At 46.7% G+C, this 143,829-nt stretch overlaps 5 protein-coding genes across 17 annotated transcripts in view; 2 read left to right on the top strand and 3 right to left on the bottom strand.

Moving 5' to 3' along the window:
• Positions 1 to 1,674, top strand: part of LOC144093441 (dopamine D2-like receptor) — a 510,329-nt gene extending 508,655 nt beyond the window's left edge. For 6 of the 9 annotated variants that reach the window (XM_077626814.1, XM_077626817.1, XM_077626815.1 and 3 more), the window contains one exon: positions 1 to 1,674. This exon is cut by the window's left edge and continues 1,380 nt beyond it. The gene's annotated coding sequence lies outside the window, so the exon portion shown is untranslated. The other 3 variants (XR_013306275.1, XR_013306276.1, XR_013306273.1) reach the window with 1 other exon arrangement.
• Positions 1,675 to 42,270: 40,596 nt separating this feature from the next.
• LOC144093437 (V-type proton ATPase catalytic subunit A-like) lies at positions 42,271 to 68,944 on the bottom strand. 2 transcript variants are annotated; one of them, XM_077626808.1, is made up of 14 exons: positions 68,852 to 68,944; positions 68,014 to 68,115; positions 67,749 to 67,877; positions 66,853 to 67,064; positions 64,342 to 64,479; positions 63,630 to 63,781; positions 62,931 to 63,093; positions 58,133 to 58,241; positions 57,515 to 57,637; positions 52,875 to 52,989; positions 50,516 to 50,723; positions 48,184 to 48,243; positions 46,447 to 46,713; positions 42,271 to 42,842 (listed from the first exon to the last, which is right to left on the bottom strand). In XM_077626808.1, exons 2-14 carry the CDS (start codon positions 68,084 to 68,086, stop codon positions 42,750 to 42,752), a joined length of 1,842 nt encoding a protein of 613 aa, XP_077482934.1. In that variant the 5' UTR covers positions 68,087 to 68,115; positions 68,852 to 68,944; the 3' UTR covers positions 42,271 to 42,749. The 2 variants fall into 2 exon arrangements, with proteins under 2 accessions (XP_077482934.1, XP_077482935.1); XM_077626809.1 differs by having other exon boundaries at positions 68,835 to 68,857.
• san (Probable N-acetyltransferase san) lies at positions 68,881 to 76,898 on the top strand. Of its 3 annotated transcripts, none has more exons than XM_077626812.1 (5): positions 68,881 to 68,903; positions 69,781 to 69,920; positions 70,037 to 70,156; positions 71,842 to 71,908; positions 74,635 to 76,898. In XM_077626812.1, exons 1-5 carry the CDS (start codon positions 68,896 to 68,898, stop codon positions 74,819 to 74,821), a joined length of 522 nt encoding a protein of 173 aa, XP_077482938.1. In that variant the 5' UTR covers positions 68,881 to 68,895; the 3' UTR covers positions 74,822 to 76,898. The 3 variants fall into 3 exon arrangements, with proteins under 3 accessions (XP_077482938.1, XP_077482937.1, XP_077482939.1); XM_077626811.1 differs by lacking the exon at positions 68,881 to 68,903 and adding an exon at positions 69,047 to 69,187; XM_077626813.1 differs by lacking the exon at positions 68,881 to 68,903 and adding an exon at positions 69,054 to 69,187 and having other exon boundaries at positions 69,790 to 69,920.
• A 665-nt stretch (positions 76,899 to 77,563) lies between these two features.
• Positions 77,564 to 106,164, bottom strand: LOC144093438 (sodium-coupled monocarboxylate transporter 1-like). 2 transcript variants are annotated; one of them, XR_013306272.1, is made up of 16 exons: positions 105,395 to 106,164; positions 98,523 to 98,591; positions 96,949 to 97,000; positions 95,870 to 95,937; positions 95,153 to 95,233; positions 94,218 to 94,291; positions 93,376 to 93,516; positions 91,809 to 91,938; positions 85,908 to 85,996; positions 85,310 to 85,419; positions 84,726 to 84,793; positions 83,334 to 83,420; positions 81,411 to 81,592; positions 79,027 to 79,074; positions 77,757 to 77,857; positions 77,564 to 77,660 (listed from the first exon to the last, which is right to left on the bottom strand). XR_013306272.1 is itself a non-coding variant. In XM_077626810.1 (16 exons), the coding sequence occupies exons 1-16, from the start codon at positions 105,734 to 105,736 to the stop codon at positions 77,586 to 77,588; spliced, it is 1,767 nt and encodes a 588-aa protein (XP_077482936.1). In that variant the 5' UTR covers positions 105,737 to 106,162; the 3' UTR covers positions 77,564 to 77,585. The 2 variants fall into 2 exon arrangements, 1 of the variants encoding a protein (XP_077482936.1); XM_077626810.1 differs by having other exon boundaries at positions 79,027 to 79,124; positions 105,395 to 106,162.
• Positions 106,165 to 118,800: 12,636 nt separating this feature from the next.
• The window catches only part of LOC144093432 (sodium-coupled monocarboxylate transporter 2-like), an 82,563-nt gene continuing 57,534 nt past the window's right edge, over positions 118,801 to 143,829 (bottom strand). The window contains exons 8-16 of the mRNA XM_077626801.1: positions 138,363 to 138,492; positions 137,784 to 137,872; positions 137,400 to 137,509; positions 136,882 to 136,949; positions 136,708 to 136,794; positions 133,735 to 133,919; positions 130,433 to 130,530; positions 129,471 to 129,562; positions 118,801 to 121,266 (exon numbers count right to left, since the gene is read on the bottom strand). Coding sequence (XP_077482927.1) covers positions 121,159 to 121,266; positions 129,471 to 129,562; positions 130,433 to 130,530; positions 133,735 to 133,919; positions 136,708 to 136,794; positions 136,882 to 136,949; positions 137,400 to 137,509; positions 137,784 to 137,872; positions 138,363 to 138,492 — 967 coding nt within the window. The 3' untranslated portion in view covers positions 118,801 to 121,158. The remainder of the gene's footprint in view (positions 121,267 to 129,470; positions 129,563 to 130,432; positions 130,531 to 133,734; positions 133,920 to 136,707; positions 136,795 to 136,881; positions 136,950 to 137,399; positions 137,510 to 137,783; positions 137,873 to 138,362; positions 138,493 to 143,829) is intronic.

Raw genomic sequence — 143,829 nt, 5'->3', positions numbered from 1 at the left:
GTTAATTCGCCTGCCTATACGCATACATACTGGGAAGAGCGTCAGGTTATGTACTTGGAGAATGACGTGTTCGAGTCCAGCTGCGATTGCGCTGTGTGTTGTTTTATGTCCTGGGGCCATCATCGTTTTGCTTCGACTACAGAGAGCTGTTACGCGTTCGTTTGTTCACGACTAGATTGGTGTTTTAAGTAGAGGGCGGTGAAGTGAAGCCAGATTCCTGCGCACACGAGTTGACAGGGAGCGACGCGTTTTGGTCACTACAACGGGTTTAGTTTTATGGTTTTCTCTTTTTTTTTTTCAGCTCGAACACTCATCACGAACAACTGCCTTGTAAACGTAACGCGTCGTGCGCTGGCAATGACGGTTAGATATCCTTAGGGGTGCAGCGGAGGCAAACTTACAGGTCTATATTAATGCTCCTTATGGTTAATCGATACAGGGTACTTTGCAAGAGAGTGCGAACGAAGAGAAGCTAAAACGCAACACGAAGAAAAAGATAGAAAAAAGCGTACGTCGCCATTTGCCTTCCTTTTTCTGTTAGTGTAATACCAACGTGTGCGTCGCGTGAATGAGCGCATGAATGTTGACTTTCAACTGTGTCTTAGTGCAAGATTAAGTTACAGGTTTATCGAATGATCTATCACAGCCAGCCGTTTCAAGCCGAGCGCTGACTGCGCAACGCTCCAAGTAAATACTTACTCGTGTACAGCAACTGTCTATGCTTATCCGGGTGTACAGCGTCGTCAGGTTTCCGTGGTCTGTACGACACTATCTTGCCGTACACGCGTTCCAGTGTACGCGGTGCTCTTGTACCTAACGCTCTCGCCCGTTTCCGGCAGCGCGCACCTTCGCGCAGCCGGCGGGACGGCTTAACACTGACGTTCGTAAGCTTCAACTCCCTCCAGTTCGTGTCACGCGGTTTCGGATGTGCGGTGTATAAAACAAAATCTATCATCCCGAAGCCTTCCAGCCGAAGCCACCACTGCTCACTCGCCGATTTAGAGCCTTCCTGTCCTCTCTGCCGCCTCATATCGAAACAGGGCTTCGTCTACTGTTCCCGCTCACTTTCCTATCCGTGGAGTGCCCTTCAGAGCGCTTCAGAGTGCTTCAGAGCGCTCCAGAGCTCTTTAAAGCGCTCCAGAGCACCACGAAGCGCTCCAGAGCACTACGAAGCGCTCCGGAGCGATCATACCCGACCCCACACCTGTCTTCGCGACTGTGCCGGCTGTGTGCCGATCTCATTGCTGCCTTCATTGTTTCTTCCTGTTACTCGATTTCTTTTCATGCCCCCAAGTGTGTTGTACACGGCGAGAGTGCGTAGAACGGCTGTGTCGAGAAACGCGTTTCTTCCTCGTGTGTTAAATGTGGTACTGTCTCGTGCATCGCGTTCACACAAGGGCTGTTTTGGCTCGCTGTATATCGTGTGATCAGCTATACAGGGCTTTGAAGGAGTACTCGTTGGCATCTCTCCGTTTTCTTTTTCGTTTTGTTGCTATTGTGATAGTTTATATGTGTATAAAGAGAAGATCACGACTATAATATATTATAATATAAATGTATACATATGAATATGAGAATATATATGTATAATACACACGCGCGCGCGCTAGAGATGATGTTGACCATGGATGTTTGAGACAACAACGTGAGATATAAATTTGTTCATGAAACTGCGCTGCGCTAGTCCTGTTTTATTGGGAGCATAATGAAGCTGCTTTGTTGGGAGAAAGCTTTCGTTGCCTTTTCACGAACCCGGAATGCTCTGTTCTTCTGCAGACATAGACTACGCCACGAAGAACAACCAGGCCGTTTAACTGGACTGAAGATCTTGAAACAGTGTTTGTTTTCTGGTTGCACATATGCTTGCATAGATTGCTCTCTGAATTGAATGGGATATCCGATCTTTGGGAACATTTTACACTTTGTTGTGTAGATATAGTGTGGTCTATTAAACAGAACTGCCGACTCTTGGCAGCCTGGTAAGGATATGATTCAAGTTCTCCAAGTTTGTCCAATGCTAAATTGGACATCTTAGAAATCATAAAGTAAGCTAAAAGTACCTACCACTGCAACGCAAATTGTATTAAGTAACAGAGGCGAAGAACTGCTCCTTGCCTTGAAGCTTACAGCGGTGCTTGCTGTTATAAGATGTGGTCAAGTATAGCATGCACTTAACGCACCACAACTCCCTTAAGAGAATTTTGACAAAACATCATATAAAAATGCAGTGTTTGTAGCAATTAACTTCTTTCCGGGGCAAACTCCCGAAATAAAGGGAACATTTAATCCAGAGAACCAGCGCTGTAAATTAATAGCTAATGGAATTGAAATTTTGTCTATGCCACCTAAAATCCGGCACGTTGAATAGAGAGCTGTGGTGCATGACTGCAAGTATGTCCTTCCTATGGTCAGACAGAGCATAAGAAGTACGCAAACCTGGTTTGAGCGCTGTACAAGAGCTTTCTATCAGAAACTACAGAGAATGCTTACTGCATTCGAACCGGAGTGAAAGCACGGATTTGTGCTGCGTATAGAAGACGACGGGGAGCAGGCAGTGCCGCGGCACGGAGCAAATGGAAGTTGATGAAGACGACGCTCTCCAATGCACGGCGCGAGAGTGTGGTACACTTTAACACAAGTTTAACACAAAATTTGCACATCAGAGGAGAGCACACCTAGAAATTCCGACACAAAGTTGGGTCTCACTTTGTCAGTTCCTCTCCTTCTCTCTTTCGGCGCGAGCGCCAGGGGTTTTGCATTGCATAAAGTTTGCGAATACCTCCACAATTATATAACCTCTACCGGCAGATTCCCTTGCTAATTGTTTCAAAAATTTCCGCATTCAAAAAAGCGTTTGGGAATTTTCACATATTTAATTATTTAATTCTCAGATATTCTCTCCCGATATTTTGTTTCTTCCTTTCCTTTTAGGTTACTCTGAAATTTCACCCAAGGTACAATCATTAGCTTGACATCAGTTTACCCTATCCTATGGGGCCTCCCCACTGAAGCCTGGCCAATCCCCCGTTGTGGGTATATGCCATGTCGCCAAGGCAACAACAACAACAACAACACAAATCATGCTGGCCGCGGCGACAGCCTAGCGGTCTCGCTGAGCGGCCCTTCAAGGCGATCTGCTCGCGCGGCCGCGGGCTCGACTCCTGGCCAGCGATGTTGATTCATTTTCTCTTTTTCATGGTTTGGCCTCTAACTCAGCTGAAGGTCAAATTTTCGCGGTCCGCGATTGAAGCCCGAGGTCTCGTAGTGAAGCTTTCGCTTCAAAAGTTTGTCTAAGGGCTCATTCCCACTTGCGAGTCGTGAAGGACGTACGGCACACTGTCGCGCGCCCAGAAGGAGCGGCTCTACAAAGATCGGCTCGACTACCGATGTTCACAGGTAAGAGGGCGAACCGCGGGTCCTCTTCCCCAAGGATCACGTTGAGTTCTCGATAATGATTGCTCCCAACAACGAGAAGCCGGTCGTGTAACATGCGTCCATTCACTTCTGAGACGTCGCTGATTGGTCATGCGACTCGAGAATCGTGATTCGCGACTCGTGGGCAAGCCTGGAAAATCGAGCAGCGTACGATCACCAAAGATACACAGAACCCCTGTGATTCGTAAGTGGTAATGCGCATAAAGACTGTCTTGTCTAGAGTTCAGGATAATACATGAGTCTATGAACTGTCTCTGGAAAATCCTCCTTTTCTTCGGTAGGTAAGTACGTTCGCCATCTTCATTTTATTTAAAAACAAGTGACCACGAAGTTGCTCCTAGGTGTAACGATAAAGCTGAGCAATTATTCCCAGCCAGCTACGCAAAATGGCGCCAACTGTCAGCCAAGACTATTGCGGCCAAAGCTTGCCATACGTAAAGTCAGCTCGTGAACGCTAGGAAACTTGCCTGTCCTCTCGGCACCTACTGCAGCCGGCCAGCTCACGAAAGCCAGCTACTTACGACTACATAAAGTTGTGGGGGCAGAACAAAAAGAAAAAATAATATTGTTCAGCCCACTCCTACTACAGTCGGACACAACGCAAAAACGAAGTGGTAGATTCCCCCCCCCCCCCCCCCAAAAAAAAAAGGAAGCCGTCTAGCCAATTTCGTCGACTGACTTTCACGACTCTGTGGTTAATCCTATTAAACCGTGATTAATCCGATTCCATCTGCCACCCGTTGCTTATATTGAGCTAGTAGGCCCAAGGGGATTAACCACTACGTCATAAGAATCTGCCGAGGCCATTGGCAAGAGGGCTTCCTTAGAGGAGCATCTGAGGCTTAGGAGAGCAGGAAGTTGGGTTAGTTTGGTTGACATGCATACTGAGGAAGTTGGCGCGGAGAAACGAGGAAAAGCGTTGACAGACAAAGGCGAGCGCTACTCACAACTGAAGGTTTATCCCAGACATATGCCCGAATAAATAGGAAAACCAACAAGAACAAAACAATAACGTCAGGAGCATCATATGTCACCCTGTGGTTCCCAATGAAAACAGATACCCCCTATCAGGGAAGCGGACGCAAGTCTGACTAACGCACTTATATCCACTGATGCGCATATGGAAGGCTTCCATGAGCTCACGCGTGAGTTGATCCCTGTGCCTGAATAGGATTGCCGTTTTGTCGAAAAGCAGTTTGCACTGAGTTTTCTTTTTCTTATGGAACATAGTACCAGCGCATGAAACAAGGACGAAGGGAGAAGAAAGACAACACGAACGCGTTCGTGTTGTCTTTCTTCTCCCTTCGTCCTTGTTTTTTGCGCTGGTACCATGTTCCATAGTAATGCAAACCAACTAGCCCAGCTGTCTACCCTTAGTGACATTTCTTTTTCTTGTCGTTTGTGCTACACGCGCGGCAATGTTTAGGGAGGTTATCAAGGAAATCTCCCCCAAGTAATCTTCGGCGTTCTCCGAAACTTTCGTTGACGCATCGTCCAGTTTAGTCAATGTATAATGCGCCACAAGATAACGGCAATTTGTACACAACCTCTCTGGCACACGTAACGAACAGGGTTTTGTGTTTGATGCTGCATTCATTTTTTCTTTGTCGTGGCGTCCAGTTTCCGCGGCCGGCAACCATCCCTTTTTTCCTTCTTTTTTCTTATTTTTAGCAAACCACACAAGTTCTAGTATATGTACCTGTTGCAGCACAAGGCGGTTATTACAGCAAAAAAAAAAAAAAATTCTGCACTCAGCTTCTGATGACTTCAAATTTTGCGCATCACGCGTGATGCAAAAAACTGTTATGTTTCAGTTGATGCTAAAATAGTTACAAGGCAAAAAGATGGTTGTTCGAAACATTTCCCAAGTGCTGGCACTTCTGCTCGCCTGCGTGTCCGGCACGCGCCTAGTCAGAAAATACGACAGATTTCTGCCGTCCTGTAGTTACGACAAATTTTTCTGCAGCATTGTGAAGTCGTCTGCTGTTGCTACAGAACTAGCTCTGTCGTTACGACAGGTGGGTGCTCAATACTACACACAATCCTGTTGTTATACAAGAATTTCTGTTGTCAGGTCCCAAAATACTACAGAATATTCTGTTATTTTCGACGGCTAAAGCGACAGTTCATTCGCATTAGCCGTGTCATGAGGCAACTAAACCAGCGGTTGTGCAAAATTACGCGCAAAAATTAAGTGCGAAATTTTGCTACGCTCTCAATGAACATGCTAAACTCGGCACACAGGAAGAAATGGCATAGCTTCTCAAGCACCGTCACCAATCCTTTTATTCGTGCTTGACAAAGCGTAGGGTCGTCGGCCCGACTGTTTCCATGCCAAAAAGGCACGCTTGTATCCAGCTAAGGAACAGGATCAGATGCGTATTCTAGGGAATACACATCTGATACACAACCTCCCTGGCGCAGGTAACGAACGGGGCTTTGCGTTTGATGCTGCATTCATTTTTTCTTTGTCATGCCGTCCAGTTTCCGCGGCCGGCAACCATTTTTTTTTCTTTCTTTATTCTTAGCATAGGGTCGTCGGCACGACTGTTTAGATGCCAAAAAGGCACGCTTGTATCCAGCTAAGGAACGGGATCAGATGCGTATTCTAGGGAGTTGCGCTATCGAAATCCTCCTGTTCAAAGCAATGACGTCTAAATTGTGTGCCCCTGTAAAGTTCCAGTCAGCTATATTTTAACCCGAAAGGCTCTTCGTGAGCCTGCAATTCATTGATTCCTCTTCTGTATAGGAGCGCGCTTGAAGCATATCTATCCTGCGGCCTGGGTTAGGTGGATGCTTCCAAACGCTGACGGAACACTTGAGAGCAGCTGAGCTCAGCAGGGGTTGCTACACGACTTTGATCTCTGGAATGTCGATGATTCTCTACGCCCTCAAGACTCGGATGCATATGTGTGCAGGAGGATGTCATTTCGGGGTTTTACCGCCGCTGCTTTCTCGCTGAATTGAAGCTGTACCTTTGTGAAGTCATCCGGGCAGATGTTTTTGATCACGGCCTCTCGAGGGCAAGGAGAGCCTGCAAGAGGAGAAGAGTGTCATGACAGCTAGGAAACTGAATGCAGCTAAAATGTTCCATCCATTTGTGAGATGCGTAAAGTGAATCGCGTATTGGAGTACAAAAGAAAACAAAAACAGAAATTGAAGAAGTCATCATTTTACAAAGAGGAAAGAGAGAGCATGCCACAGCTAGACACTCACTTTGCCGTATCCAAAGCTATAGCAGCCATAAGTTATTTGATATAGAAAGAAAGCGCTTCATGGTTTCTATTCTGATACTACGCAGAACCGCATGCTGACGAGAAAAATGCTGCGAGGCTTCTGCGTACTCCGTTGAGACAAGAAAACCACTTTCAATAAAATATTACTCTGTAGAGATAGCATGATAAACAAAAAGGAACGTCGGAAAGGTTAACGTCGTTTCCACTGCTGTAACCAAATCGCATTCTGATAACGCAGATTGAAACAACGCTTTGATGTATTCTGGTGACCGTAAAGTAAGCTTCAACCTGCCACGACATTTATCGATCACGTTTAGTCTCTTTTCGACGAGCTGGCGGCTGCCCACGCATCCACTTCGGGGCATCCTTTCTTCCTGTTCTCTACTGGAAAGTTTGCAGCCTCTGTAGACGTCGTCGCGACGAGCAAACATTTCTGTTGTAATGGGTATCTAGCTGCTTGGCCCAAGTTCCGGACGACGCAGCGAGCTATGTAGAGGGAAACGAATACGATTACGTCAAGGAAAAAGGAACAGAGCAGAATGGGTTAGGGAACAAAAACTGAGTTAATAACGCATTGGCTGAAATCAAGAAGAAGAAACGGATATAGGAAGAGCATGTAGGGTTGACAACAGATAGACAGATAGACGCTACGCAGTATATTCCAAGAGAAGGTAAGCATAGGCAGGGAGTGGCAGAAAACCAGGCGGTTAGATAAGGTGGAGTTTGCTAATATATAGCATGGCCACACCTGACGAAGGGCAGGGTTAATTAGATGTCTGTGGCAGAGGCCTTTGTCCTTCGGTAATCCTAAGGTAGATGGTGACCGTGGTGGAGTCTGTCTGAATACAATCAAACAAAGAACACAGCATGGCGCTTGGCGAAATAAGAAGAGTCATTTCCTTTGTTATTGGCGTCAAATCGCCGTGCATCGTGGTGCAATACGGCTCCCTGCTTTGCCGTACTGAAACATTGGCAAGATTCGACATCATCATCATCCCCCATCGTGACCCTCTTTTTTCTCCTCTTCCCGTTCCCCAGTGCAGAATAGCAGGCCAGATATTTATTGTTCAGGCCAACCTCTCTGCCTTTCCCGTCAATAAACCCTCTCTCTATTTCCCTCTCTCTCTCTTGGCAAGATTCTAGACACCCAAGTGAGCACTCTATCTGCAGCCGCGCACGATTTTGAACTAGTGTATCTTGGCGCATGTGACTGAAGTATCACTGTTTAGTCTGCTTTCAGCCTTTGTGCACCTGATTGTAAAAAATACTCTTTTTCGTCGTTTTTTAAAGTAAATCTTTAGTTGATAGGCAGCGCTGGTCCTGTCTACTTGATGAGATTCACTGGCCACTGACCAAGGTCAAACAAAATATGAGGCTTCGGGAACACTACGGCTCCCTTGTTCACAATCTCATCAAGCCATGATTTCTGACCAGACGGTATGCTGTCAAACCCTCGACTACATAACTTTACGCCATCAATACGGACAACCGGCCGTCAACAGAATACGCCGTTAGGTGAACAAGGGAGCAGTAGCGCCCCCGAAACGTCATAATTTTGTTTGACCTTGGTCAGGGACCAGTGAACCTCATCAAGTCATGATTCCTCACCAGACGGTACACCGTCGAACCCTCGACTACACCCTGTCTACTCACTCCGTGTTTTGCAACTGCTCTCTTTCTTAGCGAAAAATTCCATATGTACACCCTTCCAATTTTGTAGCGAGAGCTACACTACTCGCACAGAGCAGCATTTCGCCGTGCCTCTGGCAGACCAGTTTTGCGCATGCGCGAGGAGCAACAATTGCGCAGCATATGACGTCATAACGCGCAGCCGGCGCACCGTCGGGAAGCTACCCAGTCGAACAGAAAAGGAAAATATGCAGCGCAAAAAACGCATGGACGACAAAGGAAAGACAAACACAGACAAACACAGCGCTGTGTTTGCCTTTCTTTTGTCGTCCATGCGTTTTTTGCGCTGCATATTTTCCTTTTCTGTGATGAACCAACAGGCCCGAATTACCACCCTTCATCAGCCGAACATTTCGCCGTGAGCCTGGGAGGCCGATAGTGCGCATGCGCAAAACCAGAAAGGAGCAGCAGTTGCGCGGCGCATGACGTCAGAGTTCGCTCCGTCACCGCGCAAAGAGCCGCGCCGGCCCGACTACACCTGCCGGTGCCGCGCGTGAATGCGCATGCGCGGCAGTCATAGAAGGACAGCACGTGCGCGACGCATGACGTCAGAGCTCGGCCGCGGCCGCGTGTGGGGTGTGGATAAACTGCGTCAAGTCAAGAAGTCTTTATTGAGTAACACAAACAAAATGTATACACAGATATTTGGACCGATAGCCAATGAGGCTAGTAAGCGGTCCAATACAAAATAACATATAGGACAGCAATCACAAACACATTGAAGAAAAACTAACTTTGTAGCCTTGCTTCCATTCCCAAAAAATGTTTCTTGCATGTCAGTTTGAAATTCCTAGCTTGCTTTATTTCAATTCGCAACGAGTTCCAAATTTTCGCTCCTGTAAATTCTATTCGTCTTTCTCCGTACGCATTATGGCAAATTGGAAGGTTAAAATTGCCATTGCTGGCTTGTCTAGTGTTGCGGACGGGAATACTGAATGCACCAAGAGGTAAGGGGTAGTTGGTATTTATAATATTATTAACCATAAGAGCTATTTTGTAATCGCGTAGGGTGTACAAAAGCTGAGGTGATACGACGCCGTGTATCACAATCGGGAACGTATGGGGGACGAAAAGAATAGTCCAGCCGCCGCTATGCGGCGGTATCGTCAGGAGATTAATTCTTCGAGCCCAGAAGTCGTCGCCTGGCACTTGGCCGCTCTGCAGAGAAAGAATGAACATCGGAAGGCTAAACGAGCGGCGGAGACGCCTGAGCAAAGAGAAGGACGTCTTGCCAAGAGGAGACGCCCAGAGCCGGAGCGTAACAAGCGGCGCATAGCAGCTGGCATGGTTCCTTCGCAAGAGAATCAAGATGAAGCAATGGCAACAGCATCATCATGAACATCTGAAGAGGAGGATGCAAAGCCTTGTGGTATAACTGACCACGCGATTAGACCAGGGGGAAACTGCAGCTCTCGCTATGTATATCCTTGCATAGCGGAGCTAAGCCACTGCCAATTTTTTTTAACGTGAACGCGCGAGCGTCGAGTGCCCGGCGCTGCTGCGCCGGAAGAAGGAGAGGAGAAAGCGTGCGAGGCAAGGGCATGCCCACAATTCGTGCTGCTGGAGAGGGCGTCCCCTGCTAGGTTGTTCTGATTAGTGCGAAGCAACTCTTGCCTATCAACGGCTGTTATGCATAGGAGCATCAAGAAGCTGCGACCAATTGTTTTTATCTGCTGCATATAGTATGGGTGACATCTGAAAAGATCACACATTTGCGATAATCAATCTTATAACTAGCCTGCTGCTTCGGCTGTTGCTGCTGTTGCCCCCGAAGCTGCAAGAGCAGCAGCAGGCTGGTCCCCGCACCGCACCAGTGAGGACCGTACCCCCTACCTCCGGTGGCCCCTTTCTGGACGCACGCGATGCCTTAATCGAGCGCCTGCAGGCCGCGCTGCGCGCATTAAGCGTGCTCCTGCCAGAGGGCTCCGAGGGTCGCCGTATGTGTGAGGAAGCGCCAGGCCCTCCTCCACTAAACAGCCACCAACATGGCTAGTCGCCGGGCCGCCCCCCGCATTCCCATAGTCCTGCAGTGGAACGACCGCTCCCTTGCAGCGCGATACCCTTTGCTCCGCTCGCGTATAACATCATAGCAACCAGAGGTAATCGCACTGCAGGAGACACGTCCGGATGCGGGATGGGGAGCCCCAAATGCGGCTGCCCGGGTACATTGTCTATCATTCGCCAACGAAATGTGAAGAGGCGTCGTATGCGGCAATCCCTTGCGGCGACCCAGACCATCGACCCGGAAAATCGCGGGCCTCCATTTATGTGCGCCACGATGTACAGCACGCGCTCGTCGGCACGGCGGCGGCGACGAGTGACGTTCAGGTGTGCGTGGTAGTGACAGTGCGCGTCGGTGGTGTTGATACATCAGTGGCCAGTGTTTATGTGCGCCCAGCTGTGTCGTGGAACGCGCTGTGTTTTCGTGCAGTGTCGTTGTGTTGTGCACCACGCCAGCTCATCGTTGGTGACTTCAATGCTCATCATTTTGCGTGGGGCAGTGTGCGCAACAACCGGCGCGGTGATGACCTGCACTACACAGCAACGCAGGTGGGGCTCACTCCCCTCAAGACTGGCCAGCCCACCTTCCGACGACGCGGATCGACAGCTCCTGCATCGACGTTGCGTTCGCGTCCAGCGGCATCGAGGCGACCTGGCGTCGTGCAGCCTCTCTCTGGGGCTCGGATCACTTCTCCTTCACCATACAGCCTACTGCTAAAGAGGCGGGTCCCATGCGTACGTACGCAATCGTGGATTGGGGCGGCTTCCGCCAAGAGGTGGGCGCCGCCGCTGCGTCCGGTCTGCGGACCAGTCTTGTCCGGAGCGCCCTCGTAGCCACGCGTCGCGCAGAGGTGCGAGCACGTCAGCCCACACCCGACAATAAGCTGCTCGATCTGCGCGACAAAAGGGACATGGTGGAGCGCAGGGTGCGACGGATGGACAGGGCAGAAGACTGTGCGATCTATAATCGGCTAGTTTAGCCGCCGCGGTGGCTGAGTGGCTATGGCGCTCGGCTGCTGGCCCGGAAAAAGCGGGTTCGATCCCGGCCGCGGCGGTTGAATTTCGATGGAGGCGAAATTCTAGAAGCCCGTGTACTGTGCGATGTCAGTGCACGTTAAAGAACCCCAGGTGGTCGAAATTTCCGGAGCCCTTCACTACGGCGTCTCTCATAGCCTGAGTCGCTTTGGGACGTTAAACCCCCATTAAACCATAAACTATAATCGGCTAGACGCAGCGGTAAGACGTCATGCCAACAAGCTCTACCGACGGCAGTGGGCTTCTCTCTGCAACACGATGGAGAAGGGTCGCAGCTCGCGGCGGCTCTTCATCACCATGCGGCGCATCACTACACCTCAGGCGAACCCTCAGCCCCTGGCCGCTCTCGTCATCTCAAGCGGCCAAACAAACCAACAGCTGGCTTAGCAGTTCGCTGACCGGTTCGCGCCGCAGCACAACGCGAGCAGTGCTGTCCTTACGGTGACGACATCGGGCCCCAGTTTCGACGCTAGTGTCTCTTCCACCGCCCCGAATGACGGCCCGTGCAACGCGCTCTTTACTGCGGCGGTATTAAACGACGCGTTGCGCCGCTACACCCGCCGCTCAGCGCCCGGGCCCGACGGGGTTACCTACCAGATGCTGCGCAACCTGAACGCGGAGCAACGTCAGGTCCTCCTGCGGCAACTCAACCTGGTGTGGGAACGCGGGGAGCTGTCTGGGGAGTGGCGCACAGCGGTCGTCTGCCCGATACCGAAGCCAGGCCGCTCGCCCACGGAGCTCAGCGGATACCGGCCAGTGCATGGCACTAACGTCGGCGGCATGTAAGCTGATGGAGCACATGGCGCTCCAACGCTTGCATGCGGGGGCCGCAGAGACGGACTTGTTTGAGGAGCGTCAGACAGGCTTTCGCGGAATGCGCTGCGCGGCAGACTCAATCGCGGACCTTGTCTCCGCACTCGTGCACGCCGCGGCAGCGCGGCAGGTAACACTCCTCTTGCTGCTAGACGTGTCGAGTGCGTTTGACGTCCACCGTGCGGTAATTCTCTCAAGGCTGGAAGAGGCGGGCGTAGCGGGGCGTCTGTTGCGTTATGTGCACGGCTTCCTTAACGCGCGCACTACTCGCGTGCGCGTGGGAGGGGCTCTCTCTCAGCCCCGCCCGGTGGATCTATAGGCGTGCCGCAGGGGTCAATGTTGTCCCCGTTCCTGTTCAATGTGGCGATGTCGGCCGAGGCGGGCTGCCTGCCCACAGGCAGCTGGCATCGCGTGTACCTCTTCATATACGCAGACGACATCGCACTGTGGTCCTTGGGGACCTCCAGGCTAGGCTCCTCGCGTGAGAGAGTGTCTCCAGGGGGCCCTTGACGCTGTGGACGACCGGTTGCGGAGCCCCGGCCTGGCGCTTTGCGCGGACAAGTCTGCAGCCATAGCCTGCGGCGCTCGCCGGTGCGCCCGCATGGCGCCGCTTGCGTTGGCTGGGTCGCCGCTGCCGTGGAAAAGCTACGTGCTGTACCTCTGCCTGGACCTCGACCAGCGCTTCTCCTTCCGCCCCGCGGCGATCAGGGCCTGCCAGCAGATGAAGAGGACCACCGCCGCCATGCACAAGCTCACCGCCCGGGGCCAAGGGATATCCCAGCAGGCTGCGCTGCGCCTCTACAACGCTGCAGCATTAGGGGCGATACTCCACGCGCTACCCCTCGTCACGGTGTGCAAACCATCATGGAAGGCACTGGAGGTGCAGCATCGCAAAGCGCTGCGAACATGCCTCGGCCTACCCCGAAACTCGCAATGCGGGGCGACACTGGCCGAGGCAGGCGCGTGGCCACTGCAGCTACAGGCCACGCAGCGCTCGCTGCATCACATCGACCGCCTTCACGGCGCACCAGACGGTGGGGCACTCCTGCAGCACCTTCGGTCACACCTGCGCTCAAGAAGGCGCGCGGCATTGCAGGACTATGATCAGCTGACGCGCTACGCCCCCTGTGGCCTCTGCTGCCCCTGGCCCCTCACGACGGAGGTACAGCGAGAGATCGTCGGCATCGCGGGAAAACGCAGTTCACCACTATGTGCGGTGCAGTAGCTAGCCGGAGCCGTCATCTACGATCAACAGCGTGACCACCTGCTTGTATACACTGACGGCTCCTTGGGGAGCGAAAGCTGCTCTCTCGCCGCAGCGGCCACCATTCCCGCCCAGACTCTGCACCGCCAGCAAAGAGTGGCTTGCCTGGGCTCCTCAACAACGGCGGAGCTACTAGGTCTTCGCCTGGGCTTGGACCTGGTGCTCAGCCTTACTGCGCTGCCGCCCAGGTGTGCTCTGCTGTGTGACTCTCGTGCCGCCCATAGCCGCCTGCAGACTCCCGGCCGTGGCACAACGTTGCTCTGCGCGATACGCGAGCGCATTGAGCGTCTCGCGGAGCGTAGATGCAGTATTCGCGTGCAGTGGGTGCCCGGTCAATGCGGCATCCGCGGCAACGAGCAAGCCGACGAGCTCGCCACCGCCGCACATCAGCTTGCTCCCAGCGACGAACCACTCGTCCTGGAGGACGTGCGTGCGTTGATCTACGACCACCTCCGTCAGCAACACCCGGACCCTCGCATCGCGCGAGGAGAGCGCATTTATGTCGTCGGCCTCCAGCGCACGATGATTATCCGAGTGCGCGTCGGATGCGTGTGTCCCGGAGAAAGACGGGTGCGCCGCGGACTTTCGTCGAGCGACGCGTGCGGTGACTGCGGTGCAGTGGAGACAATAGAGCACATGCTGCTTCACTGCAGCGCTTCCGCAGTGTCTCGTCGGGAGATGCTCGCGGCCTACAGGGCGCTGGGAATCATCCCGGGCAGTCTCGAGGCGCTCCTGTGGCCACAGGGCAGTGCCGCGCACCCGGGACATAACAACGGTGAGCCTCTGTGCGTTCGTCGAGCAGGCGGGCTTGACTTACCGCTTGCTCTTCGCCAGGTAATGCACGTGTGGCATGAACGCTCCGTGGGTGCTACATGGGACGGTACGCGGCCGGGCGTCCCACTCCGGTCGCTCGTGCAGTGTGCCGCGAGCGCGATTAGTTCGAGACAGGACGCTAGGTGCGCGCGGCTGTGTATATACAGTTTATTTCTTTCCTGTAAATAATTATGCGGTGTGTCCGCTCGCGCGCACTTATTTTCGAACAGAGCCTGAACATTAGCGCGCGAGCGGCGCTAACTTGACTGCTTTATGTATTTTGTAAATAGTGTGCAAAGCTCTCCCCTGTCCTTTCTTGCTATTGCTCTTCTCTATACTTCTCCTCGCTATCCTCTCTCTTTCCCTTTCTTTCCCTTTCCCGTTCACCTCTGGTGCTTAAGATATTAGATAGCACCTGCCGCGGCCGGCAACATTCTTTTCCTTGCGTTTTTTAATATATATTTAAATAAACTACCACTACTACTGCTACTACTACTACTACTACTACTACTACTACTACTACTACTACTACTACTACTACTACTACTACTACTACTACTACTACTACTGCTACTACTACTACTACTACTTACTACTACTACTTACTACTACTACTACTACTACTACTACTACTACTACTACTACTACTACTACTACTCTCGAAGCTGCGCGCGTGCCGACATCGCCGCAACAGAGATCTGATCTCGCGTTTTGAGCCACTAATAGTCATCGCTGTGAAAAGTTCGATGCTTTTATTGGCTTACTCTACACAGGCAAAAGCTACTCTACATTAAAGTGCGCTGTTTATAAGCAGTCATTAGTAATCACTGACACTTTTCGCAAAGTATGTCAGCTGTCGTTTCCACTGTGTTTCCTTTTTTTTTTTACGTCGTGTTACAAGCCTCTATGTGATTCAAGTACTTCCAACCGGCACCTATAGGGAAGTTATAATGGTCACGTCGTTTCGAATGATGCCTCTCTTAGCCGATCCACTTCTACAAATATTTTTTCTCTCAGTGTAACAGCAGTGCTCACACTAACTTCTTCTTCAAAGGATAGAAAAAAGAAAAGTCTATTTTCAACTTTGGCGCTGTGCAGGCATCCGCTCTCTTTTCCGGTAGAACTCCTCGGACGCTTTAACAAGTGTTGATGCGCTGCAACAAATAAAACCAACTTCAAAATCAGTTTGCTATAGCAACGTCACGAACACAGGCAACGCAGCCGCGACTCTCGCTTTTTTGTCACAATTCAAAAATGATAATGAGCGCACGCTGGTCCCAGCTTTGTTCGCAGATGTTGTGTTTGAATATGGAAGTTACCTTGGCGCCAGCAAAAAGCAATACCGCTTTTCCTCACGTGGTGCATATGTCGACCGGGCAGAATAAAGAGCGCAGTGGGAAGCTGGTTCTGCAAGCCAAACACTTTAGCAATACTTTAGGAAAAAAAAAATCTTTCTTGTGCGCGGCATACAAAAGCAGTGTCATCTTCATGCAGGATAATGCCGATAGAAAGAAAAAACGTAGCACGTAATATGTACATCAAAAAGGATTAAAGTTCGCTGAGGGTCTAAAAAACGGCGCAGGTGAAAATAAAGGCTGCTTTATTCGGGGGTTCACATAAAAAGACTTACGAACCAAACCACGTATGTACGTATACTGTGCGCGCGTGCTTCCTGTTATACCGCATGAATCCGCATATTTGAGGCGCTTCATTTTCCGCCAATTTGCATCTGAATGACCAGACTCACTGCTTGCCATGAGGAGATATCCGGCAGCACTGAAAGCGAGGCAAGGGCGCCCTGAAGCTTGTTCCTGTTTTACACCTTTTTTCCGCCAGCCCCTTAAGTCCTATCGATTGCGGTGAAGGCCGCCTCTCATCACACTCACAAATCTTTAATAACAATCCCGCTGTCGAAACTTCGCCATCAAGAAGTAGGAACCTATCGCTGAGATATCATGCCTAGGTTATAAGTGCAACGATTCTTAACAATTTTGTGGGGGTTTTTATGTTACAGAAAATTTGTTTTCAGTGGCCTGCACTTTGGGCAAGATGGTAAAAACGGCGTTGGTGACGAATAATTCGACTCGGAATACTCTAAAAAGCCGGTCCGTTTGTAACCGCTGGGCTGTACTTTTTCAGTAGTTCAGAACTTTACTGTAGCTTATGAGGCACTAAAGAAAAAAATTATAAGCGTCATCTGCAGAGAATAAAGTGTACTAGCAAAGTATGCCGCTACAAGCACTTGTTACTCAAAATCAAATCCTAGTCCACATTCATTATTCATTATTTGTTTATTTAATACACGTATAGCGCCAGAAAAGTTCACTGTAGGGAAAGAGCGAGGTTCGTTTAGAAAAGTAACGCACAAATTCGGCAGCTGAAAAAAAAATATTTCCACTTGTGGCACACATTAGCCATTCAGAGGCCACCCCAACTAATATGCTCACCTAAACAATGACACATCTCGCGTGAGGACGCTAGAGGACTGGCGCATCGCTCGAGCTATAAGTCTAGCTTCACAGATCTGTACCAGCAATGCAGATCACCAGGCATACGTTCTGGTAGATTCAAAAATAATTCCCAGGGACACCGTTGAAAACTTGACCCCCTTCCTCAGGAAAATCAGTGACATTTTAAGGCGAGAGCCTTTAATGGCTCATACTTGCGACCATGACCTTGTCCGGTCTCAGGTCATGTCCGGTCTCAAATCATGTCACACCGATGACTCGATAAGAAAAAATCTTTGTAAACGGCGGAATTCGAACCACCATCCTCCTGTTCCGCAGCCGAGCGTGCTAACGACTACGCTACTTCCATCGAACGCATATGTAGTTCTCCTTGTATTACTGGCAACATTATTTTTCTTTCTTTTTCTTTGCCCACACTCATATATGTATTAGTGGCACTAAGGGAGGAAATTCGACTGTGCAGCCTGCCCGTCGCTATAGTAGCATTCCTTTATTGATTTCTTTCCACCATCGGGTGGCAAAATTTCTATTGCCTCAGGGGCACATCTTTTATATTACTATTGGGATTACACCCGCGATACTGTAGTGGTGCGGGACAGGCTATTATTTTTCATTCATTTTTATTGCCTCGACTTATGTTCTGTATTAGTGGCACAAGCCTGTTATACGTTAGTGGTACAGGCAGGGGCTTATTATTTTTCATTCGTTTTAGGTTGCCCCAACCTAATATATGTATTAGTGGCACGGGCAGGGACACTTTATTTTTCGTTGTTTTTATTGTCCAATAATAATTTTTGTACTTAGTGGCTAGCCCGTTGTACTTAGTGGCACCGGGCAGGGACACTTTATTTTTAGTTCTTTCTATTGTCCAATAATAATTTTTGCACTTAGTGGCTCAGTGGTGCAGGCAGGGGCTTTTTTTCGATCTCTTTAGGTTGCCACAACCTAATATATGTACTTTGTGGAAAAGACTGTTGTACTTAGTGGAACGGGCAGGGACACTTTATTTTTCGTTATTTTTATAGTCCCGCAATAATTTTTGTATAGCGTAAGGTGGGCAGGGACACTTTATTTTTCATTCTTTTTGCAGCCCCACAATATTTTGTGTCTAGCGTAACGAGCCCGTTATATTTAGCGGCAGAGGCAAGGGACAGTTTATTTCTCATTCTTTTTACAGTCCCACAATAATTTTGCCTAGCGTATGGCCGCTGGAGAGTGCAGAAAGGCGTCGACTCAAAGGGATGCCTCCCAAACGCCCTCCAGTATCTCCGGCTTGTAAGATTCACAAACAATTGTGTACTTAATCACCATCTTAACCACACATGAGGGACACAAGCATCAACACCGCGCTACAGGCTTTCACCTCACCGCACTTTAGGTCGACAAAGTGCCCCCTGAATTTTTTTTATATGCCCTTAGCGAGGTGTAGCTTCAAAGTCCTATGGCCTTATTCCCCATAAGTGTGCCCAGTGGCGAACAGAGAATCCACGTTCGAGCTACCGCAGAGTTCCAGTACGGGACGAACCGGCACATCACAGTAAAAGTGAGGTCAATGCCTACGTAACTGAGCTAGCAACCTTCCTAACTTCCTCATCATACTAAGGCGCCCAGCGGCTGCCCGACGAAGCTATTAGACGCAAACGCCCATTGAGTCTTCTTGGTGTGATCAACATGCTTTGATATATTGCAGTGGCTCATTGCTGCCGTTTAATATTGTCAGTCTCCGTGATACAAAAATTTTGACCGTCTACCTGACACGTAGGATGCTTTGAAACAATATCGTGGGAACTCCTTTTAAGACCCGTTCTTTAAATTGGCTTCGTTGCGCGTTCTTGGACGGGTTATGGAATCTGCCAGCCGCACCGTTTGAAGCTTTCTCCGCCCAGTGCTTAGCGAGGTGTTCGCCTGATTTTCCGCTCCAATTTTAGAGACGTGTTCAGTCTCTCTCTCGCGATCGCGTGCTGACAAATTAAGCCGTCATTGCCACCATGCCGAGCTCTTAACTGCTACGGAGTCAGACCCGGGTCGCAATCCAGATTCTAAAGACACATGCTAGCTCTCTTCGGCACGCACTGAAGTAAACTGGTCGCTCGTTTAAACATCGCAGCCTCTTATCATGCTGCCAATCCTAACGCTAGGGGGAAAATTTATCTAGAGAACTTAGGTTATATTGCGCTAAAACCACAACACAAAAGAGAGGAACACATAGCACAGGAAGAGCGAAATATATCAACTGGTTTATTCAGTGGTCGAACCCCTAGATATAGAAAAGACCCACGCATCTGCGCAAGGTACGTGCACAACAAGCCCTGAACACGTGTGCACTCATCATACCCTAAAGGACAGATCTCAGAAATGCCAACTCGTTATTGTACAATCCCACTGACACATCACTTACACAATAGCTATCGTTCTTTATAAAAAACGCTTCCAAAATATCTCGTGCGATGGCACTACTGCCCCTGGCAATAATATTTATCCCAGGATGACATGGGCGACACCTGTAGTCTCATCAATGTTCAGACAAATTGGCCCTGCTGTCCTTATCTCCTAATAAACGCTCATGCTCACCTGCGCAATAATTTATGCAGTGCCCTGTCTGGCCTATATAGGCCTTTCCACACGTCAGTCGTATCTTGTAAACCACTCCTGTCGCGCATTTAACAAAGAACTTCGAGTGCTTTTTTCCGCAACCACTTTTCCTCCCTTCATGCTTTGCCGTGTGTGGGCACAGCTGGTCTAGCCTCTTTGGTGCTGAGAACACCATCGGTACTCCGTACCTGCTAGCCACTTTCTTGAGACTGCAAATGTCGCCCATGTCATCATGGGATAAAGATTATTGGCAGGGGCAGTAGTGCCATTGCACGAGAAATTTTGGAAGCCTTTTTTTATAAAGAAATTGTGGAAGTGATGTGTTAGTAGGATTGTACAATAACGAGTTGGCATTTTTGAGATCTGTCTTTTAGGGTATGGTGAGTGCACATGTGTTCAGGGCTTGTTGTGCATGCACCTTGTGCACATGCGCGGGTCTTTTCTATATCTAGGGGTTCGGCCCCTGAATAAACCGGTTGACAGTTTGCGCTCGTCCTGTGCTATGTGTTCTTCTATTTTGTGTTGTAGTTTTAGCGCAATATAACTGGCTTCTTTAGGCGATCACCAACTAGCCCGACAACAGCTCTTGCTAAAAAAAAATTTTTCCTTGGCATTCAGAGCATGAGGAAATTTGTTTTTTTTTTCTCGGTTCCCATGGCTGAAATTGCTTGCGCATTAATGCGACACGTTCCCCGCCAACCCATTGTTCCAAAGTAACTTTGCTGCGGGGCCTCCCAGAGGCAAGAAAAAAAAATGAAGCAGCTTGAAAGCGATGTGCATTATTATATGCTCTGTTTTGTGTCTAATCGTTGCAGTGTAATAAAGGCAAGAAGAGCAAAGACAAAGAAGCAGACATTTTCGCCACAGGAGTTCCAACGAACAAGGGCCCAATGAAAGGAAAACGAGTAATCCAGTGACCAAAACCACACACAGCTGGGCCTCGGAAAGCAACTTGCTTCTAATTCTGATTCTTGCACTCAAGGGAACGAAGGCAGTCATTTTTGCCAAAACACCGCCACACTTACGTTCCCTCGTTGTTTTCTTGTTGCGTTACGGGTCGCCTGTCACGAACAGGTTTCGCCGACCTGTTATATCTACTCACAAGTTCCAACAAGCGCTGGCCAGAACTCATACTGCAGTGCTCAAGCATAAAGGAGACAAAACAGACAAAACTCACGAAGATACGCACAAATGGCCCTGTCCAATCACATCACACCTACGGCACGAATTCTCATTGGCCATTCACTGCGCGTCGGCAAAGTGGGTCGAAGAGCACAGCAGCATGCAACTCTGCTTCTCTCCTTCCGATGGGCAGCCTTCCATAGCGAAGCCGTACGTACGCGCGGTGCTAATTTCGCGGTATGGAACATTTCCGCTTCAGGAAATCGCCCGGCGCCGAGATTTTTTTTCTGGGGCAAAACAAGCGCACCAGACGCTGTAACGCCGACTGCACAAAAACTCTCTCCGTTGCTCTGCGATTCTCCGCTCTAGGCCGGGCTAATCAGCCTCCCTGAACTTTCACCGCAAACGTACAAGTGCATGGATAGTGAAAAAATAAACTAAAAGAGAAAATAAGTTGCGGTCGGCCAAACTTATCCGAGTATAGACTAGGCGGCACTAAGAAAGAGCGCACGTGGAGAGTAAACAAATGCGATTTGGCCCGGGAATTATCCGAATAGGATTTTTCCACACAAGAAAAGAAAAATCACCTTTCACGCACCGCTTCCCTACTGCGTTCTGGTTTACTTGTTGATGCTTGCGTTGACACGCACCCACCGCTTTTCTAAAACACTCTCTTCGTGACGGCTACACGCCGGGAGATCGTCAATCTAGCAGTCTGTTCCATTAGGAGGCGGCCCCAGACTGCAAGAAAGCCTATTATGGGAATGCTGCGTCGTTCTGGAATGTTCCGATTACGCTAACAAAAACAAAAAGAAACAAACACGCAACAGGGTAGCGTAGGATATATCTTTACGGTACGCTGCAGCGAGTTTTAGAGCAAAGCAGTGCTGGTACGATCGGTTTAATCTAATAGAACCAAATGAAACTGCTACCGTGCTCGAGGGTTAGTGTACGAATAGTTTACATCGATTGTTTGCCGGGATCATGTAGCAATCGCACTACCAACGATTGGGTCGCAATGAGTTATTTCGAAGACGGAAAGAAAGTACGACCTGCCAGTTTTTTATCATTAATTGATAAGTGTCGCATCACGGAGCACAGCTTCGAAATGTGCGAGAATACACGCGTGCCTGCAATCAACAGTCTGATACAAGTGTCCTCCTCTAGGCTGTTCCTGATGACGGACCAACCCCAGTTGCTTTTCACTCCGTCGTCGCCTTCTGTTATGTTTTCTGCATGCTGCTAAGAAGAGATTAAAAAAGATAACGCCTTCCTTAATATGATAATAATAATAATTGGTTTTTTTGGGGGGGAAAGGAAATGGCGCAGTATCTGTCTCATATATCGTTGGACACCTGAACCGCGCCGTAAGGGAAGGGATAAAGGAGGGACTGAAAGAAGAAAGGAGGGAAGAGGTGCCGTAGTGGACGGCTCCGGAGTAATTTCGACCACCTGGGGATCTTTAACGTGCACTGACATCGCACTTCCTTCATATGGAAAAGTGTGAAGTATTAAGCTAAATAATGCGATAAGATGTCGTTGCTACCGCGCTGCCACGTGGCCTTACATTTATCACTAGATTAAAATGTTCAAAAAAAGGAAGAAAAAGAAAGCGATAAGTTGCTCAAAAGAAACAGCGGTTGGGTTCATTTCCCGACCCGCCGCGGTGGCTTAGTGGTTAGGCGCTCGACTTCTGATCCGGAGTTCCCGCGTTCGAACCCGACCGCGGTGGCTGCGTTTTTATGGAGGAAAAACGCTAAGGCGCCCGTGTGCTGTGCGATGCCAGTGCACGTTAAAGATCCCCAGGTGGTTGAAATTATTCCGGAGCCCTCCACTACAGCACCTCTCTCTTCCTTTCTTCTTTCACTCCCTCCTTCATCCCTTCCCTTACGGCGCGGTTCGGGTGTCCAACGATATACGAGACAGATACTGCGCCATTTCCTTTCCCCAAAACGAATTGTTATTATTCATTTCCCGTAACAGCCTAGCAGTGGACAGATGCAGCGGACTATTCATAATGCGCACGCACGTATTCTCGTACGTTTCACAGCTGTGCTTCATGATACGACGCTTATAGACTCGGCGGTCGACGCTCGCATATTCGCGTTAAAAAATTAGAAGGGTGTACACTGACCTTGCTGTGTTTGCTTGCTGAACCAATAGTTTCGAGGCATGCATAGCATACAGATTTCGATGCCACTAAGCCTATCTATTTTAGCGCACCTTCGTTTCTCATTTAACAACCTTCCGCCGCGGTGACTCAGTGGCTATGGTGGTCTGTTTCTAAATGTGAGGTCGCGGGTTCGAATGCGCGGCAGCCGCATCCCGATGCAAGAGGCGTGTAAAACCGCTTGTCTGCTAAGAATTCCTGGTAGTTTAAAATAACTCCGAGTCCTTCACTTCGGTTTGTCTCATGGCTGGCAATGCAACTTTGGCTGGAATGTCTGCCGTGTAACATTCCTTTTACTCCTATGCTACATACTGCTTTTTCTTTCGTAATTAGACTATGTCAGCGTAGCATTGGAACGTTGGATGGAATACTTAGTACACCGTTGTTACTCTGTAGCTAGCAAGCACAAGACAGAGCGTCGAAGCGTCTATAGTTTTAATCTTCGCGGGGGAATCAAATAGATGAAAATAGAAAAAGGCGGAAAAGTGATCTGTATGTATATTCATGCTGAGAGGTAAAAGTAGTATGACGTTCCTACGCCGCATTGAAACTGCGTTATTGTAGGAGGTTTAAGTGCAATTACACAAATGTAGCTGACGACATTATTTTCACAATCCAAGGCCAAAACATCCATTCCATTTGTTTTCATAGAAACAAAACTCTGAATTTCAGTACCGTAGAATGAGAGAATAGAGAGAAGAGATCGTCATAATAATCATCAACAGCAGCAGCCAACTCACATACACTACAGAATAAAGGCTCTCCCCGCGGACTTCTCACTAACCGTGTCCTGGAGTAAGCCTTCATCGCAGAGGATAGCTTTGCATGCACTTTTCACGTTCTTGAAGGACTCAGGACTGAGTGCAAGGTTGTGAACTCTCAGTGTGTGCCCTGTGTACCCTGCAAGTAATGGCCAACGGACATGTGGAAAAGTGATCATTTCCCCTTGTTCTCTCTCCTTTCTATCTCTCCCTCCGTTCCCCTTCCCACGTGTAGGGTAACATACCGGGCGCAGCCTGGTTAACCTCCCTGCCTTTCCGTTTGCCTTTCTCTCTCTCTCTCTCAGTCCTGGACCAGCTGCAACCACTCTATTTATACACGCAAAGTTGCTGTCCTCATCTACCTCTTCGCTTGTAATTCGTTCCGTTACCAAGAGACAATAGGGTATCTCCTTTCCGCATTACATGCATTAACTATCCACATTTGCTCTCTTTTATTATAGGCAGGATATCATTTACTCGCGTTTGTCCTCTAACCCACTCTGCTCTCTTCCTATCTCGAAGGTCGACATCACCGTGAAAGCTTAGTTTCCTTTCTTCCCTGAACTTTAACTTATTTGCTACATAACCAGTGCTAATCGCATAATGGTTTCATGAACCTGTGACGACCATAATGATGTTGAGACCACGAAAGAAAGTCGGCGATGGGAGTGATGATGCACATCGAGATGCTATCCGTCGCAAAGAACCGCCGCTATAGTGCCGCGCGATACTGAAAAAAAGAAGAAAAAAAGCTGTAAAGAGTGAGGTGAAGTGGCTAGTAGCGCAGATACAATTCAGGCCATAATACAACTGCAAGCCAATATTCGTTGATCACCTTTCAAACATGGCAGATATGCGTAATTTACCAAAAACAATAGTTTTCTTGCTAAGAGAAAAATTTGCGTGAATCTTGAGTACCCGACACGACTTGATTCCTCTCATAAATAGTTTCTTAGCAATAATGACGCTAACAATGTGGTGAAACAACATATTTAGGAGCTTGCAACGGTTTGTTTGGAGTTGTTTATAATAATTGCGCACAAAGAACAAGAAAGTATTAAAAAGAACCGAGGCGGCCCATTCTATCATGTGTTGGCAATACGACAGCACTAGCAGCTGCTGATGCCTTACCAGAAGTGACGTCACTTCCTGTTTTGCGATGTCACCTTTCTCCAGCCAGTGGGAATGCTTCTATCGGGTGACGTCAATTCCTTCCAGCCAATAGGAATGTTCCGGGCTGTTGACGTCACTTCCATCCAACCAATGGGCGAATTTTATGACCGACGGTGCATTTTGGCCACATGTGGCTTCATCACATCAAAAGAGTTGTCACACACAGCCGATGCAATCATGGCGTGCGAATTTGTAACGTCACGCGCAACATGTCGATTAAGACTGCGTGGTGGGAATTATTATTCGTAAATTTGATGGCATGTTTCACAGCTGCAAAAATGCTTTCCGTGTGTATCGTTCCAGAGCTTGCGTCCTGTCAGATTTGGAGAGCTCAAAGATTGGTCTCCATCCATGGCGAATGTTGGAACCGTTTGTCACGTCAGTCTTAATAATAATTGGTTTTTGGGGAAAGGAAATGGCGCAGTATCTGTCTCATATATCGTTGGACACCTGAACCACGCCGTAAGGGAAGGGATAAAGGAGGGAGTGAAAGAAGAAAGAAAGAGAGAGGTGCCGTAGTGGAGGGCTCCGGAATAATTTCGACCACCTGGGGATCTTTAACGTGCACTGACATCGCACAGCACACGGGCGCCTTAGCGTTTTTCCTCCATAAAAACGCAGCCGCCGCGGTCGGGTTGCTGCAGATTCACGCACTTAGTCGAACTGGTGCTTTACCCCGAACGCTCAAAATGTACAGACAGTGAGAATACACTCATTCTCACTCATTCAAAGCTTCCAATGATTGCATAGAAACGGGGGACAAAAAAGCTCCGCTACAAAGTTAAACACAAACCAGGCTGGGCCAGTGACGCTTTCGTCAAGACCGTGCAGGCCTCAACGCCCATGAGGTTGAGGGTTCCAATCCCAGCCGCGGTGACTGGGTTTAGGCGGATGCGAAATACAAGAACGCCCATGTGCTGTGCAATGTAAATGTACGTGAAAGAAACCCAGATGGTCGAAATTAATCCGGCACCCTTCACTATACGGCAAATTTTTATCCCTCCTTTCACCCCCTCCTCCATACGCGTACTTTCTCTCAACTTGAGCTGACCACGGTGATAAAAAAAAAAAGTTGCTAGACTCATCCTATCCTCAAGACCATCCCAGCACTAAGAAATAAAGAAAGTTGCTCAGGTGGCCTGTCGCTTATTATTCATTACTTCATTTGTATTTACATTTTTACACTTACAGCACGTTTCCCGTTACTGCGTCGTTGGCGTAGCACCGCGCCTCGCCTATTGGTCTGAATGAAGTGACGTCACGCATGACGTTACCCTAGCGCTCCACGCTGAGGGGTCCGAACGCAATGACGTCACGGGTGACGGCATAGTCACTCGCGCACTCTGCCAGAAAAGAACGCCAATATTAATAAATAAACTGTTATATTCAGCACCGCACACAGGTGTGGCTGAATCTCGGGTTACATGCTGGTAAGCATCGTGTGCGTTTCTTTTTTTTTTCTTACTCAGGTGGCAATTTGGCAGCATATGACTGCTATGCAAATGAACTAGCCGAGCTACCTATACTCCAGTAGGCAAAACCATGAACCCATCTTTCTTGAATGTAATTTGGACGGTAAATTATACGGTTTTCGGCTGAAGCCTATGTTGAAGCTACAGTGCTTGCGCCCTAGTTTTGAAGTAATTAACTGTTCTTCTGATCATGAACGCCTGTCTGCCTGCTTTCAAGCGCAGCGCCAGCCTATATGTGCGCCTTTATAAAGTCATTATCTTTCAAATCTGCCAGACGCACATTCTGCTTTAACTGCAATTAATTTCTTGAGAAGGCCCTTTTTTCCTGTGCTCAGCGAGAAAAATTGAAATCTTTTGCAGCGACGCAACCGAGAGAGATAGAACGTAAGTCGGCAAGAAATTACGCCGCGCACTTTTTGCAACAAATAAAATGATTATGTGTAATCTTATTACAAATCGTCGCTGGCACTTCGAACGCTAAATTAGACCAAGGCCTCAATTAGAGAAAGAGCGCTTTTTTTCTGCGTGCGCGGAGAATTGGTTTGCGAAGAATTTTAAAAATGAAAACTAAATCAATGACAGTAGTTGCGAATAAAGTGCTAACTTCAGTGAGAGGCAACTCTGCGGGAGCCAATCGGCCCTTAGGATAAAATCGCCGGTTTTTCGGTACTTTCTTAGGAACGAAAGCGATGAGCCCTGCGTCGGCGAGAGCCGTACACTCTCGTTTATGATAGTTGGGTTATCTTGTTACGACAAAGGGAAATAAATCACGCGAGCGGTACGTGCCGCGATCAAGGGACCGCCGAAACGCTGCTTGGCGCAATGGAGAAGAAGGGTCCCTCTTCTCGAGCACCCCCCTCGAGCAGCCAGCCTGAAAGCCCGAAAGAACTCGCCTTCGCGTCATCAGGTTACGCGCCGTCCACTCGGAGCGAAGTAATTGGCGAAATCCTACTCCGAAATTAATTATTGAGCCCTACTCGTGAAAACGAACGACTGAAAGACAAAAACCACTGGCGAGGCGGCTTAGGAGACCACGAATAAAATTAGCTTCTCGTATTTCTCGGCAAAAGATTGGGGGGTGCTGGCTGGCGGGCCTGGAATTAACATATTTTCTTCGCGCACTCAATTTGATGATCTCGTTCGAAAAAAAAAATTGTTTTAAAACATGAGAAGGCTGGCGGAAAATATCTATGCACTTTATGGCAGAAGGCACGCTGTCGCAATAATAAAGGAAAAAAAATACCTTGGCCCAGCTTTCGCTTACACGTTAAGATCAGCAGAGAATGTATGCGGTTCATTGCTTCTCCTTTCTTTCTTGAGCCTAATTACAATTTGGAAAGTTCCGTTGCGCGGCACACTGGAACCAGTGGCTTACGAATCGGCTCGCATTCACAGCTCAAATCCATCTGTGCGCTACTTCATTCGTTCTCCAAATCGGCTTCTCGCACTGCCGGACGTAATCGAGTTGTGAATCCTTAATTGACCAATGAGAGGAAGCTGGAACGCTACTATCAGAACGAAGTCGTCGTTAAGCACAATACGCGCATATAAATAAAAGAATCGTCCAGTATGCATACGATCGCACAATAAAAGGCTCAATTCCGTCTGTTACATCTTTTTTTTACGCAGGCTGCCACAGACTCACTTATATCGACAGTTTCCTAAAAAAAAAAGTTCGTACAAACATGGCGACGCATTTGAGCTCAAAAATTTACTTCTCACATTTTTTTTTCTGTTAGCCTCTTGAAGTGCATTCAGGTTACTTGGGCAGAACTATACGATGACGAATGCACGCCAAACTTGTTTTATCGTGGCCTCGACGGACGAGTTATTAGATGCCTTTTTTTCTTCCTAAAGGTTTACACACAGCATGTCATATTGATTTGGTGGGCTTCTGGCGAGCACTGCTTGCATCAGTTCTTGAGACTCTGGTAGCTTGAGACTCCAGCTACCACCCGCCATACCCTTCTTTAAAGCAGCCCTCTTGTGTTGCCAATGGTTTTTATTGAAGCTCACGAAAGTTAATTCCTGTCCAATTCGGATGGCTGCCTCTTCAGCGTGATACCACTGAACGTGCGACGAAGCGATTGCATACCGTCTTTGGTGCACTGTACCCAGGCGTGTTGACTCTTGAAAGTTACTAAAGTCTTGGCAGATATTCCTGTCAATGTGTTAGAGGAATGTTCCGCATTTTTTGGTTATAATGATAATATATGTCGGTATACATAAGGCTACCTCGTAATTTCTCACGACAGAAGCCGTCCACGTAGAGAATCACACGATCGTTACGTCAGTTCAGTTCAGTCCCATTCAGTCGATTTGAGTTCAGCCACATTCAGATCAGTTCAGTCAGCACAGCCCCATTCAGCTTAGTTGCAGTTCAGCCCAAATCACTTGACTTAAGGTCAGTCCCCTTCAGACCATTTGAGTTAAGTGCAGCCCATCCAGTTGAGTTCAGTTCAGCTCAGTTGTTTAATTTCAGTTCAGATGTTCTTAAGGGCTCCCTTTTTCCGGGGATATTACAAATAGGGTGGGATTTAACTTGGAGAAACAAACATACAGCTATGATTATTCAGCCTCGAAAGTGATCGGTGACACGTTCTTGAAGAGCAGATGGTGGACCGGTAGTGATGATGTCACGGGGTAGGACGTTCCAGTCTATAGCTGCTAGGAAAAAAAAATATAAGCAGAAAGGTAGCAACCTATGATGATGGGCGGGAAACTTGAATATGCGGTGCTTGACAGGGGAAAGATGTAAAAAGCTTGCGATGAAATGCGAGACTCGTCATGCGGGCGGTAGTCCGGACATTGTTTTCAGAAACTAAATGCTGACGTCGTATTGTATGAAGAATGAATGCATCCAGCGCCACGATTTTGAACATTGTCTAATGCACTGATTAAATACACTTCGTGGGCGTGCTCCATAAGGCAAATGCATATTCGAACTTGGGTCTTATAAGTGATTTGTGCTGGAGTAATTTTGGATGCGGCGGAGTAAGGAGGAGATGGCGCTTCAGAAAATCAATCGTTTTATTCACTGCTGAAATAATCTTACTAACGTGAGTGCGCCTTGATAAATCCTACGTGAATAGCCCACGACACGCTCAAATGAATAGTTAATGAGGCCGGTCTGAAACATTCCTCTCGCTTGTCGACAAACAATCTTCGAGCATATTCAGGGTTCAGCGTGAGCTGCCGAACTCTGAAAGGCAGCACTCAAATGTATTTGCCTGAGGACCTGCCCAGCGCCTCAGACAAATACATCTAAGTAATGCTCGTTCCTTGTGTCCACCATCAATTTCGTCCAGATTCGTGTCGCCTACGTGAAGCTGTATGCCTATGTGTGTCTATACAAAGGCGTACGACAGGATTTAGTGGTACCTGCTGAATTACCGACCTCAACGACCTCAACCAAAACTGACGAATGGTTTCTGCCCTGCAACGCAGTATACTATATCGTTCAGTACCGCACACATCGATGCCACTCTGAATACCTTCAAACGCCTGAACAACCTCATAGAGCATGGAGCCAACAGCGCACATCTCAACACCTCTTCAAACGATATTCGCGAGCTTTACTCACACGGTCGAAGCACAAAGTAGGCGTTAGGGGAGCATTCTGGCTCGCTATAGCAAGCACACGTGCGCCTCGTTCCATTAATTCGTGAAACCGAAATGTACTGGCCGGTCGCGAAATTACGCACGAGCATAGTGGGATTAAATGTCCCACTGTTTGTGTGCGCTGTGGACAAACTGTGTCACGTGTTATAGACTATATGGTTGAAAGACCACCATTCCAACTGCGGGGGAGATAATTTTTGAGCTCGGGAGAAGGCTCGAGGATCATCGGTGCAACTTTAATTGCCTGGCTTTTAACGGCTACGGCGTCCATCAGTCTAGTGCTCTTCAAACCTAACGAGTGAAGAAGACGTTGGCTAAGTGCACTCAGCTGCTCCCATCCACTTCTCAATAAGTGTGATGTGCGCTGTGTTCATTTCCCTTTGTTTGCAGAAAGGCCTAGATCGGGGGAGTAGTCGTTATGCGAGTTGTCACACTTCTGCCACGTAACGCACAATTTATTATTGCCTAACTTAGTGCAGCTGGCAATAGCGCCTGAGTTCTGGAACGATAGTTGACTCACCTCTTGCAAAAGTCGAAGCGCTCCGTGGCGAAATTTAGCGCTGAACAGTTTGATCGCCTTTCACCAGCCATGTCTAATATGAACGTCGCTCGCCGCCTTGCGTACGAAATTCACTGCTTTTTCGTCCTGTGAATAAAATAGTTGCATCAGAAGCTTACGTAAATGTTCGGAACATTAAATACGCTAAGTTTTAGTCGTAAATTGTGGCTCTTCAAATGACAGACTCTTTTTTTTGTCAGAAAGTGGCGACTTCTCGATATTCTTAAACCGCGCGCTGCTGAGACACCGTCGATAAAATGTTTTTGGCGCAAATTAAACAGACCTTTCTTTCAAGTACTTTAAATATTAGGCCTATCGGTGAGTTGTTCGCCGTTCATTTCATGTGAACTCATTATGAGAATACTGGCAAGGCAAGAGGTGCCGCGAATCTAATGAAAGGTTCCGACGAAAGCATATTTGCGGGTTCCATTAACTCGGGCCGTTAAGCCCGCAAGCATGCTAAGAGCTCCAATATTATCGCATAAAATGAGCCTTTTTTGTACTATCTGCATTATTAAACATGGAGGTCGCAAGACCCTTTCGGTGACAACGCACTTAAAGGCTCCCGCACATTCCGAAAATCTTAAAGGAGTTCAATTATGCGTTGCTTCATCGTTTCATGCATGCCTTTGTAGCAGGACTCGGATTCTGGTATAAAGACCAAAGCTAAAGAGAGAGTGCCGACATATTGTAATATTCACGGGCTGCTCTGAGCTTGAGTAGAATGAGATGACTCGCTCTACAGGGCTCGTCCGCGCGATATCACTTGCGTTCCAGCCATGCTCGAGGACATTTATCCGCAGTGGATGAAAGCTCTCGGGTGAACAGCACGTGCGCACATGTCGTACGCAAAGGCTCAAACACTTTTAATGATATTCAGCTGCAACTGCAACGACAGCACTATACTGTTCGATTTAGATTTAAATTTAAGGCTCTTCTATGCTTTGAAACGGGTGGGCCTTGAAGATTCCTTCGTAACTCTTCTATTCTGGTTAAAAGGAAACTTCCTGGTCCTAACATTGCTCTCTCTATAGAAATATTTGCCCAGCAATGTCAATTACTTCGTTCCTCGTCGTTTTCTTCGCGCTTCAAATACTTGGTAATGTAGACGTCATCAGACCGCTGTCACGCCGAGAAGTAATAATTTAGAACATTCGCAGGTACTTAGGCTAGAGGATGGTTTATGGTTTATGGGGTTTAACGTAATAAAGCGCCTCAGGCAATGAGGGACGCCGCAGTGGTGGGCTCTGGATAATTTTAACCACGTGAGGTTCTTTAACGCGCACTGACCTCGCACAGCACGCGGACCTCTAGCATTTCGCCTTCACCGAAATGCGACCGCCGCGGCCGGTATCGAACCCGCGTCTTTCGGGTCAGCAGCCGAACACCATAACCACTGAGCCACAGCGGGTTTTAGGTCAGATGGATATTTATGCCAATTCACTGCGTTTTTCTACGTCTGTGGGAGTGGTGAAGGCAGAGACGGCCGTTGAAAGCCAGGCTTCCAAGGCACCCGGTCAATGACATATGCTGGCATCGAGCTGAACAAGTTTACCGGGCGCTGTGCTTATTTCCTTCGGACTTTTTGCTTGTCTTTAGGGATTCGCAGAGCGACGTGAACAAACCTCGCACTTTGAGTCCCGGCGGTGCGAACTATAATTCTCAAAGATGAAAGCGACGCTTCACGGGCAGCCAGCACCCTTTATTTTCAGGTCAGTGCCTCCCTCGCCCGAAGCATGTCAGGCGCTTGAATTCAGACGGCCGCTGCATTCCAGTCACACGCACCTGTTTGCTGGACGTCGCCGGGTATGCAGCTCGTTATTGCCATTCCTTTATTTTTTTTATGAGGTTCAACGTCCCAAAGCGACTCGTGCTATGAGAGACGCCGTAGTGAAGGACTCCGGAAATTTCGACCACCTGGGGTTCATTAACGTGCACTGACATCGCACACTACAACGGGCCTCTAGAATTTCACCTCCATCGAGATTTAGCCGCCGCGGCCGGGATCGAGCCCGCGTCTTTCGGGCCAGCAGCCGAGCGCCATAGCCACTCAGCCACCACGGCGGCTGCCATTTCTTTAGCGTCAACTTTTCTATTTATTTCTTGTAGTGCTTTAACACATAAGCCCGCGCTCACCGATTTCGGTGTTGTCTGTCTGAAACCTCTGGCAGGCGGCAACCTGCAAATCTGGCTGTGGGCAACCTGTTGGCAGGCTTTATGGCTTACTGGGCAAAGTGCGTGCCGCACTTAAGTCGGCACTCGGAGATTTCGGCGATATTTGTGTGAAGCATGCTTCACCTTGAAGCAACCTTGGTGGGCCACCCTTGGCGGGTGCCCTGCAGTGGGTGTAGTAAAGATGATGATGATGATGATGGGCCACAGGTGGGCCACCCAAGTCACGCGAAATTGTGGCTTCATCGCAATCTGCCCATCGGATTGTGAGAAAACTGCCCACCGTAGCAGGTTGAGTTTAAATGATGACTGGTCGAGATAGGTCGCTCGGGAAGAGCAATCTGGGTTTCACAAGCCCCACCAGTGGCTGCACATGCTATCGCAGGGCGCTGGCGCATCGCCTTACCGCTGCACAACTGCGCCAGAAGTGAGATGAGGACTCCCAGCGATCTATTAATGTAGAGAACCTTTAAAACCGAGATTTAAACCGAAACAGAAGTGCTAGGTCACCTATTAAGCATTTGGCCTAGACATGGTAAATCATCCGGATTTCTTCTTCCTTCTGGCGCCTCAGAACGAAACCTATTTATTTTCAGTTGTCTTTCTTAATTTTTATACTACAAATTTGCACTGGGCATATGTCGGAAATGAGGGATGTTGACGTCGGGAGAAATTAGGACAACAGTAGATCAGTTTCACAAACACTCGCAAATTGAATTCATACAACGGTTTTTCTTACATAGGTTGTATGCAGGTGTAGCTCCCCTATTGGTGCAATCACCCACGCTTTGGCTGTCAAAAGGCAGCCCCAATATACAACTTTTCCATGCGTAGTTGCTAATTTGGTTTCCTTGAGCGGCCCAGGCGCCACTGGCCATTTCTCTAAGACGAGAACAAAGTGCTAAATACGCGTGCCAGTGCTTCACATGTGTACTTTCTTTTGTCACAGAAACCACGTTTACATGTTCAGATTCATAGAATACGAACCACAGCTATATACCTTCTTAAAAAAAAAAGCTGTTGTCCCACTAGTCGCGCAAGCAACGTTGAGGTGATGCCTGCTTAACAGTTATAAAAATCATTAATATTTATAGTAATCATAACGGTAGTAGAAACGGTAAAAGTAGAACGCAAAAACAGCAGAAAAAAATTTTGCTGGCCGATGTAGGACAGAAGGCACCATGTGTATCAGAAGAAAGAAATCGTTTGTCTGCTGTATGCCAGAAACGCCGCAACTGCTTTGTACAATCCCCAAGAAGCCAATGCAAAGGGCAAACAAGTGCCATTTATTGTCACCTCAGTTGACTTAACAAAAGAAAATGGCGGAGAAACCGTTCATAACTGTAGAGCTATAGTCGGATTCAACTAAAAAACAAAGCGGCAGATGGTCTTCAAAGGAGGTCTTCCAGCCAATAGCGCCGACCGATTTCGATGATGCCGCCGTTATCGGATTAAACCATTGTTAATACCCTTTGATCTGCGACACACTGCGATGTCACCCTAGCAGGTCTAAGAGGATTAACCACGATTTTACGAGAATCATCATCATCAGCCTGACTACGCTAACTGCAGGGCAAATACCTTTCCCATGTCTTTCCAATTAACCATGTCCTTTGTCAGCTGCATCCACCCTTTGCCTGCAAACTTCTTAATCTCATCCGCCCACCTAACTTTCTGCCGCCCCTTGCTACGCTTGCCTTCTCTTAGCATCCACTCCGTTACCCTTAAGGACCAGCAGTTATCATGAGAATCAGTCGACGCCATTTGCGGGAGGGACTGCTTTGAGGGGCATATGCGGCTTTGTTTTTTAGTTGTATCCGACTATAGGAGCTTCGTGGTGCTTGCTACGACGAATAGTCAGTGAATGGCTTGGCAGTATCGTCATCTTGTCACTGACAACTTTGCCGTAAGGCGCCATCTTGTCGAAAATATATGACAGAAATACGTAACTTACACATCCCACAGTGTTTAAGACTGACAATATGTATATCTTATTTTTTATATTGCTTAAGTATATCTCATAAAAAGGAATTTTCCAAAGCTGCCGTGATCCATGCATCCATTTTGCGTACAGTGGAACTGGAGACGTCAACATCTTCTCAGTTTTGAACTCTTTCAAGAGTTTTTGATCAGGAAACTATGAAATCTGGTGTAAAAGATTACTTTTATGGTGGCAAGCACAGTGTCGTTAAGCTTAACGGAAGTCGATCGTAGCAGCATTTTCTAGCCACTTCGCTACTAGTATTAATCTTTGCTACGAGAAAAGAGCGCCATTTTTCTCTTTTTTTTTCTTTTTTTGATGAAGGTACGACACTTTTACCCTTCCCTCCGCACAATTTCCTGACAGTCTGCCCCTTTTTCTGCGTCTGACCAAAGCCTGCAAGGGTACAAAACTAGCGAACGTCCACTGGACGTTTCTTCATTTTTAACGCGGCAACACATTGTATATGGTGGCACAGCATATTTTTCGACAACACTTCACCGTCCGCGCTGCAAAGCTCACCCTGTATAACGGTGAACATCGCGGATGTCTTCACAAGGGTACACTGCCCTTATGACCATTTGTAGCATGCGCTGCGGATACACGGTGCTTCGCCTAAGACTGAACACAGTTTTTAAAAATAGGCCTTTTGAGTTAGAACAGCGCTTTTTTCGTCATAGCATTGTCAGCAGTGTTGTACATAAGAATACAGCACAAGAAGAGCTAACCAGCAGGCTGGTTAACAAATATTGAAAAGTTTACGTTTTAATTATTTCTGTTAGGCTCCATAATTATTGAGAGGCCTGTAGGCCACCGTAAGCAATATCCATATCAGTTTTTAGAATTCCGAAAGCGCGGTCACCCTCGGCGCTGAAGCTCAACAAATTCTGGTTACATCGTGCCCAAATACATGCGCTTTCGAGAAGCTTGCAGGCAAAGCAACCTCTCCAGTGCTCGTAACGCCGCGAAATAGCCAAAATTTATTAAGCCACAGCGCCGACGGTAAGCACGTTTTCGAAATTCTAAAAAACTTATATGGATATTACTTGCGGTGGGCTAATCACCTCTCAATAATTAATGAGCCTAAAAGTAACAGTAAAAAGTTATCTATTCAATATTTGTTAACCAGCCCGCTTGTTAAGCGCCTTAGCTGAGATCTGATATACTACACCGCTGACAATTCTATGCCGAAAAAAGCGGTCTTCTAACTCAAAAACCTACTCTTAAAAATTGTGTAAAGTCTTAGGTAAAACTCCCTGTGTACATGTCCGCGTAGCTATCATAATAGGTTGCCCATGTATTTGCATGACTTTGTAATAAGAGGAAGACGAAGATCAAAAAGTAGAAGACTTAGAAGAAAAAAGACAAAGATAGCCTGGACAGATACGAAACCCTGTATCTAGCTCGATTAGGGCTTCCACCTTCTATTCCTGTTCTGTCATTTGGGGCAAGCGCCAAAACCAGTCCACGATTATCTTCATATTACATCATTGCCTCAGGGATCGACATTCATTTGTTAGTTGTAATGTTCAAAAAAACAAATTTCCTTTAACACCAAATTCCAGCCACGTCACTCTTAAATGCGTCCATGTCTTCCTACTGTTTGAATGTGCATGGCGCCCTGGCCAATCTCCCACTGTGGGTTCGTGCCATTCTACCAGAGGCCAACAATGACAGGAGCCTGTATGGACAATCTTGGGAGTGCAATTCGCAGCAGTCGGTCCCAGCGTTTCTCCTGTGCATCTGCAATTCTATTCTGTTGAAGCTTGAAACAATACTGTATTTTATATTCCTATTTTGGTTTCAAAGTCACTTGCTGAATAAAGTTTTTCTGTCTGTCTGTCAACAGCTTAAGAAAAAAAAAGTGCGACCGTGCCTTCAAAGCTATAGGCAGGAGAACAACATTTCACTTACTACTACTCTGATCTGCTTCTTGGAGCACGCACATCACATATCTTATTTTGTATGTTCTTTTTTTGCTCTTAGAAATCCTGCAATCGGTCCCTCCTGTCTGACTGAGAAAGAGGGAAAACATGGATCATTGGCGGTGACGTTCCCGCTTACACGTCCGAGTCTTAGTGTGCCCCTCGTATGCGTATTTCCTTCGAGGTACCTCCTTCTGCTGTTCGGCGTGTATATATGTAAACATTGAGCGGTGCAGCAAAGTGATTGTAAGCGTCGACGTACCGCGCATTTCGTACGTCTCTACATCACATTCGTTTCGTTTTCCAAACGTACAGACACCCGCTCCTCTGCACTCTTCAATGAATGCTTCCCTAAACCGGCCACCCAGGGTGGCCGGAATCTAGCATGTCAGTCCCACTACTTTGTGCAGTCGCTTCACGTCGTGCATGACCATCTTGCACGTGAACCCCCCCCCCCTTTTTTTTTTCTTTACACAACAGGAAAGATCGAAAGCCAGAAGCTACCAGGACAACGTCCAACAGCAGCCTGTCTCAAATGTAAACATTGGCACCCCTACGATGCGATGATCAAATCAGAGGTGAAAAACCTCGAGGGACGCGTCGTGCTCGGACGCGAGGCGTAAAAGTAGGTCGCCAGAGCGCGCGCGACGACGGGTTGTCTCCGGCGCTGACAGTTCGAAGGGGCACGTCAATCCTGCTCCCAGCGAGCGTGCTTCCTCTCGTCTTCCCTCAGCCCTGGTGTCAGAAAACAACTGCATCAATTTGTTGTAAGGAAAATTCTATTCTACGTCCCTTTCTGGGCGTCCGATCTTTTTCCGGCAGCGAGAGACGCGTTTCTTGCTCGAGAAATTGGATTTAAAAATTTTCCCGCCTCCCGATTTTGAACTTGTAGCGTCTACACCGAAAGGCACTCAATGATCACCGTTTCGAAATGAAAAGCGTTGTAGCCTAGCCTCTGTGATCCGCGCGGAAAAGAAGGGGGATTTTCGGCGGTATGTGCACATATGTCACTTAATTCCCAGTGACGACACTAGGTTCCAGGGATATCCGAATCATAGCCAAATATCTCAACACCTTTTAGTACTTGCACGGGAGAGTGCTGGTAGCTCACGTGCACACACCTATGAAGAGTGAGTGGAAATGGTCACTCAGGCCGGTCGACTTCAAGTGCGTCAGCAGCCGTCGACTGGCTTCGTGCTCTAATGAAATGTGAAGTCATATTCAGGCTGCTCGCCTTGGTAAACCGCCAGACGCGAAATCGACTCAGCGCGGCACAAGCAGACGAGAGGCACTTTACTGGACGATGGAGCCGCGAAAGTGGCTGGGGAGAGGTGCTCTGCGAAAATCTTACATGCTTAATGATCACACATAATGGAGTTAATAAACTAGCTAACGCACACCCGGTGCGCAGGAGCCATTCCAATCAAAACCGGATTTGCATTTGTGAAGGCTCCTTTAAGCCAGAAGCAAGAGGTCCAGTCGCTGAGGTTCAAACCTGGCGCAGTCAAGTACCGCGCGCATGCTCTCACAAAGCAGCCCGGCCGCCGACGTGTGCGGGATTAGCTCCTGTCTTCCTGTTCGCAAATTCAGTCAGCAAAGCCGGTGACAGGAAACATACAATTCCCTACTATGGATATTAACACGATTAGAGGCAGCTATATGCGTACAGAGCGGTGCCGTGCCGCAGCGGATTAGGGACACTATAGTTCCAGCCCCATGAGTGCTTCTAAATTGGCAGCTGAGTTAATTGCGTCTAATCTAAGTTCAAAATCGGTGCCATCCTGCTTATTTTCCAATGGGTGTAGAGTACCTTTTAGTCTGGTCCATGATATGATTACGAGCCTAAGTAGTCGATTACGAAGATGTAAGGCGAGCAGGCTGTGTTGGATGCAGTTGGCGAGTGTGTCCAACCCGTCCCCTTCGTCTGGGAGACCGCGAGTAAAGTGCGTTCTCGCAGCGCTGTTTGTTTCTGCGCTCTCCCCATGGGGACTAATTCTCGAGCTTTGCTAGCGCCACAGAAGGGAACCAGAACGTTGTTGCAGCGCATTAGCTTCCCATTCCCCGGCCCCTGCCTTTGATCTTCGAGTGCATTTTTCCGCTCGTGTGCGCCCATCACCTGCACTCCACTTTTACCACGCTTTTATTTTTTTTCCCTATAGTCTACATGCATGTGGACGGAGTAGTGTTTGGTTAGCATCCCATCCTTTTTTTTTTCTTTTCACTTTATTGCTTCTCTGCAGCGCTTCTTGACCCTCCCCCCCCCCCCCCCCCCATGATTTGCGTTAGCTTCCCCCTCATGCAGTAGCCTATAGCAGAAATGCACGCTTTACAGGAGGCAAAGCATAGTTATGCCAGCGTTTATTTTATTCGTATTTATTTATTGACTGAGCGCTCCAAATGCCTGTAAGAGGGGGCGTTGCATAAAAAATTAAAATATTAAACAGGATTAAAGGAAAATGTGTTCTACGCTGCCCCTGAAGTGGGCGATGGCAGGCAGATGATTTAACGTGAAGTTTGACTATGAGTTAAATGCCATCCGCAGTTGTTGGAGGGTCATCACAATAGCCCCGCTTTTCCCTACTTCGAAGAATTAGGGGGAAGGGGGGGTGGGCTTTCTGAAACGCTGGAGGTGCAAAGTGAGTCATATGCACGGCCCGGACAGAAGGCAAACCTTTGAGCAAAACCTGGGAACTTAGATGCGCCTGCGAGCGAGAGCGCGCACGTGTGTGTATTAGTGCGATGGAACACCTTAACTATCATTGGTAGTTTTTTTTTTCTTTTTGCTGAACGTGAAGTCTGTCGAACACTGACTGGTCATGCGTGCGGCTTCGGGTCCACTGATATGGCAGTGCTTTCCTTTGGACCCGCTGAGGTGTTTACAATCTTGCAAGATAATAGCGGTTTGCCGCATTCCTGTGAAACAATCTAGCTGTTGCAGCGTCCTAACGTGGAATTCGGCACGCAGAGATTGTATGAAGACCCGTATTCTGATGACCCTGTATTTTATGAGGAAAGAAGAAAGTGAAGTGGGGGATGCAAATTCGCTTCGATTCTAAGCACTCGGCTATAGTTTGAAGGTCGTCGCTTTTCACAAAAGGTAAAACCTCTTGAACTCGCATTATAGTGTCATGCAGAAGGTTGTGCAGGGCACATAAGTATTGAAGCAGAGAGTGTTTAATATGACGAACAATCGTTTCTCGCACTAAAAAAGAGTTCCGGAAAGAAACAAACAATGACCCAGGATTCTCTCGTTCCTTCTAGAGCGCCTATTCCGTCAACTCAAGCTTCACATTTTTTCTCCAGCAGGCGAAAAGTGAACAGTGGACAAGGTTGTTGACGCAGCAATACGGCACTCCCTTAAAAATATGCGTGACACTAAATGAAGGAACTCCTCAAAGTATCTTAGCGATAGGCAGGTATAAGTGCCCATAAGAGGTTTTATAACTATGGGCTTTTGTCGTTAAAAAAAAGCACAAAGTGCGCCGAACGCATCTTCTAAAGTTCGTCGCCAACAGAAAAAGGGGCAGGAAGACAGTGCTGCTTGGTTCTACATCCTGATGAAACAATGGCAGCAGTCAACCGATATCTTAGGTTACAAGAAATGGGCACCTCGTAATTTCAATAGCACCGACAAGGGAAGGTTCGACGGCGTTAAGCCAGCAGCAGTTGGACATCATTAGGACATCATTAGGAATGCATCATTATGAATGCATCAAGCCACGACGGTCATTCCAGAGGAGAGGCACAACTCCGGAGGAAGTTGACCCGTGCATGCCTTTTCAGTTATAACAAGGTCGCTGCAAATATTCTCACTAATACGCGTGGGCTATTAGAACGCACGTGGCTGCAAGTTTTCTGCAAGATACAGTAAAACAAGTAAGACAAGGACAGAAAGTCGCATATTTTTCAATTCGTTGAGCGAGTTAATCTGCCAAGTCAAGTTAAGCAGTATCGTCTACATTGCCAGCAAAGTAACGTCAATTGTTTACTGTGTTACGTTTCACCTTCGCCTTGTGGGAAAACTGGCGCGGAAGCAGCGGACTTTCCCACGGGCTGCCGTTGATTCAGTGAAGGCGACGCGGAGTCATTCCCCCCGGCATATCCACGGCAGCGGCAACAGCAAGTCTCCCCTGAAAGGCGCCAGAACAGAACTGCCAAGGGCAACCGTAATTGACCGCCCGAGAGGATCCAGGGGACAGTGGAGTCCAGTCATCATGTATTGACAGCGACATTCGTCTCCAAAATGGGAAGCTGCCAGCGAGCGATTTTCTTACCCCACGTGGCCTAGTGCACAACCCGGGCCGTGCAGTGATAAAAAACATGTGCGACCACCTGCGACATCCCGGTGCCTGCACGACGTAGATGGCATCCTCCTCTCGAGCTCAAAACGTGACAAGAGCGTGTTCCCTGGGGAGAGTGCATGATGAGTTCAAGGACACGCCTTCCTCGGCAGGCCCGGCCTCCGTCTAGGGGTTTCAGGGAAGACAAACCCTATAAAACTCGGCACCAAGTATGGCTGAGTAGCTCTCTCACATCGAGACTCTTTTACTGAGCAGCACTCACAGTTGTTGTACGTGAACATAATGTAAATTGTTGTACAAAGTTTTCATCGCCTTCCTCCTAACCCAGTCTCCGATCTTCCTCGTCCCCTCTCCGGCCTCACCATGCCACCCGAGTCGCATTAACCGACACATCAAGCTGGAGCTCAATGCAATACAAGAATGCATGTGCTTTTCCCTGGTCAACACCCAGGCTGCTATTTCTCTGGCCTGCGCAGCGCCTTCTGCAGCAGTGAGAAAGGTTGAAAAAAAAAAAAAAAGAGTAGGTGTCTTTAGTGTGACACACACAAAACCCAACCCAAAGAAAGTTGACTATCTTACCTATCTTACAGCTCGTACCCTACTGGGATTGTTTGAACTTGCTCTGAAAACAACTGAAGTTTATTTTGCTTTCTCCATATGTTAACACGCTGCAGAAAGCACCAATAAGTCACAAAAAAGAAACTGCGAATTATTGTTGAAGAGATATGCAACACCGTCGAGTGAACTACAAGTGCATGCACTTCCATGCGAGGTCGCTGCAGTCTATCCAGATAAATGAATACGTCGCCACCCTTGATCGATACGATTGGAAATAGTACATAAAAATTGGCTGTTAGACGATACTGACACGATAGGGAATATATTACAAGTTTCCACGCTTTGCCGTGAACTTCAGTCGGCGTCCTAGTTTTAGCAATCCAAACTTGGCTTTAAATAGAACATCGTTGATACATTCGTGGTTCATACGATTTCCCAGTTCATACAATCAAAATCGCGGGCAGTAAAAATATCCTCATAGAGTTATAGTTTTCTTCTGGTTAATACGATCTTGGATAACACGATTTTCTGGCTACTGCATTCAAAATTTAGACAATTTCTAGTCAATTTCGACGAAGTCTGTTTAGTTGGGTTTGAAATAAAAGTTGACATAGGCGGCGGTAAACGGGACTCCGGGAACACTCCCCTCCGCGTATTTAAATGGCCTTCACCACGTGACAACAAAGATAAAGCAAAGGCCACTGCTCCCTGCTGCAGCTTGGGCACCACTCAGTCGCACTACAAAAGCAACCGAGCTGGTTCCGAAACGCTGGGCTGAAAATAAATATTGGTTGGTGTGAGTATTTCTCAACTTTTAATAGTTTAGCAAAATGCAGAGGCAAGATAACTGATGGTCGTTGAGGGTAACGGACTGGATTCCAAGAGAAGGCAAGCGTAGCAGGGGGCGTCGAGGATCAGGTGGGCGGATAAGATTAGGAAGTTTGCGGCCCAGGACCGGTTCAACTGAAAAGATATGGAATAGGCCTTTGCCATGTAGTGGGCGTAGTCAGGCTGATGATGATGATTGGATTGCACAGAAATGAGATGCCATATTGTTGGACCAGGCCTGCCATGGCAAGCTCAAACATATCACAAATAATCACCACAGATTTGCAACATTCACGTTTAGACTTTATTCTTGACACCTTCATTATATGTACTAGACACCAATAAAAAATGTAAGGGTCCAAATATATCACTTCAGTGCCACCACAAAAAGGCCATTTCATCATTACATGAGGTAACAAAAGTGAATCCATAAAAGCATGCAAAGGATGCTTTACTTAATAAACAAAAATGAGCAAACAAAAGATTGAGAAACATATATACAGAAGGCTGAGCACTGAAATCAAATTAGGAAAAAAAAACAATGGTATTGCTGCTCACAGCCCTTTCTGCTCTGCTAAAGCAGGCCACTAACATCTAATACACAGACTGTCTCCCTCGTACGTGCGCGAACCCTTGGACACAGTTACAGCACGAGTCTACTTGGAATGAGGTTGAAGAAACACCAGAAGCATGACAGGGCCAAGCGATCGACAACAGTTCTTTGGCTCCTTGGCAGTGCTGGCGAGGAAAGCGCTGCTCTTCAGTCCTCTAAGTTGCGGAATGCCTGCTGGATGTTCTCGAAGAGCTCCTCAAAGTCCTGCCGGATCTTCTTTTCCCCATCCACCATAGGATCCTGAAATCCAATAGAGTACAGATTCACATTAGCTTGAATGCAGTCAGCCAACCACACACAGCATCAGGGCAAAGCATGACAACCCTGTATACACCAGTGCACTACTTGCAACCATTATTAATGCCTGTGCAAAAATAAGTGCACTTTAAGAGTAATTAAAAATTCACGCACATGTACACCTAACTGCCTTATGCATTGGTAATGCAATAGCATTAGAAGCTGTTGATGCCTCTGTCAAAGTGAAGTCACTTCAGGTCTGGTGACACCACTTCCCTCCAGTCAAAGGACAAATTTTATGAGCAACAACACACTGCTCCCCTCAAGGCTTTTAAAGCTATCACATTAATAAATTAGAAAGCTAATTAATAGTCACAAATAAGAATAATATACCACACTAATAAATACAGTGAAATATTTTAAATACGAACTTGCTCATTTGAACTAACAATATTTAAAACAGACTTTCGCCCTTGGAGTCAATTATCAAAAGTCTCTTGTAAAGCCACTTCTAATATACCATGTGAAACTCAAGATTCAACATAGAACTGTGCGAATTTAGCTCTACATCAAGAACAAGGTGTTCTTTAGCATTTGACAGGAGTACTGCAATGGCACAAAATGTCACACCTTGTCTGATGCTATACAGAAAGAAGACTGCGTTATATGTATCATGTCACCAACACATTCGTATCAGCGCTCCCACAACTGTATTCCTCCTAGACTAAAATATAAAATATGTCAAAGCTCCAACTCAGCAGCACAGATCTGAAGCCTTTCCTGAAAAGTGAAATGGACTGCGGCCCTGTCCTGAACCCAAAGAGCCCTAAATCTCATTGACAGCCGCTTTGCCGTTTCTTTCTCCCTCATGATGTCCTTAGAGGGTTCTGTTGAAAAAAAAAAAATTGTTTCGGTCGAACCTTTCCCAGGAATCCCCTGAAGAGGGGCAGACTTCAACCAAGTGAATGCTAATTACAGTTTTCAGCCAAATGGACACAATAAATTGCCCAACTGGCTAACATGGTTTTTTTTTCTTTACATGCTTGAGCAGTGCCGCGGGCTTTGAGGCATAATGTAATAACAAAAATCGCGGTACATTTAAGAAACCACCACAACGTGAGGGAAAACTAGACCGCACACGCTTCGGAAAGTATGAAATGACAGAAAAATCCAATGATGACCAATAGAGTGCTTGCTTGTTAAGTGACTTCCTCTCCACTACGCTCGGATGCGGTAGCACCCTGACGGAGAAGAAACAACTCAGTCTTTGGTAGATGTCCCATCGCCAGGCGAACAAAAACGTATACCCCAGCAGGAGGGTAAGAGCAGTTGTACTGTTGATGCTACACGTGTTCACACACGCGTGCTTTGGCGCAAAGTGATTAAAAGACGCAGCACACACCATAAATAAGGAGCGTTTAGGACTGGCAGCTGTCCTGTTCTATAGCTTGGCTTGAAAGAAGCGCTACAGTAAAACTCCAAGAATTCAACACCACTGACGCCCACGCCGGTCTTCAGCACGGCCGCATCATGATGTAGTGCCTCTCTCGAGCATTATAGCGCCGTGCCGCGAGATTTCTCTTTGTACTGTAGCCTCTGTTAAGTACAGCTTTTCATGTGTTGCACTGCTTTGTAGAGTGCTCTGCATGTGTTCTTAAGAGTGATTTGTAATTCCTGTGTATTGTCTCACTGCTCTGCAGAGTTTGTTCAGTGAACCTTAGACTCCAATCCATTCTCTGGCTTGCAACCAGCCAAAGTTGGGCAACAAAACGCCACCCTTTGTCACGTGATAGCTGGATTCTTGCTAAGCTGTCACACTAAGTCAGGACAATCTTCTGCGAGACCAATACTACACCCGTACACCCTAATGGTATCCGAGCCCACACCACCTGTTTGCATGCAACAGTAATGCAGGGCTTTTGATTAATTTCCAACACTTGGGAAACCTTAACATGCACTAAAACCACAGCACAAAAATAACTTACATTAACAGCTATACAGCCTACTCTATAGGCTTTGTGTTGGACTCATTGCTGCAAAACCAGTCCTCTAAGCAGCCCTAAGCATCCTCGTCTTTTGCACTGTAACAATAATAACAACTACTATTTCTTGCCTCTCCTCAGAACCTCCTCCTCGCAATGCTAAGTGCAAATAAGCTCAGTGCAGGAGTGCACATTCTGTACTTTGCTTCGCAGGTACTGTTCTTTCCCTTTTCCCATAACCTCTTTTCAATGCAAGACATGCCCCAGTGCGATTGCTTCCGCAGCAGTTACCAAAGTGCTCCTTAAAAGAGCTCCCATGGGAATAACAAAGTGGTTCCAAAGAAGATTCCACAGCAGTTATTAAACCTTTAATTTCCAAATTATTTCCCAAAAGCGTACCAAAATTGCCAAATTATTTTGGCAGAAATGACAGTTGCCTGGCTTACAATGCGCTAAAGCGTGAAATGCATTTTTCAAGGTCAACTACCGTGCTCTAGTGATCAAAACTGCAACCAATGCAATTGCTGACCATAGCTCGTCTTTGGCGGTGGGAGCAGAGCAACACCGGGCCGGAGGAGTGTGACACGTCACTGGCGATATTTGTACAATCTCCCATGACAAGTACAACTCGGGGCTGGTGGTTAAAGTGCTCCGTAAAGAAGTTGCCACAGAAATGCCAAAGTGGTTCTAAAGGAGATGCCACAGCATTTACCAAAGTTGGCCCAAAGTAGTTCTCTCAGCTACTGCAGTAGACCATTCTGCATGCGACATAAGAGGTCGCTGATATTTCACAATTTCACTCCCTTGAAAAGCAACCACTGCAGCTGGGATTGCACCCACAAGATCAGGATCAACAGCTATATGCTGTAGCCACTGCATCATCATGGCAAGGTGCTACCACAGGCTAGTTCCCGTGCGCAAACAAAACAGTGTATTCATAAATGCATCATCAAAAAAAGGATGCAGAATAATGGGATGCAATAGAAACATAAATGGAAGCAATGTGCACACTTCAGCAAGCACACTGCGTGCATGCTGCTATTGCACCATCAGCATGAAAGGCAAGGGAGGGCCTCCGAGACTATGAGAGAGAAGCTTTAGCAAGAGATGGCTCAGGGCATGTACAGCCCTTGTCAAAAGTTTAGAGCCCTGGGAGGTCTGCTTCTAAGCTCTGTAGTGTGGCAATGTAGTGTCAGTGGAAGTCCTAACCTTTGATGGAGGGAGAACCAAAATTCCCTTCAAGAGGTTTGAATGCTGGGAATGCATAATGAGCCACATGGCGTCTCCCAGAAGCAAACCCCCCTCGACTCCAAACTTCTGGCAAACTGTACACATCCACAATGAAAATTTTATGGAGCACAATATTAGAGGGCGTATCTGCACACAGCTTGAAAGAGTTGTATATAGCCTAACTCTGGGTAAGCAAACTGCATAGTGCACCATTAAACCTCAAGGAATGCACCCAGGATGCAAAGAAATTAAATTTCTTTGACAAAGCGACATTCCATAGACTTATGGTGGCAGGTGCACTTTAGTAAAGTACGAAACAAAGAGAGGTGACATGCGAACCACCCTCACTGTGCAACAGACCGAAATGGGCGATCGCCATGAACCCCTATGCTCACCTTAAACTTCATGCTACTGAGCTGGTAGAGGAGATCGCCCAGGGCCTCCTTGATGATGGTCCAGGTGATGCGGTTCTCACTCTGGGCTGTTGACTCCACTGCAGCCCTGGCCATGTCATACAGGCCAATCATGTTGCGCAGCATGCCCACCGACTTGTAGAAGGGGCAGAAACGGTCGTACGGTGTGTAACTGTTCTGCTGCAGGAAGTCGTCCTTCAGAAGTCGCGCAACCTCCAGCGTTATCTTGTCTGTTTCTGCCAGAGATGCCTGGATAGGTGATTTGAAGAGACACCATGCTCTCACACACGCATTTCAATGCTTCCTAGCACAGTGAATGCTCCGAAGGTTTCACTTTTTTTTTTTTTACAGTGACAGCTGTCAACGACACCAACTTTCAGACCCATGACGCTGGCGTATACACCCGCACAGCAAAGGAGTGTGAGGGAATGGGAGAGGACTAGGAGAAGAGATGGAAGCAGGAAGAGAGTAAGAGGGGATGCTACATGTGCAATGATGCTTCCCTTTACTGAGACTTCTTTGATCACATGTGGCGAGTTCTCGCATTGCGCAGCATAACACACATTCATTTTTTCATGCATGTCCAGTAACTCTGCCAGCAATTTCAGTCCAGTAATTGTGCATGCAATCGAACCTGCAGCAAGTGATGTTCCCACCAGAGCGTTTATCTTGTTGCTGGCTATCCTTCATTGTCACATTCATCGCTTTGCACATCCCTTTCAGTTTTTGCAGTGCCTCAAAGATGACAGGAACATGTATTTAGCTGCGCGACACAGTATATTTGTACTGCATGACAACAGGTTGTTGCTGAGCTCCCCTCTCCACAACTTACATCCTTCCACTGTGCTTCCCGTTGAGTGAATCACATGACGCCAAACATCAGAACCTTTATAAGCATGCACAAATAAAGCATATGAGCATGCATTATTAGCACGACCGTCCTGGAGACAACTGCTCATTGTACCTTAGGCAAAGACCGTTATACTTAGTGGTATTGGCAGGGACACTTTATTTTTCGTTCTTTTTATCGTCCCACAATAATTTTTGTGCCTTAGGCAGTGCGAGTGGGACAAAATTTTTTTTCTTTTTCCGTTCACCCTACAAAAAGTATGTACAGACTGCAATAGCACTGTCTAGCAAATTCTCAGCTGGTGATGTGTTTCTTTACGGTTCCGAAATTTGTCCAGTGAATGATCAACATTGCACTCACTGTTTCAGATTTGGGGCACGTAAATACAATGTGTTCACCAATATAAAAACTCTCAATAATATTTTACACTGTTTTAAATGCAACCATTGCAGGACTAATCACCCTGGACACTAAACTTTCTCTCACCCCCAAAGAATTATGGTTGTTAAAAATCACTTCCTTGTCAGCTTAAACTGGGACCTTCTCATGCACGATCTTTCTGAATATTAACAATTTATAATTTTACCCTCTCTCTGTTTCCTGCATTCTGTTAGTCACTTGCAAAAAATTGCTTGCTGAGAGGCTTATACTACATTGCTTACAGATGCTAAAAGGTCTGTGCTGGCAGCCTTTTGCCTAACTACTGTGAACTATGCTGCCAAGAAAACTCGGGTCACTGCTCACAGCTCACTATCCAAAGTGAGAAATGCTCTGGAAAGGAGCTGCAATGCCTTATAACTTACTAGTGCACTGCCTGCGTTTTAGCATTAGCAAGCAAAATAATGATCAAGCCCAGCATTCTACTTTACCTTTCCCACAAGCTGGACAATTTCAGAGAGGTCTTCTTCCTCCTGTAGGATTTGTTGGCACTGCAGAGAAGGGAAGTCACAATGAGCTCAAACAACAGGGTCGCAGAGAAATACTGTCATCCTGAAATCAGGAAATTAAAGTGTTACAAATTTCTACAAAAAAGAATGACTGAAGGGAAGAAATCACTAAAAAACATTTTGCATATATAGTACAATATGAATTGTGTGACCTGACCCAAGTTTTGACAAAGCTGTGACATTGCTGTAATTAGGAAAGTGCAATATATCATAATGCATCACCTGGATTCCATCTGAAGAGAAGACTTGTTTCAAAAATTATGAACACGTGTTCCTTGTCAACTGTTTGCAAGTATATTAAAAAAGCGCCCATCAGGAATGAAAAGAAACATCAATATGTTAAACCTGGATGTGGCAAATCCCCATGTATAGAATTCCTCGATATATCACTAAGTTTCCATTGAAGCACACGTATTTGTGGACACCATATAACTAAGGTGTTGCGGCGGTTGACCTTGGTATTGAAAGCTCGTTATGCCAACTACCTGTTAGCTAGTGCTGTGGTTACTTAAAATTCGGCCGAGCCGCGTGAAAGTATAACAATAAAACAAACTACCATGAGAGGAACGTCTACAACAGCAGTGAGTGAATGTAGTTGACAACGCACTGCCCTCCAGTGATGCCAGTGCCATTTCATGGCAAAGGCAGCGATCGCCACACCCTTCACTTTGCTAGTGTCACATCAGGTGGCACTGCAGCGATGAATGCTCAAAAGCAGAGTAATACAACAGGCCGTTGGAAGCGAGGACGGAGGAACATGGCAGTGACACGACGGCAGAGTCAGTTCAGAGGGCAGACACGTAGGCAGACCGAGAGACTGGATATGCAGAAAGTGGCGAGTGCCTCCAATGCGTCTGCCCCACCTTTTCCCACGAGTAGCGCCACTGTGCCAGTCACGGAGGAGATGACATCTGCTGCTGCAGTCATGTTATAAGCGTGAATGCAAAATGTTTCTTTTTAAGAATCCCGCCATCGTAATCTAGGACAAACATTGCTGCTCCACATCTCACTGGGAAAAAGTTTTGCAAAATTTTCCACGGCTGCTAGCAGCCTCAGCGACTGAGCTGGAAGATTAGAAATGAGAGTGTTGCACTGTCCACTAAGAGCTACAGGGGCTTGCTATGCACGCAAGCAGGCACAAAGCATACAAGCATTGCCACAATTCAAAATGTATATTCAACTAAGCAAAATGAGAAAAATAAGGTTTGCCAATACACAGGACCACAGCATGGGTCCTTATCACAAGTTGCACAGTCCTACCACAGGAGGTTGGTATGTGAGGACACAACAGCACCACCAAAACTGAGAAGCTCAACTTCACCATTATACATAGGACATGCAAAAATTTCTGAAAGTAAACATTCACTGAAGAGTGCCTTGATTTATGGTTTATAGTTTATGGTGGTTAACGTCCCAAAGCAACTCAGTCTATGAGACACCACGGTGAAGGGCTCCGTAAATTTCGACCACCTGGGGTTCTTTAACGTGCACTGACATCGCACAGCACACGAGCCTCTAGAATTTCACCTCTATCGAAATTCGACCGCCGAGGCCGAGATCGAACCCGCGTCTTTTGGGTCAGCAGCCGGGAGCCATTACCACTGAGCCACCGGGCCGGTTTGAAGAGTGTCTTAAGCCACTTGCTAGCAAAAATTTGTTGAGTAGTTTCGATTACCTCTAATGTGAGAAGCAGCATGCAAACAAAAATATGAGTTATGTTTCATCAGCACAACTGCATCCACTGCAGGACAAAGGCCTCCCCCAACGACTTCCAATTAGCCCTACCCAATTACTACAAACTTCCTTATCTTCACATGCCCACCTCCCTACACTTCCCCCTTATACATTTACCTTCTCTTGGAATCTGTTTGGCTACTTAAGGGACCATCAATTATTTGTTCTCTACACTGCATGCCCTGCCCATGTTCACTGCTTCATCCAGATTTCAGCTAGGAAGTCTTAAATCGTGTTTATTCCTTAACTCACTCTGTAGTCTTCCTGTTCCTTAACCTTACTTTTATTACCCTTTCTGTGGCCCACTGAGCTGCTAACAATTCAATTACAAGCCTTTCTGTCAGCCTCCAGGTTTCTGCCCCATAAGTGAATACTGGTAAAATACCAGCAACCAGTACACTGCTATGCACAATGTCTGCTTTACTAAAGGTAATTCCAGGCTCTCCCCAATTCTTTAACAATCAGCAGTGTCTCCATTGGGAATGCCCTTTTGCCACCCCGTATGCAAGGGGACTCTCACTTTAGTCCTGAGCGCCACAAATTCAGGGAAGTTCCTCTCGTAGTAGTCGTCCAGGGCCTTGGTGTATTTGCTGTAGGAGATGAGCCAGTTGACCGATGGGAAGTGCTTGCGCTGGGCCAGCTTCTTGTCCAAGCCCCAGAACACTTGGACAATACCCAAGGTGGCCGATGTGACAGGGTCCGAGAAGTCACCACCAGGTGGTGAGACACTGTGCATGGCAAAAGATGGTGGTGTTGGTTTGATAATACCCCTCACAAGTGCAACTCATTACTTTGATTCAAAATAAATTTTCTCTTTTGATTAAATAGTACAACCATGCTAAAGAAAGCTTGTTCATTAGTTTTCCAGCGCAAGAGACCAACAATCATATTGACGGGCCACTGAGCAAAGGAGCCAACAGCATCCTGCACCCCGATGCCGTTACCACAGCACTTCGTTAGGGCTTCTTGCAAGGACGACAATCGGCTTTATGAAGGCAGTGTCTTTTCTCAAAGCAGAGAAGACACGTGGCCCACTGCATTCGGAGGGAAGTGTAAAGATATGTAGCAACTCAGTGGTACACCACGTGAGAGAGACCGGATGTCCGAAAGATGGACGATGAGGGGGGAATATGGCCAGGGCAAGGCGCACAGTACCAACTGCAAGTTATTTCTATTCTGTCACAGCAGCCGCACACTTTTTTTTAATGATTGCGCTTGTGGACGTCAGTAGGTGTAATAGAATGATGGGAATGTGATTAATTTAATCCTCTGTATTCTCTTGAACCTAGAATCTGGCAAAGAATCTGCTGATGCCTTGAAATGCCTGCTCTCCCATCCACCCAAGCAAACTGAAACGTCAAAAAGTGCTGTTCTGGCAGCAAAGCGCCAGCATGCTTCTATTGAAACTCACAATACTCGCGGCTATCGAAAGCAATATTAATGTATTTGCACAAATATCATGCAAGTTTTTTTTCTTTCTTGAATCATTTGCTTCAGAAAGCATACTGTGCTACATCTGGAACCAAACTACGAATAAAGGGCAAATTTTTTTTTTTTTCGCAGTTCTTCGAGATGACCAAAGAGAGCTCACCCACTATGCTTGTGAGCTACAAGAAAAATAACTTTTGAATGACCATGTACCATGGACCATCGATGCGAAGCACTTGGCCACTTCTTCGCGAAAGGCCGCATGCATTAACGCATGAGAAGCTTCCCGCGGAATAATGCCGCTCCGTTGTTCTCACTCCGTGGAATTTAAAATTTTTCACTGAAGAAAATTAGGAGCTGCAGTGACGATGCTATTAAATAAAAAAAAAAAAACATTACTGGTGGCCCAATCTCTATGCATGAAAAAGGTGAAGGACATACTATGAAGCTCACAGTTCTGAGTAACAATATGCACTGCGTTCCATAGTTGGCTCAAAAAAGCACACAATTTGCATTGGTAAGCAAGCAAGATTCCTGCAAAACAATAAAATTACTACTAAGTGTAGCACTACCTTTAAAACCCTGTAAGTTTGCTGTGTACACAGTGGTGCACTAATAGTGCTTAAAGCGGTTAATGACATAAGGCAATTTGGCCAAGGAATGCCGCGGCTAACGTTTATTTTTGGCCTGCATGAGGTGGCCTAAAAACCCCCATTTTCCCAAGCATTTCACTCCAGAGAAGCCAAACACTAGGCCAGGGAAAACTTGTACCCACTGGGTACCCAGCAGCACTTGTGATCGACGCTCAAACTGCTAGGCCACTGCCCTAGTCATATTGCAAAAGTCCAGGGACTTCTATTTTGCAGTCAAGCATATTCGAGGGTCCTGACATCTAGTTTGGTGTCTTGTCTTTTTCAACGGCACCAGACTACTGTAAAGTTACACATGAAATCTAAAGGGATCCAGCAACGCTCTTGCTCATCCCATTCTGATGTTCTTCCAAATTTCACACTCTCCTTTGTGTTTGCATTGAGTCAGGATGGGCAACATGCAGCATAGTGAAAGGGCAACGACCAGCATGTTTTCTTAAGCAAAAAGAGAAGACAGTGTTCAGATGTGTAACATCAAGAACGTGCAGAATCACAACACCATGACATGTGCCTGGCACAAAACTGCACTCCACATGAGCTGCACCCAGTCTCCCTTATTTTCCAATGCAACAGGAATGCCAAAATGGAAGGAAACTGTCAGAAACCAAAATTAGCAGCCCAATTTGCACATACTCAATATGAAGGATGCAATTCAATCAGCCAAATCCATTGAGAAGCCCAAAAATAATGCACCTGATGCTTTTCTACATCAAATTTAAAATAAAATATGGACTGGTAAACGTCTTACTGATAGCTGAAAGCTGTGGTGCTAACAGTACATCGAAGGAAATATCTACTCACGCCCCCACAATGGTGACGCTGCCTTCCCTCTCGGGGTTTCCGAGGCACTTGACGCGGCCAGCACGCTCGTAGAAAGATGCCAAGCGGGCAGCCAAGTAGGCAGGGTAACCGGAATCTGCCTCACAATAAAAAGAAAAAAGGATGAGGCATCAGGTCAACAAGGGAGAGCGCCCAAGTCTTGCAAGCTGGCAGAGCACTGGTTTCTGATAAAAGTGTGCGAAACAACAGTGAATAAAGGGCATGACTGCAAACAAAGAAGCAAAGCAGTACATTCAGGCAGTGTCTCAAAATGCAACTCCCACCAAACTTGCTTTTCTTCTGAAGTTATTCAACAGCTAAGGAAGCTGCAGGGCACAACATGAAAATTGTGCAATAAACAGAAACCAACAATGCTGACGCTGCAGGGAACGTTGGTCACACTGTTGCAATAAAAAAACAACTGCTATAAAAGCTAAAAGAGTGCTCTAGATTGGTTTCGACCATGTGAGGTTCTTCAGGACAGACTGAGAAATCCGAGTTCACAAGCGTTCTGTTTCGCACGCATCAAAATGTGCATGCAACACCTGGGATCAAGCCCACAAACACGTATCCACCAATCAAATGCCAGCACTGCTGAGACACACGAGTAGATAAAAAAAGGGGGTTTCTTCAACACTGACACAATTTGCGACTTACAAAGTTGAGAGCAGTTACCATGAGACAATATGTCAAATATTACAACTGAAATGACTCTTGAAATTGGCGCTGCCTGCCACTGTAAAGTGTGCGCACTGTGTCCTCATTATTGCATCTGTGTTCTGCACCATATCTACCACTGCTGCTTGCAGCTGCAATGACTACCTAAAGCATAAGAAAGAACTATGCATGAGGCCTAATGAGACATGCAGCATCCTCTCGTACTCGACTTCTCATAAGAGAGATACAAGTTTTAAGTGTAGTGAAAGAAACTTACAAAATTGCCCTCTGCACTACATTCCAAACACAGCTAATGTACTTCCAGAATGCATTACTTATAGCTACAAAAATGAAAGACTAATTAAATGTAAATTATTGAACTTAAGACCCTTGTAGCCTCAAACATACTATACAGCATCCATACGTTGTTCAATGTAAGAATTTCAAAAATTATTATTCAAGAATTTGTTGCTACTGCAACCAACAACCAGCACTTCAAGTAACCTCGTTGATACGTACCTGGTTCGTAAAATTTCACGGTTCGTACGATGAAAATCGCGGACATTAAAAATGTCCTATAGAGTTACACTATATTTCTCCCGGTTAATATGTTCCCAGATAACACGATTTCCCACCTCCTATGTTTAAAATCTTCACAAATTGTGGTTGTATAATACGTTTATGAACAAACCGTACATGTTCAAATACAAAAGTCGGTCGAACGTGAGGATACGCGAAGTGAAGAGCTGGAATGCAGCAGCAGTCACTCGCTGTGGTGGCTTCTCTGCAGTGCATAGAAGCAAGGCGGCGAAGCACCACCAATAACAAAAATAAAAATGGCACGCTAGCATTTGAGACAACCGTTTCTGCGGGGACGCGACATGAAGAGGAGAAATGCTGAGGTTTCTTCGCGGTGCATAAGGGCGAAGAGGCGAAGCACCCACGCACTACAGCGATGTGCTTACGTACGAGCGGGCTGGGTCTCGGGAACGCAGCTTAAATAGCAGGAACGCTGCGACAATCAGCCGCACTGGCTTCCCCGCAGTACTTATGTGCAAAGGGTTGAAGCATCCAAAAAAAAGTGACCAGGAAGAAAGTTTGGTTGCTTTCATTATTGCCGTAGACGGGCCGGATGCGTTACGAAGTTCGTTCCACACTTAAGACAGCACAAAAGCGGACTGAATTATGCGAGCACTAGAAAAATATCTGTTCAGATCTTGTGTTAAGAAATGCTAATTGACATTTTTATGAAGTGAAATTGTCAATAAATGTTCTTGTACCTAATTCAACATCTACATTTCTCAAAATTAGGCGGTTTGGATCGTACATTTTCCCGGATAATACATACGAGGTTTTACTGTATTTCAAGGCCTCCAACTCCATACAGCAGCATTTAATATTACACTACTTGCATACTAAATACACCTACAATTTTGGTTGCATATTCTACTGCACATTTATGCAGCAAAATCTCGATGATACGATTACGGTTGATCTAAATTTCGGGATGGTAAGAATTTCAAAGTGCCTCAGATGGTCTACATTGTACTGAATACGCTACGATTCGGGATTGTATGAACAGTTTTACAAGCATGTGCAAATGATAAGAACGCACATGCAACTGACCACTCATGCATGCAATGGGTCTGCGTGGTTAATCTCTGAGAAGACCCCTAGCTTCGAACTGGATTCGTTGTTGTTACTGCCGTTTTCAGTACGTTCACTGGCCATAAATGGAGCACCGGGCTTCTGGGCCATCTCATCTTGCCCATAACAAAATGGATGAGCAATAAATTTGCTTTATTTTTTAATTAAAGTGACTATTCTCCCGCTTCTAGGCTCAAAGGGGAGTGTCTGATTATTGACAAAAGGGGTTTCCGTCTAACACCCAGATAGCACCACTAGGCTGAGTTTATCATCGAGTCTCAGTTTGCATACGTTGAACTAAATGTGAAAATGTGACAAATGGCGTAATGTCCAGCAAAGTGCTTGCGTTCAGCATAGACAAGCGTGCCTATGCTTATGGTATGTAGGCTGCGTTGATTTATACTCTTTTCTAACCACATCTGTGTACACTGCAAGCAGATGGGAAGGCGCAGAGGAACACTTAACAACGCTCTCTCCTGACTGAGGTGGTCTCTATCTTCCATAGTGCTGCGAGGAACTTATGAGATTGAGTATAGGCACTGCACAGGTTCACAGCAGGCTATGACAAGTTTCTCGCAGTCAAACATGGCCGCGCCTATCGCTACAAAGAGTTATCACGCATGCACAGTCTCCGTCTCAAGGTATATTTCTCCGCTGATGGGTGCAGCATTGGTGTGTGCTTCCCACACTCTTTGCTCTTTCCTCGAAACCATTTGCGACGAAGAGCCTCAGTTCGGACATCCTCACACAGTAACTAATTCAGGCTCATGTGGAGGACGACATCTGTCAACAGCACAAACTCGAGGTGGTAACTATGGTAATCGTATGCCAACACATGAATGGCACTCCATCATAGAAGTGGCTAAATTTAGTTAGAGCTGACTTGTTCGAACCGACTTTTTAAGCTGAAAGTTCAAATTAACATGGTTCTACTGCACAAACAAACCAGAAGCTTGGATGTTGAGGGCACTGTTACAGTGAGTGTGAACGAGGTCCGTGGTATCGAGCTATCACTTGGAGCGCGTCCAAAACCTTTCTCGCGGTCTTACATTAAACTTATGGGACACATGACAGTGCTGCACAAAAGCCCAATAAACCTAGCAAGACCCAAACTTTGCACTACTTGAGCCTCTTAAAAGCAATTTGTTCTTTTCATGTGCATTTGCTGTTTTCGTTTGGGGCAGAGTGAGCAGCACCACCCAAGCAGATATGCAAAACGCGTGCACACCGTGTGCTAGGTAATAGTATGGCGGTAAAGGGCTAGAAAGCGAAATGGGATGGGGTTAGATTCCATGGGTAGTCTTTCTCATCACACACCCGGAGAAGGAACCAGTGATGCCTGTGCACATTAGGTGGTAGCCTGTGCACATTAGGTGGTAGCCTGTGCACATTAGGCAGTAGCCTACGCACATTAGGCAATATCCTCAGCTTCTTTGCATCTCATTGCGGCTCTTAGTTGTTGGAACAGCATTTTGGCACAGCTTTGGCACAATTTCATTAAAAATCCACTATTTACAGCAGCATGTAAAAGGCCTAATGCAATAGCACATGGCGCAATCAGTGCAGTGTTCCCAGCACTGTAAACTTCTTCCCAACTCCCAACTTTCTATATACTGTGGTCTCAATCGTCGTGCTATATTTCTGTACTTCTTTATTTTTTCCTGTTTCACGCCTGCAAAAGCAACCCTCACGATACATTTGCGTGCTTGTTTATCTATAATTCCTGCTAGCAAAATTCGCCCTTGATTTGCAATCGTGGTCGTGTTAAATTTCAGTAAATACGGTACTATACACAAAGCTTTTCTCATAGCCAGTGCAAGATCACAGGTATCTCAACCAATGCTTTCTCGACTTTAATGTCACAATCAGCTGGCCTCGATAAATCAAGCATTCTCCTACTGCACTTTCTTCATCGCCAGTTAGCCCTTGAGCCTGCTCCACAGACCCAGTGATAGGAGGAAGAGTTCACAATGACTAGTGACGAACCATAGGGGAACAGCAACAAATTTTTTCTCTCCTTTGCGAGACACCACTTTATAAGGGGGAGCATTCGCCAACCATGCTAGAAGCTAGTGTTACCGATGTAATTCCTAGCTCCCCATGAGTGACATCACACTGTGGCAAGTAAACAACAGGAGATGTCCAAAAGGGGTTCTGTCACAAAGCGAGCAATGCGACTGGCACTGAAATAGAGCGGGGCATGGCGCGACAGAATGTCGCTCTTTTATGACAATTCAAGGATGTTAAGCTCGAGTCATATCATAGCATGGCAAGGGTTTAGACTCAGAGCACTCATACAGCACAAATTCAAAACTGACCTGCCGGCATTTCAGCCAGTCGCCCAGAGATTTCTCTCAACGCCTCGGCCCAACGAGAGGTGGAGTCTGCCATCATGGCCACATGGTTCCCCATGTCACGGAAATATTCTGAAAGCGTGATGCCTGCAAGAAAACCAGGTGAGATCAGCAAAGTGGAAGTGCTATAAGGATTCCCTTTATATACACCACACTATGTACTATACTACCCTATTTAAAATCATGCCTTTTTTTTTTTTCGAACTTTACAGCGCCACAGAACAGATAGAGCATGTATTACATTGTAGAAATGCCTGTATTTCATGCATGGGATTGTATGGCAGCTGCAGAAGTACTGGGCTGTAACAGCTCAGAGAAATGTAAAATCAGGGTCCTACTGAGTCTTGCCAATCAGTTCCCAGGCGGCATTTGTACACTTTAAAACTTTTGTAAGGTCGAACTAAAAATAACAGTTGACATTCTGGACACGGTACTCCAAGAACATCTTTTGACTATGCAACCAGGGGGCACGAACGCTTTGTCCTAATTTCTTCAGATTGAACCTTGGAAAAATAAAGCACATCAAGCTTGGAAAAAAAAAAAAGAAACAGCACCTCCAAAAGTGGCATCCAAGTGTCCTACCTGTGTAAATGGATGCCTCACGGGCAGCTACAGGCATGTTCGATGTGTTTGCAACCAATGTCGTGCGGTCCATGATGGACACTTGCTTCCCATCCTTCTCAATTTTAAGCTGGAACAAGGGCAAGGAGAGAATTAAAGGGACAGTAGTAGAAAACACCAAAGCGCAATTTCAAGTACACAACCAACATAACTGGACTTTCAAATGAAACAAAGCAGCAGCAGTACTGAACAGGCTGGGCCCTTGGCTAACATTCACAAGCAAACCTGAGTGTCTGTGCCTGAAGGTTACTGAATAAAAATGCAAAAAAATTAAACAAAAACTTGCAAAAAAATTAAACAAAAACTACACTTCTGCTAGAATCACCCAAGTATGCAATGCAGTCATTCACTCGTAAGTTTCAAATATGATTGCTGAATTTATGAGTTTGCATGAACTAATCACGCGCACAACCTGTACATATTTATTATTGCGTAAATAATTTTTGTGTTTATTACTTCTCCCTCTTATCCTCTCTTCCAGTCCCCTCACCTCTTTCGTTTCATTTCTCCATTCTGCCTGCTATCCTTTATTTCCGCTGCCCCAGCTCAGGTGTTTCAGTAGAAATGGCAGATGCCAGGGCTAGCAAAAATCTTTTCGTTCTTTTATTATTATTTTAATAAACCACTTACGACTATGAGCATGTGCCTGGCTAGACCGAATGCAAATGCAAGGCTGCAAGCATATATGTCTACCGGCAGCACTGCTGTAGATAACTAGGCAAGCGGCGCTAAGCAGACCTTTCACCGTCTTGTGTTTATATTCTGAGAGTTGCAGCATGCAAACTATACAGTGCAGCGATGGCAGGTGCAGGTACTACAACTCAGATGCTGAGCAGCCCCCTAACCAAATAAACCAAAGGTGCCCTAGCATCCTTCTGCACTGCGATAGCTGCTTTACATATCGCAGTCCAAAAACACGAGATGGAAGCCATAATTCATGATGCACAAACGCAAGATACAGACAAACTAAATGAACAAACACAAAAAGCTAGAGTCTGCAAAATTTGTACAGGCAATGGTTAGCGCAGGCAAGTCCAATAAGATTTAAACCACATTCAGCATTGTCGTTTTCATACAAAGGCCAATATTTGCAGCGACTCCGTACAATAATTACTTAATTGTTATAACTACTACATATATTATAACTGGCATAAAATCTCATTACTAGAGACATGGTTACAAGAGACATACTGTTATAAGAGATTTGAAAATGGTTTGGATAGTTTTCCTATGTTCGCCACGTTAACAACATCGCATACAAGAGACATGGTTACAAGAGAAACTCGAAGTGCAACTTTTTTTACGACCCTAGAGTAAATTCTTCACTATTTAGATGAGACAACCCAGATACGCTCACGCAACAAGGCCGACGTCGCACCAACCCACATGCGCTGCCCTTTTCATTCCCTCCAATCAATTTTGTTTAGTTCTGCAGCCTGATGTCGTGCCCCGCAGGGCTCCGACTAATGTCTAACTGCACCAAAATTTGCCATTCTACATCAATAATCGCAGTTGCACTATTGCACCAACTCTGCGACAAAGTACAGTTGATTTGGAGTTCCATTGTAGCGTCCGTGGCACTGTTCGCTCAGTATGCCGGTAGACTCTGGAGCTATCGCCATGCTTCCAAGAGACAGTTTCGTTCGACAATGCATCTGCTGTAGTTTCTAATTAGACGCAAATTCAAATGTTTAGAAGTCATGTTGAAATGAACAAAATATGTACAACATGCCACGTTCACCAAAACACCAAAAGAGCAAAAAGCTAATTTCTCTTCTCTTGCCTCGTGTCGTCGGTACGAGGTAGTACGTACGACTGCCATTTCACAGCAACCTTCTTCGAACGTGGTGAGTGGCACAGCAATGGCAATGCATTTGAGATGAGAAAAAAATGAAAGCAGATCTCTTCTGGTTTATGGTTCATGGGGGGTTTAACGTCCCAAAGCAACTCGTGAGGGACGCCGTGAAAGGCTCTGGAAATTTCGAACACCTGGGGCTTTAACGTCCACTGGCATCGCACACTACACAGGCCTCTAGAATTTTGCCTCCATCGATATTCGACCAAAGTGGCCAGGTTCGAACCCGCATCTTTCGGGTCAGCAGCCAAGCACCATAGCCACTGAGCCAACACGGCAGCGCAATCTCTCTTCTGGATAAGCTCCAAATCAACAGTGATGTGGACTCTGGACAGCAGCAAACAATAGTTGCGAAGTTTGGACTTTCCTAAAAGACTGTCAACACCATCGCGAAAAACCACCACGCAATGTTAAAGCAATAGGGGGACGGTAGACTTAAAGGTGCACTAAAAAGGAATCAGAACTCGTCTCTTTACCGCGGGAACTCTACATGTTCCGCGCATTCTTAGAAACTTCGAATTATTGTCCTGTGCGGCTGATTTCCCTAATTAAATCGGATTAAACGTCCCGACTCCCGCCTTTTTTTTTTAAACTCAACGCAATAGGTAGGCGGAGTCAACCAACACGTCAGCCGGTTCCGTGGCGGCCTGCCGCTCTGCCATCGGCGGAGTGATACGTAAATCAAAGAGTCCACGTGTATTTTTATTTCCGTGGGCCTAATTTATGGCTATATTGTCTGTGACAAACTGTTATTCACAGAAACCTAAAAACAAAATAAATGCAAAAGCGAAGCCACCACTGGACTGACTGAAAGGCACTCCAGGCGTTGGTTAACTCTGCCTACCAACCGCGTTGAGTTCAAAAAAAAAAAAAAAAGTCGGGAGCCGGGACGTTTAATCCAATTTAATTAGGGAAATCGGCCGACGTTTCTAAGAATTCCCGGAATGTGTAGATAGGGTTCCCGCAATAAAAAGACGAGTTCAGATTCCTCTTTAGTGCACCTTTAAAGCGAAGTGAATTAGACTTCGGGGAGCCAGCTGTCCAAAGGTAGAACAAGCCGTACTGTTGCAGCTGCAAGCCACACTAGCAAAGAACATTCCAGTGAACAGCATTTTGCTCCGGAAACGTGCTGAACAGCTAGCATTCATTATTGACTGTGCAGACTTCAATTGCAGTGACGTGTGGCTAGATAGCTTGAAAGTACAGAAGGGCACCTCGTTCAAGTGCATCTGAGGGGAAAATGATACAGTTGATACAGACTGCGCGTCCTCATGAAGAGATCATCAACTTCCTTCGGTTACAGTCCCGACGATATGTTCAAAGGCAACTAGAGCAGTCTATTCAACGAAACGAGGCCAGGAGAGACAATGTCATTTAAGTTTGATGCATGCCACGGTGGGAAGCAGTCGAAGGAGCACTTCAGCGCCAATTGTAGCAAAATGTCACGAATTGAGGAGCGTCTCTTCGGGATTGCGAAGTCGAAACGACCCCGCTGTTGCAGCCACTAACATCACATTCCCGTCACGTATGAAGCAAACCAGAATGCATGGATGATGTTCCACCATTTTCAATTCCTAACTGGTCAATTTTGACTAGAAGATTAAAGCTTAATGCAGTCATGTGCTTCTCTTTTGTGGACAACGCTTCTTGCCACACCCTGTGCTCAAATCCACCAAGATTATATTTTTTCTTCCAAACACCATATCCTACATTCAATGAATAGACCCAGGCATAGTTCATTCTGTCAGATTGCAGTACAAAACAACTTTGGTAGAATGTCTCTTGTTCGACTTGCGGCAAGACCATACAACAGTAATGGACATCAAGTTTGCTTTTCAGGTGATTTCAGCCGCTGGAATGGCATGAGAAGCGAAGTTGTGAAAAACTGTTTCAGAAAAGCAGGCTTTAAATGTGGTGACACGATTGAAGAGGGGCCTTATAAAAGGAAGATCCTGTGGAAAACTTCCGTGAAGATGAAGCTTGGGCCAGCATACAAGAGACAGCAGAGGTTCCAGAATATTTTGAGGAGTCTGTTTCCAGATGTCAACCTCGTGTGCTAAAGAGATCATGCCATCCTTGCGTAAGTAAATGGTGCATGTGCCGCAGAGGATGAACCGGAGGATAAGGACGATAAGGAGGACATTGCAGGGCAGAAAGTGTCCGCTGTTGAGGCTGACTAGCATCTAAGAGCACTTCAAACGTACTGTGAGCAACAGGAAGGCTTGCAAAGCAAAGTAGTTTACCGGGAAGGAAACTGATACAATCTGCAGTCACAAAAAACAAACTACTATGAAGGATTTCTTTTGGCCATCCTGAGCAATTTCCTGCAGATATGTTTAAACATACTTGGATGCTGATGTACGGTAACTGATCTAGTCTGACTACTCAGTGTTATTATAATTTTCGGTTGCAAGAGACCTTGGTTACCACAGACATCTTCACTAAGTAACCTTGAGCATCTCTTGTAATGAGGTTTCGCTGTATTATATATCATCATTATAACTATTATGTCACTCTGAATGCTGCACTAAGGCCAAGAATCTTGGTGGCAAAACTATTGTTCGGTATTCCTTTGAGTCCGGCGCTAAGAACAAGCATATTTACAAAGTGGAATCAGGTTATAGGGATGCATAACGTAATACCAGCGGCAAGTTTAGATACGCAAACACTATGCAGTGAGCCAATACAATGCAGGCTCCTCGCTCAGATTCATCACTCACTCTCTTAACAAAACTTTGCAGGTTTGACTAAATATGGATGTTTTTTTGTAATCTGTTAAGCATCACACTGTACGGTCAACTATGCTCAGACCCAAGCAAAGCCACATGTGTGTGACCCACATGGGATGAGGTCAAGCATTGCACAAAAATGGAAGGAATGGATAACTTCAGCAGGCGAGCTTACCTCAGGGAAATCCCGGAGTACTTCAGACATCTCATTGCCACGCTCTCCACAACCGACATATACAATGACATTGCTGTTGGAATACTTGGAGAGGGCTTGTGATATGCAGGTTTTGCCACAACCAAAGGCACCAGGAATAGCAGTTGTGCCTCCCTGGACACACCTAGACAAGAAGGTGACAAGGAGAGGAGTTATACATATGAATGCCACAAATGTACTGCACGAGTCAGAATTCAAAGCACAGATTTATAGAAAGAAACATGCTGCCAGTGCTACAAAAGTCACAGCTCTCGACTTGTTGGTAAGAAATCTATCCAAGTTTCCCAATCTCATTTCTTTGAAAGTCAAGCGAAGAGATCAGAAAATCTGCTATGATCCAGTGGCCACAGCTGGTGCAGGACAAGAATGATTAGAATTGTTGGAAGACACCTTTGTCCTTTAGTGGACATAATCTGGCTGATGATGAATTCACTCAGTCATCAGACAAATATTTAAGCTCAATGGGTGCCCACCACATCATGATAAAAGAAGGGTCTCATTTCAAGATGCATTCAACCTCTGCTTATTTTGAACTAGTATCCTGAATGTTGTATAACCTTTTATTCATTGTGTGCGCAAAGTTTTGCTATAAACAACGAAACGGATACATGGAATTTCTCTGGGCGCTGAACAACACTAAGATTGAAATAAATTCCTTACGGAAACAAGGCATCAAGTACTCTTTGTCCTGTCAGCAGCGGATGGTTGGCAGCCAGTTTGTCTGTAACAGGCCGCATGGTACGGACCGGCCACACCTGCATCATTGTGTAGCTACTTTTCTCGCCATCAAATTCAGTCTCGAGGACCTTGTCCTGAAAAGACGTAACCAGGTTGTTGTAACTACAACACAAAACATGATTCACACCTCACGATTCACAAACACAAATTCCAAGGCCCTGAAAAAGTAGTGCCATGTGTATACTACACTGTGTAGTTGGTTACTAGCTACCTGGTGAGTGAATGCCCTATTTCACAATGAGTTACAATGAAACTCAGGCCATCTGTTACTAAACCCTAGAGACTAAACTTTACAGTTCAAGTCAACAGTTGGCATGCAATGACACTACACAAAGTGCTAAGTATAGACTATGCACAACGGTCAGTAAAGCTTGCAAATATGTAGGCCTAAAGCACTGGTTTCTATTTCTAGCAGAGCATGCTGTGGTTGAGTGAAGCAACACATAGTTTTGTGTTGATTACTCCATAAAATGCACACCTTCCTTTCCCCTCATTTCAGCGAGGTGAAGCACCCCTTTGCAACAGAAGTGAAGTATCCTTAACACAGACTGCATCTGACTACTTGATGTGACCGATCAAAAACAACCAGCAATCGGCACATTCAATGCACACTCGATTTAGAAAAAGCACTTACAGCAACAGTGTAATTTCCGGGCTCAGCAATGTAGGTGATGGTGCCCTTTGCCTTGGGAGGCAGCATGATTTTATGCTGGAGAAGAGTGTTCTCCTGAACCAAGCCATAAATGTCTCCACCGGTCACATGGCTTCCAACCTGCCAGAAAGAAAAATGGGCCTCACACCTTTGATGTTGCTATTCGGGAAGTGTTCTTAATGTGCCTCGCTCTCTTCAGCAGCGGTCAATCAGGAGGAAATATTCAAACAAGAGAAATATTGGACAAGTAACACCATGAAAACAGGGAACTTATTTGACAACACTTGCCTGCTTTGGGGACCAGATTTGAAAAACCACCATTCTCTGCAAGGCTGTTCATCAGAAAAGCAATCTCAGCTGGCCGCATAGTGCAGTGTTGCTATATGCTAGGAGTGGATGAGATTAGTAGCTCAAGAAGCAGAGGCACAGTGGTTCCATGGGGCTAGCAAGTGTAAAAATATCAGTCTTGTATGCTCACTTAGGTAATATGGAATGCTGCTAGATTGATTTAGTGTATACTGCATTAAAGAGGAACACCGCACCTGCTCAAACTGCAGAGCCAGCACACACGCTGCTCCTTGAACGACTAGACTCTTGCATTCCTGACGAATGACACCACTGCTCTATATGGCTAGTTGAGGCCACACATTTAAAGACCAGTCTTGCCATGGAGGAATGAAAAATTATGTGAGAGGCCGTGATGTCGCCGTGAAGCCGCCCCAGACTTTGAAGACGCAGTTGCGCCGCGTACAAGAGGCAGCTTCTTCCTATCCCGTGCCTCTCCGTTGTCCATGGAGGCCTATGCACACCAGCCACCACACTGACCCTCAGCAACGATGATGCCGTCGATGCTATGTGCCATGTAGTAGGCTTAGCAATGACATGCAACTTCTGCCATGCTTTTTGCAATGCATCTGGAATACATGGGGCCTCTCCTGTCTTTTCCTTCCTCCCCGAGTCTCGCAGAAAATGGCTGTTTTCTATTTGTACATAGCATGAACCAGAGAAGCATCAATAACCAAATGTCTTCATAATTTATGCAGGTTATTGTATAAAAGCAAGCTACAAGTTTGGCCTCTGTGTGCAATATGACCAAACATTTCACAAGTGGTCTGGATGCGAAATTTAACAGGTGAAAGTATAAATGTGCAGCTCACTGTATATTGGGCGTCATAAACTTCAATACTTGCACTTTTATTTGCTTTTTTTTTCAGCAATATTAAACAGGTGCAATGTACACAATTTTTCTACAAAACAAACTCTAAACGTGCAGTAAGCGTACTAGTTATTTTCGTTTCAAATGAGCTCGACAATACCCCTGCCATAACTTATATGTTTCGTCATTTTATCCAGTGGACACAGCAATTGTCAAACTGTGAGCTTGACAGCATGTGCTTTGCCATAGTCCCACAGACTAATTTTATATGTTATTCTGGGTCCCTTGCATTATTTGCTACTATGAAAATATGCGACTACATGGTCCCCTGGGTGCTTATTTCTTCCACTCATCAGAAGCTTGTTACAATTTTGGAATAAAAGTGATGCTTTACCACAAATGTGTACACTCACCATTTTAAGTTTATGGAATGTGACTTTGCCAAAGAAATTTAATTTCACTGTATCCATGACACATTGCTTGAGATTCAGTGATGTACAGTGCAATTTGACCACCCAGAATGAAGCTACACCATTGCAGAAATAATGAAGCAATCTAATTTATCTGAGGTGTCCACCGAGAAGGGAGACAGTCTGTCTTTTCTTACCCCAAACCTAATTGTAATTTTTTCTGCATTGGGGCCACAGCAAAGGCGCCCATGTGCTGTGTGATGTCAGTGCATGTTAAAGATCCTCAGGTGGTCAAAATTATTCTAAAGCCCTCCACTGCAGCACCTCTTTCTTCCTTTCTTCTCTCAGTCCCTCCTTTAACCCTGCCCTTACACATGGTTCAGGTGTCCACCAGATGCCAGACAGATACTGTGCCTTACTTCCTTTCCCCAAAAACCAATTTTCGCCTGAGATTTGATAATTCACAGAAATAGGCTGCTATCAAACCCAAGCTGCATGACATGACTGAGCTGAAAAATAAGATTTTATGCTAATACTGCATTCAATAAACTTTACTCTGGTTGTACAGTCCCAGCCATAATATTATGGAGCAGGCTTTCGCGATAAAAGTATTCTCAAGCTTCAGCTAGCAAAAGTTAGGATGTACTTTATACATATGATAACATGCTGGTGGTATGCTTGGATATGACCCCAAGGAACTAAATTTTCTCGACGAAACACAGGAGAAAATTTAAAACACCAAAGCCTGCACCGTAGTATTTTGGCAGTACCTGCACATACCCATACAGAATTAAAATCAGGTGTAGAATGTCTCAAAACAAACTAACTGGCTTTGTGTACACCAACACTGATTCTTCGAGCATAAAAGAATTGAACAGAAATGGTAAGCGGCAGCTGCAAGAAGAAACGGCGCTGAAATGGATTCACCTTGAAGTTGGTGGGCTTGAACTCCCAGTGCACATCCCGCCTTAGGGCCGGAGTACTGACACCCTTGGGCAAGTAGATGCTGTGAGAAAGAGAGTGGATCTCTCGCAGAGGCCGCTGAATGCCGTCAAAGATGTTGTTCATGATGCCAGGGCCCAGCTCCACAGAGAGGGGCTTGCCCGTTCGCAGCACAGGGTCGCCCACAGTGACTCCAGCTGGTTCAGGCTGTCAAGGAGTTCTCAAGAAACACCTCGATCTCAACCCATCTAAGAATCCCTTCTGCAAAAGCTGACTAGTGGGAATCTTTTTTCTTAATTTTAGTTGCAAGTAAAAGCTCGTTTTCTCTATGGTTATGCTACAATGCTCTTTTATTTTGAGCCATGCTCAGGCAAAATGAAGAGTCAGCAATAGTCGACTATTACCGTTCACTTCTCTGGTGCCATCATATCGTGTGTAGGAAACGCAGTGGCAAGGGTTATTTAAAACTGTTCTTACGGCTTTATCTGTTTAAAACAGAAGGCTAACGCCATTTACCTGATAAAACACATGCAGCCCTTTTGAATTCAGTGCTCACGATTACATTTTCAAACAATGGTGGTCTACTCTACTAGTTGGTTTCACAATTGCTGACGACAGCTTGAGCAGGTATGCATCACGTTTGAGGATGGTCAACTATAGCAGCAACACTTCCCTTATACCTCTCCCAAGTCCAATCAGAAATGGAAGAAACAAGTTGGTAGCAAGCAATCATGAAGAGCACTCTGTCCAATGTATGCAATTGGCAAGGAACCACAAATGAAAATGATATAAGAACCCCATATCCTGCAAATGTGGGGTGTATGCAAGATTCTGACTGAGCGAGAATGCAGCCTCAGTCAGCTAGAGAACAAAAAGGACACAGGTCTCTTCGTAGACTTGGATGGTGGCCATGTCTCCTTCAAGCTTGATGATTTCACCGACCAGTTCTTCGTGGCCGACCCGCACGAGCTCGTACATAGCAGTTCCGGCCATCCGTTCCGCTGTAACGACTGAAAGCATGTCCCTACCTTAGTGCTACAAGCACAGACAACGCGAACATGAATGGTAATGGTAATAAGCACTGTTTGTCAACATAACAGCGATGGCACTTTTTGTTGCAGCCTTAACCGAAAGCGTGTTACTTACCGGGGCCGGAAACTGCATACACATATCCGAGATTTGACTCTTTTTCCACATTCTTGATCTTTGGTAGCGACATCACGAATTGTTCAGGTCAGCAGCCGATCGCTGAAAAAAGTCACGGGTTCATAATCAGCTGTCAGATACGCAGTAATGCTAAGTGATCTAATAAAAAAGATTCAGTCGAAACACTTTCTTCCACCCTCTTCCAATACCATTTACAAGATTCCACAGCAGGACCCATCTGAGGAAGCATAATTTGCCGGACAATCATAGCATCAAGCGTGCCCGCAGCACCGCAGTCGCGCGTCACATGACTAGAGGGCCCGCGGTTTCTGTAACGTCGATATCGTGTGCACAACACCCGAACAGAGGTTGCTGCCAGTAAGTATACCGCCAGTACACCTAACTTGCTTTATACGACACCTGTCCACCTTTTCGCGAGAAGGGGGCGTGGAACGGGCCGAAGTTTTCTGCCAAGGAGCCACAGCACCATAGACGATAACGGAACCAGCATTCCGCTAGGCATTCCGGCGGGTTTCCGCTCGCTGCAATCATTCGATAAGGCCTGTCTAACCTAGATCTATTCGCCTGTACCTGAGAGGCTTTTTGCGCAGGCACAGTGGAGCAAAGGCGCGCTAAAATGCTGCCGCTGTTTGTGCATTGACACTCGGTCAATGCAGGGGTCCGCAACCAATGCGGTAGTCCGGCTTCGTTAAACGACGTTTAACCAAAGAAGTATGCGAAACGAACAAGCAGTACAAGCGTTAGGTAAAGAACGCAAAACACAGGCCCGATATCCGCAAGAGAAAATGAGTGTAACCCACTGCAGAGAAACACCTACCGCAAACCGCTGCTCGCTACTGCCGGCTGCAAGTGAGGAATCACATGACCCTGTTAGTGACGAAAGCAAATCTTACTTTCACTTCGTGATCAAAATTTACACTCTTACTGCTATTTTACTCAAAATACTTAACAAAACAGTTGCTTCACTTTGTCAAGCTAATTTCTAAAGGCATTCATAGTGTCACACTGAGGCTGTGTTATTTCAGCATTAGGAACTTCCGCCAGCTTCCGCTGGATTACTTCACATGCTTGGATGTTGGCGCGAGTGTTAGGTTGCTTGGGTTCTTTCAAACCTAAATCTTCACGTTTAATGAATTAAAATGACAAAGTCGAGGTGAGTACGATTTAGTCATATTGCTTTGTATCACGAAGTTACGAAATTCATTGGCTGACGCCCGGCGTCACACAAAAGCTGCACTCATGCTCATGCTGTCTCCTTTTTAGAACGCTGCGCGCAGTAGCAAAAACGGTGGTATAATTTTTTTTTTTTATCGTATAATAAAGCGTCGAAAGATTCGGCAGTACTCCTAATGTGATCTGCCCACACGCGTAATGGGCGTCAGTTCAACAGCGTCATTTGCGTTGGCGCCTTGCTTTAGCGTTAGGCTTAATTGAAACGAAAAATAAGCTACCGAAGATCATTTACGTCTTTTTGTTTGTTTTGCTCCCGGCGCCGGTGCCGTCGTGATTCACGTGGTTATGAATTGGTCAGGCGAAGGAGCATTGTTTTCGGAGAATCTGGGCAGGTGTTCTGGTCTTCAAGGGGCAATTGCTTAGTTAACGTTGTGCGCGAGAAAATTTCGAGGCGTCTAGTTCAGCTGTGAGCGGCTGCGGTGATAGCCACAGGTCGAAGATTGTTTTAGGCGCTGCACTAAGTGATGCGTTTAGAGACACTTGCATGCCAGCAAATGTCCATCTCTTCGGCAGGGGATGTAGGATCGAACTCGGTGACGTCACGCCGCACAACATCAACCAGTTGAAGAGGTTAAACCAAGTAGTTTTCCCGGTCAGCTACAACGACAAGTTTTACAAGGACGTTCTTGAAGCGGGAGAGCTTGCCAAATTAGGTGAGTATCCTGATTTACTCGTCTTAGCTGCGTCAAGGTTGAACTTGCGTGCTAGTTGCCTCTCTATTTCGCGTGGAGGTTGCATTTCACTTGAGTTATACTCGTTTTATTTCCAGCATACTATAATGATATTGTCGTCGGCGCTGTCTGCTGCCGGATTGACACATCGGAAAACACAAGGCGTCTTTACATCATGACCCTGGGCTGCCTTGCGCCATACCGGAGGTTAGGAATTGGTAAGAGCGGTTGACAACAACATCAAAAAGTCTTTGATCTTCGAACGTGTTACTCGTGGTGGATTATTACATTCGTTCAATGACCGTTCATTCTTCTTCGAACATTTTTTAAACACTTTGGAAACTCTGCTTGCATGGAACACTAATTTGTGTAATGAATAAAAGTGAAATGACTGAGTTCATGGCTTGACATTCAGATAGTGCCAGTAAAGAGCTGGTAGCTTCTGTGAGCAGAGTTGTTAAAGAGCATGTCATAACCACCATACTGGTACTATGTGCTCAAGGCAAGCTTGTTCCACGCTAAGAGTGGAATCGTAACTGTGGGCGCAAAAAAAAAAAAATATTTTTTTCGTATGCTGTGCTATGGTCTCTCATCACTGAGAGAGAAGCCTTTCATTAGTAGTTTCAGCTTGGGGTTCTATATTGAGCCTCGGAATCTCAATTCCTGGACCCCATCAAAAATAACAGCTACCATCACCTTGTATTGAATGAACCCCCCCCCCCCCTGGTGCCAACTCTGCCATCAAGATGAGAGTAGTAGACAGGGCGTTTGTAGTATGTATAAGAATAGGAAGGTTTGATATGCAACCGACATCAAAAACGCTTTTTTTGTGTGTACAGACCAAGAATTTATCTTCGAGGATTTTTAATTTTATTTTCTGTCAGAACCTAAAACTTGGCAATAATCTCATAGTGGTTGTGTTAGAAACTCCATGAAATGCTTTTTGTCAAGAATTTGAGTGGACACACTCGTCTCTATGTGTCTAAATGCTGGAAGCAGTGATAGGTGATGGCGATGGGACACTGGCAACAGGGAAAAACTAATGTCACAGCAGTAAGGTAATAATCTGCTATTGAACAGTTCGGTTGCAATTTTGGCACAAGGCCAGGGCTGTTTCATTACTTATAAGCTAATGTGTATATGCTAGTGGCTTTTTATGTATGTGTGCATACAAGCACGCAACATTATAAAGGCAGCACAAATGCTAATAAAGTATTTAAAAACTGTACTTTAACAAAGAATGGGCTATGCATTCTGTAATGTGTAAACTTGCTGAATTCATACATAGTCCCAAAGTTTCACCATTGAATGCTGCTTTTGCTGACTACCTTTGTGTAGTCTTCTCTGTCGAATTAAAATTATAATTCCTCATTTAGCTAGTAATATACTGCCTGATCCTGTGAATATGAGCTGAGAACTTTTCATTTCAACCATATTTTCACAACACATGTTAGTCACTAGTCAGTCCCATCCACGTGGGGGCCGCCGTGGTGGCGTAGTGGTTATGGCGCTCGGCTGCTGACCCGAAAGACGCGGGTTCAGTCCCACCCACCGCGGCCGAATTTCGATGGAGGCGAATTTCTAGAGGCTCATGTACTGTGCGATGTCAGTGCACAGTACACCCAGGTGGTCGAAATTTTCGGAGCCCTCCACTACGGTGTCCCTCACAGCCTGAGTCGCTTCAGGACATTAAACCCCCATAAACCAAACCAAACCTTCCACGTGGCAGCAGAGGACAGGCAGCGTCTGGTGGTAAAAGCAGAGTACTAGGCTATCGGAATGTTAATTTGCCATTAGGCTGTACGAGACTGGCAACTGTAATCAAGTGAAACCAATTGCTAATGAGCTTTAGGATGATTAGAGCATCCAATTTCTTGTTTAAGAACCTCTCCTTTTTTTCCAGGCACCACCATGGTTCAGCACGTGCTAAATTATGTCAAGAAAGATGGGAACTTCGACAGCATATTTCTGTACGTGTTCTTAGTTTTTCTCTGTATGTGCATGTGAGGACTGTTAAGCATGTCTATGAGTTTTCACTCTAAAATCTTCATAATGTTCAAGGGTAATTGTGGGCGTTATGCATAGGCAGTTTCATTTTGACACTACCATTTTACTTCTGCTTTCTCCATGTCTTCAGGAGCACTTTGTGCTTAGTTTCTTTTTTCTTTATCTTGTGCTAGCTACGTGTTTTGCTTAAGTGAGCTTGCACCCTTTCTACACACAGGTTGAAACTGCATTTGAGTGGGGCATTTGATACTTTGCATAGCATTCTGATTCATGGGAGTTGTGCAGTGCGCGGGTTTGCAATTCCGGTCATACTAGACTTATGCTGTTCACCGTCATCGACCGCTCTGCTGTGTCCAGTGCCAATTCCCAAAGGCCGTTGAAAATTCAGTGCCATGCAGTGGTACATCATGTATGCACAGGTTTCATTTTCTTAAGGACACACTGAGGGCAAATGAAAGCTGGCCGGTATTGGTAGGGTGCCACATTCTGCTCACAAAGAACACTGTTACTGAAAAAGGAACGTTAGAAGCTACAAAAGACAAAAAAAAGAAGTGCAGGTGTTGCCTTCATTGGCTGACTTCACAAGTAAACATATGTGCGTCGGTACCTGTTTTTAGGAACAGATCTCAGAGGCTACACTACACTGCCATTCACTTCAAAATGGTGATAACCCATTCTTTTCGGTAAGGGCGTAACGAGTATGAATCAGCTGGTGGAAAAAATTTTTTAACGAATTTCTCGCTAATAAATGTCTTTTGCTGCTGAACAAATGTTATCATAGCCAGTAAGAGCCAGAGTGTAGATTTTGGCTGAGAATAGTTGTTGAATTGGAGGACTAAACTGCAAAAAACGTATTCCTAATGGTAACAGAAAGTATGTACAGACATCAGGTACTTCTTTTTTGCGCAAAGCATGTTTAAGAGTCCTGCTATGAACTAGACACCTGTCGTCCTTTTCACTACCGTGTTTACTTGCGTAATTACTCACATAGAACAGCCAGTGGTTCAGTAGTTTCAGATTGTGGCACAATGCACGCTCCGGAGGTTACCAGAATTTTTCTCTTGCAACGATTCATACTGGAAAGCAACCACCGGCGCGAGCTAGCTGGATAAATGGCATGCAGTTGACTTTTCTTTACTGGAGCCAATTTACAACTGAATTGCCGGCTTTTATTGACACCACTCACTCACCTTTTGCAGCCACACGCTCTGATCTTTCCAAGCCTGCCCTGCGTACACCCACATGCATGCTGGCGTGCTTGCGCAGCAGGTAGCGCAAAATATGAGAGTAAAAGTTTCTTTTTATGAATGCGATTAATGCTCCAGGGGTGCACAAATTACGCAAGTAAATGTGTTATTGTGTGGCCACATAGGTCTTTGATGGCCTACTGTGTGTCTGCATCACAGAGGAAGGAAACATTTGTGCAAGTTGTCTGTTGGTTCATGACATGTGCTTCCAACTTATGTCTGGGGTTTCGTAAATATTAGTGATGACCAAATAGGCGCAGCTCTAATGGAATCTGTGTGCATTGAGCATGGCTGCTATTATGCAGGCAGACTATGCAGGAAACAAAAGCTGAAGCCTGACATGTTTAGCAGTAGCTGCGTTTTTGAACTTCATGACTGTAAAGATGCTGTGAAAGGGGGCTCATGTTTGAGTCATAAAGACAATGGTGCTCTATTGACTAAAATGACATTTTACCCAAATTATGCAGAACAGCGGGGCAGTTGATACTAGCATCACAGATTGGGCAATTGCATCAAATGACATTCGCTTCAAAACACCTGTGTCAGTAAGGTGCCGATCTGGCCAAAATATCTGTTTTGTTCTCTTTAGAGGATGATAGCTCTGCCACCTGGGTGTTAGCTCATAGTTTGCCTCATATATTTTGCACTAGAAATAGCTGATTTGGCTGAGTATTATAAGAATAGCACATGGTGCATCTGCCATAAATGCAGTGCACTACGGCCTCTGTGTCCTTACTGTGTGGTCTCTAACCACAAGATTGTATATTAATACTAAGAAAAATAATTGCTCATGCCTTTTTGGACGACTTGACTCTAAGTGCAGCAGGCGCTGGCTGTACTTCCAAAACTTGCACCAGGTATGCTACTTGTCAGTGCAAAGCATGTTGACTTGGCAGTGAATATGATAGTGGCAGCTTGAACCAAATGCTGCTTGCCCTTCACTGTCAGAGTAACAGCTTTTTTTGTTTCTCCCAGACCCCCAAAACATTAGGGACACTTAAGAGGTCTTCTACCCTGCTTCAAATAAGAAATATTTTTTTAAATCCAATTGGCTTATAAAACTCTGCCTCTTATGTGATGCCAGCAGCTTGGAATTATATTTGGCAAGACATCCCTCTTTATAGTTAATTGCAGCATTTTGGTTCATAAGGCAGATTGGGGTATGCCGTGCTAGATTCTGTTAGATGTCATATTTTATAATGGTCGGAGCATTGCAAAAACACCTACTGATTCCAAAGTCTCCCACAGTTGTCGTTGTTGTGGCTTTTGCATTTTTGATTAGTCATCACTTGGTGTCGGTGGCCTGAAGGAATGTTGTGAGAGTCTTCAGCAGCCTTCATTTTTATGGTACCGTGTAATGTGAGGTGCCTGTGGAAGTATGCCATGTGCACCACATAACACTTCCCTGACCATAGCTTTTGCTCTCTCGTTCCATCATGCAGGCACGTCCAGGTGAACAACGAAAGTGCGATTGAGTTTTACACAAAGTTTGGCTTCAAGATTGTCGAGACCAAGGAGCACTACTACAAGAGGATAGAGCCGGCAGACGCTCACGTCCTGCAAAAGACTCTCAGGCCCACAAAGACCTCGCTGCAGAACGGCGTGGCTTCGGATAAGGAGCGGTCCTAGTGAGTGCGTCGTGCATGCCTCGCCGGGGTGTGCCCATTGGGGAACAGCAGCATCCTCTGGCCAGTCCACTTTGAGGGAGCTTGCAAGCAAGGCCGTCTTTGGAGTACCTCCCTCGCCGCGTGCTGCCATCACGAGGACGTTTCCAGGCACCTTTCTTGTTGCCAGCTTCCCTCCCACTGGAAAGGCCGTGGGCCCCCACGGTCATGCCCAACTTGCCACCTTCTAGCCACAACACTCCTTTTTCTGAGCCTTGTGTGCCTGAGCAGCTTAAGGGAGGATGCATGCAACGTGCATCGACACACGCCGTTAAAGAGGCGAGAGTCTGGACTTGCTATTTGTGCTCATCACAGGCAGGACATGGGGCGTGAAGCTGCTGGACACAGGCAACTTGGGTGCTGGTGTGATGTCCAACAAGTTTATCCTTTGGTAACTTTGCCACGACTGGGAGCTCTGCAAGCACCTTTTTTGTGCATCCCTGTTTCTTAAGCGTTTATACACTTTTTGCTTTCTCAGTGTGCCTCAAGCCAGTGACTGTGAGGGGAACAAATATGGGCTATTTTAAGCTCGGAGCAAGCTTGACAACCAGCTGTTTTGGTCTTTGCTATTTGATTTTTTGACAAAAACATTGCTTGCTATTCTGTTTTGCAATGCTTTGGAGTACACTGTTGGAAATTCAAAGCAGAGTGCTTATGGTCTGCTGCACAATGCTTTCTCCTTGTACCTTGTATGAACAAGCAAAGTTGCCCTGAAGAAGAATTTCTTTAAACTGTGCTGCCTTATACATGTACGCATATTTGGATTTGTAGTAGCGTTGGATGTAAATGCAAACACCAAAAATTGTTGGACTGGTAGATTGCTTTTGTATTTCTGCCACACCTCTTAAAAATGTTGAGGTGGGTTCAAGGACATATACTCGTCACTTCTTTGTGTTTTCTATGAGGCTCTGCTAGAATTTGTTCAAAAAAAACTGATCACTGTTTCAATAGCTATCGAAGAATTCCATGCCAAATTTCGCTGATGACCCCCCCTCTTAGGATTTGTTAAATGTACTACACTTAGGTGTGGGCGTTTGTGTGTTGAAATGCTATGTTGACAAGTGGTCGGCATGCCAGTAACTTCAGGTAGTGGATCTGTGTTTCATTCATATCTAACCCTGTGGTACAAGTTGCTTTGCAAATGGCCCTTGCTCTGCAATGCGTTTTCTTGTCCCTATATGCTTAGTTGTGCTTTTCATTTGTGCATAAACAAAAAAAAACTATACATTGGTCTCAAATTTGCTGCTGAGAAACCTTCACTTTATTAGTTCTTTTGTGTGGGAACATTCACAGTGCAGTAATGGGAAGTTTAGTAATCTGAAAGGAATCTTTTTCTTGTTCTTGTAGTTACGTGCATGTTTGTACTATGAGTGCCAGTGCATTGTTATTAGCATCAGCTGGAATTTAAAGCAAAGGGATAACGGTTCATGCGGGGAATGCTCTTTTACTGTTCAAGGTGATTTGGTTGTAGGCAGCAGTTTTTGTAGATCCCTGTGTTCTGGTGTGTCGATACTCATCATTAAAAGTCGTATTTTGGAATATGTTGTTGAAACTGGAATGCACTCCACAAAAATGTGGCTGTTGAATATGCTGTCTCTTTGACATGTCCACTATGTAGTGGTTCATGTAGTACTTTAAACACTTGGTAATATGCACATGTTATATTTCTTTTGTGTTGAGCATTGTGAAAAAGAAATAAATCAGTATCTGGACTCTTGAGGCGCACCCACAACTGTAACAAGATACTGGTAACTTGTCAAGGCTTCGCATCTGTTGCTTTGCAATTCGGCCTCTGTGGCCGTTTTCCCCGAAATCAGTGCCTCTGTTTCATGTTTCAGCCTAATGCACATGTTTGGCTAGGATGGTGGCAAGGACGGCATATGCCAGCGTTGTCCCATGCTGGAACTGTTTTTTCTACCAAATTGTTACAGCAGTATCTGCTGGCGGAGAATGTGCACAGTGGCTTTCTGTGAGCAGTGAGCTGTCCACATGTGCCGTTCTAACCTGTGTGAATAAATGTGGCCTAGGAATTTTTATGTGAACTCCAATAGTGTTTGGTCCTTTTACTTCTTGCCTGCGGTGCACAGCCATCAAATCTTGGCCTTGGGAGCCACATATCGACGGGATAAAAATGGAAGCAAGCATGTGCTGTGCAATCTCAGTGCATGTTAAAGAACACCAGGTGGTAGAAATCAATCTGGAGCACTCTAATACGGCATCTCTCATAGATCACATGCATCTTTGGGACGTTGAATCCTGCATGCCATATGATACCATGCTAGGCCCAAGTTGAAGTAGAATCCTGGCTGCAGCAGCTGAATTTTGGAGGCAAATGCCCACATGCTGCGCAATATCATTGCACATCATATATGCCCGGATGGTTGAATCTAATCCAGAGCATTCCATTACGGCATCTCCTGTAGCCAGGTCCTGTCGTACCATGCCACATTTTAATGCACTGTTCATGTTCTCCAGCAAACCACTACAAGGGCTCTCTGTGTCTGGCTATCTCCATTGTGAGGAATCTTTAAATTGTCCTTTTGGTACCAATCTGCTCCCAATATCAGCTGGCACAAAAGCCTTGGGGATGAGCTGCTTGAAGCAGACTGGCTACAAATGATGTCTTCAAAGGTAGTCTGGCTTCTCTGCAGGAATTTAAGGGCACTGCAGATGTGGCAGCACGGTGGTGAAAATAGATGATCAGGAATGACACTAGCCACAAGGAGCTTTCAATTTCTTGCACAATTGGAAACATGATGTCCACCACCATTGACTGCGCTCTGCTTTATTTCGGACTGTACCACCTGCAACAGAAGTAGCGTATCATCTGGGCAAAGAACTGGGAACAGTATTATTGGCTGTATTGCCTTGAAATGATATTTCAAAATGACAATGTTCACCTTTAGGCAGTCCATCTCTTGAGCCTTTTCGTCGCTACCAGTCATTCGCCTGGCAATGCATGCCACGTACAGGTCAGGGTCCTTGTTTTTTCTCTTTTCACCTGTAATATTGCCGATGTAGAAATTCGCTTTTTTATTTGCAGCTAATTTAGAAAAAAAGTTTGAAATTTCTGACAGAGTTGCTCTGTGAGAAGAATGTTTGCCTGTTACACAAGTCCATAAGGGATCAATGGCATAGCTTGAAGATGTTAGTTCCTTTTGATTCAAGTGCTGTAACGGGCGTATTTATAGAATGTTAACGTGTTCGTATTTCTGAGCTTCAGATTAAGTGTTGAGTTTCGCAATCTTCAGGTTCTGTTTCTGTCTGACTGTGTACTTTCAGCAACACGGTAGCACGATCGCCGCTCTGGTGTGGGCAAAGCTCAGGGAATTCGTTTTAAAGTTGTCGGAAGCAACCGAATCAACATCCGCCTCGGCCGCCATGACACACACAGATGCCTCGAGCAGTGTGCACCTGAACGGCATTTAATGAAGCACGTGTTTCAACTAATCAACCTAGCCATATGTCGGCGAAGTTCAGCCTTAGTCTTTCAGAGTGTAAATGCCTCCGTGCAGATCTATATTTGCACCTTAATTAGAGCATTTCTGCATGACCTTCGGCAGCAAAATCGGAGCTTGGGTCCGAGGTGAAGCTTTCTCTTGCGTCATGATTCCTCGCAAGCATTGGAGTGATCACGGCGGGTTATTTGCGACTAATGCAATCGTACAGCGAGCAACTTGCAGACCTCGTTGCCCGAAAGTGATGCTAGAGAGAAAGGTGAACGCAGGAAGAATGTGCCTGCAGCAAAGCTTAAGGACGGAGACGGGCCTTTGGCACCATGCTGTGTCACTGCACCAGGCAGACCGGCCAGTAAACAAGAAGAGGGACCACAATCTTTTGGCCAGTTACTGTACAGAAACATCTTTCTCCATCACCCGCCTTGCCTTGACCGCTCCTTTCTCTTCAACCGCCTAATCGTATAATTCCTTGGGGCTAGTGGCATGGTCTCTCAACTGTTAAACATTAGAAGTCGATTGTTTTGTGTGAAGTTGTTGGCCTCGTCCATAACGTTTCCGGGACTAGATGCTGCCACGGAATGGCAGTTGCGCTTCAGTCCTCCAGCCTCGAGGAGACAAAGGCTCGTCTCCTTCCCTTTTCTGCCTAGCCTTGGCTGCAGAGCCACATAAAGTTGACCGCGAGTATAGCGTTCACACACTGCAGCTAACTCACCTGTGAGTATGCTGATTATGATGCCTGTTCCCAGAGTGATGCAGAAGCCTAAGACAGGCACGAACAAATGCGACAGGTGGTATAGCTTCAGGAGACCCCTAAATGAAGAAAAACGGTTATAGTGGTTCCTGTTTCCAAGTTGCGGACTTTTGGTCTGAAGACTTATTATAGGCACCGTTCCCCATACGTGCGCTGCGTTTTAGCCTTCGTAAGTAGTCTCCACAACACTCTGTGTCAAAAGAAAAAAAAAAAGCACGCTCACATTAGTAGTACGTTTCACAAAACTGTACTACGAAGACACTTAGCAGTCCAAGTCGGGCGTATATTGAACTGTCTTTAACGTCATAGAGCCGGAAATGATGTGATTAGTCTTATCCCTGGCCTTTAAATAAATAATATTAATGCTGCCTAGCATAGGGTCGTTCTGTAACGCGCGTCTTTTCATCTGTGCATGGGAGCATCGTATTTGGTTTTCTGTCAATTTCTTATAGAGCTTGATGGTACACGCATAGAAAGCCTGAGTATACTTAAGATATTTTGTTCCGTTAGCCGAAAGCGTTGAGTTCAACTACACGCGTGGAAGACGCAATTTACTCTTGAGGCCCCTGCCAAGCGTGCTTTCCCTTAGAAATTCCCTGTCGCGGGCGAAGCCGCCTCTTGCGGGCATGTGTTACTATCGCAGCATTAGAGCCCTTAACAAAAACGGGTATTTCAATTCTACGTGACAAGTTGTTAGGAGGCTTAAAGGTCTTATATATAATGACGTAAAGCACATTGCAAGCAAAATGGTTACCTAATTTGCGCGAGTGCCTCCCTGAGAAAAATTTACTCAAAACTCGGCGAGTCTCAGCCTCTACAAGACCGAAACAGAACACGAAAATTCTGTCAACGATACTTGTTGAAACCTTCAATGTTGACAAAAATTGGCATTTCGTAACTTCTAAGGCAGGAAAAATTACATCTGGAACAACATTCAGCAAGAAACTTTTTACGCCAGTCACTCGGATATTGTGAACTTATTAGTTACATGATATAGAGGCAAAACATAGAATCAAAGCAGAAATGCCAGTTTCTGATCACATTGAAGGTTAGCACAGGTGTTTTCGACACCCTTTTTGGTGCGCTAGCACTTATAGTGACCATCCCCGCATTTGGACGTTGTGTGTTTGTCTGTTTGCCTATCTGCTTCTCTGAAGCCGGTTTTGCGACAGGCTGCTCACGTCCCTACCTGGTGGTGGGCAACCTGCCCACCGTGTCAGTCGGCAGCGCATGTAATCGTGAGAGGCTGCTTGGGGCACACTGCATGCGGAACTGGCTCGAAGAGTGGTAGCGGACAAAGCGGACAGACCACGGTGCCGTTTCAGTGTTACATGTGAGCACGATACACCCGACAGCTGCGCAGGCAAGACTGATAAGTGCATGCATTATAAGGCCACACTCAGTGCTTTCTGGAATTAGTCCGACGTCCGGCGATGTCTTGACAGAAAGGAGAAAGAGTGGCCCTTATCGAAGGAGAGAAAATATGCCAGAGTGAAGCTAATAACAGAGAGAAGGGGGCTTGAGCTCTCGAGGAAAGGAAACAAGCCGACCTCGACAAGCGCACCTAGAGCAAAGAAAGGTAACCATGAGGAAAGGGGTGCGAGCAAGGAGGGGAATGAGTGTGTGCAATGCGTTGCTCCGCGGCTGTGACATTTTAACCACGCTCTCTCCCGCCCATTGCGCTCTCGGCGCTGCATATGAATGTAAAATGCTGTCCATATGCTTCTTAAGGCCCACACCACGCATTACACTATACGCCTTGGGCAAAAAAAAAAAAGCCACACGGACACCTAATTACATTATGCGTTGGTAATGCGATAGCATTTGAAACTATTGATGTCCTTGTTGGAAGTGACGTCACTTCAGGTCTGGTGACGTCATTTTCCTGCAGCGAACGGGCGAATTTTATGACCGACGACACATTTTTTTTTTCTCGAGGAGGCTTCTTCTAATGCCGTCGCATGAAAATAAAATAGAACGAATTAAGCCGCTTAGTCGTTCCGACTTAGTCTGCGCAGAGGCTAACTATGCCTCATATCCATTTGCATATTGCAGTTAGTCCCTAAAAAAAGTGACTGTTGCTCCTGAGCGACTAATACTCATGGCAGTGCAATTGGTTACGAAAGGATGAGCCCCTATAGCACATTCAGCCACTTCCCACTGCACATTAAAATTTCTATGGACGTCTTGCGGACGTTCAGGACGTCCGCAGGACATCCAAGGAACTTCCAGTGCCCGTTGGATTCTGACTTCGAATCTAATCCTTGTTTTTTTTGCAATTTCAAGATAATTTAGCTAAACTGAGAATTGCGTGAGAGTGCGTCACGCGGCAGAGGGGCGCTCACTGCGGCTCCTCCGGCGGACGGTGCATAGACACGTTCAACACGTGGTCGGCGGCTGGTCCAGGGGGCGTACAGCCCTCGACGGAGGTAGGCAGCAGCTCCTCGTCGGAGGTGGCGTACAACAGCGAGCCCACCACCACCCATAGGCACATGGCCTCGCCCAAGAGGAGACCTGTCAGGGCGCCCTGCGTATACGGTTCCAGGCACATGTCCAATTGCAGGCCCGCTGTTAAGGGTGGACAGGTGGAAAAGAGGAGAGCGGTCTCTTCCTCCACCTCTGCAATTGAGAGCTTTTGTATCAACTAAACCACATTGACCCCCTTTTTTTTTTCTGCGGCTAAAGCTCCAAGAAAACGTAGTGCTCGTGGGACCGCACCCCTCTATCCCCCACCCCTCCTCCTCCCTAAAGCTGCCCCCTAACACTCTTAAAGGGCAACTGCACCACTTTTGATAATTAAGCGATATTCAAGGATTCAAATATATTTAGGCTGTACGTAAGGAATCCAAGCTTCTTTCGCGCTAGCATTGAAAATAGTGACGTAAACAATGGTTTAAATTTAGGCTTCTCCTCACAGCACCGGAGGAGTGCAAAGAAGCCTGGTGTGACGGCACGGACGGTAGGATTTCGAAGTTCCGTTACAGTCAACCACACCCTGTCGTGCGTCGTTGGATGCTGCCAAGCAACGCTCGGTGGGCTTTGGCTTCGGTGCCATTGGTTTTTCTTCCTTCAAAGCAAGCGTTTATGTGCTGGAAAAGCCCCGGTGCCGTATATGACTCCATCACGCGCCCCCCAGTAGGTGCTGTGCGCTACGGAGAAGGTTGGAGGCCGTCGAGATTTCAATCGGCGACTACCTCACCATTTCAAACGCTAGCCCAAATGGACTCCGCATGCTTTGCCTGCAAGTTTCGCAGACTTTACCTCTTTAATCTCGTCGAATTCTAAAACATCCTTTTTAATAGCGAATCGAATATGCTCCTATTCGATTCGCTGAACGAATCAAATAGTACGTGTTAAAAACTATTCGAAAGGAATTGAATATGTTCCAAAGTTCTCGAATAGTTTTTAACAATTGACAACAAGTTTGATATAACGTAGTTTTCTCTGTCGATTGTTAGAAAAATACAGCCCACTCCGACGTCACACAGCATGCTTCCGCGATTGGCCTGCGATTGGTCTGCAGTTGGTCTGCGGTTAAAGATTGAGCGCAACGACGCGATCCATTTGTGCGGCAGTGTTGATAATTCTCATGCATGGCCTCCAAGATCTGGTAACGCTGCACGGCTTAGGTAGGTTTAGGAAACCCTGCCTTGTTGCTCAGCCTCGGAGGCCATATGGGTCACACTGAGCTCTCGCTCCTCTCATCTTTTTGTTTATTTTATGACATCACCAGCGCGCCAAACGGTAATTTTCCTGTACATTTATTTATTTCATAATAATATCATTCCCGATTGGAATTACTACAGGAGTAGGCACATGGTTACAAAAAGACGTACAATGAGAGCAATTTGGCACGCAAGAACCAGAAGGCATGGGTACGCAAATATGACATTGCGTATCCCCTAGATGAGATCAGTGCCGAGTATCTGACAGCTATAGCTAAATCTCCACACCGTTTCGCTGTATTAGACGGTTATTAGATCTGTGCGAATATTCTCATAGGTAGCGAATATTCGTGAGAATATTCGATTAAGTTTTATGTGCATATTCGTATTTGATTCGATTTTAAGAAAAGTACTATTCGCACACACTTATTTAGAGGTTACTTTTTTCTGTGCATATTTGTCAGCATGTCAGACTCTCTTCAGAGGGCTACACTTCTTTACTCTGCGTATAGTTTACACACATTTTGAATGCAAGCATGGCCGCGACAAACATTCCTGTTTTTTTTTTCTTAGAACACATAGTGCAGTAATTGATGGACTCACCTTTTTGTTGCATGGCGGGATAAGCAGTCCCATTGTGAAAACTCCCAGTAAAGGGCCTGAGAGAGCGCCCGACATGGCGAAAGCTGCCTGCAAAGAAGAAGGCGCGCTTTCGTTGAGACACGTAGAGGGTACACTGCATCAGCAAATAACACTGAATAAAACAAAACGCGAGCAAACCGCGCACTGCTCGTTGAAGTTCAGTGCTGAAATGCATATCAGCTGAGTGCGCACGAACGGTGTGCTCCGGTGGTGTGGCGAGTTAAACCACGCGTGAAACGGTAGCGGGTGGTGACAACAAATGTACTGCTTTCCTTTTAGGCGCAGTTCGACATCGAAAATTTGTAGTGCGAACTGGGACATGTGTTGTAATGAATTACGTTGCATGAAATGCGACTTTGTAGATTATGAAGAATTTTGTACTCGTTTATGATATTTGCCAGTAACTATATGTTACTTTTTTCGTGTTACGTCACACCCCTGTAACGACCACATGGCCAACAGTATCTGTAAATAAATAAATATGTCGCTTTAGCGAGTAAAATGCACGTGGCATAGTTTCTGGTTCATTGTAGGTATGACCACGGCACTGTCTTCCCTCTTTCAACGACTCACTCCCAGGCCAGCAGACCACAGATCTTCATCAGCTGATCACAGATGATATGTCATGTCATTGGTTAGCTGGTTAACATGGCAAAGCTACGCTCTCGCTAGTCAAAAGGTGACCACGTGACTCCAGAGCGGAGATGTTTTTTTTTTTTTTTACAGCGATAGCTGTTAGGCGTCCGTCCCTGGCTTTCTCGTCGTCGCCGTCGGCGTAACCGGCGAGTGCGTTAATATCGCGATCACGTGACTCACGTCACGCGACATTATGTCACGTGACCTTATGTCACGGTCAACCTAGGTCGCATAAGCCTACGGGCGGCTCTGTTCGGAACAGCCACCTGCCAGTGCAGGGGTGCATCACTTGACCACTAGTGCGCCCGGAATATATCCCCAAAACTAAACGCCTAAATAGCCATCTCTGAAACTCGCGTTACATAGTCGTGACCGTCCTGTGAATTTTTTTTTTTGTCACTACAGGCACTACCGCCGTATACATCAGAAAACCTCGAGATACAACTACTGCTGCTAATTTAAGAAATAGAGAAACATGAATAAAAATTTCGTTTTTCCAGCGAGCTTATAGCCCACTCTTGAGGGCCTTCTTTTATTGTTTGCTTCGAATAAAGTTGTTACCGCCACCACCACCATCGCCGCTCAACCTGACAGTCAAGCATCGGGCAGAATGTGAAGGTTTCCCTCACGTGCATAGCTCATGTGCCGTCAGAAGTCCTGCTGACGTGTGCGTGAGCGGCAGTTCCTGCCTCCGAGCATGATGCGACCCCGGCTTACCTTGAGGATGGATCCCACCGTGCCAGCGACGAACGCCAGGCCAATTGTCAGCAGTCCGTATAGGGCAGCTGGGATGATAATTGTAGATAACGTTAGTGAGAGCAAAGGTATCTGAAGTAACCTTATAACTGGAGCTGCTGGCACCGACATCGTGGCGCGCATGGAACTGTCAAAGCCACGGTCGGTCGACAAACGGAACAGGTGCGAGCCTTTAGCGAGCGTTTATGATTACAGCCTGTCTCTAATCCTACGACTCTCTAACCCTGCTTGTCTCTAAGCGGCTTCAAAAATGTGACGTAACCGCCTCTCCCGAGTTCTTTTCTTCCTCCATGTGTCCAGGGGTATGTCCTGTTTGCACAATGCAGTTCTGGAACTTTATTCGCTTGCGAGAAATGGCGGTTTTCCAAAAGCCAATTTCACGCTATGGGAGAGACCGGACGCTACCCCCTTTGATTCAGCCCGTGAGAAGAAGAAGGCCGTCCAAGTGTGGAGCCACTGAGCCAGGCGCAGAGCAAGCGCTCGCGTTTTTCGAAGAAAACATTGAGACAAAACGCAGGGTGCAAGAGTAGTGGAGTGGTGCCCACCTATGATTTTTGTGACGTACGCCTCCTGGCGGGGAGTGAGGCTGATGTGCCGCACGAGCAAGTCCTCCCAGGTGACGGCAGCCAGAGAGTTGAAACCTGAGGACAGCGTGCTGGAACACGAATAATATCGCGAAAAACGCAGGATAACTAACCTAACCTAACCTAACCTAACCTTCCGCCCGGAACCCTTGTTCACATGCGGAACGAGAAGTGGCAGATCTCTTGCTCACGAGACGCGGCCACGGGGATGTGTATGCACCACATAAGCACTGTATTTCTCAGCGCAGTAACAGTAACTATTTTTCGCAAAAATTTATTTGACAATATCATCGCAGATCTAAGAAGCGATAGTTGGTGGATTTTTACGTAGCCACGTCTCCATTCTGGGCTCCAGATTAATTTTTACCGCCTGAAATTTTTTCACGCACACCGAAATTCGTGTCTGCATCAAAATACGGCCGCCACGGCCGGGATTCGAACCTGCAGCCTCGTCCTAGCCACTCAGCCATAGCCACTGAGCTGTACGTGGCTCACAGTATAGCCACGGTGGAGAGGATGGCCACAGCACAAGCTTCACTGCGCAGCGTAGAGTCAATACCTGAGGGCGCTGCTGAAGACGCAAGCCACGAACAGACCAGGCAGGCCGGGCACGGAGTTCATCGCTTTCATCACGAAGTAAGGCACGAGCTGCACGGATTGGCATTCAAACATAAAGGCTTTAAGAGAACATTTCACGCTCAACTGGCTACAGTTTTAAGGTCCTTCTAACGCATGGACTGCTTCATTAGTTTCATATCACCTCTGTGTAGATTATGGGAATGTCTAGCGAATTTTTCGCGCTCTGGTTATTGATACTAATAGTAAGCGCTTCTTAGATGATTATTTACTAAAACAAGAGCGTAGTATAGCGCATGAACAGAGTATCTGCTGATTCGTCAACTCACCTGCGACTACTTCGATGCGAAGAAATTTTCAAGTGTGTTGTTTTTATAAACGGGGCTTAACGTCCCAAGGGACGCATGGTCACATGGGTTATGAGGGACGCCGTAGTGGAGGGCTCCGAATTAATTCAGAACTCATGGGGTTCTTTAACGCTTGCCTACAACGCACAGTAGCCGGCCGTTCTTGCATTTCACTTCAATAAAAATGCGGCCGCCGCAGCCAAGGTTTGATCCGCGCAGCTAAACGTCAAATTCAGGACTCTGCCCAAAACCACTGAGCCATCGCGGTGAGAATTTGCGAAAGCGAATAAGTCATTTTTATTCTCTTGAATTTTATTTTATGCATTTCATTAAAACCTTACGCAATCTAATCCTCACAGATGCTGTACAGAGTCAAGTCCCTCGGTTTTTGTACACCTCACAAATAGCTACATTTCACACACGCAACGCTTCATCTTGAATAATAATGTTCGCAGTCAGGAACGTGAGTTCGGGCGTTTCAGTGAAGAGTGTTCGCAACCCGATCTCAGCGACGACAGCTCTGCTCCATGCTGCAAATTCCCTTCAATTACTGGCCTGTCGAGGAAATCCTCTTTGTGTTTTGACTCTTGTGCAGAGCATACAAGGGAATTCGCACGCGAGGGATAGTACTTGTCATCATGTGGCGCTCGTTTCTCAGCCTGATTTCGTCAGTACAATCAAGCCCACTGAAGAATGAAGTCTGCTTTTACGCTCACTTTTTGCATTCTAGGTCATAACAGGCGTCCTGCATTATAAAAAAAAGGAGGGGGGGGGGGGGGGAGGAGAAGTAGTACAAAGGTAGTATGGTAACCTTCTGTGAACGTTACTAGCATATATTACCAGCTAGCCTGAAGGTAATGGCTTAGCAACTGGTACTAGTTAAATTCTGATACACTCTTTTATGCCTGCTAGATGCCTATAGCATGCGTCCAGGCTTCGCACATGAACAATCGGCCTTTCTAACCAACATTTACAGCGGTGCCGCCGTACTAGCCTGGAGTATTTCATCTCACGTTCATTGGTGGTATCAACCAACAATCAATCAAGGTTATGATCGCTGCAGATAGTGATGCATTTCCATTCAGAAGGATTAACAGAAGGCAAACCTCAAAAATTTGTATAATCGGATACAACTCCATAACAATCTGGGTGCGTTTTTATGGAGGAAAAACGCTAAGGCGCCCGTGTGCTGTGCGATGTCAGTGCACGTTAAAGATCCCCAGGTGGTCGAAATTATTCCGGAGCCCTCCACTACGGCACCTTTCTTCTTTCACTCCCTCCTTTATCCCTTCCCTTACGGCGCGGTTAAGGTGTCCAACGATATATGAGACAGATAATGCGCCATTTCCTTTCCTAAAAATTATTATTATTATTATTATTATTATTATTATTACCGTAGCCCAGCCATCACTGGCTCGTCGAGCTCATACAGTCTGAACGTCGCCAGACCTCAGAAGCGCCCGAAGGCTATTTTCGTCTCCAAGCTGTGCCCCGAGACAACGTCGGCTGATTTAACGAACCATCTGAAGTCCGTGAACGTCACCCCCCTTTCCTGCCGGCGGTTGAAAACGAAATATGACTCCTACTCGTCCTTCTACCTCACAGTCAGCGCGGAATTCTACGATCAACTTGTTGACCCTTCGATGTGGCCTACGGGCTGCATCTTCAAGGCTTTTCGTGGAAAACTCCTGGATGGTATGTTACATCCTTCCGAGCTGACGGTTGATTGCAGTCAACCCTAACTTGGATATATATTACCAAAATGCCCGAGGTCTTCGGACTAAGGGACCTGTATTTTTTTCCAATGTTTTAGCCTCTTGTTATTCGGCTGTTGTAATTACTGAGACCTGGCTGTCTAGCGAAGTTAACTCAGGTGACTTCTTTCCTAATAACTATTCTGTTTTTCGAAGTGACCGCCCTGAATCAGCTTCTAAACAAAAGGGAGGAGGAGTGCTCATTGCTATTGACAGTTCCGTGCAGTGCGTTCGGCGTTCCGACCTGGAAACCATCGAAGAATCTGTCTGGTTAGAGCTAACTTTAACTCGACATCAAAAACTCTTATTGGCAGCTTTCTATATTTCCCCTAATCTGCCTCCTCCTGCCTACGATGATGTACTACATTCTATTGAATATGTTATCACTTCTCATAGCAAGCACAAACTGCTCATTTTAGGGGATTTTAATACTCCAGGTATTAACTGGAATACCTTTACATATTCACACAACAATCATTATGTAGTTAGTAAGTGCAACCGGCTTTTAGATTTCATAGCTTTTAACACCTTGCAGCAACACAATTTAATTGAAAACTGTTGTGGTAATGTTCTTGACATTTGTTTATCTAATTTTGAAAATGTTCGTGTCTCGACATCTGACATCTCACTTACTCGCTGTGACAAATTTCATCCTCCAATTCTAATAACGGCTTCGGTTTCTGTCCCACCTTCTGCTAATTCAAATCGTGCGGGGAATTCCCCCCGTTTCGCTTATGCACTTGGCGACTACGTTGGTCTCTTCGGTTTTTTCTCTTCTGTCGACTGGTCCGTCTTAGACGAAATCAGCGATGTTGACGAACAAGTCAGTCGCTTCACTGAAATAGTTCTCAATGGTATGCGCCAGTACATACCTGTGCGCACTCCTACTCGAAGCAAGTTTCCGTTCTGGTTTTCCAAGGAACTTAGAACAGCGCTGAAACTTAAGGAGCGGGCCCACCATAAAGCGAAACGCCCTGGGCTGGATACATGGGCAGATGAATTTCGCCGCTTGCGTTCCCTTTGCAAACGCCTGTACAAGCGTGATCATGAGTCCTATCTTGAATATTTAGAGAATAGTGCCTCTAATCGTCCTACTGAATTCTGGAGATACGTTCGCAAACGCTCGAATAAATCTGATAGTCATATTCACTTAGTTGACTCTCATGGGAATGAAATTCGGAACGTCGCTGACGGCTTTGCTCAACACTTTTCCTCCGTGTACAAATCTCCACGTTGCGATTCAGTATGCCTTCCAGCTGGCGCACCTAATTCCGTTCTTCTTGACGAGAAGTTAGTAAGTGAGAGTCTTAAGTGTTTGAAACCATCTTTGTCCCCTGGACCTGATGGCATTCCAGCCGCCATAATAAAAGCCTTCAATAGTACCTTCGTCCCTGTTTTAACCACGATATTTAATAACTGTTTGAAAAATTCTGCCTTTCCCCGCGTGTGGAAAACGGCGCGTGTTTTCCCTGTCTTCAAATCAGGAAACAAATCTGATGTTTCGAACTACCGCCCCATTTCTCTTCTTTGTGCAACCTCTAAGCTTTTTGAATTAGCTTTGCACAAAGTACTTTCCTTCCACCTCAAACATGTAATCATACATAATCAGCATGGTTTCATAAAAGGTCGTTCTACTACAACTAACCTTGTGACTTTTATGACGTATACATCAGCTGAAGTCCTTCAGAGGAGTCAGGTAGACGCTGTGTACTGTGATTTGAGCAAAGCTTTCGACGTTGTTACTCACTCATTACTTCTTCAAAAGCTTCTGCTGCTTGAGATCGACGTTTCAATTGTAGCCCTCTTACGCAACTATCTTCTTGATCGGTCCTGCTTTGTCAGTGTAAATGGACAGACCTCATTTGTTTACACTCCAACCAGCGGAGTTCCTCAGGGCTCGGTATTAGGCCCGCTTCTGTTCTCTGTTTTTATCAATGACGTTTCCTCCGTGGTCAAAAACTCCTCGTTTCTCCTTTATGCGGACGATATAAAAATGTTCAAGGCAATACATACTCTTCATGATTGCTTGTCATTGCAATCGGACATATCTGCCTTCTCTGATTGGTGCTTGAAGAATGGGCTCACTCTCAATTCATCTAAAACCAAGGTTGTCTCATTTACGCGTAAAACGCACAGTCTTCTCTACTCTTATTCTGTGAATGGTAGGCCGCTGCCCAGGGTTGATGAAATTAATGACCTCGGCGTACTTTTCGACCGTAGCCTCAGCTTCTCCTCTCATACAAAACGCATTGCTCTACGGGCTATGCGTACACTCGGCTTCATCTGCAGGCTTTCGAGAGAGTTTCGATCCCAACTCCCTTTCTTAAAGCTCTACCTCTCCATATGCTTGCCGCTTTTGGAATATGCGTCTGTTGTTTGGAGCGGCACTTGCCAGTCGAACTGTGAAAAAATCGACAGAGTTCAGATAAAGTTTTTACGCATATTTCAACATCGGTTTTCTTGCAAAACTTCTAGCTCTCATCCCAGACGGAGTAACTCACTGCAGCTTCCTTCTCTTAGCTGCCGTCGCGTGAGGGCAGATATAATTTTCTTGTATAAACTTCTTCATGGTCACATTCTATGCCCTCAGCTCCTAGCGCGTATCCTTTTGCGTGTACCGCGAAAGAGCATAAGGGAATTCAGACCATTTCAAGTTTCTGCGCTCCTGCACTCCCTCTCCCCTCTGGACAGAATGCAAAAGTTGTTTAATTCTCTTTGTCCTCACCTTGATATATTCGAAAATTCTCTCCCTTTCTTTATATTGAATGTCCGTGACGTTCCTTTTTGAGCACTCTTTTTCTCATACATAACTTCCCCTTTCATGCATTTTGTCTTTACTACACTTGTGCGTTTGCACCGGTATTATATTGTTTTTTTCTCTCCTTAATTGTACATCACGTGTACTTGTTTTCATTAATATTATTTCTTTAATACTGTGTACTCACGCCTGATTGTCTGTAACGCGTTCACTAATTACATTTCTTATTGTGTATGATTGTATTTCTAGCTTGTATTTCAGAGATCTCTTATTCGTTCATATTAGTATTGGCTTTATTCTTGTTTGTATTTTGATATATGCTGTACTTGGCTGTTATCGGTCGTTCTTGTGTTCATTCTCTTTGTTTATTGTTTTTTTAGTTATTTATATGTCTGTTGCCTGTTCTAGCTGTTTTCATTTACCGCTGTTCTCGCTGTTTCCTTGTTCTCGCTTTTTTGTTTCATGCTTGCTGTCGTGCCTAGTTTATGCGTCTTTTTTTTCTATCGCCTTGACTGCTGCATTACCTCCCCTGAGTGTCTTCCTTTGTAGTGAAATAAATGTACATTTTGTGCGTGTGAATGGTGTACCTGCACCAAGACCTTTGGGTTGTTCCTGGGCACCGAAAAAATAAAGATTGATTGATTGATTGATTGATTATTATTATTATTATTATTATTATTATTATTATTATTATTATTATTATTATTATTATTATTATTATTATTATTATTATTATTATTATTATTATTATTATTATTATTATTATTATTATTATTATTATTATTATTATTATTATTATTCCACTCACAGGAGGTCCTCCAACCAATGACGTCATGAACGGGCGTCACGAATGGGTGTCATGAGTGGGTGTCATGAATGGGTGTCATGACAGTAGGCGGCCGGCTTCTGATGTTTCTGTCCAGATTACTGAGGACTGCGCTGTCGGCTACCGAGCCACTAATGTTACACTGCTCACAAGCAGAACCCTGGTCCAACCGGAGTAGCTGTCGAATGCACGTACTCACCTGATCAGGACTGGATATCTTGCCCACCTTCACGGGGTCGCAGTCGGCGTAGTGAGCGAAGATAACCAGTCCGGCTAGGCAGCTTAGGCTGATGTTCATCATGACACCCGGGATGTTTATGTAAATAGCGCTGCAAGAAAAAAAAAGAAAAGGTTGGCCTCGAAAGATGTGCAGCCAGCATAAGAATCGCACCTGTGTTTCAACGCCCACGCTGCAGAGTTAAACGGGCAAATAATTTTTTCTTAAGAATAAATCTCAAAATAACTTAGCAGATAACGCAACATGAAAATCGTGTGCCCTGTTTTCATTTACCGTACAGAACACATAAGGCGTGTATTAATGTGTAAAGAACAAATTATAAACAGGAGCAGTTTAGTGCAACATTCTCTTTTATTCTATAAAATCTTATTTCCGCTTACCGCTTCGCGCTGTCTATCTCAAACCAGTTTGTCATGAACGTTGTAGGCATTCATCACGCATCCAGACCTCACATACAAACGGCGTCGAAAGTGCGTGGAACACGATTCGAATATACGAGTTCATTGACGTGCGACTTCAGCCCGCATATGGTACCTGTCAGTGAACATTTCAATGCCTCGTTTGTTTGTCAGCATAAAGTGTTTTCCTAAATTTACAGTATGCCGGACGCATTACAACTTTGGTTGCGGGACCATGTACATACTACCAGCGACAAATGAAACGCGAACAGGAGAACTGAAGTGCCAACACAAAAACGCCAACATGTTAGTTCCCGGAAAAGAAATACAGGTCAGGTTGATCTAAAAGACAGTCTTCACACATTCGAAGTGAAATTACCGTCCGCTAGCATTGACGTTCCCACATCTAAGAGCTTCTCATTTTGCTGTCCGTGGTCTTTTTCGCGCGCTTCATTTGTTGCTGATCGTTCCATTTACTACTGAAACGATTTGTACCGCTGCCTCTTTTTTTATTTAACCCAATAAATCTCTCACTGCTCTCAGTTCACGTTGGGTCTCGCATCTACCCACAAAGCACGGAAACATATGAGTGCGCCCTTCCCATCCCCCGATGCAAACTAAAGATCGGCGATACACAGTCCCATATGCTCATTGTTTTTAATCTCATCTTAAATTTTTAATTTTAATCTTATTTAATAATATAAACGCGAATTTTGGTGCGTACAGGTGCTATATTCGGCAGCTACTAGGCCTCCACCTCGTGCATGTTATGCGGTTTTGCAGTTTGCCGCGGATAAATTTAAAGCTATAACAGCGTCTCGGCGAGGAGGACCCGCCCAGATAACCTCACACTCCCACGGACCCCGCTTCGTGCGATCGACTTACAAGTCCGCGCCAGCATATTTGTATTAATACGCTCACCAAGTCTCCATCAAACTTACGAAGAGCATGTTGTGCGTAGTATGTCACATCCTCAAACGCACGTCTTTTATTCGGCGTTAAATGTTATCTCTACTATACAAACACCACCAGTCAACTGTGGCGGGGCCTTTCGGATGCCGCTTACTTTTTAATACCCATGAAGCATGTGAAAGCTGCCGCCGTTAAAATATGGACGCGTATTGACTCACGCTTTAGCCTTCCTCAAGCTGGAGACGCTGCAGAATCGCTGCACTTGCGTCTGACTGGTGCCGTACGATGCAAGCCACACGAATGTTGTCCCGAGCAGCACGGTCCACAGCGAGTTGGTGTGGTGCACGTCCAACTGCGTGCTGAACGACGCGGCAGTCAGCGCACAGAGGAAGTCGCTCTGTTTTGAAGTGGACACTGGGACAACACTAATTCGGAAAGCGACACGCTGTCTGTTCATAGCGCACACCGCATTAAACGCAGTCTAGTTGTGCTTCTTCATTTCTTTTTTTCACCCAGGTTGTCATGGCCGCGATCTGCACAGAGCTTAGAGGTTGCATTCAAGAGCGGGTAGCTTACTGTTGTTAAAAAATGTCTTCTATAAATGAATACGCAATCTGTACGCGTGATCTGACAAAAGAAAAACAGTTCGTTTTCGACGTTACCAAGTGTAATTTTCAACTTTCTAGTCGAAGAAGGAACCAATTTTCCGCTGCTTTCACTAGCGGTGATGTCTCAGGACAAGTCTGGACGCATCAGAGCGTAGTATACGGTCTTTATTTGTGATTTAAAATTCGCGCGATGTTTCAATTTTCAGCCCCCTAAAGCCTTGTATTAGAACAGGGTTAACTGTAGAGATAATGGAGAAGCCTTTGTCCTGCAGTGAACGCACTAAGGCTGGTGATGAAAACATCGTATATGGCATATGATATCCCGCACAACTGCTGAGTCATGAAACAGTTCAGCATTCACCACATTGTTTTCAGGATTCAAATTCCTGTGCAGGAGCGAGACCCAGCTACCGCAGAATGAACACCGCGTGCAGTGCGGCGCACTCACTCACTTCAGGAACTGCAAGCGACCTCTGTCGGCAGCGATTGTCCACACCTCGGCGATTCCACCGACCTTTGCTGCGCCCTGCGGTTGATCGCAGAAGGTTACAGAAACATTCAAACGATGTCAGGACATTCGCTGAATACGAACAGGCGGCGCAGGTCTGCTAGGAAGAACTACTGCATTTAATGAATACTTAAGCGTCGCTAGGAGAAATTGCCGGCAGTATAATCGCAAGGTTAACCCCACCATTGGCTTTCAACAACCTCGATCAACACAACAACAAAAAAAAGCAAGCATTCAATGCAGCATTTTGCACACATCTGCTGGAATAGTACGAAAGCAACGAAGGAAAAGAGAAAAGAGGAAACTAAAGGCGCTCGGCGAAAACATGCTTCTGAATTAGGTAGTAATAATAATTGGTTTTGGGGGAAAGGAAATCGCGCAGTATCTGTCTCATATATCGTTGGACACCTGAACCGCGCCGTAAGGGAAGGGATAAAGGAAGGAGTGAAAGAAGAAAGGAAGAAGAGGTGCCGTAGTGGAGGGCTCCGGAATAATTTCGACCACCTGGGGATCTTTAACGTGCACTGACATCGCACAGCACACGGGCGCCTTAGCGTTTTTACTCAATAAAAACGCAGCCATCGCGGTCGGGTTCGAACCCGGGAACTCCGGATCAGTAGTCGAGCGCCCTAACCACTAAGCCACCGCGGCGGGGCTCAGAATTAGGTCAAAAGTGTACGAGCTCGCTAGTGCGGAAAGCGAAAAGTACAGTTCTAGCCATAGCATTTCCTTTTTTCTCTCCCTCTCTCTTCTTTCCAAGCTCACCACACACCTAGTTAATTGCAATACCTATCGTTAAGGCTACTTTGCCTTAGCCTGCTGTATTAATCGCCGTTTTAAATGTTTCCGGATTACAGTCATACACAGGATATCGCTCACCCATATGACGACATTGAGCATGCCTCCTAGCATGATGGTCATCTGGAAGGCATCCGTCCACACCACGGCCTTCATTCCTCCCTGCAAAAGGTCCGCCGACGCACCACTATAAATGGTTTGATGTGTATCATGCGGCTGCTCTGACACTCCCTACTGTACGTAGGCATCCGCAACCCGGCGAAATGAAAAGAGGCTATATTCTGACAGAAAAAGTTCAGAGTCAACAATAAAGTGAAGACAACCCTAAATACCCAAGCTCATCGGCGTTTCTCTTGCTCGTTTTTTTTAAGCCCGCAGTGATGAGCCGTTAGTTGAACATGCGCCAAATATGCTCGGCAAAGTCGCAATACAAACTATAAATCTTAATTTGTACTTAAATGGTTGAGGCTACTTGACTTAAGAGTCCTAAAAAAACGCCTTCGTTAAACCGCTGCAAATTAAAGACCGCTAAATGGGGCCATGTGTCGAAAGGATTGCTAACGGTTGCAGCATGGTCACGATTACAGAAGAAACGCTCCATGTCCCGTGATTTGTGACAAGCCTCTTATATCCGTCCCATCACAGAATCACGAACACCACTTCTAAGTTTAGTTAAAAACCTACAAATGAAATCTACTTCGAGCCAATGCCATCTCATCTACAAGTGAGGTATGCCGTCGTCCAAGCAGGCGGTCTCTTTTTGTCGTTCGCAGTGTGGAGACAACCAGGCGTCCTCACCAGTGCAGTGTATAAGGTGCAGATCAAACCGATGACCACAATTGAAGACCACACAGGGAAACCGGTGACTTGAAAAATGAAACAAAGACAGAAAGGACTGTGTCATGACAAGTGTCTCTATAGAACTGAGCGTTTTTCATATTATATAGCACAAATACCATATACAGATGTCAGCCAATAGCGTTCACAGAGTCCTCCTGTCGGGTAGCAACGCCACCTGCCCCGGAAATGTGCTGGAGTGCCACCGTTTCTTGAAAGTTAAGTGTTAAACGCACTTAACCGACGCCGCTGCTTAAGAATGGTTTTCTGGCGGACTAGTTGGTGCTTCTCGTTCATGATTAAACTGCGCGAAAGAAACGGGGACAAATACAAGAAAGAACGTACACACACAGAGCGCAGACAAAGACAAAAAAACACGTACACACACAGAGCGCAGCTCTGTTTGTACGTGTGTACGTGTTTTCATGTCTTTATCCCCGTTTCTTTCGCGCAGTTTAATCATGAACGAGCCGTTGCTTAATTACGAGTACTACCTCGACGGAAAGAAACGCGAACAAGCCAGCGCCAACACGCACCGCTGTTTCAATTTTTTTTTTTACCGCGCTTTTACTTCGGTGATAGCAAAAATACGTTAGACTCGTCCATGATAGATTCTAGGACGACTCTAATGTCTTTTTCGTATCACCCAGGTAAAAGCGCGATGAAAATAAATTACAACAGCCGGGCGTGTTGGCGCCGGGTTGTTCGCGTTTCTTTCCATCGAGGTAGTACAACTAATTTTCTTTGCATCTCTTCATGGCATTAACGTACTGTGTTGTTACGAGGCTTATCAGCCGCAGGAATTCGATAATAGGTGCTGAGTGGTTCCTCAGTGTTGAAAGCCCAGCTGCCATGCACGACATCAATCGGCTGTGAACGCATTTAGTTATATCAAGTTGCGATCATATCTATACGGCTAAAAAGTTATGTTTAATCTTAGCTCTTTCGTTACTTTGCAGTACGTCATAACAGCACCACTTAGCTGGTTTCTAGTCATATTTTTGCTATCATCTGTGCAGAGATAAGAAGACATAGCTTACCTGATTCTAAAGCCAACGACGGCCCGTACAGCACTACTCCCATATATAGGATCTAGCAAAGAAAGGAGAACGCACATCTAGTGGCGTACTAGAGAAAATGCATTTCAGAAAATCTCATTTAATCCATACTTATCTCGTGCCCGCTTTGTGTTATCGTGCCAATTCGCGTTTAGTAGACAGATAGAGCAATTATGCCCGTTATCGCGAGTCAAAACCTCCCACGACGTCCATTTATCAAATTTATCGACTGGGAGCGGTTCTGACGCGGGTGTTGTGAACTATGCCAGTATCGTTGAAATTGAATAATGGGTGAAACCTACGAGAAAAATGAAGTTACTCGTGGTAAGAAGCGATCATCCAAATTTAAAATTTTTATGTCATTCTTGTTGCTCGAGGTTCCTTTTGTGGATGTTAACGGCGTCGGAAGCATTTTTTTGTAAGTGTGTGCGAATAGCGCATAGGAATAGGACCGATTTGTTGCTGAATCGAATAAGAAGAGTGCAGTTAAAAACCAAATCGGATATGACTAGAATAGTGAGAGGACCGAACCGAATGCTAATCAAACGTTTGTGGGATTGTTCGCCAAGTGCGCGATTACTCGTACAAAACGAATATTCATGGCAAGCAGGGAAGAGCTGGCGGCGGTACCGTAAGTCGTGAAATTAAAGGTGTAGGTGTCAAAAGACGCAGCACCGATCTCCACTAGGGGAGACGCTAAATGATGTCAATATATGAGCTCAATGACCGCCATGCCATACGAAAAGGATAATTACATTTTGTTACTGATGACGACAGCAAACTAACTAGCCCCAAATATCGGCTGAGGAGGTGGACCAGGGTTTGAGCTATGGTCCCTGATCGGGTATGTAGGCAGGGTTTGCGAAACCTGGCTAACCCTTTCTCGTCACCCAATCTCGGAGGCAATGTGTATGAACATTGTGGACGCCGCCACACAAATCGACCGCGCCGCGGCGCTGAACCCTACTTTCCGTGTGCACCGATAGCGGCGGCACGCTCTGCGGCGTCTGAGTGGGCCCTTCTTTTGAAACATTCGTAGGAAAACACTACGGTGTGTCCAATTACAAACTCTGTTTCAATTATTCGTAAACTATTCTAAAACTTAAGAGATTTCGATTCGTTTGGAATAATTTTGAACTAGCACTTCTTGATTCGTTCATCGAATAGAAGAATTTTTTTTTTTAGCCGCTGCGGTGGCTGAGTGGTTATGGCGCTCGGCTGCTGGCCCCAAAGACGCGGGTTCGATCCCGGCCGCGGCGGTCGAATTTCGATGGAGGCGAAATTCTAGAGGCCCGTGTACTGTGCGATGTCAGTGCACGTTAAAGAACCCCAGGTGGTCCAAATTTCCGGAGCCCTTCACTACGGCGTCTCTCATAGCCTGACTCGCTTTGGGACGTTAAACCTCCATAAACCAAACCAAACCAGAAGAAATTTTCGAATATTCGCGCACCCATAATTTTAGTCATCTACCGAAAATTTAAAAATCGGGCTTTCCGCTCGCTAATTAAGGCACGGCTAATTTCGTTATTCGCGATTGATCACATTGTGTTACCCACCGTGTTCACGATGAACGTAAGCGAACCCAGGAGCCGTACGGCGTTGGAGCAAAACCTCCTCTCCAGATACTACGCCATGCGGAAAAAAAGAAGCAGGACCACGAGTTAAAAAATGGGGCACTTTTTGTGTTTTGTGTTATCATGTGAAATAGTATCAAAATATTATGCACATTCTATGCAAACGTACGGAACATCATGAGAAAACATTACATGTAATAATACAAAAACACTGTCTGTATAGTTCATGTCGAGTTTCATCTTGGGTTTTATGTATTGCTGGCCGCTAGGAAAAATCCATAAGTATTGACAAGAAGAAAGATGCTTCAAATGAACGGCTGCACCCTTACAAAATTTTCTTTAGACCGTCTATATGCTGTCCATAGACATTTGCTTATAAATTCGATAGACTGTCTATAGGCAAGTATAGTCTATAAGCAATACAAATCCTATAGAAGGTCTATCAAAATCTAAAGATTTATGCACATACACATTTAGCACGCGTTTGTCTATAGACTGTGAATATATAGATAAAAGTAAATATATATATAGGACGGCAACAGAGTCAATAAGATGTGTACAGACTGTGTATTGACCACTTTTACAAGGGCAGCTCCGTAAAGCAGCCATAAGAAGGATGCTACAAAAAATTGCTCAGCATTATAACGATTCAAACGCCACTGACTGGGGTACGGTTCATTCAGTGCGAATTCTCTGATGTCGATCAATTTAATTATATTTTTTACCTTCCCTACTTTTCTTTTGAAATTCCTTTTGACACACGCCCTACTATTTTACTTTTTTATGATCGCACCCACTCACAAATTTGTGGCGTGAACAGGTAGTAGTTCATATGTATATTTTTGCTGATTAACATTTAAATCGACCACAAATTTCATGCTGTTATGTGAACCTGTAGGTTTATGCCCCTTTTCTTTCATGAGAAGATGACGCGATAGTTTGTATATCTTGAGCTATTCAACCTGCGGCTCCTCAACTCGGCCCGGTGCACCTACCAGTGCAGTCATCGAATACCTGATGCAACCAGACGACGACGCAAATGACGATCATAATGATCTGATTTTCGGAAGAAAGGGACAGCTCATGTTCTAAGCCTACCAAAAAAAAGATGTGGAATATTTAAGAAAATACCACAGTAGTAATCAATGATTTGAAATCAATGCAATTGACACGTTCACGGTGGCAGCGATTTTCGGAGCCAACTTGATGAAATCGCCAACCCATGGCATAGCGACCTGGTATTGGAGTGAATTTAGCAGACTCTATGAGAAAACCGAACTGTCCCACGGCTTCATCGCGCGACTCAGTATTCACGAGCGCACAGCGTGACTACCCAACGTGACCCACCGGTGCCCCAAGACGACGCGGTGGATCGTGTTAATGCGAGGCAGTGCACCACTGCCTGCCTTTCTCTGGGGCTACACGTGCTTAAGCCTGCTTCGTGCATACCTGCCTACTGCCTCATGTGCGTGACAGCGCCTTAGGGACAACTCAGAGCGGCCGCGTCGACGCCCCGAGGAAATGTAAACGATGTTATTGCCGCTACCAAGAAAGAACACGGTGACAAAACGACGGTCAGCGAGCATTGAGGCGTGCACGCCAATTAGGAGAAAGGACAAACACTTCTGCGGACTTCCTCCGATCCGTCCCGTGCCAGGCCACGCGCCGCCCAAGCTGTGAAACAGGAAAGTCGTCCTCCACCGCCGCCACAGGTGGCATCATTGCTCAATGGGGCAGACACACTCGTTCCTCTCAGCGCTGTTCCTCCCTTTCGCCCGCACTTCTCTATGCGGCGAGGCGAGCGCGACGTTGACATTCCGACGTTCGTCGCTGCGTGCGTGTTTGTGGAGGAGTGGCTGTTTCAATTTGGCGCCGCTTCAAGCTTTCCCGGTGCCTTTAGCGCTCGCCAGAAGCCTCGCTCAAAAAGTGCAGGCGTGTTTACCCGGGTGTACGCTACCCAGACGACGAATGCAGCGTGGGGTGTTATAGATATTTTGCACACATAAGAGACTAGCGTACCGGACTTGCCGGGAGCGTACAGCGCATGCGCAAACGCAAACGCGACTAGAGTCGCGACTGGTGTGCGACTCCACCTGGCGGCCACTACGCATGTGCACAGGCAGCCGGTTTATTAGGTATACGCCCACGCTATTACGTCACAGTTATATGCTAAATGTATCTACTGTCTAAAAATGTGCAGGCATCGTTCTGTCATCTCGCGGCCATGTAGGCGCTCCACGGACAGTCATGCATATTACTGCCCTTAACCTGCTCATTAATGGGTGAGTAATTACTCTTAGTACACACTCAAGCGCAGCCATACGGCTACAGGGGAAAGCTATGCATATACAGCTTCATCAGAAGCTCTACACCGCATCCATCCCCACTCCTCCTTGGGGGGATTCTCCTAAACATTGGACCTACCCTGCTTATTACCACGTTGGTCATGCCACACTTTTTATATCGATGGTTGAATTGCGTACATCGTGGCACATGGGAACAGCGTAGTAGTAGTAAGCCGCAATGAGACACTCCCACATTCACCTGCTGCCGAAATAAAATTACCATTAGAGGGTTCTCCAAAGGCATCTACACCAATAGGCTTCTTCTGGAGCGTTCTACAGAAGACGGATATTAGAGTATTGCAATCTGCACGTAGAGATACACCCTCTACAACCCTCTTTACAAAACTAAGCGCTTTGCATATGAACCTTACACGCAATTACAAAAGCACCATTTTAGCACATGGAATAATTATCACGAACACTCCATAACTCATTCATATGCATCACTACGAAAGGTGACAGTAGGACGGCTCAGATGCGTTTTGCACCCACGTACTAATTAAAACTTGGCATTAGTTTTAGGCATAAATTATTCGCTCAATGCACTACTCTTTTAAACAGTCACCTCAGATTTTTATCATCGTGAGGTAACACGTACTTCATACAAGTACACTGTCTTCATCAGGCTCATGACCAAACCATACGGCTTAACGTAATTAGTCACCCTACAGTTTCCGCTGCACATTTGTGCTATAACCTTGGCATTCTACCATTGTCACTCGAACTTAACCACAAGTTAGCTTTAATTATTCTTCGCGTTCATAAAAATGACAGTAATCTCAATACTTTTGACTCACCATGACTATATAATCCAAACAACGCCAGATTTTCTGAACATAATAATCTGCTTCTACCGATAATCAGCACTAATTATGAAAAACACACGGTTTATTTCTCTGCAATCTCATTAAGGAAGTCATTGTGAAATACGTTGTTAATCATTTCTTGTCCACTCTTATAATTTCTACGTTAGTTTTTTGGTCTTTTTCCTTTCTTTACCGGTTAAATTTTCTTCATTTTCATAATTACTTCGTATCTTGCCTCGTGTACTTTGTTCATTTTTTTGCGTTTTCTATTATTTCCTTTTCGCCTTATTTTCTTGGTGCAGATGGTTGATTTGTAACTGTAACGCCGCGATGTTCTTTAAGGCTAGAATTTGTATAGTTACTGTGTTTTTGTATGCAAAGCTGAGTTACTTTTTGCGCTTCCACTATATTTTCGCTATATGCTGCCTGACATACGGAATTATTCTTATGCGCATTGCAACAGGAGGTCCCCCTGACAGTCTAACTTCAGGATCTCCTTCTGTACTGCTTTTTACTCATGTAACATATAATCAAGTGTTAATACCTGATCAAAAACTTGAGCGCAATTGTTAACCGGCCGACCTCAGCTTTTTTTCATCTCATTAAAATTCCTTTCTCTCTTTTAAATAAGAAAATGCGACAGCATTTGGGTTGCCTGCTATGGCGTCCACAATGAGTGTCTGCTGTTCTTCTTGTAATTTTCTCGCCAAAACTCCGGTTGTAACCGGTTCCTGGCAAAAAAGCGAATAGGGTAACAGGTCACAGACAAGAAGGCTCAAATGCAGCTGTGTCCTGTTCCCCTGAGCGCTGCTCTGCCAATAATCATGAACCAACTGGGCCGGCTACATTCCGCAGCCGGTTCCATTGTCCTTATATGTTATGCATGAGTAATCACTTTCTAGAACGTTCGAGTACCTTCCATTGGATTAGCATGTGGATTATACTACTCCGACTCACTAATCCACCTTAGTTCCCCCACTGATCTCGAAGAAACCACCTTAATACATTTTCCGGGTGGGCCCCCTTCCAAATTTTTTGGGAGTCCTCAGTTTTCAAATTTAGCAGTGCGCTATAATCGGGCCACTGGTGGTCATGTGGTGCTGATGACGACAGTACCCTCTCAATCACATTCATAGACCGCGGGGTGTCTTCATACCACTACTGACGCCGTTCCCTGGAAGGCGAGACCTTCAAACTTTCTAAATTTGTAATGGACCCATAATCAGCCGCGTTTGATGAGGATCCGGATAACCAATCAACAGTTCTTCGTGCTATTCACTGTGAAAAAAAAAGAAAAACGTGATTCCGAATGGAGCACCAAGAACAGAACTTGACGGTCGGTCGACTCTCCTATTAAGACTTTTACGTAAATAGCAGATGAAAAACCCGTCGCGGTGGCTCAGAAGCTAATGCAATTGCTGCGCCCAAGTCGTGGGTTCGAACCATAGCCGCGATGGCCGTACTTCGATGGAGGAGGAACACGGTTTATGTGCTGCGAGATGCCAGCTCACATTGAAGAGCACACAGGAGGTAGAAATGAATCCGGATTCTTCCAATGCGGCGTCCATCATAGAGTACAGCTTGGACACTTTAAGGCGCATAGAAGCACAAGTGAAAGAGAATCAAGATAAGAGAACAAGAAACTAGGTGGGGAGGGGGTGGTGATAAGACAAGTCTTTTGGAGTGGAGGATGCGTTATTCGGAAGTGCGGATGAAGAAAAAAATTGTAGGCTATCGATGAGATCGATGAGGCAGAGTATGCGTTAGCATAAGTGTTCCCCTCGGATGGAGGAGCCGCTGCCGCTGAAGGGTTCAGACTAGTTCAGACCGTGCGTGCGGATAGCGTGATCCAGTCCGCCAATCAGCGTGTGACACGCCGTGCTTCTGCTCCACTCTCCCGATCCAATCAGCAGTCGCAGTGTGTCCCGCCGTCTCCCTCTCCACTCTTCCCCACACACCACCCATCGGTTCCCACCCACTCTTCATCTTCCCTCGCCCACTTTCTATCTCCCTCATCTCCACCGACAGTCGAGAAGAGATTCCCTCTCTACACTTTGTCATTTACTACCTGAGGCATCATTTGTACGGACAGACCGATCTTTCCATAATGGGGGGTCTAATGCTAACGCATCAAAAATAGCGTAAAATAGTTTGAGGACTTTGACTTCTCCATCCTTTTCTTTTTTTTCCGTTCTGAGGTATAGACCTTTTCTGTGTCAACTCAGAGTCTCTTTTTATTTTTTTTTATTCTACATAAATTCACTATTAAAGACGTCAAACTATCGTTTTATTTTTGTCTTTTTTTTCCTTTACCGGGCTAGAACTTCACAGCGAACGTTTTGGCGTATTGCTGGGCCCTGCCTTAGCCACACCTAGACCTGAGTCGGCAGAAGCGCAAAAGAAAGAATTTGCGGGCTCAGTGAACCGCTACAGAAGAAACAACGCCCACAGTGCGCACGTTATCAAGGGGCAGGTGTTATCGAAGAAAATTATCCGCATTCACAGGCTACTTGAGAATTATCTAAATGTACTGCCTTCTCGAGACAGGCGTATCCGATAAAATTAGACGTCCGTTGAATAGAGGCAGCATTTTTTTCCTTTTTGGGAAAGCTCAGAGCGTGTTGTCATCAGAACTTGAAAATACAGAGAAACCTCTCCAGAACAAAAGAGAATATATAAGTGCTGTCAAAAAGGCAGCAATTACTCGTTGGCATCCCCTAAACATTTGACCAACAGTGTTACCACTTCGAGTTATTGATCAATTCGCTCTCGCCCTACCACATGCTAGCCGTCCCGCTTAGCGCTGTTGGCAGCGTGACTGCACCGGTGAAGCGGTGGTCCCGGGTTCGAACCCCGGACCAGGACGAATTTTTCTTTAATTGCGAAGTTTCTGCGGAAGCTGTATAGCGTTGCTTTGTATCCGCATGGCTGAGCTTGGATGGAGGCCAATGAGTTTAGAGAAAGCGATGATCACTGATTATTCCGAAGCAGTCGAACTTTCTCGAATACTAGGAAGACAAACTATTTTCGGATGCTAATTCGCTTTCACGTGTAGGTTTTCGGCACCAAGAGCGTTGTTTCGTCCGGTATGTACAGCAGGATAACTCAAGAAAATCGTTAGCCTTGCGCTGAACCTTATCGTGTACGGCTCCATTTATACTGATATCTGCGCCCGCGATAACGATGTGCGCAGATTACTGGATATTGAGGGAAGGGACATGTGGCTTTGAACTGTTTCTCGGGGTAAAAGAAAAAGAGCTCTCCTTCTGAAAACAAGCCAAATTAGCTGCCATTCGTTTGATAAATATCTCATACGTGGGAGAAAATTACATTTATTTTTTAGAACGAGCGAAACAAGTCGTCCTTTCTTATGCGAAAATTATACTAAGTTAGAATTGTTATTGAGGCCCCCAAAAAAAGTCACGCAGTGCTGTTTTGTATTTGGAAACCTCGCCGTTATAATAGCGACTGACACAGTGTCGTATACAGAATTTCACGCAGTGTGGCACATCTATTTCTAACACAGCACGTAGCATGCAGGCCGCATAGCGTCACATAATGGACTGCCAGTGCACACTCAAATTTTACGTACGTGCTTCACTGCACTGTACACGTATCAGCCAGATGAGGTAACAAACGCAGAAAGATAAGATAAGAAAAGCATAATGGGAAGTTAAGGTCGGGGCGGAAGGGGGGCACTGACCGAATTCACACTGGTCAGCTGGAGCCTGTAGAAGACCGGCAGGAAGACCTCCGCTGCGATGACGTTGGATATGGCCAGTCCGAAGATGGCCACCCAAAACTGCGTTCCCCTGTAGTACATCTCGGCGGGGTAGCCCAGCACCGTGGTTGCCGACTGCAAGCTGGCCATCATTGAGAGGGAGACGGGCAACAGGCCCAGCTGTCGGTTGCCCAGCAGGAACGACTGGTTCGACTGGTCCCGGCGGTCGCGCCACGCAAAATACAGGCCGATTCCCGACGAGACGCACAGCATGGCGCACAGAACGCTGTAGTCGGCCGCACCGAATATCGCCGCGTCGTCCATCGCTTCTACTTCTAGCGGTGGTACTTGATGCTCCAGGAGTTAGTCCTCGACACAGTCTGCACAGAACGGCACCAGATGCAATGCCTTCTTGTCAGGTACGGTTGGAAGTGCGGTGAGGATTCCGCCGGAGTTATCCGGCACGACCACAAGTTGCCGTCGGTTCTATCGTCGATGCGTGCAACATATACTCTTTCCTCGGTATCGACCAGCTCTCCACAAGGCTCAGCCACCGGCGGGGTTACGGCAGCGCGCGCTATCGGCGAGACCGTTGCGAAAGTGTTTACTTCTGTGCCTGTCGTGGCGACGGTCTTCGTGAATGGCTTCGCACGGTGTCTGTCGTGGATCGCTCGTTACGGGGTAGGACCCTGGGGACGAATGCGACCGGTGGGTTTCTGGGTTGGCGTTAACAGCGCCTGCCTGCCTCGTCGACTGACAATGCGTTATCGATCAACATGCTGGAGGTGCAACGGCGCTCATTGTTTCTCTTGCGTCGGTGGATAAACCCCGTCGCGGTTCAGCGGTCGGCTCGCGCAATCTTGGCCGCTGTCTTTGCCAAGCCACGAGATCAGGGCGTTGAAATTCCAGCGAGACACTGTCGGTCGTCGGTTGGTCGGTGTGCGCAGAAAGCGCGGTCCGTGACTTGAGTCTAGTACAAGCCTTCACTTCCGGATTGATCATCTTCTTTCAACATTGGGTAATGCCTCTTAAAAGATAGTAAAAATAAAGCACGTTTCTTTGGCTTTCAAACGACCTAAGTACATGATGGATTCTGTTTTAACAGTATCCTGCGTTGTGGAACAGGAATAGGGAAAAGAACACTTCAATGACGGTCATATCACGACCCCAGATATGCTGATCTAGTAGACTGCTCCGCAAAGTCGCTGTCAGCTTTGCAAGTGATAGAGTCCGCGTCCTGCACAAGCGACAATTGAAGGACGTAGCGGAAAATGCGCCTCAGTGGAAGCACTTCAGCCAGTAGTGGCAATCGATTATCGTGAACTGGTGGGTAATCCGTTTATTCGTGGATAATCACCTCGCGCTTACAATTAAAGCACCTCAATCTTCGCAGAGTAGCTCAATTGTCAGATCATCACGCCCCTTAACCTACCGGGCGCTTTCCTCCTTGCACTCCTCGTTGGAATGAACGCGCAGCCAGTTTTTCTGCTTTCTAATTGGGTGCGGAGTGCAGGAACACCCCTTGACGTAGCCACCACGTCACCAACCTAACCTAACCGAAAAAGCTTGCATTGCTTGTTTCTTTTTTTTTAATTTTTGCGCCGTCGCCATTCCACTGCTCTGCAGTTGGTGCAGCCATAGCGTCCGCACTCATTCGCGTGCAGGATGCCTTGCTGTTGCGAGTTTCATTATTCTAGCATAGCAGAAAAAAGATTTTAACTGTTCTGCAATCCACGAAGAAAACGCGACCACCTGCAGCAAGCCAACTTTTCCTCCTCTTGCCACTGGATCTTCGTCTTCCTTTACATGCGTCATTTTCTAGCATTCTATACTAATTCTGCACGGTCTGAAATTTATACTTCTGCAAACCCACATCAGGACATTCTCACACGCATAAAAATCTCTATTGTGTAATTGCACACTTTAAATAAAGTAGTATTAGTAAGGGGTTTTTATTAAAATAATAGTAAAAAGCACGGAAAACATTTTTGCTAGCCCCGGCATCTGCCATCGATACTGAAGCACCTGAGCTGGGGCAGCGGAAATAAAGGACAGCAGGCAGAATGGAGAAATGAAATGAAAGAGGTGAGGGGACAGGAAGAGAGGATAGGGGGAGTTTAAATAAAACTCAAAAACAATTTTCTGAAACCACTTTTCTTAGCTTCACTTACGCGGCACGCTATCCAAAACCACCATGCCCTTGGGTCCTGATGTGAGGACATGTAAAGAATGGCGCTCAACCCTCGTGGTTATTTCGAAGAGAAAAATATTTTAGTTTGGTTATGGTCACCAGTAAAGGTGAGAAAACTTACACAATTATCAGGACACCTAGCTAAGCCAGCAGCTAAAGAATGAAAACGAATGAAAAAGAATAAAAAAATACGGTCAGAGCATGCGCACTCAATAATAATAATAATAATAATAATAATAATAATAATAATAATAATAATAATAATAATAATAATAGTAATAATAGTAATAATAATAATAATAATAATAATAATAATAATAATAATAATAATAATAATAATAATTGGTTTTGGAGGGAAAGGAAATGGCGCAGTATCTGTCTCATATATCGTTGGACACCTGAACCGCGCCGTAAGGGAAGGGATAAAGGAGGGAGTGAAAGAAGAAAGGAAGAGAGAGGTGCCGTAGTGGAGGGCTCCGGAATAATTTCGACCACCTGGGGATCTTTAATGCTTCCTTAATTTCTGTCGTTCGCCCTGGTCCTCGTTGTTCTCAAGCACAGCGAAACGCACGAAAGTGTGACAAGTTGGACCCATATAAAAAATTGACTATTGACGCGAAAGCGTTAAGTCTCCCGTTCTGCAAAAAATCCGGCGTCGGTGTTGTCGGTGTTGTGGGCGAAAAAGCAGGTGGCCCGCCTGCCACCTACAGATCACGTGAACTTGTGACGACATCCAAACCTGCCCCCCATGCTATCGGAATGTGAGCAGGTGGCAACTAATGATTGGTCGCGAGAGGTTGCTCGGGAATAGCAACCTGGGTCTCACAAGTCCCACCGATGACAGCACCGGCCATCGCAGGGCAGCGCCGCATTGCTTAACCGCTGGACCACTGCGCCAGGAGTGGTATGAACCCTGTGATCTATGATTGCTGAGTAGAGAATGACCAATTCCGCATTTATGAGAATTCACCCATTAATGCTATCGCGTCATAACCTTGAGGCGGAGTTTAGGTGTCACCTGAAGTTTTTTTGCACCGATTCTTTAACTTGCGCCGACATCGCTCAGCTCACGAGCTCCTTTTGCGTCCGGGTACTGAGCCATGTCAGCGCACTTTAAAGAACCCCAGGCGGTCTAAATAAATCTGTAGACCTCGACTACTGCGCTCCTCCCAGGTCATGTGTCGCGTCGGGACATTAAATCCCACAATTTCACAATTCACAATTCGATTTCACTTTTGGTTTGATTTGGTTTATGGGGGTTTAACGTCCCAAAGCGACTCAGGCTATGAGGTACGCCGTACTGAATGGCTCCGGAAATTTCGACCACCTGGGTTTCTTTAACGTCCACCGACATCGAACAGTACACGGGCCTCTAGAACTTCGCTTTCATCGAAATTCGATCACCGCAACCGGGATCGAACCTGCGTCTTTCTGGTCAGCAGCCGAGCGCCATAACCACTGAGCCCTACACACATCCATACACATATCGACCAGTGCTTAGCTCGAGCCATGGAAAGCAGCCACGCTCACTCGTATATGTACATTACAACCTCAGTTAGTGACTTGCTGCTTATCGAGCCGCTAAATCTAACTTTAAAAGTGCCACAGAGTCAAGCAGTTCTATCAGCATCTCATCCACCATATCGCGCTGTACAGCCGCGCCACATGTATGGGCTGGAGCTAGCGGATACCGTACTACATAATACTCCTGTAGAATGAAAGCAAGCGCTGTAGGGATGCAAAATGCATAATCGAAATGATTTCTGGTCTTAGAGAATATTTTTTTGTATATAGTAAACGCATGAAGGCCAACTTTAACATCAGAACGAAAGAGAACCCTGCATGATGAGGTTCATTTGGTTTATCTGTGTGGCGTTTTTGTGAAGCGTCCCTGAGTCACTCTCAAGTCAACCTTCTCTCCCTACTACGTCTCTTAACATATTCCCAGAAGAGCTGGGACGCTCCACCTTCTTCCAAACGCTATGGCCGCTCTTGATGTTGACAGCAACATTCCGCCCAGCATTCCAGCATCGCGACCTGCCTCCTTAATTCAGACACGTACCCGAATTGTCTGAGCGGTCAATTAAAGTTTTTTTTTCTTTTCTCTCTCAAGTTCAGAGAAAAACGCATTGTTAGGAGTGAGAGGGATGGCACGCAGAGGTCGGTCGAAAGGTCATGCGCTTGACCCGCCGCCGTGGCTCAGTGCTTTTGGCGTTCGGCTACTGAGCACAAGGCAATGGTGTCCAATCCCGCCCGCAGCGGCCGCATTCCGATCGAGGCCATACGCAACAATTCTAAACACAAGTATTTTTAACAGTAAAGCGCTTATGAGCGCTATTTCTTCATATATTGTAAGCTTTCACTCTAACAATAAATATATCGGCAGATCTCCCGTTGGCAGGGTTGAATTTTCTTTTTCTTTTTCTTGGCTATTAACGTTTTTGCGGTCAACACCGTTCCCCATTGGCTTGCTATGACAGTCTTAACTGCTCGGTGCGAACGATGGAAACACTATAAAAGAAAGGTTTTGCTACATATTAGAATAACGGACCATTATCTTCAATTTTTACATACCAGTACCTTACGGTTTTTCAATATTAAAAATTTTTATCCAAGAATTTTGTACATGGATATGCGAAAAAAAAGCCCCGTGTGCTGTGAGACGTCAGTGAACGTTAAATATCCTCCCAGTAGGTCGAAATTCATCCGCAGTTCTCTCGCTCCCTCCATTCATCCCTCTTTGATTTCTTGCCACCCACAGACCAGCGTCGAAAATGGCGGCGTTTTGCGACCTCTTTGTGAAAAGGTCTACAATCGTTCGTCAATACCCTTGCGTGCACTGGCGTATATTTATCACATTTTCGCTTTATTTCCTGCCTTCTGACCACGCGGGGCAAAGAATTGCTGAACATAAATCGTGGAATGAGCTTCTTATACGCGGAAAACTACTCCATCCCACGTGCATGCTGAAAGCAGAAAATAAGAAAAACAAGCATGAGGGAACGGGGAAATAAAGATGAATGGGGACAAACGAGAAAACACGCACACGAAGAAAGTAAAAATGAAAAAAAAAAAGGCGGGAGAAGAAGCGACGAAAAGGCAGCCATAAGAGCAGAGTGCCGTGGCAGGTTCGGCCAGCGGGACTACGTCAGCGGACTGAATAAAAAGACGGTGGCCATGGCGATGGTGACCTCGCCCGTTGTTCTCCAATAAATATTGGAGTGGGCAAGCTTCCGATCGACGCTGTCGGCATGGAGATGGAAGGAATAAGGGCAGGCAATATAAAAGAAAGAGGACGAAAAAACATGGAACGAAGGAAAATTAAGGAGTAAAATGAGAAAAGGAAAGCGATGCAAGGTGTAAGAAGCCCAATGCCTAAAGGAATGCTAATCACAAGATATTTGGTTCCAGATCCGAGGCAGCTGCATCGGTATTTTCATTTCCGCACAAATAATATTTGCGCATTATAGCAGGGCAAAAGCACGTGTCCTGGGACACGATATCAATTTTTTACTCCAACTACAAGCATGGAATGCGCCTGCGTAAAAAGTCAGGCTTTCTTTATTTGTTACACGCAGTGACCGAACGCTCCGCGAGTTCTACCTTGAACGATTAATAACTGGACGCCCCACTCCAGTTGTCACCAACACAGTGCTGTGCGCATGTGTTTTAATTCCTCTAAAATGAACTAATCACGCACACAACCTGGACACATTTCTTATTGTGTAAATAGTTTATTTATATTACCTCTCCCCTTATACTCTTTTCCTGTCCCCTCACCTCTTTCATTTCATTTCTCCATGCTGCCTGCTATTTACTTCCGCTGCCCCAGCTCAAGTGCTTCAGTATCGATGGCAGATGCCGGGGCTAGCAAAAATCTTTTTCCTTCATTTTTACTATTATTTTAATAAAAAACCACTACCACCACCTATTTGTTAATCTCATTGCCCGAACACTCGCGCAACTGCAACACCGTCCGTCTTGTCGATGTGATATGTCGCGCACACCTCCCCATCTTTCTACATGCCTCTCATATCCCGGCGGCGGTATCATCACAAGCTGGGGCACAAACAGAAAACCTCAGAAAAGAGGTCTTCTAAAACTGTCGTAAGCATTGGAAAAGATGGCCCAAGAATTTCCCCAACTTGTCCTCCCCCTCCGCATACTACTTTAAGGATTGGGAGCCATATGACTAGCGAGGCACATACGGTTGTCGCAGACGGGCCTTGGCCATCCCTGCCTGAGCTACACACACCCGCAGTGACCAAGCAGGTATTGCGCACCCAGAGTCCTGAGCCAATTCCTAATCAAGCACAAGGCCCAACTCCGGTCCAAGACCGGGACCGGCAAGTGGCCTAGCCATCGCTCCCTACGCACTCCACACCCTCAGTGATAGAACAGTCACCGCGCACCCAGTAGGTTGAGTTGAGCCTACTGCTGGTCGGGTAGTCGGTCAGAAACCGGCCGAAGTCGCAGACGAGCAAGTGATTGCAATGCTAAAGCCAATCGTGAAAGCCACGCGTGTGCTGCTTTCCAGCATGCACATGCCAGCTGCACAGAATGCACTGCAGATGCTGGATTTGTTGAATCCAGTGCTTGCAGCTGTCCAACAGTTGGCACAACGCATCCTCCAGCTTCATCGTTCCCAGAAGGAGTCGGGATGTGTTACGTTGTCATCAACATTATCAGCCGCAACGGCAAGCAGCCTTTCCACACACTAGAACGTCTGCGCTGCCTGTCTGCCTCGTATCAGTGATAGACGACTGTAGATCTGTTCTACCCAGGGCGCAGTGTTTGGCAGCCCTCAAGGTGTGCAGGCTATACTACTGCTGCGGCGGCCTGTGACTTTCAGTGCGCTTGTCATTGTCGTGCTAGATACACACCACATTGCTCTACAGTCTTATTCTTTTACGCCCCCCTCATCCCTCTCCCCAAGTGCAGGGTAGCCAACCGGAACATTCTTCTGGTTAACCTCCCTGCCTTTCCTCTATCACTTTTCTCTCTCTCTCTCTCTCTCTCTCTCTCTCTCTCTCTCTCTCTCTCTCTCTCAGAAAAGAGGTCAAGGCTGGTGGTCGCTGCCCGAATAATAAAGGGGCACGGCGGCAAATGCTGCAATTCCACACATCCACCCGCTTTCACCCACACCTAAGAATGCGGCTGGAAAATGTAGTCTGGTCGTGGTGCTTACGGCGTCTGGCAATCTGCTGCGTCTTGATGTCCAGCTGTCAAGGAACCAAAGAAAGAACCATGCAGTAAAAAACCCGCCACCAAGTTCGTCGAACACAAAAGTGGTGTCATGTTTAACATGCCCATTCCCTGTGGCAAATGCCACAAAAAAGTGACTTTTTTTATGAAAGGTTTATTTCACAAGAATATATAGCTTGCCATGGAGCTGCCGCAGTGGCTATCGTGCTCGACTGCTGTCCTGAAAGACGCGAATTCGATCCCGGCCGCGGAGATAACATTTCGATGGATGCATAACTTCTAGAGTCCCGTCTACTGTGCGATGCCAGTGCATGTTAAAGAACCCCAGATGGTCGAAATTATCCGGAGCCCTCCACTAGGACGTCCCTCATAGCCTGAGTCGCTTTAAGACGTTAAGCCACATAGACCATAAACCAACCATACCTTGCCCCGGAGCACCTGCCAGTGCTGGGGTATAGATAGTGTGCACATATCGTTTGTACGTGTAATAAAAATAATTTCGGCTGAAGTCTACTGATTGCTTTGTCCTTTTTGTCTCTCGTTCACGTCTTTTGCAGGCTACGAACTACGAAGCTTGTCTGGATCTACGAACATTCACAAAGTAGCATCACAAAACTTAGTCAACGTCATCCGTAAAAGGCTACAGCAGGAAATAAGCGATATTTGCTACGTCACGACATTTGACAGTCGAGATCATATGCCGTTAACAAGATCGAAGAAACAAGTTGCAATGAGTCATTTGCTTCGCATGACGAACTCTCCGACAGATATGCCTTTATTGTAGCGGCACGGTGGCAATAAAAACAATGCGTTAAATATTAGACTATAAGGAATCCTTCACTATAGTGCCCCTTCGTCTGCATACGTGGCATCCTTCGCCTCGACCTGACACCATATCTCTGGCAACTCTGTCGACTTGTTCCTGCAGGCATACACCGAGTATGATCGGTATTTGAAACTGAAGTCTGATGCACATTGGGTATTGCCACAAAACTGCGGGTCGTCTTCCACACAGCCACATGCAGGGTGTTTCACGTCACCTGAACCAAGGCTTTAAATAAGGCGGTACACCGCAGCTGGGGGAAACACGGCACATCGTTTACCTTCGTGTGGCGCTCCTCAAAGTGTACATTTTCAATTCAGCTTAGATAATTAAGCTTAATAATGTAAAATATCTAACATTCATTTTAGGCGCGAGACCTTTTCGATAAGTTGTAGAGGGAGTTTTGAAACAGCAGATTCAATTTTTGTATCAACGTTTATACCTCCTACGTGGTCCTTTTTTCCAGCAATTAAAGAAAGCCGCGAAACAGGAGAAAAAAAAAGCGTTACCAAACGCGTTTTGAACGAACGAAGCATTCACGTTCACCGTTCTGAACTGGGTGGCCGACGCCGCTGTCAGCATAGTTTTGAAAACGCGCCAATACATTAGGAAATTTTTTTTTTCGAAATGAGTCAAATCCAGAGGCTGAAACTAAGTCACATTATACTGTAATGGCAAGCAAATCCATACATATTTTCCTTTGAAAAACTAATATCGAATGTTCCCACGTAACGCCAAGGAAACCCACGCACGGATTCTATTTCAAACAAAAACGAACCAGAACCTGCTGATGTGCAAATAAAAATGAGTCAAATTCACTCGTGAGAGCCTTCTTTGTCAGCTTGAGCCTCATTTTATCAGCTTGAGCAACATTTTATTGCTGATGGAAGGTTACCAGGTACGAACGGTCTGGTTTTTTTTTTAATCTCAGTAAAAACCGGCCCTTTTTCACAATTTTTAATTCCAGACGGTTTCAACGCCTGACGAAGAAACTACTTACACGTCTAGAAGAACGAATTTTTCGTCACGGTGGTAAGAAGGGCCGATAAACACTTAGGAAAAATTGCAGCCACAAGTTCTAACTCCTTGTCCAATTATCGTCCTAAAAAGTTTCCTTCTTGGCACGCATAACTTTTTGACGATGTTTGCGATTTCCTTGCTGCCAAATTGCGAGAGCCAAAAAATGTTCATTCACCATTTCCAACAAAGCAGTTCCCATATACAGTCGAACCCACTTATGACGGCCGAAGTTACAACGAACGCTCGCTTATTACGAAAGAGTGCGGTACCACAGTCAAAATACGTATTGGGGGAAAGGCACCGCGTCTAAGATACAGCGAACCACCATGGCCATACCACTCGGTTAGAACGAACAAGGAGGGGCCGTAAACTCAGCCCGCAGGCTAAAAACTCGCGCTTCCCGAGACCACGGAAGCCGAAGAACGTCACCAAACTCCGGTGACATCGCTTTCTATACCATGCGCATAAAGGGATCACTCCGCACTGCTCCTAGAGGTTCCTGTTCGCAATGGAAACTTTCGACTCCGCTTCCTCAAGGGCGAACAGTGACGTCATACTCACTCAAAGTGCTCCTGGCGGCCTCAGCGAGAAGTGGAAAGCTTCCGTTCTCTCAAGCTGCGCAAAGCCGCCGCCGCTGGTGCTGCTGGGATTTTTCAGGCACTAACGACGCGAATGAGCCGCGGCAGCCTCGGACTCTGGCGACGACGACGACTTTCCGCCTCACGAGGTGCGTAAGATAACGCTTTCGCGTTAAAAAGCAGCATCCGAACTATAGAAAGCCGCCGGTCAACAGCGTCCCGACGGGCTACAAGGATACAACGTTGATTACTTCGTGTGTGCCGGCTGAACAAGCCTAGACAGCAAGGCGTCTGAGATGGAAGAATCAGAAGTAGTCAGGTGGATGCGAGACAACCAACCAATGAATATGATTTGATTAGTTTGAATAGCAGTCCGGTGGCATGCCTATATAGCTGGCCCAACTGGTGGTCATGTGGCATGCGTCACCTGTCCAATCGGCTCTCGACATTTTGCGCTGTCACCGCGAGCACACAGTGCGCGTGCACATTGCACATTGCGCAGCCGACACGTTCTGCTCGCACTTGCGCTAGCGTCATCGCAGCGTAGGCCCCGGAGCGACATATCACGCTGTCGAAAACCAACGTTATCAGACGCATGCTGATAATTCGTGGCAAAGCGTCGTTGACGCTCAGATGATCAGACCTCGTGCGGCCAGGGGTGACTTCGTTGTTGCTGATGACGCCGACATCACCCAGCCGCGCACGAAGTAATGAAGCCATTGCAAAGTACGGGCACTCCCCGACTGCCAGGAATATTAAGACGAAGATGAAGAGGAGGCCCACCGATCATCAGCTGCCGTGAGTGTTCCGAACTGTTGGCGGCAGCGGTCTCGCCGGGGTGCACATGACCGCGCTGGAGGGCTTCGAAAACGCCTTGGTCGGGCTATATATTTTGAAGAAGCAGATGCACATAACGCACTTTTTAAGAGTACACACGGAGCTTTTTTCTGTCTCTGTAGCTTTTGTAACGCAATCCGTGCGACCGTCAGCTTCGTTATAAGCAGGACCGACTGTAATTTCTGCAAAAATATCCAGGCTCCACAAAATTTGTTTCCTTAATGCCGGCATCCAAGCTTGCCATTTTAAGACATTGCAAAAGCGATGTCTTCCTCCTCTTGTGATATACGATTTTTTCCCCAAAAAACTAACGTTTCTTGCAAAACTAAGGTTCATTCCTTAGTGTCGACACGTCTGCCCTGATATAAAAATGTCCATGGGACCTCGATTACTACTGATACCTACACACACCCATATTGCAGTGCAGTTCGTCGTTTCACTGCCCGAAAAGACGCTATCGTAGACGAACAAGTGCGATGGCTTTGCGTTGAGAGAACACGAGGCGCAGAGGCAAGTTGCATGTGCAGTATGTTGCTAGAAAAGCTAATTATGAATGACACTTTCTTCCCCGTGTAGCAGCATGCTGCCTGACACTTCACGAGCCGAAGTGCATTCATTCTAAGTTCCGTCTGATACCCGTATATCTGACTTCGTTGATAACCTCGGCGGACGCATTATCTAAAAGGTGTCTGAAGTGATACGCAAGGAGGTCACGAAAGTGATCCCATATGTTCTGTTCGAAAAGCTGCATGGGATCTGTCCTGCTTTCAAAGCCGCAACCGACTGCGCTGCTAGCCTGTTCTCTGGCGGATAGCACCCGCCCCGGCCACTGCTGGTCGCACATACGTACTACATCGGAAAGCTGAGCAGATCACCGGTGTGATAAGGCCGTCATTTCACTCGGGCTTGCACTGCTCCACCAACACACCTCAGTAAGCTCCATGAGAAAACCAAGATAATCGGAGGATATCGCAGCCGATGCCGGGCCTGGCTCAGCGGCAGACGCGCAGAAGCAAGCGCGGCTGCCGGAGTAGCGGAAGTGAGGTACCCAGTGTAGACGTGACGTAGCTGGTTTCCGCTGGTTGCTCTCCCCAGTAGGCACGCTTCGCACGCGACAGGGAGCGGAGGGACGGTGCATTTTTAATCAGCGATTATGTCACTGCTAGGAATGAAATTGAGAAAAAGTTATACCTTCGTGAATTACAAAGGTGCCCGCCATGGTGCTTATGTACGGACGCCCGCGAATTTTCGAATTCGACAGTCTTCAGCTTCCCTTCAGCAGTCTTGTTGCTGAAATCTGCACATTTGACGTCACTAAGATATAATGTAAGCGCCGCATTTTGAAACGTTTGTAATGTGGAGAGGCAAACGACCAATCACAGGCACTGATACTGTCTGTACGGCCACGTCAGAGGGACTTTGATACACAAATTCATTGCAAATCCCCCGCATAATTTTGCAGCGAAAGCTGCTACATAGGGATCCCTCCCCGGCGATGTTGATCTTCCATGCGCATGCGTAGACCGTCGACGTCCAGGCACGTCATCGCTCATGCAGTCAAGGTCACGTGTCATCACGTTACCAGCGCCGCCCACGTGACCTCACGGCAGCTGCGATCGTTTCAGGTAGGCCATGCTACCACAATGTAGGTCTCGTGCATTAGCAAAAGAACAGGCAGCAGCACGGCGACAAATTTCGCCAAGTTTATAGACTTTATGTAAGTACCACCATGGCCGCGTTTCTGTCAGGACGAGCGTGACGTCATCCCCCAATGCCTATGTCACCGGGAGTGGCGAGCAATGACAGATGATCACATGAAATGAAAACGAAACGTTACAAAATACGGCTCCTAGCTGACGCCCTAGACTAGCCTTGTAATAGCGGTCTGGTCCCTTTTAGAAAGCGGCGCAGGCTGCTAATGGACATCGAGGGAACAAGCAACTGCGGCTTTTTTCAAGGCTTAAAGGATGACATGCAAGTCAAGGCGGGAATGACTCAGATTAGCAGCATTCTCACGACCTGTGAGATTGCACTGCTTGACATCAACAGCATCCTTATACTCATACAAAAGAGCATTACAAAAACTGGCTTTTCAGGTTACTTGACAAACACAACTTAATGCAACTCGGTCTTCCTTTCACAGTTAACTGTCAGTATATCGTTTAAATCTTAGTATTGTTTTACAAATTTTTATCGCTCTAATATATTGGAATGCAAAATCTAGTGACCCCCTTTGTAAATCTTACCTGAGTTCAACAGCTGTTTTCGACATGTAATTGAGTAGACGAGGTTATTTGACAGACTTGCTCGCGGCGGCCATCACACCAGTAGACGAAATTATTGGAAGACTTTGCCTCCTGAATTTTTGCGGCCGTTCTTTCTGTCGGAGTCGTTTGGTTTTGCAGCCAGCATGTCGGTCATTTCAAAGTGAGAGATCTAAATGGTTGACTCATTTAAGCCCGGCACACCACTATGCTTTGCTTTGATCAGAGCTCTGAAAGCTTGACGTCATCGGTTTGCACACACATGGACGACGTATGCACAGCTGTAAGCGTGCGGCTCACCTGGAGCTGTCCACCCCAAAGGAAAATTTAGGACAAACTGAAGAAGTTGGCGTGTATGGATAGATTACAGTGTTCTAATACCAAAGAGGCAGCTTTAGCTGAAAGCGGAGCTGAAAGTTCACGCTGCCGCCTCGTCATGCACGGCCACTAGAAGCTGCGACCAGAAATTTCAGGCTGTGATGCGGAGGTGAAGATTTAATATTGTCGACCGGGGCAGTTCGTGAACATCGGCAAGTACTTGGTCAGTGATCTCACGAGTGAGCAGATATATGACAGCCATCTTCCCTTGGAATAGCTTTCTTTTGCAGGCATTAAGTTCGAGCAGAGTTGGTAAGACACCAGCTCTGCCGACATATTGCATACACACCACTTGCATACCATCAAAAGGCAGTCACTTCTCGGAAATGTATAAACACGCAGTGAGTTGCTCGCAGAGCAGGAAAGAAATAAAAAATAAAGCAGCTTTGCTGTCTTTTAAAACAACAATTGAGAAACAAGCATATATCAGTGCCACTTCTCGTCATAGTAAAAAACGCTATGTACAACAGATCGGCAATACAATGAGTACAAAGCCGGAACATTGGTAAACCGCAACCTGGAAACGCTGCCATCTTGCAGCATTCGCGCAGTTGAGCACATATGGTCTTGAAAGGAAATATGCGAGGACAAATGCCACCAAAATAAATGCCACAAGGAACAAATAAAAAACTCGCAGCACAGAAACAATCAAGCATTCAAACATCCTTCTCGTTTTCGTTTCATCTCTGCCAGAAATAACAAAACAAATTACTAGTACCACGACTGTAGTCATTACTGCTGCTTAAGCAGCAACGCAGTGTGCATAAATGCATGAAAAATCACGCTTTGTTCCGGGCTAACTACACTGCGGAGAACATTAAACCGCATTCTACTTTGAGTGAGTTGCAAAACTCGCACGCCGACACCCTACCGAACGCTAAAAACGGACCTTTGTAAAAAAATTTGTTCCAAATAACTGCACTTCCGTTTCATTACATTTCTAGCGTTAACAGAAACTCAGTGAGAAATTTTGGGCAGTAATAAGGCTTTGAATACTGCAAATGAAATCAACATGCATCACAGCCTCCAAGATCGCAGAACTAAGCAGTAAGAGGCTGTCATGCAATCTCGGAGGCCATGCATGCACGTCGGTCGAGCGCAGTCCCGACGCCATAGTGCAAGCTGTGGCAGCTGTTCCTCAACGCTGCTACCATGTAACACAGGTCGAAAGGTTGAGAAGAGTGCCCCAATAAGCGAATTCAACAACGACTCAATGGGCTATAAATAAACCCTGCATCTCGTCATGACCCCAGCGGTGCATTCGCGAACACCTACCAAAGCTTCTTTTTGCAGAACAGAATTTTTTTTTGCTTTTTGTTTGTGTTTATCGCCAAGATAACACAGTCCGGCGCGAAGAACAGAACCTTTCAGTGCCCATCAAAGACCTCGGTGGCATCTCAGTGATATTCGCCACGGGCTCGCTACTGTGCTAGAATAGGCTCGTTACTGGGCCCATTGTACCTGCTCGACTTTCTGCCAGTTAACTTGAAACGCTAGACCTGAGCACCCTCTTTCTCGAGGGTTGCCGCTGGTTATCAGCTCTAATAAAAGTAACTGCTGGTGCCACCAGGGCAACAACTACCTGAGAGACTAATAACGTTTAGGGATCGTCTAATAACCAATAAAAGCCAGGCCGGCAATGCCCGACAACTGTCGTGTAGCAGTACTCACTAGCCACTGTGCTCGAAGGTCATTGGTTCAATAATCAACGAAAGCATCCCTTTCACACAGGTACTACTTTTTCTGAATCACTTGCTTCCAGCCATCCTGCGTTAAACGCCTGCCAACCATAAAATGTGATGCGACATTTAATTTCTGCTAGCTGCACTGGTTTCCCTCGGTGCTCATTCTACCTTAATGGTGGCTCCATTTCGTTAAAGTTGTATAAATAACAGATAGATTTGCACGTGCTGCAATGGTGTTCTAGTGCTGTGGAAGTATAGAGGCATCACAGTGGGCAAGGTAATAAGAAAATGTGAGAATACTGAAGGCATTAAAATTTCCGATACAATGAACATAAACGGACGCGTTAAAGAATAATAATGTTAGGCACGTAGAATTATTTAACAAAGACAAAATGCGACAGTGTTGAACGGAGAAGGGTCAAAAGCTGAATAATTTGACATGGAAATGGCTAGCGGAAACTGAAATAATAACAAAGTACAATTCCTCGCAAACCTAGCATTGCTGATGCCAGTGGCCTATCGCCTTTATACAACAAACACCAGTGTATTATACAGTTAAGACAAAAGAGTATGGTCCATCGTTTAGGCAATGCTGTAGCGAAGAAAAAAAGGCGTCTTATGAAGATCACAGCTCAGTCCAGAAGAGGTGCACCTAATGTGGCAGCTGCTATAAAATTATGAGAATTGTCCGCTCCTCCATTGGAAATGTTGGCGAGCTCGTGTGGAACAGGAATGAAGGAGCTTGGCACTACGTTGAGGCAGTGGTTACAAGTTTGTGCTTGCGCAATCTTTGGAGGGGATCGACCCGTTGCAAACGTCAGTATGGTCCGAGACGTTGGCATCGTTGCTGAAGGCGCGGTTGACGACCATCACCTGGCACAGATGGAGAGAAAAAGCAGAACAAAAAATAGTGTAGAATCAGCCAAACCCTCCATCACAACTGCGGCTGATATAATGGCTTGTTTGAAAAAATACACAGTATTTTTTTAGCTGCTGTTTCCAATGTGCTGGAAAATCTAAGACTCCCTAGCATTTCTTGAAATCAACTTAACAAGCAAAATCAATGAGGGCCGAACTCTCCCACAGCTATTTAATTGCACACCCTTTGAATCATATTGCTATGTTGGGCAATGTACAGCAGTGAACAAAGGAAATATAGGTAAGCTGTGAACAGCTTATAAGGAAAGTAAAGGTGGGTAGCACTCAGCCCAGTCACTTAGCCTTGGGAAGAGGGGTAGGTGACTATTAGGAGAGAGAGGAATGAAAATTGGTTTTTTGGGGAAAGGAAATGGCACAGGATCTGTTTCACATATCTGCCTACACCTGAACTGCACCCACCATAAGGCAAGGAATAACAGAGGGAGTGAAAGAAGAAAGAGGTGCTGTAGTGGAGGGCTCCAGAATAATTTAGGCCACCTGGGTATCTTTAACATGTACTGACATCGCACAGCACACGGGCGCGCCTCCATCGAAACAAATGCAGCCGCCGCGGTCGGGTTCGAGACTTTTTATTGGAGAACCAAAAGGGTGAGGAGGTGGGTGAAGCAGCAGGTGTGGGTCCACTGCTCAGTGGACAGGAGACTCATGGTGTCTTCGACTGGTCGCTTTAGATCGCTCTAGAGCGCTCTGAGAGGCGGCCGCACATTCGGCTGGTCGAAACCGGGCGCTCTGACTACATTCGGCTGGTTGTTTCTGAGCGCTCGCCTCCAGCTCAGAGCGCTCTGACGCGCTCCGAGAAAAAAGTCGGAGCGGCTCCGAGATGTGTTCACGTGACAGAGCCACTTCCGCTACGTCGCGGAAGCGGTGCGAGTTAACCGCGGCATTCCCTACTCGTAGGCAGAAGCAAGTGTCGGCTTTTGGTGTAGTCACGCATTTGTAGCGTCCTTGCTGAGTTGTGTTTTGCGTGGGCCGCGCTGTGTGAAACAAAAAAAATGTCCAAGAGGCGCCGGTTAACTACGCTTGGAATGCCGTCTGTGTTGCTGTCACATCTAGCACATGACAACAGCGGTGCCGCGGCGGGGTTCGGGAAGTGACGGCCCCCTTCTGCCTCCTGCGATTCCGCTCTAAGAATTCGCAGACCATTCGGCTTGACCAGTCTCGCTATGCGCTCGGAGCGAGAGCGGCTCCCACTCTGCCAGATCCAAACCGGATCGCGGGAGCGACCAGTCGAAGACACCATCACTGAGTGTCATGTCTGACACAAAGTATACACGATTTGATAAACACCGTATCAAAATACGCTAGTCAAGCTATCGACACCACATTCACGGCCAGGAACCCTCCAATTTTAAAGCGAAAGCTTTACCAGCCGCCAACTTGCGATTTCGCCGTGGCGGTGCTCCGAGGAGGCACATGACGTCATAACGCGCGCCTCGCCGCGGGTATTTCTCTTTTTCTCGCTCCTTAGTCACTAGTGCGCATGCGCTACAAGTAGCACCGAGCAACGGGTGTTCCGCCGCCGCGCAGCGCGCGCTTTTCTTGAAAATGCAACTTTTAATTTTCAGTTTTCTCTTTCTTCTTTCCCTCCCTCCTTTATGCCTTCCTTTACGGCGTGGTTCGGGTGCCCACCGAGATACGTGAGACGGTTACTGTGTCATTTCCTTTCCTCAAACACCAAACAAAAACAAGTGAGCCGACGGAGTTCATAGAGTTCATTGGCGTTGACAACTTTGCAAAGGCCGTTCATTTTCACGAAGGGAAAGGAGCACAACCGGCTCTGTGGGTAAGTGGAGTAATAATAATAATAGTTGGTTTTTGGGGAAAGAAAATGGCGCAGCATCTGTCTCATATATCGTTGGACACATGAACTGCGCCATAAGGGGAGGGATAAATAAAGGAGGGAGTGGAGACCTCAATCTCGCTTTCATGTATGTGGCGTTGGTGTCCAACCGCAAAAGCGTGCTTTGATTGCGTTCGTTCCGCACACCGGATAGGGAGCGCGCCCTCCCTGCCACTCTGGGAGGTGGCATGCAGTTAATGGTTGATCGCGAGAGATTAGTCACCAAATGAAAGCTGCGGCCTAGCTATTGCTGCAGTGCCGCATGTCAGTCACAACGCCGTCAGCGCTAACGCATTCAGGCCACATCTCTCTTACCACCGCCGCGTGTGTTTAGAGCACGAATGAGGCGTCCGCATATCCAGGGAGCCAGTTATGCGCCCTTCTTTTCCTCAAAGCCATCGCCGCCTTGAACATTGTCAACGCCAACGCCAATGAACAGAGTGAACGCCGACATCTTTCGCTTTTTATATCCTGGATTAGCTGAGCTAATCCCTTGGTTCTCCTGCCCTCTCTTCCAGCGTGACACGTGGCGCACTGCAACGACTTGTTGCTAAGCGACCACCTTGCGATTGACTTACAGAACGTATTTCCGAACGTTCTCCGACTTACTGAGTTCGTCCTCTCAACGGCTGGGGACGCAACCTGGAATCGAAAAGCGCACTCTCAACCAGCGTGCACGATCACCGCAAATCGCATCTACGCGGTCATAAACGATTAACGCGAGAGCGTTAGAGTGCACGTTCGGCGGCAACTCCAGACATGTAAGAACGAAATTGCCATTGGTCGATGACGATGTGACGTCACAAACATGTGAACTTGCGCCCGTAATACAAACACCCCATAACGATCAAAGAGTACAACAGTGATGACGTCACTACACAAATCCTCATTGGTCCACGGGCTTGTCACGTCATTCCACCATCATTACGCAGTGCCTCTGAAGAAAAGCATGGGCTCAGAAGAAAAATGGCTGAGCTGAGAATCGAACTCGTGCTGGAATCGAATCGAAGAGAACCTCCTCCTTTTTTCTTTCACTCCCTCTTTTATCCCTTCCCTTACGGCGTGGTTCAGGTGTCCAACGATATATGAGACAGATACTGCGCCATTTCCTTTCCCCAAAAACCAATTCTTCTTCTTCTTCTTCTTCTTCTTATTATTATTATTATTATTACTATTATTATTATCCTTCAGTTGAGAGCCCGGCGCACTACCCTCGACCAAGGAGGACCTCGTGTTGAGGGCGATAAAAAGAGGCCTCGCGTGAGCGCCTTGAAACGCAGAACACGTAACAGAGCGAGTAAACAACGTTTAACTAAGGTGACCAATTAACGTCACTAATTGTTCTCGCCAATTAACAAAGCCTATGCGTACGACCAACCGAAATCCGCTTGACGTGTCGTAGTGGCGCCGGCATGCGGAGGAGATACGCCGCGGCGCCAAGAGATGGCGCGCGAGTACCCCGCACATCAAACTGGCTGGGAAGTGTACGTAGTGTCAGCCCTAAACAAAGGGAGCAACCGCAAGACATCGCCCACATCACCTAGAGTGACTCTATCACATGCTATCGCATTCAGCTCTAATTGGGGTTACCAATGCGTTCTCAAAAGTTTTTGAATGCGTATAACATCGCAATAAATTGCGCCGATCGGCGCCTACTATGTCTGAGTCAACCCGGAGTGATGAAAGGGTGCGGCGGTGCTCTTTGGTAGGAAGTAGAGGCTACGTCAAAAAGTGTTCGGGCCACATTGTTTTTTTAACCCTTAAGCGGAGCCCTTACAGCACTACTGCCCTAAAAAGAAAATTTCTTAAGATCGTTTGTTAACCTGAGTGCAACGTAACACACTGCAACGCTTTGTTGCTAAGCGACCACCATGCGACTGACTACCACTCAACGCATTTCCGACCGCTCTCCTACTTACTGAATTCTTCTCCTCGGCCGCTGGGGACACAAGCTGGAATCGAAATGTGCACTTTCAACCAGTGTGCGCGGTAACCGCAAGGGTCATCTCCGCTGTCAATAAACCAACATAGTCATGCCTAGTTAAAACGTACGACTCGAATTATGGGCCCTTTTGGGAGAACTAAACTTTTCCAATGCATTTTCGCCTCTTCAATATGGAAACTCACCGTGCAGACAATGGACAGTGCGAAAACGTACACAATCCATTGTGGCCTACGTATTGTTTCATTAATATCGACAGCAATCAAAACCACAGTCGACTACTCTAACCAAACGGTTTCTACACAGGGTTTCGAGTGCAGAGAAGCGACGAAAGAAAGAGAGCAGGTGCAAATGTCGTAGTGGCTGCCTTTTTTGTTTTGCTTCGGGGTTCCGCGCATCATAGCGTACAGGTGCATAGCCGATGTCCATTTCCATTTGCCGTATTTCAAGAATGGATGTCAACTGATTTTAATTTAAAATATTTACTGGAAATCACAACAGTATTCATGGGAGAGCAGGGTTCGGTTCTTAGTCGAGGATTCCAGTCTATTGCAGCCTTCGGTCAGCGTAAGCTGTTCGTTGAGGTCAGAACTGGCCGGCAGCGACTCTTATTGCTCTAGAGAAGTGCATACGCGTTTTTTTTTTTTAGATCCGGCACATTCCCACGCAATGTGGTCTAACGAGGGATGCGAGTGTTCGCACCAGGGACAGCCCTCCCTATACGTAGTTGGATACATGCGGCTATATAAAAAATTAGGTTTGAGTAAACCCCCGCCGCGGTGGCTCAGTGGTTAGGGCGCTCGGCTACTGATCCGGAGTTCCCGGGTTCGAACCCGACCGCGGCGGCTGCGTTCTTATGGAGGCAAAACGCTAAGGCGCCCGTGTGCTGTGCGATGTCAGTGCACCTTAAGGATCCCCAGGTGATCCGAAATTATTCCGGAGTTCTCCACTACCGCACCTCTACCTTTCTTTCACTCCCTACTTTATCCCTTCCCTTACGGCGCGGTTCAGGTGTCCAACGATATGCGAGACAGATCCTGCGCCATTTCCTTTCCCCCAAAGCAATTATTATTATTATTATTATTATTATTATTATTATTATTATTATTATTCCACTGACCCACGGAGCCAGTTGTGCGCCTTCCGCGAAAATAAACGACCTTTGCAAAGTTGTCAACGCAAATGAACTCTATGAACGCCATCGGCTCAATTGTTTTGTTTGGGTTTTGAGGAAAGGAAATTGTACTGTAACCGTCTCACATATCTCGGTGGACACCCGAACCGCGCCGTAAAGGAAATAATAAAAGAGGGAAGGAAAGAAGAAAGAGAAAACTGAAAGTTGGAAAGTTGAAACGCAAAGGCGCGCGTGTGCTGTGCGATGTCAGTGCATGTTAAAGATCCCCAGGTGGTCGAAATTATTCCGGAGTCCTCCACAACGGCACCTCTTCCTTTCTTTCACTCCCTCCTTTATCCCTTCCCTTACGGAGCGGTTCAGGTGTCCAACGATAAATGAGACAGATGCTGCGCCATTTCCTTTCCCCAAAAACCAATTATTATTAGTAGTAAACCCCACTCAATTTTTCGCCAGTCCGGGGATTGTTTTTTATCTAACTCCTTGTGTGGAGGACTATAGCAGCACCTAAAGGTACGATGACTTTCTGGGCGATCAGCGAAGAACGTGATTCCCGGTGCTGAACGTAGCAAAGGTGCCACGGAAGTCAGCGTTGCCACGGAGTGATCGAAGGGAGTAATAATAATAATAATAATAATTGGTTTTTTGGGGGAAAGGAAATGGCGCAGTATCTGTCTCATATATCGTTGGACACCTGAACCGCGCCGTTAGGGAAGGGATAAGGGAGGGAGTGAAAGAAGAAAGGAAGAATTAGGTGCCGTAGTGGAGGGCTCCGGAATAATTTCGACCACCTGGGGATCTTTAACGTGCACTGACATCGCACAGCACACGGGCGCCTTAGCGTTTTTCCTCCATAAAAACGCAGCCGCCGCGGTCGGGTTCGACCCCGGGAACTCCGGATCAGTAGTCGAGCGCCTAACCACTGAGCCACCACGGCGGGTCGCGAAGGGAGTGTCCGTGCTCATTTTTAGGATGTAGTACAGCTCAAGTAAAAAAAAGTATTCGGAAAACTGTTTTTTTAGCCCTTTAGCGAAGCGTTTACGGAAGTGATGTCCTAAACAGAAAAAGGCCTTAAGGCGCTGCTACGCCTTGCTGCTAGGCAACCACCGTGCGATCGACTTATACGCAACGCATTGCCGACCTTTCTCCTACTTCTACTTACAGCGCTCCTCTCCTCGACGACTGGAGACGCAAGCTGGAATCGAAATGCGCATTCTTAACTTGCGTACACGGCCACCGCAAAGCGCATCTACGCTGTCAATAAACGAATATTCAGCTGGCATCGCACAGCACACGGGCGCCTTTGTTGCATTTCGCCTCCATCGAATTCCTCTAAAATGAACTAATCACGCGCACAACCTGGACACATTTCTTATTGTGTAAATAGTTTGTACATATTACTTCTCCCCCTATCCTCTCTTCCTGTCCCCTGACCTCTTTCATTTCATTTCTACATTCTGCCTGCTATCCTTTATTTCCGCTGCCCCAGCTCAGGTGCTTTAGTAGCGATGGCAGATGCCGGGGCTAGCAAAAATCTTTTCCTTCCTTTTTACTATTTTAATTTAAAAAAAACCACTACCACCACCACCTCCATCGAAACGCTGGGGTTCTAACCCGACCAAGGCAGCAGCGTTTCGATGGAGGCGAAACGTAAAAAGGCGCCCGTGTGCTGTGCAATGCCAGTGCATGTTAAAGATCCCTCCACTACGGCACCTCTTTCTTCCATTCTTTTTTCCCTGGCTCCTTTATCCCTTCCCTTACAGCACATTTTGCGTGTCCACCGAGATATGTGAGAGAGTTACTGCGCCATTTCGGTTCCTGAAAATCAATTTTAGTGAGCACCTCATCGCAATGAATTGTGATGATCGGCGGCTCTTAAGCCAGCGTCACCGCGGAGTGATGAAGGGCCGCGCTCCTTGGTAGAATGTACAGTCTAAGTCAAAAGTATTCGGGCCACACTGTTCTTTTAGCCCTGTAGCAAAGCTTTTACGGCGATACTGCCATAAAGAAAAAAAGGTCTTAAGGAACTGCAACGCCTTGTTGCTAGGCGTGCGGCTGACTTACACAACGCATTTCCGACCGTTCTGGTACTTACTGAGTCCTTCACTTCGACAGCTGAGGGCGCAACCTAGAATCGAAATGCGCATCCTCAGCTTGAGTGCACGGTCATCGCGAAGCGCATCACCGCTGTTAATAAACGAATATTTAAATGCCCGTCACATCGCAATGAATTGCGCTGATCGGCGCCTCTTATGTCAGAGTCACCGCGGAGTGATGAAAGGATGCGGCGGCGCTCCTTGGTACTATGTACAGCCTAAGTCAAGAGTATTCGGGCCACATTGTTCTTTTAACCTTGCATCAAAGCTTTTACGGCACTACTGCCCTAAAGAAAAAAGGTCTTAAGGAACTGCAACGCCTTGTTGCTAGGCGTGCGGCTGACTTACACAACGCATTTCCGACCGTTCTGGTACTTACTGAGTCCTTCACTTCGACGGCTGAGGGCGCAACCTAGAATCGAAATGCGCATCCTCAGCTTGAGTGCACGGTCATCGCGAAGCGCATCACCGCTGCTAATAAACAAATATTTAAATGCCCGTCACATCGCAATGAATTGCGCTGATCGGCGTCACCGCGGAGTGATGAAAGGATGCGGCGGCGCTCCTTGGTACTATGTACAGCCTAAGTCAAAAGTATTCGGGCCACATTGTTCTTTTAACCTTGCATCGAAGCTTTCACGGCACTACTGCTCTAAAGAGAAAAATTGGCGGCGGTTTAGCTCCGGTTAAACCTGGAGTGACGCGATAGCTACAGCTGGCCGAGTGGAACTTGGTCACGTGACGAACCACGTGATAAGCCACGGCGCCGCGCCGCCAGCGGCTGCTCCGCACCACGTGACCAACCACGTGACAGCGTGGCGGCGCAGCAACAGTGTGGCGGCACCACCACGGCGCCGCCACGCTGAAGGCTCTAAATGCTACCATAATGTAGCTATCCCTACAAAAGGCCTGCGAGGCTTCTCTCCCTACAGATATTCACATTCTAGGAATGCCACAAGCTCCCCATAACATTGCTGAAAAGCAAACCACATGGCCTGGAGAGCTTGAACCAAGAGCGTTCGCGACCTCGACTCAAAGAGCGCTGCAATCAAGGCCATCAGCGGCCGCCAAATGTCAACAGGCAAACATCCCCAGTGACTGTCTTTCTCGATCCCCCTCCCAACATACCTTCTCGGCCTCTTTGTCGTCGGGCGACGCAAAGCGCCTGGCGACCCACCGCGCGAACAGCTCCGGGTCGTGGGTGACGCCTCGATTCTTCCCTGCACGCAAAAGACGACGGCAGCACGCTCGTTCATTCGTCCAAATGGCCGGCGCTTCTAGGGGGAAATGTCAAGAGCGCCCCAAGTGCCCCATCTTTCAAACGTTATCGCCCACCTGCCGCATAGACCATTCAGACTTTCCAAGTCAGCTTTGGCGCTTCGGCTTCACCGCTTCGACCTTCTAGGCAGGTTAGACTGGCCGCGTTCAGTTCGCCTATAGCCTTTCTGATAACGATTTACTGGTTCGGCTTGGTGTAGGTGTTTTAACACTCCAAATCGACTCAGGCTATGAGGAAGCCGTAGTGGAGGGCTCCGGAAATTTCGATCGCGTGGGGTTCTTTAACGTGCACTGACATTACACAGTACACGGGGCTCTAGCATTTCGCCTCCATCGAAATGAGACCGCCGTGGCCGGGATCGTAACCCGCGTCTTTCCGGTTCAGGAGACGAGCACAACCACTGATGGTTACTTTACCATTTTTACAGTTCGGTTAGCCTGAAATAAGGCACCAAAGTATGACGACTTCGTCGGCCTTAAATGTCGCGCTTCGTGACTGCTGCAAGGCTAGGTTACGTTTGATTAGGTCTGGCTGGTTACTAGGTAGGCAGGCAGGCTATAGCAGGATCGAACCTAAAAAAAAAAAGACACCAATTGCGTGACGGTCTTCGATCTTGAATGTCATGTTTAGCATATTGCCGGTTGTATAGCAAAGACGCACAGTGGGCGCACCGTACTGAGACTACTGCAACGCTCAGTGAGTAAAAAATAGCAAACATTTGCGGCCACTGCTAAACATAAAACAAACAGAGAAGGAAGCGTGAATGTTTCATAACAGTTCCATGGTGACACTACAAAGTGGCGCACAGCACCTGTGAGGCAGCTGATGATAACGCTCGCAATCACGGTCGTGGTGAAACCCAGCACGGGCACTAACAGGTGCGACAGCCGGTACATCAGCTCCAGGCCCCTAAAAGGAATAAAGAAAAAAAAAACATCAAATGAACTGGAGGATACGGAATGGCCTCGACCCGAGAAAATGAAACGCTATATTTTTTAAAACTATTTCACGGCTGCTGAGCAGCGAAAATCTTGACGATTTTTCTCGAGCGATAATAGTGAAACAACTGTCAACGATCGAGTTCACTTTCTTGCAGCGTATAGGCGGCGTAACTTCGACGCGGGGCGAAATTCAAAAACGCCCGCGTGTCTAACGGTACTCGAACAACGCCATGTGATCAAAACCGATTCTTATACTATGCACCAATACAACACCCCTCCCCCCCTTTCTTCCTCTAAACCATGAAAACTTGCATGTTACCCTATCATCCTTAAAGGTGCACTAAAGAGGAATCTGAACTCGTCTTTTTACAGCGGGAACTCTATCTACACGCTCCGAGTATTCTTAGAAACTGCAATCATTGTCGTCTGCTGCCGATGTCTCTTATTTAAATCAAGTTAAACATCCCAGCTCCCGCCTTTTCTTTCATTTTTTTTTAATTCAGCGCATAAGGTAGGAGGAGTCAACCAACGCGTGCAGTGCCTTTCAGCCAGTCCCGTGCCGGCTTGCCACAATGCCATCGGCGGAGTGATACGTAAACCTAAGAATCCACGCATATACTTTTATTTCCGTGGGCCTGACTTGCGGCTGTGTTGTCTGCTACTGAACTATTTATTCACAGAAACCTAAAAACAAAAGCGAGAGCGAAGCCGCCACGGGACTGGCTGAAAGGCACTCCGTGCGTTGGTTGACTCCTGCTACCTTAAGTGTTGAGTTCAAAAAAAAAAAAAAGCGGGAGCCGGGACGTTTAATACAATTTAAATTTAAAAAATCGGCCGCACTGGACAATAATTTGAAGTTTCTAAGTATGCTCGGAACGCGTAGATCGAATCCCCGAGGTAAAAAAATTAGAGTTCAGGTTCCTCTTTAGTGCACCTTTAAGCTCACCCTCCACTGTTACTGACGCAGTCTTTCGACGGCCGTATTCAGGGAGGAAAATGGTACGTTAAACCGAGTAGGTCGTGTGAAAGCACTTGAGGCAACATCGCCTCAAAGGCAACCGCATGTAAGACGAAGGTCAATGCTCAAGGTGAAGGGCCAAAGGTCAGTGCCAAAGTCAAAGGATGACGCTTCACACATACATGCTCCGGGTTTAGTTAAGTAGTGCTTTCGCAACAAAGAAGTCAGAACGAGGCTTACAGTTTTGAAAATATCCACGCTACAATTTTAAGCGCCCCTTCCCTACCCTGTTGGACAACGCAAAATGTGGGCAAGAGTTCCGTTAAATTTGCGCCTACACGGTAGGTCATTGTTATCGCACGTTCGCCCTTGTTCTCGGCCAAATATGCGCGTCTGTTGGTGATTTTCATATCGACGCCACCCTGCGGCGGCGCAAACGATCGCACGAAAACCTGGCCGACGACGTCACGTCTTGCAAATGACGACAGCAGCCGGGGGTTACCATTCATTCACAGCGCCAAGCTCTTTCGGACGTCACGCGCTACCGCGGCCACTCTATAGTGTACTAGATTAGTACACTATAGCCACTCCGCGCGCGCCGCAGCCGGCGGAGGTAGGGGAGGGTACGAGTGAGTGGGGCCGCCGGAGGAGCGCCACCGTTTTGGCGTGCGAGAGGAGAGCGAAAGGCACGAAGACGCGGAAGTTCAAATTTTGTCTGCATATAACTCAGCTTCCACAAAACGCATTGAAATAATTCTTGCTGGGGGATAGTTATGAACCGTCGTCTTTTAACATTCCAGACATGTCGCATCTTTATTGAGACCCCCCTTTCTGGGCCTCTTTAATCTTAAAAGCTCTGTAGGAATGCTTGCTGTAAGTTTCAGTCCCATGCTAACAGTGAAATCAAGTGATTTGAAAAGATCGCTGTTGCCACACTATACTCGGACACAACTCCAGAACGAAGCGACTTTTCCCCGTCAAAGGATCCCCTTCCAGCCAATGGCATCGGTCGATTCTCATGAGCCTGCTAATGTGACAATGCAGGAAGTGGAAGATGATAGCCCCTCCCTCCATGGTCAGGGATAGTACATTCCCTGCATTGCCACGCTAGCTGGTTCATGAGAACCGACCGACTCCATTCGCTGGAAGGGAGTCCTTTGATGCGGAAAAGCGGTTTCGTTTTTTTAGTTGTATCCGACTACAGTACAACCTGTATTCGGTCCCCAGACTAAAGGCTGATCATCAAGAGGTGTCAGTATAATGGCTCCCGTTACGATTACCAAAAAAAAAATGGCAGTGGCTTAGCTCGGCTATGCCAGGATATATGTAGCGAGAGGTATGTTTCCCTGGCTGAGCTTGTTTTTTGGCAACTCGAATGGTGTGGTCATTCACACGACGGGCCTTCACATCCTCTTCGGTTGGTTCCCGTTGACTGACGCCTTCCATAGGCTCCATCTCGGCGGCTATACGCCGTATATTACACTCGGCAGTCTGGCATCTCCGTTTGGCAAGGCGTTCTTCTCTGTTCGGGCGTCTCCGCTGCTATCTTCACCTTCTGAAGCTCATTCTCTCTTTGTTGAGTAGCCAACTGCCAGGTGACAACCTCAGGATCGGAATACATATCTTCTCTTGTCTATACAGCCGTTTAGCAGCGGCTGCACTCTCCTTTTCTGCATGCATGTCAAACGTTGTGATACAGACGCCCACTCCATTCCCGCCTTTTATACGCGATGCTGCCTGCGCATGCGACGCGCGGTTCGAGTGATAGAGCGGCGTGCGGCGAGGCGGCGACGAACAACGCGGCGCAGCTGTGGAGTCTCTCTGGTTACCATGGTATCGGCACATGCGCACAACTGCTCATCCGCGTGACGTCACGGTCGGCCCCGACAGTAGAGCGCGCGCACGGTCGCGGGGACGCCGAAGCGCACGCCGCACATTGCTCCTCTCCGGTTGCCATGGTAACGGCGCATGCGCACAACTGGCCTCTCCCATGCACCTCGAAATGCTCGACTGGTAGTTCACAGTAGCTCTCGCTACAAAAAAAAAAAAAAAATCGGAGAGGTACACGACCGCGGCCGCCGTTTCTACTGAAGAGTCGGTATACCAACTCTATATAAGGGAACAAGCGCCTTTCAAGATACTAGCATAGACGATGGGGCCTATGTGCCTCTTACGGTCCCACGCAAGCGGCACAGGCGCGCGTTCGTCGCTCACTTGGGTCCCGCTGTGGGTAGGACTTCGATGGGTCCTGCGCTCATGTTGTGGCCCGTGATGTTGCCGTAGCGCGGGCATCCGGACACCGAGGTGGGCAGGTTCTCGTCGATCGCCTCGCTGGACAGCGAGCCCACCACGACCCACAGGCAGATCACCTGGCCAATCAGAAGACCACCCAGGGCGCCCTGATAGAAAATAAACAAAAGGGATTAGGGGTGAGTCTTTCACGGGAACAAAACAATGAATCCCATATTTCAGAGAAAAAAAAAAGGCTTTAAGAAATGCAATGTCATTCCCACAGTCGTCCTATCCAAGAATTACTCATAAATACGCCCCTGAGTCGAAGTGCCAGACTGTGTCAGGCTCTGTAAATGTGCAGCAGCACGGAAACGCAAATACAATGCCTCCCCAAAATTAGCTATCTCAGCGAAGTCGTTCCATCCTGCGCATCGCATGCCTGCAAATACAGCGGATCACAGCGTCAGCAAGCAAAGCCTAAGCTAGGCAGCGTTAAAGAGCATTTTAAGTTACCACAAAACTTAGGGGCACAACCAGGCTTCTTGATAACGAAACTGGAGGCAAGCTTTAATAAAAATTATACATAAACTTCTTGGAAACTTCAACGAAACTGAGGGAAAATTAAAACACGAGAGCAGTGCGAATCAGTCAGAAACCATTCGTGTTTTCTTCGGAGAGCATGTGCGGCGCATTTTTTCCCAATTTATTGTAAGAAGGCCGTACGAATGGCCTACGACTTCAAATTCCTACGTTTAACCACTGCAAGCGTTGATGTCAAAATAAATATTAGAAAAAAAAAGATTTCAGGCGCAAGCAGATACACAAAGAGGAATAACACAGCGCACGTTCATCTTTACAAAGCGCGAGCAACGTAAACTGCCCTTGAGTTTGAACACCGGTCATTCCAAAAACAAACAACGGGGCTTTATCGCAGCAAACGCTATACTGATATGAGGCTAATTATATTACTAAAAGTTTCATGCCCATGCCGATAATCAGACTGCCATTAGGTAAGAATGCTGCCTTTGCTAATCGCACAAACACGCACTGGGATCGCAATGCTATTATGTCCGTCACTATGCGTCGAGTCCCAATGTGTCCTTCAGGCAGGCAGAAAATGTTTATTCCTCCGCGCATCGTCCCACCCAGTTTGGTGCCTGATGGCCTCAAACGCCACAGCGACTGCAACCGCACCGGGTACGCTAACGGGCGAGTCGGCCCAGAAGGAAACAAAACAGCCAAGCGGATGCGTTTAGACATTTTAATGCGAAAGCACTCATGAGCTCATCAACACCGACCAAGAATCTCGCCACCGTACGTACGTTCATCGTACGTACATTCTTTCGATCTTGTGCCGTTTCCTACCAACCCGAGTTCCTACCCGAGCTTACTCGAGTACTCGGGTAAGCTCGGGTAGGAACTCGGGTAAGTTCGGGTACGTTCGGAGGTGCGCCGCGTCCGCTGCGCGATAAGTTGCTCGGGAAGAGCAGCATGGGTCGTGCAGTCCCTACGGGTGGCTGTGACAGATGCAGTCACCTGCCAGTGCAGTGACACATCGCTAAACCGCTGCGCTGGTAGTGGTACTAGGACTCGCGAATGTTACGTAGAAAATGGCAAATTCTGCATACAGGGCCATTAACCTTCTAAAGGCATCGCGCCATACCCTTAAGGCTGAGCTTAAGTGCCCTCTCCAATTGAAGAATGAACAACCTGCTTTCGTACGTCTGCTAAGTTTAACCGCGCTAAACCCCTAGCGTTTTCGTTTTACGCCATTATTCAAACGCCTTTCAAACTCATCAATGGGGCTACAGAATGTGTCAGCTATAGGCGCGGCATGAAGCTGCGCACAATATTGCGCAAGCCAATAACGGACGCTCAAAGCATTCGCTGTTATATTCTCAAGGACTCTTACATAAGTATTGCATGCTATTCGAAACTCTTGAAACGCCAGGAATCAGCACAGGTCTGGTCGCAGTGAATGTCATTGAAAAACAGGTTAAATGACGGATGAACACTATATTCGGGTAATACTTACGACCTGATTCTAAAACCCATCGCGTGGAATTAGCGCGAAGACGAAATGAGTAACTCTAGGCTGAGTGAAAATTTTAGGCTGCAGTCGAGACCGGATATATCGAACCTGGATATTTCTAATTATTGGCTACATCGAACACACAGATTATCCCCTTCAAGATGCCACGTAAAGTATAGGAATGTCGCGCATTATATCGAACTCCAAATTTGCTAGTCCTTCGATGCATCAAACAGCGCGCCGCGCCCCTACAAGTGGCGCTCCTCCTAACGGCCCTCTTCGATCACTTTTCTAGCGCTTATAGAAAGGTCAGCTGCACGGACTTGGGCACCCGCTGGCAGCGCTAGCGCTGTGAATCTCTGTTACGAGGTGCACATGGGGTGTGCTTGAGGGCGGCCTTAGATATCTCGTACTCATTTTTCATGCTACAGCCCTGCCATGCGATGAAGCCTACAGTGTTCCTGTATACGCTCCCTGCGGGAGTGAAATTGGAGTGAAATGGGAGTGAAATGAGTAGAGTGAATTCCTCTCGGAAGACGCAACAATTTCTTCTAGGACTACTGATCCGGAGTTCCCGGGTTCGAACCCGACCGCGGCGGCTGCGTTTTTATGGAGGAAAAACGCTAAGGCGCCCGTGTGCTGTGCGATGTCAGCGCACGTTAAAGATCCCCAGGTGGTCGAAATTATTCCGGAGCCCTCCACTACGGCACCTCTTGCTTCCTTTCTTCTTTCACTCCCTCCTTTATCCCTTCCCTTGTGGCGCGGTTCAGGTGTCGGTTCAGGTGTCCGTTCAGGTGTCCAACGATATATGAGACAGATACTGCGCCATTTCCTTTCCCCCCAAAACCAATTATTATTATTATTATGGCAACCAGGCGCAGCAGCGTTTGCATCCCTCCGTCCGAATGAAGAGGCAAGCTTACTTTTCCATTGCAGGACGGTACCAGCATGCCCAGCATGAAGATTCCGAGAAGCGGTCCCGAAAGGGCCCCGGACATTGCGAAGGCCGCCTGGGGAAAATGATTAGGAATAGGAGATGAACGAGGCAGATTGTGAACCACTGTGAAAAAAAAAAAGGAAAATAAACAGCCTCTTACCTTGAGAATAGAGCCAACTCTTCCAGCCAGAAAAGCTAGCCCAATGGTAAGAACTCCGTAAGCGCAAGCTGAGTATGCAAGAAAAGAAGAAAAAAAAACATTTAGATCCTAGTGAGGAAAGCTCGCGAGAGATGAGTTTCCGAAATCGCTCGTGCTAGGCATGATTGTGCGTAATGAGCAGTAATGAAAGTAATGCGGTGTATCCGGAAAGCGTTGGATCGCACTTAAAGGGCTGTCAGAACGTTTCTGGCTGTAAAACCAATAACTGAGAAAGCCAGTTCCAGTGGACTCTAATGTATGGTACACACAAAACAAGCAAACAAGATGAAGGGAGACAATAGACGGCAGCGCAATGTCTGCCGATGCGCAAAGCACACACGCACGAGCGTTGCCTTATAAAACGTACACGAACCGGTTTGAGTGCCACGCACCATAACGTATCATGTCCCGCATGCAAGCTAGCCCACTGACTGTCTTGCGGCGCTGTCAACGCCACAAGCGAGAAAGAGAGTGCGCACCGATGCTCTTCGTGATGTAGGCCGCTTGCTTCTCGGTGGCGGTAGACCATTTCTTCACAAAGTCTTCCCACGTGACCGCCGCCAGCGAGTTGAAGCCTGACGACAGTGTGCTGAAAATACAAAAATAAAGAAGACAACGGGCTTAGACGGGGCGCGTCGATCTTCGACGAACGGGCTCGATTACGCATCTTTTTCATCGTTCGATTTAGAAGCAACTGAATCTCGATCTTTGGCCAGAAATACGCGCTCCCCTTTCATATGATAATTTGCACCTGTACATAGGAAGCCCGAAACAATACTGATGCCAGAGCTACTTCATTTGTCGTTGCCAAACGATGGCGTTCTTAGAAGCAACCCGCAGCGATGCGTCCAAAGTTTACGCACCTGAGAGCTCCACTGAAGACACAAGCCACGAAAAGACCAGGAAGGCCCTTGAGCCTACTTAGGTTCTTCATCACGAAGAATGGGATGAGCTGCAAAACGGAGGAAAAAAAACCGATTGATCTACCGAAGATAGCACAAAGCCCCTTTATATTAATGCTCTACAGAGACAACAAACCATGCAGTTCAATTCCTATGGCATGCTAAACATTTACTGAATAATCCACGCTAGGCATTCGGTAACCAGGCGTTGCACTGAATCTGGATAGTTGATGTTCCGGATAACGTTGTTTGGAAGACAAGAGTGGGGAAACACAGATAAGAATGAGGCACAAAGATATGAGATAAGGCGCAACAGCTTCCCAATAACCTTGCTGACCCAGTTTTGTTATCCAAGCAACGCCTTTCCGAAACGTGCGGCCTTCTATCTGTCTATCCAATGCTCCCGCTCTCTGCACATCCAAGTGGGAGCAGCAGTAAAACGCGCATCGATCGCCGGAAAAGGCCACACATACTGCGCTGTCTTTTTCCGGGTCGCGTAGACTAAGAAGCGGTCAGCGCGAGCGCTGAGCGACGCATCACCTGGTCCGACTTGGAGATCTTGCCGGACTTGAGCGGATCGCAGTCGGGGTAGTTTGCATAGATCACCAGGCCAGCGAAGCAGCCAAGGCTGATGTTCATCATCACGCCGGGGATGTTCACGTACAGCGCCCTGCGAAACGAGAAAAAGAAAATCACAGGACAGGTTACGAGTGTAACGCGAATGTGTGGCAGAATTTTTAACGGAGCTGTTCCGTTTTTTTTTTCCGCAATGTCAGACAGCCGGAGGCGAATCCCCACTTTTTCAGGACTGCAGTGATGCTCTAAAGTGGGTCCGGTAGGATTCGGACCAAAACAGCTCCTGCAGCCGAGGCGGACGCCCAAGCCACAAGACCGCCGGTCGCCATCAACCCTCTATCACTCTTCCTTCACCCCTCTCCCCTAATTATCGCTCTCTCCACTTAGACACCCATCGCCTCCCACCCTCTTCCTTCCCATCTTCTCTCTTAAAAGTGGGGAGGGAATTTATTTTCTCTCTTTTCCACCTGACAACCAAGGCAGGTGGCGCTGCGGACGGCGCCGACGATGACAGCGTGAAACTGAGGAACGAACGAATAGGAGCGGACGCTCTAAAAGGAATGGCCGGAGAGGCTATAGCTTCGTTTACCCGAAGACTGCAGGAGCGGGTGGAGTGGGGTATGCCTGTCGGGATCACGTGAACATTAGCCGGTCGAGCTCAGTGAGCGTCGTGTCGGGTCGCGTTTACTCATCCCGACCCGCTTGGCAAGGTGCACGCAAATTCGGCTGGGTCGAGTTTGCGGCACCTCTAGAGCGAGCAAGATCCGCAAAGAGAGACCGGAATTTCCGTTTACGTGCCTTTCTGTTGCCGACCACTACCTCCATTATTTGCATAGGTTAAACACTGCGCTAAATCTAATTTAAAGTCATTCCGTTAGCCTCTACCCGCCGCGGTGGCTCAGTGGTTAGGGCGCTCGGCTACTGATCCGGAGTTGCCGGGTTCGAACCCGACCGCGGCGGCTGCGTTTTTATGGAGGCAAAACGCTAAGGCGCCCATGTGCTGTGCGATGTAGTGCACGTTAAAGATCCCCAGGTGGTCGAAATTATTCCGGAGCCCTCCACTACGGCACCTCTATCTCCCTTTCTTCTTTCACTCGCTCCTTTATCCCTTCCCTTACGGCGCGGTTCAGGTGTCCGCCGATATATGAGACATACTGCGTCATTTACTTTCCCCCCCAAAATTAATTATTATTATTATTATTCCGTTAGCCTCGTAAGTTTCGCCCCCCCAGGTCAATACTGAAAAGATGCAAATATTACTGGCTATTCTCAAGAGGTATAACGGTGAACCAGCAAACGTAATTTTTATTTATACCTATTGCATTCTCTCCCGCCTCACCCGTTACAGCATACCTCCAGAGCTCACATGTCTGCCATAGGTAACCAACCATTATTAACCCTACGTGGTCGCGTAAATGTGCACTAAATACCATAACACTTAATGCAGGGCTACAGAAAACAAATAATTCAACTGCCACGTCAAAATAAGTACAGCCTTGCCCCAACACTGGATTTCGCCGACCACATGTCCAATGATAAAAGAAGCCTGTTTTTTTTTTTTTTTGCTATAAGAAAGTTCCAGTGCATACTTTATCAATATTTTTTTTTTACCGAAAAATTTTCTTTCACTCCTCAACCACTTTACCAGCAGTAAAAATTACAGTGCGAGAGGTGATTTCGAGCAGACTGATTCCACGACGAACAATTTTATAATGCTGCAAAAAACAACAAAAGAAAACAAACAACAATACAAGTGCCATACTTGTGCGTTAGATTTTATCACAAAGAGAGCAACACAACCATGGCTCGTAGTCCGCGGCAATCCTAGCTCTCAGAATTGTGCTCTAAAGCTAAGAATGGCTCTTTTTATAGAGAAATTTGTACGAAAGGCAGCGCTCACTCGCCTTTCCAGCTGCGTGACAGCGATCAGATCGCCTCTAATTATTCTGCCAAAAGACTTTACTATACAGCTGCGGGATTCTCTTGAAACCGGTTCGCCACGGAAACACGAGCACACACGTTATTTCCGCGTGAAAACAAAAAAGCCCAAAACAAGGAAAGTACACATCCCAGAAAACAAGCGGACACGGGTCAATGAGAAGGTGCCAACTATGTTCCAAGAACGTTCGTAAAAAGAAACGCCCCATAGGAAAGCATTACGCGGGAATCGACCAGCTCCATGCGTGACGTGCCTGTGGGAAAACCTGCCGGGCTAGTGATATATGCCTCCAGCAAGAAAAAAAATAAGAAACACCTTTGTGGTGTTGCTTCGTTTCCTCTCCGCTTGACCTTCAGATAACGAAACTTGTGAGGCCAAATAGGAGAGGTCAAAGTGCGTCATTTCGAATAGTGCAACGTGCTTGCACTGAGAGACTGCCAGCATCTGAGCGCGTCACACGAACGCATATATTTAGGGGCTCTTCCTTTTCAGTCCGACAGCACTTCTAGCCTACTCCCAGTGATTTCGACGATGTCTCACGCAAGGAAAGTGAAGCCTCAGCTGGACTCAGTCAGGGAATGAGTGCGCATAGCAATCCACCAAGCAAAGCTCAATTTTGGGGATGGCACTGCAGTGTAAGGAAGGCAACACATGGTATGCCACATGAGGCATGTCCCAAACATAAAACTTCTTAGAGTTGGCGCGCCATACTTTGGCACAAGGACTAGTTACAGAAAACAGGACAAGACAGGTACGTGCGCGAACTTTTCACTGTTTATTAAATGTACGCCTCTCCTCATATACTCACATACAAAGAACAAATGTACAAACACGTATGACACACAAGATGTTAAGTGCTAAATCATGAAACCGTAACCCGCGATACAAGATGTTAAGTGCTATTCCCTACAAAGTATAGCGCGCCAAACTGAAGATGACAAACCAACTAGCCGCCATTACAGCATTGCTTGCGATAGTTAGGACCAACCGAAATTCGACTCTGGAATGACCTTGGCCAATTTAAATACGTGTGAGACATGAAGCAAAGCTCGAGTTTGGGACGGCCCTGCAGGGTAGGAATGGCAACACATTGTACTGCACATGAGGGATGCCTTGGGATGACCTTGGCCGAATTTCATCGCCGGTGACTCTGGGTGTACGCTGGTGAATTACAGGCTTGACCTAGTATCAAAATGTAATTGGCCCAGCTCCAAAAATAGGGCTGGCCCACTCCCGAAATATTGAAAACTGAGTTGACGCACGTTCGGAACCGACCTGGGACATCCCCAAAATGAGCTTGACCCACCCCAAAATTTACGTAGACCACTCCCGAAATTTGGGTGGACCACCCTTGAAAATTCATAACGGATTTGGAACAACCCCAGAATGGGTTTGGCCGACCCCCGAAATTTGGGTGGCGCACCGTGCTTTTGCACAATATTTCGTGCTGAGCGGTGCTAAAGCGTCAGCTATTTTTTTTTCTTGCTACTGTACAAGTCGGGATTCTGTGTTTTAAAGGACTGATGTAACTGTGTCTGGTCGACGCGATTTGCGATCGGAAGAGAACAACGCTTTCTTCCCCCATCCCCATATGTCGACCATGGGACACAAAACGGCGTTTCGACAACCGCGCATGAGACTTGTTTACATGACAAAAAGTATGGTGGGGCAGCCTAAAAAGAATGTAAACAATTAAGCCCCTGCCTGTGCCACTACGTATAACAGGCTTTTGTTTACATGACAAGGATAATCCTCAGAATTTTCGCATTACTAGGCTACATTGCTAGGCTAATCCGCCCAGAAGCCTTGTATACATTTGCAAGGTTCGGCCGGCATACAGCGAACGAACTTCAAAAAATTCCAGTTGGCACTGACAAGCGCGGTTGCCCACAAAAAACTGGCGGTATGTATATATACTTCTGTGCATTTCATGCCTATCTTACCAATGGCTTATCACGGCAAAGTGGCGCGCCAAAGGCTCTGCCGGCGTTGACAGCAATTACGTCGTCTAGAGGACTATCATACAGTTTCCTATACTGAACGCAATCTGGCGCTGCAATCGCTCGTCCACCAAGGGAGCGACGGGGAGTATGGGGGCTTCAATAGAGTTGATTTCGAACATCCTTGCGGACTATTGATTGTTTGTGACGAATTATTCAATTAACAGTTTATAAGTGGAGTTCATTCCACTGATTTAAGCAAGCGACAAGGCTAAGCGATGAAAACCGCTCGGTGCTTGAGCTTTTTCCACGTACGTGGAGGCCCGGTGCAGCACAGATCCGAACTGCAGCGGTGACACGCCCTCTGTCAGCCGAGGGACAGGCACGGTTGAAACGCAGCGCAGGAGGCCGCCAGCGTCCGGCGCGCAGCCTCGCTGGCCAGGTTTTTTTTATTTCCACAATACTGCAGAGCTTCAATTGGGTCCAGGATCCAGCTGGATCCAGTTTCAACCGGCTCCGCAGCGATGCAGCGCAAGTCGCTTCTCACCATGTTCCGGTTACCTACGCGGCTACGTCAGTACGCGCAGCCAAAGATCTCCGGCATCCAGTGCAATGAAGGACGTCCATCGGCGCTACGAAGCGACGACGCAAAATAAACGCGATCCCTCCGTGGCTTTCCATCGTGGCTCGAGCATCAAAACGCGTGCCATACGCTAAAGGAACGGCAGGAGTAAAAGGTACTGGTAGCTCGAAGCAAGAGGCGCGAGCGAGGATCGAATGCTGCCACGCATTCGAGGCCAGACAACTTTCTCAAATGACGTCAGCAACAGAGACGACCGCGTGGGAACCGTGGAAGGAGCAGCCTCGCAGAGAAGCGCACATGGTTTGCCCACGCAGGCAATGCGCTGGTTCAAACGGCTCCGATACCCAAACCGAAGGTGCGGAGTCATGATCTTCAGGCAAGCTCGGATAAAAGAACGACGACGAAACAGGGCCGAGTATACGAGATGAGGGGACGGCAATTCTGTGCCGGATCAAGCCCGGCGCTTTTACTTGTGGCGTCGATAAATTCGGATCCTTGCGTACCGGCAGCAAGGATGAACACTGAGGTTTTGATTCCGTACCAGCGACGTTAAGCTGGTCAAACTGATTTTATTCCAGGAACCTTTCCAGAATATTTCTCGAAAAACAAACGTTATATTACTATTGTCGTTGTATCAAATCTAGAGGGCTTACAGGTACTAAACAAAATCAGTCTTCACCCGATAACAACTTTCAAACACAACAAACGTGCACACTGGAATTGAAAAGTACACCCTTGTTAATAGAGTACTCGCGGAGGCTCGTAATACACTTTTCAACGCTACAAATTTGTGTTCTCGCGACGAGCAAGTCGACTAGGCTTGGCTTGGCATGACTTAGGAAAGTTTTTTTCCTGAACAGCATCACTAAGAATCCTGCTCAAACCAAACACATTGTGGCTTCGAGTAGCATTTTTTTTTAAATGGTGTTCAAATAACAGACCCAATGGCCAAAAGAACCAAAGAAAAAA

Source organism: Amblyomma americanum, chromosome 6 (genome assembly GCF_052857255.1).
Source record: "Amblyomma americanum isolate KBUSLIRL-KWMA chromosome 6, ASM5285725v1, whole genome shotgun sequence".
Classification (NCBI taxonomy): Eukaryota; Metazoa; Arthropoda; class Arachnida; order Ixodida; family Ixodidae; genus Amblyomma; species Amblyomma americanum.
Note: the sequence above shows the minus strand (reverse complement) of the source record. Positions and strands in the feature narration are given on the sequence as shown.

Bases quoted from the DNA above. Each gene is read 5' to 3' on its own strand.
- LOC144093437 (XM_077626808.1), bottom strand. From the start codon at position 68,086: ATGTCGCTACCAAAGATCAAGAATGTGGAAAAAGAGTCAAATCTCGGA. The intron at 63,782-64,341 runs GTAAGTGCTTTT...ACGTCTTTTCAG, and splicing joins CCGGAAATTACACTGTTGCT to GACAAGGTCCTCGAGACTGA. The intron at 52,990-57,514 runs GTCAGTTTTGAA...ATTGTGAGGCAG, and splicing joins ACTGGCTGAAATGCCGGCAG to ATTCCGGTTACCCTGCCTAC.
- LOC144093438 (XM_077626810.1), bottom strand. From the start codon at position 105,736: ATGGACGACGCGGCGATATTCGGTGCGGCCGACTACAGCGTTCTGTGC. The intron at 95,234-95,869 runs GTGAGGACGCCT...GACCTTTTGCAG, and splicing joins GCACCTTATACACTGCACTG to GGAGGAATGAAGGCCGTGGT. The intron at 77,661-77,756 runs GTGAACATTGTC...CTTCTGTTGCAG, and splicing joins AAGAGATGGACTGCCTAAAG to GTGGTACAGTCCGAAATAAA.
- san (XM_077626811.1), top strand. The intron at 70,157-71,841 runs GTAAGAGCGGTT...CTTTTTTTCCAG, and splicing joins ATACCGGAGGTTAGGAATTG to GCACCACCATGGTTCAGCAC. The intron at 71,909-74,634 runs GTACGTGTTCTT...TCCATCATGCAG, and splicing joins AACTTCGACAGCATATTTCT to GCACGTCCAGGTGAACAACG.